Source organism: Mastigoproctus giganteus, chromosome 12 (assembly GCF_048544385.1).
Source record: "Mastigoproctus giganteus isolate SK-2022 chromosome 12, ASM4854438v1, whole genome shotgun sequence".
In the NCBI taxonomy this organism is placed as follows: domain Eukaryota; kingdom Metazoa; phylum Arthropoda; class Arachnida; order Uropygi; family Thelyphonidae; genus Mastigoproctus; species Mastigoproctus giganteus.
In genome coordinates, this window is record NC_143586.1 from 53,309,274 (window position 1) to 53,453,452 (window position 144,179).

The 144,179-nt window shown below is 37.1% G+C and overlaps 2 protein-coding genes across 2 annotated transcripts; both read left to right on the forward strand.

The window, feature by feature from the left end:
- Positions 1–5,375: 5,375 nt before the first annotated feature.
- Hacd1 (3-hydroxyacyl-CoA dehydratase 1) lies at positions 5,376–72,035 on the forward strand. Its single transcript, XM_090385600.1, has 7 exons — positions 5,376–5,560; positions 17,271–17,388; positions 31,292–31,399; positions 43,025–43,146; positions 50,369–50,408; positions 64,727–64,865; positions 71,928–72,035. The coding sequence occupies exons 1-7, from the start codon at positions 5,472–5,474 to the stop codon at positions 72,011–72,013; spliced, it is 702 nt and encodes a 233-aa protein (XP_090241726.1). The 5' UTR covers positions 5,376–5,471; the 3' UTR covers positions 72,014–72,035.
- Positions 72,036–97,062: 25,027 nt separating this feature from the next.
- On the forward strand, positions 97,063–122,462 carry LOC150077065 (activator of basal transcription 1-like). The gene is made up of 4 exons (XM_090385779.1): positions 97,063–97,149; positions 105,603–105,798; positions 115,599–115,767; positions 122,111–122,462. The coding sequence occupies exons 2-4, from the start codon at positions 105,609–105,611 to the stop codon at positions 122,460–122,462; spliced, it is 711 nt and encodes a 236-aa protein (XP_090241905.1). The 5' UTR covers positions 97,063–97,149; positions 105,603–105,608.
- Positions 122,463–144,179: the final 21,717 nt, after the last annotated feature.

The window sequence follows — 144,179 nt, forward strand, 5'->3', positions numbered from 1 at the left end:
TATTCACCTCGATTCCCGTCCAACAGGCCGTGCACTGCGCCAGAAGGCTCCTTGAGAGCGACTTAAGCCTCCAATCCAGGACGTCACTATCCACTGATGACATCTGTACCGCCCTCAACCTATGCCTCTCTAGCAGCATCTTCACCTTTGAAGACTCACTCTACAAACAAGTACATGGCACTGCTATGGGTGCCCCTGTCAGTTCCGTAGTAGCTAACATCGCCATGGAAGATCTGGAGAAGCAGATACACCAGAACCCACCTACACCTATTACAACGTGGTGTAGATATGTCGACGATATTTTTACCATAATACCACGTGGTTCTGAAACGGTACTACTAGAATACCTCAACTCTCTATCCAATTTCATCAAGTTTACCGTAGAATCAGAGGTGGACGGTTCGCTCCCGTTTCTGGACGTGCTAGTGCATCGCGTAGGCCCACATCTAGAGACCTCAGTATACCGCAAACCCATGTGGTGCGGTCAATTCACCAACTACGGGTCCGGCCACGCTCCAAGCCATCTCAATAGCACTGCCCGCACCCTGTTCTCCAGGGCCTGGAGCCATTCCAGCACCGACACAATTAGACGTAACGAGATCTCCCGTGTGAAGGCGGACTTAACCAGATGCGGTTATCCATCCCATGTACTAAACAGATGCTTGTTACAGGCACAAGAGCTTACTTCCAACCCAAGACCTCCGAAGCAAGTCGGCATATCATCCGCCCACATTCCGTACTATCCAGGAGTGTCAGGACGTATCTCGAAGATCCTGAGAAGTTACAACATAAAATGTGTACAATTACCAGGTAGGAACCTACGTTCACTTGTCTCCAGTGTGAAGACCCCTGTCACACCTGTCTTACGCAGCAATGTAGTGTACCGTATCACCTGTAGGGCCTGTAACAGTTGCTACGTAGGTGAGACATCGAGACGTCTCCAGGATCGCCTCACGGAACACGACAGAGCAATCCGGCTTGCCGAAACTGACCAGTCCGCGCTTGCAGAACATTTTTGGGCTACCAACCACGATCTTGACCCCAAGCGCGACTTTGAGATAGTGGACCACGCGCGACACTTTCGCCACCGCCTATGGCTAGAGTCACTAAACATAATGAACAACCCTAAGGCATTAAATCGCCAGAAAGGCATGCGTATACATCCAATCCTGGAGACAACCGTTTTATTGATGGATGATCACTGGCGCAAGGCAGCACACGTCCGTGCTACAACAATGACGAATGAGTAACGTGCCACAGTTTGCTTGTAATGTATTTAAAAATTCTGTCAGTTGAGAAAGGGACACGAGTTCCGAAAGCTTCTGGAAATATTTTATTTTATTTTATTTTACTGGGTATACTTTAAATAAATATCTGTTAAACTATGGACCCCAGTACTCCAGGCCCATTTGTCACTAAGAGAAATTGTTAAAAAATTTTATGCTGGCAAAGATAAACGCTTAAACAACGGCGGATATGGGGGAAACCGTGGATACCGCTAGTAACCTACCAAAACACTATGTCACTATAACTGAAATGCATTAATTTTATAAAAAAATTAGTTAAATATTACTGTCATGAAAATGAATAACGGCTTGGTTTTTTTTATTTTATTTTTATTTTTTTTTTTTTTGTTGTCGTTGTTTTTGATGAAAACGAACAGAGTCACAGATTCTTCTTCTTATTATTATTATTATTAATAATAAGAAGACTCTGTAACTTTGTATTATACCCATGAAAAAATTTTGTTGTTCGGTTAGAAATATCGATTTCAGTTATGGACTAATACCGGTTTTAAAATATATGTAAGGATAATGCATTCCCTGTTTACTAAAAAGTTTTCGGAATTCCAATTTATTTTTCTAGTTTGTACTTCAAGGAAAACTTCTCTGGTAGATTTTGGCTGAATTGAAATAGATGGTGCGATAAGCAGGAAGAGTTGTAAACAAGTTAAAAACCGGTTCTTTAATAGATTGATAAGGAAGTAGCAGTTGCGGAATTTATGGCACATACACTGAGTGGCCACTTTATTAGGTACACATCCCAGAGTTGCCGTGGGGCACCAAATTGAAATGGGAGCAGTTTTTTTTTTTTTTTTTATATATATATATATATATATATACAACTTGAGGCCAAAAAATAACATAATTAGAGTCAGCTTTGATATTATGCACTCATTTCTTAACTTTGTATAATACTTCCAATTGACTATCATTGTAATTGCACTGTCAAAATAACAAAATGCTGTGCAAACTAAGACATTATTGCATCCTACTAAAGTAAACTTTTTTTTTTTTTTTTTTTCTTTTTTTCAATTGTAACAGTTACATGATTGGATAGTGCTGCAATGTCCCTTCACGGCCAAAACGCCAGGGGTTATTGTCGTCACGTGTTCTTACCGTGCTGTATAAAGCAGGTGTGCAGTAGGGAATGCTGTATGTATGCAATTCAAGTGACTATGGTAGTGAGCGTCAACGCGCCGATATGAGTATCTCGGAAAGTGCAACCTTGTTGGGGTTTTCATGTGCGATCCTATCTCGGGTGTGTAACCATGTAACATCCTGCTAGTGGCGATAATGTGGTAGCAAAGAGCTCGTTAATGCAAGAGATCGATTGAGGCTAACAATTCTTGTGCGGCCTAACAGAAAAGCTACAATCGGTCATTATAGCCCAGGACAACAGCAGAAACCGTTCAGGTGTACGTTCTCAAGCCACAGAGGCACTTTAGAACGTACACCTCATCGTACCTTGCCACTAATGGAGTATTACAGCCGAAGACTTAGGATCTCGAACACCAACACCAGACAGTGGAGGACTGGAAAAGCGTCTGGTCTGATGAATCCCGGTTCCTGCTATTGCACATTGATGGAGAACCAGAATATAGCTAACCAGCACGAGTCTATGTAGCCAGGTACCAATAGTGCAGTGTTGTTGGTTGTGGTGGCTGTGTAACAGTGTTGGAAATGTTTTCTTGGCGCACATTTGGCCCCCTGATACCAGTGGAGCACCATTTGTATTCTGCAGGTTATCTGGAAATTATTTCCGACCAGACGTATTTCTTCGTGGCTGCAGTATATCTATTTGTGAATAAGTTATTCCAATAGGATAACTCTCATGTTCCTGAATCCACTCTCATGTTCCTGGAATAGAACTACTGTAGTTCTAGGAACATGAGAATGAATTTAGCTTACTACTGTGGGATGAGGTTGAACGAGCTCTTCGGAGTAGAGATCCGCTGCCATCAAAATTTCAACAAATGTGAGGAACAATCGAGTTGGTGTAGACCGACTCGTGGCGGATTCCTTATGGTACGCTTTCGACACACAATTGGCTCCATGCCATGACGAATCTGGGCTGTTCCGAGGACCAAAGCGATCTCTTTGTTAATTACATAGGCATACCTAATAAGATGACACTCAGTGTATTCTTGGGTATCAGAAGTTTTACAAGAAAATCAAAGATATTGAAAGGAAGCGTCGTGATAACTATGTTGTAATTTCAATAGACTTCATGTAAAATCTATTTGAAGATTTTACACGAAGCTGTGAATTTATCTTTTTTAGTATTCACAACTTCAAAAATTAAAAATCAGACTTTTACTTATATTATGAGAGTATTGGAAGGAAAGCCTCCAATGAAGCCTTTTCTTTGTAGGAGAGCTACTTGGAGAAAAACATTTCAAACAGTCAAAAAGATTTTTTTTTTTCTGACACTCGCGCTGACCACAACTGACAACGTATAGTAAATTGATGTGGTTTTTGTTTACATTTTTACCATATAATAGGGATTTTGGAATTATTAAAAAAGAAACTGTGTCTCCTTAACTTAGACCAAGCCATGATTAGGTTGTTGATGCAAAATCCGCGTAATGCGTATTGATTTTGGAATTATGTTGAAGACACTAAAAAATCTAAAAATTTAAAATTTTACTGCTTTTCTGTATTATTTCTAATAAATAATTATATATTAAAAATTTAATGTACTTTTTAATGCAAAATTATATTTCATCCAACACAGCATCATATATATATATACTGTATATACAGTAGCAAATTAAGGTCGGTTGAGGCTCCGGGCGCAGAAGAAAATATTGGGCCCCTTAAAAAAAAGAGACAGGGAAAATAAAAATACATGTTAACCATTTTTTTAAAATAAATAAAAAAATATTATGTACTATTAATGTTTTATTTCCAATAAAATTTGAATATAATATATGTATAATATAATTAATAATAGCATAATAATAATCACAAAGTTTGAACATACTAGTTCAACTAATTTGTTGGGGTTTTGCGTATAACGTTGGGGTTTTGCGTGGGCTCTTCAGAAGTCGGGGCCCAGGGCGCGCGCCCGATGCGCCCGCCGTTAAATCCGCCTCTGTGTATATATATAAGTATATAGTAAGATTGTACCCATACGCCTTATTGTATTTGAATAACAATAAAAAAAGTCCCTTTTGGGGTGGGGACGGAATTCATCCTCCACTCTTCCAAGGCCCCTATAATTTTTGGAATATCCTCTTTGGATTACCAGTCAAATTTTTCTAATACGATACACGTAGGTGTTTGGACTGTTTTCATTTCACGGCTGAAAGTTAATTTGTAAAAAATAAAAAGCATATGCACCCAATACATGCTGTCAAGAAAACAATTGTACACTATTCTGTTGAAATTGAATGAGGTTAAAGGAGTAATAAAAATGATAAACCTCATGTCACAGAGAGACCAATCAGATCAAAAATTCACTGACGTCTTTCAGATATCTCCGCCCGCTGCCCCGCATTTATCGCGAACGGTCGAGAATTATTCCAAAAATTCTAGCATAATCGATATTTCTGAGGCTATATTTTTTATGATGTAGATAGATCAAATGGTAGTTGAAAGAAAACCAAAATTCACATTGACATCGCATCACAGATTGATACGATCCGATTTTGTTTTCGGCGCATCCGATTATATTTTTGTCCTTTTAATTCTTAGTTTTCGGATAATTCTGATTTATTTTTATATATAAATTCATTATACTATGATAGTACTATTTTAAGAATAAATAATCGTCATCAGTTTAAAGCAGTAAAACTAGTTAAAACCTTGCGCACAAAAAAACGTCCTCGTTGGGGATGATACAAAATATAAGTGATGTCGGTATTTTAATTTTTTTTTTTTTTTTTGGAAAGATGTTAAATTCGGATAAATACTAATAAAAAGAATTATGAACTATTAGTTTGTTTTTTTATTAGCACTTAACTACTTTCTGATCCTTAAACAACGGGCTATCCAACCTTTCCATGAGCCGTGTACGCATTTCTGCTTGTTATTCAAAATGGCTCCAACGCTAAGCTCCGCCCATGATCAGAAAGATATATCAATGGCCTGACGGAATGCAACTACTTCGGTATAACATACGCATCCGTGTGCCGTAGCGTTACTGCATCCCGTTTGTGTCAGCGTGACTTCAGATTTTGTCATAAAATGGGCAATAATCAAAAAGTTAAAAAGTCAGATATCGGCAGTGCAGCAAAGATTTATCTTTTCCTCTATAATTTATCTCAGTTGTTGGGGTAAGTGTGTTAGTATCTGTATTTATGTAAGTTAAAGTTATTAAAATAATTTAGAGAAGATAAATAATGTCATAAAATGATATATGAAAATCTATGAAATTGAGACTAAAGCAATTTAATAAGTTTCGAAGGGCAACAAATAGTGAACATAAGGTTACCAGCCATTTCCAGAATTTGAATATCTACCTCTAGTTGTGCCATATTTTTAAAATCTGTCTGGAAAGGTAAATCCAAAGGTACACATGTACTTAAGGTTACTCTGTTTCCAGGTCAATATTTTACACTTTTACATCATGAGTTCATACCAAACGGTCAAGTTGGCATATTCGCTTACCAATTACATGGCAGCATTGGCGTGAACGTCAGCAGTGGAACTCGAGTGTGGTAAATGTGATCTCGGCCGTAACCTTACTCATTCTAAAGTCACGCATTTGCTGTACGTGCTGATTGGAGTAAAGAAAAGACTCAACTGAATTTATGGTTTATTTTAAATGGAGTTAAGTAGCCTCCGATAACTTTCTGCAAGGACAAAATTTACGAGGGAAAGGTCTGGGCGCGTTCGCTACAACTAGACCTTGCTAAACGAATTTGAAAAATCTTTTCACTTTTTCTCAGATATTTGAAATGTTCAAACATCTGCTTCATAATTTGTGAACAAAACTTGTAGAAAGTGATAATGAAGAAGGTAACATTTCAATAAATTCTTGTATAGTTTAACCAGTGGCATAATTGTCGTGCCGCGAAACTTGGAAGTGAGAAGGGGAAGGATTTGCGAATCGGATTGTTCATTTAAACAGTGCGCCCTGTTTAGGAATTCCTAGGGGAGGGAAGCAGAGTGCAATGAAATGGGCCCAAAAATATACAGCTAGTTCAGTGGTTTTCAACCTTTTTAACGGTACCCCTAAGTAATTTATTTTATTTTGCGGCACCCTTACTCAATTTTCTGCCTGTTAGAGCCGATTCTTTCCTTGTGTGTGTATATATATATTAAAAAATATGGTAGTTATTACAATAATATAATTATAAAAATTTACATTTCATAATACAAATTTTATATATAGTATGTAATAATTTTATTCTTTATATAGAGGTAATAAGTAAACGTCAATTATAGATCACCACAAATTAAAAAGATACTGTACACCTTTTTTATAAGGAAATAAATATAAATTTTAAAAAATAAGTTTAAGTAACTTAAACCCAAATTACGTGGCACCCCGGTTGAAAACCACTGGTCTAGATTCTAAAACAGCGTTTCCCAAACTGGGGCACACAAACCCCTGCGGATCCGTAGACCGGTTGCAGAGAGTCCTAAAAACGGACCCTCTGGAACTGATGAAATTATTCGTTCTGTGTATAGCAAATTGATGAAAAAGTTTTTATTATTATATATTCTTATTTATGTAAAATAGAATAAAGTTTGAGTTGTTTTTAATATTACTTTGAATTTTCTTTTGAGAAAACCCAGTGTATACACACATTAAAAACGTTATGTTGCGTACACACACGTGTGTGTGTACGCAACATAACGTTTTATATATATATATATATATATATATATTAGAGTCCACAAACTTTTTTTTTTTTTTTTTTTTTGAAGGGGTACGTAGATCTTAGTAGTTTGGGAACCACCGGTATAGCGGTTCTGGGACAGCGATTCCCAATCGGTGGTTCGCGAAAGTGTTAGAGGGGGTTCGCACTAAAAATTCTATAATGGCGTCTGCTTAGGTTTATTTACATAGGTATATTATTGTAAATTACAAAATATATACATAATAATAAACAATTAAATTAAATTAAATTAAATAAAAAGTAAAGAATTGCCAAAGAAAGAAACCACAATTCCTTATAATTAGTTTACTATCTTACAGTATATCATGTTTTCCATACAATTTTTTTTTTTTTTTTTTTTTTTAATTCTCCAGCACCATTGTTATAGAACTCTACGTGGCTTCTAAACCTTTTGCGTGCGGGTGAAAAATTGAAGTTGCTCCTCTGAATTAACATAACCTCCTTGCCCAGGGGAGGTAAGGCCGAGTTGAATTAACAACATAATCTTGCCGAATGTGTGGTGATATTCCTGCAAAGGTCCACTCTGAATGATGTTGATGTTGGTAACAATGCAGTTATACTTGAGGAGGTTTTTTATTTTTTTTACCATAACTTATAAATCACTTTATTGTCTATGTTTAACGGAACGCTGTTCAATTTAGCTTCCCTAATAATGAAGTTGTTAATAACTTCATTATTAGGGAAGCTAAATTGAACAGCGTTCCGTTAAACATAGACCATACTTTTTTTTTTTTTTTGTAGCCAACGATTCGAACGTGGGATTTGTAACTAATAATGAGAATGACGAATGATTAGTAATCTAGAGATTTCGTTAGTTCATTCAAAATACGACTGATAGTGAAATTTCGGCTAGTTTAATTCAGCAAAAAAAAAAAAAAAAAAAAAATATATATCTATCATCTGGAAAAAGGAGATATTTGTAAGTGAATAAAATTTAAAGTATATATAAATGTATGATAATTAATTAATACGCATTAATATTAATACAGCATCTTTTTGTTTCCTCCAAATTTTACCCCAGGGGCTCACATGTGGTGAGTATGGGCTTGGCACACCCAGGATCCTGAGTTGGATTCCCTTCTCTCACTCTCAGGGTAACTCAAATTTTTTTTTTTTTTTTTTGGGCTGGTGCTGCATAAGCCTCAGGCTTCCTTGCACCATATGGCTATTAATAATAATAATGTTTTCTCCAAATTCGGGAAAATAATAAGTAGAAATAAGGAAGCAATCTGTTATATTCCAAACATCTTCATTTTCTGAAGAGTAATATTTAATTTTGTAAGTCTATATTTTTAGGAGAAATAAAGCTAGAAATTTGACAAAATGTGTATGCGCTAGAAAAATTTCTCCCTTATTTGAAATTGTCATAAAACAAGTTAGTCAATGTGCACATTTCTTTGTATACCACGCGCGTTTAAAAAACAAACTTCCGTGTTTTAATAAAAACACTTTATTGCACGCATGCAACACGTGACAATATCACGTTTTTCTATATACCGAAGGACTAAAAGAGTATAATATTATGCTGAAAACTTGTCAGTATGATATTTTCCTTGTAGAACAATGCTTGAGCGTCTGAAAAATAAAATTTCTGTTAGTCCGATTTTAAAAAAAACGTAGTGTACCTTATTTGATAAATTTCTATATTGTAAAAATCATGACACTAGCGTACCAGCGTTGGGGGGGGGGGGGGGGGCGAATGGTTGTTAAAGGTTCCAGCGTTCGTGAATCTCTCCAGGTTGTCAGAATTTGTAGTTTGGTACTGATTGTACTGGTGGAGTGTTTTTACAAAACCTCACCACGAGTAGCTGAAATAGTTCTTTAAGAGGACGTTATTTAGTCTTTATATTTTGCACAAAGGTCTGGGACAGCGGTTCCCAATCGGTGGTTCGCGAAAGTGTTAGAGGGGGTTCGCACTAAAAATTCTATAATGGCGTCTGCTTAGGTTTATTTACATAGGTATATTATTGTAAATTACAAAATATATACATAATAATAAACAATTAAATTAAATAAAAAGTAAAGAATTGCCAAAGAAAGAAACCACAATTCCTTATAATTAGTTTACTATCTTACAGTATATCATGTTTTCCATACAAATTTTTTTTTTTAATTCTCAAGCACCATTGTTATGTACAGATACTTTTTTTATTTTTAGAATCTATAGTACTTAGCCGTGCATGAGTTGAAAGAAGATACTTGTTGACATTAGACTTTAATTTCTGTTGATTGTAATTTTCAGGAAATGTGTACAAAGGAAGGTTTTTCCAGAAAATGGAAACTGAATGAAGAAAAGTTGGTTCTGTGAATTTAAACTTGGACAGTAAAAAGATGTTGACTGGTTGCGGCACTTGTTCAGATTGCTTTGAAAGAGAGCAGAAATTACAGAAGCCAATTCAGAAGAACAGTGCCCGTGGAAGTATCTGTAGTAAAGGCATGCAGCAGAAACAGTACAGTCTATGAGACACAGTGGACAGACTGTTAGAGATGAGACTGTTTGCGCTGGTAGCACAGTGGTATCATCACTGTCCTCCCCACACTGGGTGGATAAGGCCCAAGTTCGAATCCTGTTGATGATGCAAGGAATTTTAATGGGCTTTTTTTACTCCGTGGCTGAGTTAGTTGGTCTCAGGCGTAGATAGCAAGGTTTTTCCTCCAGAAACTGGAGGTTTTTTTTTCGTCTAGCAAAACAGGCAAATAAACCAGAGAACGCAATTTACAGACACAATAAATATATGGATAGATGTAATCATTTACGGGTGACTCTAATATCATAATTTGTGTGTGTGTTTTTTTTTTTTGTTAGAGGTGAGACTAACTCACAAGTGCCTCCGTAGCCAGGTGGGAAGGAGCAGCAGTGCGTAGCACACGCTTCTTGATTAGACCGGGGTTCGAGCCCGTCACCACCAAATATGGAGGATGCGGAAAGGTCAGGGAATGACCACCGCATATCCCGGAGCAATATGGCCTTAGTTGCTAATGCTCCTAAAAACCAAACAAACAACATTCCCTCTTTTGAATGGAATCTTGAAGCCTGAGAGAGGTTTTGGGAGCACTGCCCCAGACGTGGGAACAATATTCCGTGGTAGGCTGGACTTTGCGATTTCTACATAGTCAACAACAGTTTGGAAGAAAAGTAACACCAAGAGAAAAAGAGAACCAAGTTTTTTAGATGCAGAGGAAGCAATATTTGTAATGTGCTTTATGCCAAGAGAGATAGAAGTCAGGGTAACCCCCAAGATCTTGCCTAGAAATTGGAGTGTCTCAAAGATAAACATAGGAGCAGAAGAATCCTTTTTGCGAGATATAAGACAGGACTGAGTTTTAGAAGGATTGAAATTAAGTTATCTTTGCCCCACTACCATTACCTGGAGATCAGCATTTAATGAAATGGTAGTGGATATTTGAGAAGTTTAAGCAGGGTAAGGTTTCTCAAGGTGGAATGCAATGTGCTATCGTCAGCAAAATTATGGATAGGATTTCTAGTCAGTGGAAGAAGGTCATTAATATACAAGAGGAAAAGAGTGAGAGCAAGAACTGAATCCTGGGGAACACCAGCATTAGTGGAGTACTTAGAAGACAGCCATTGAGCAGTGAGAGATAAAACTGCATACCCAATTACAAAAAACAGCTGGCAAACCATAGGATGGAAGCTTATTTAGAAGACCTTTATGCCAAACACCAAAAAACCTTAGATGTCAAGAGAAACTGTTTGTGTTTCACCGAACTTTTCCATTGAACTTGTCCGTAAATAGGTAACATAAGCCAGAATATCACTAGTGGATCGACACTGACAGAATCCATATCGTTGATCAGACAGAATGTTTCTAGATAGTTTGAGTTGGTGGTTAATTGATTTCTCCATTACTTTAGAAGTAATGGCAATGAGACGATAATTGGATTGGAGGGATTTGTCACCCTTTTTAGTAATTGGTTGGATAAGAGAAGTTTCAAGCAGAAGGAAAAACACCTTTAGGATAAGAAAGTGAAAAAAGCAGCAAAGAACAGAAGTAAGTTCACAAGCTCAGGTTTTGAGAACAAGTAGAGAAATACCATCAGGACCTGGTATTTCTTAGCATCAGATTCATCAAAATCCTGACTTCCTTTTGATGGAAGACCACAGGTGGCATTGAATGGAGTGTACTGGGAATGGTTTGAGGTGATTTACCAAGATCATCAATACATGAGTTGGAAGAAAAACAGGATGCTAGCTGGTCAGCTTTATCTTTGGCTGATGTGGCAACAGAACCGTCTGGTTTTGGCAGAAGTGGGAACAGAGATGGACAAAAATTGCAGCCAATAGTTTGGCAAGAGACCACAATGGTCGGCTACCATTGGACAAGAAACAAGTTTTCTTTTCTTAGCCTGTTTGAAATTTAGTTTGGACTGATTAATAACTGCTTTATAAATGATACTTGAGCATAATTTTTATTATTATGCTATGTCACTTATAGAAACATAGTACTGGAAATATTTTATAATAAAAATTTCAGAAATATAAGATTTCAGAGAATATAGGCTTAGTGGTTCATTTTAAAAATATTATGTTGAAAGGAGTTCGCTAAAAAAAATTGAGAGAGGGTTTGTGATAAAACAATTATGTTGAAAGGGGTTCACGAGTCAAAAAAGGTTTGGAACCGCTGGTCTAGAAGAATATTCTAAATAGGTGTTGAAATTTTGAAAAGGATTAGATGTACTGTTCCAGATTTATTGCAATGCTTCTGTAGAGGGGAATTGGGGGCTATGAAATCAGAATTAGATCTAAAATCTCTTCAGGGACCAATGAAATAAGTTATGAAAGTATAGTGTCTAACTGACTTTATTTGCTTACTTATTTGCCAAGGCAGATTATGAGAAATCTTTGCTTATTTTAACACTGTTTGGAAATGGATGAACCATATTGGGGCCCCTAGGTATGAATGGCGTAACTTGCTGGCATGATGTAGATAATGACATTGACTAACTGGCATAATTGATTATGGCATCAATAGTTATGCCATCAATGTAGATGCAAGGTATTTATTTAGCTGACAAGCTAAATATTTTGCATCCACATTCACTCGTGAAGAAGTTTTTTAGGGATAGGAATATCAGGAGTATACCAAGTTATAACTGGGAGCTAAGTGACTTTGTAATAACTGTGAATAAATTGGAAAATAAATTGAAGTTAGGAGTAAATAAGGCATCTGGGACAGAAGAGATCTATGCAATTATATTAAAAGCAGCAGCAAAAGAGGCAAGTAAAGCTTTTGACCATAATGATGGGAGTGACTTTGGAGTGAGTTTTTCCAGTTCACAAAGGAGGAGAGTTCAAACGTTGAAGTGAGTAATTGCAGACCTTTATGCTTGACCTCTGTTCCAGCAAATATAATGGAGTCACTGGTTTAAAGAAGTAATGCAGGACAATCTATACAGGAATGCAGTTATGTAGCAGTCAGATGTAGTAATGGTGCAAGAGAGCAAACTTATATAGCATCAGCCAAAAAAAAAAAGCTTCACCCATCCCTGCCCTCCAAGAATTTGTCCAATTCTCCCTTGAATTTATTCAACCATCCACTTCCACAACAACAGATGGAAGCCTGTTCCAGCAATCAACCATCCATTGGCTGAAGGCAAACTTCTGCTTATCTATCCAGCAACCAACCTTCCTCAGCTTGAATTTATGTCCCCTCATGTGTATAGTCTCTGCAAGTGGAAGCATGCCATTAATATTTAGCTTACTCAATCCATTCAAAGCTTTAAACACCTCACTCAGATCTCTCAACATGTTTCTGGTCTGAGACACTAATTTGCAGAACTGGTCTTTCTACGTAAGAGCACCATTTGTTCCTTTCACCAATCTGGTTGCCATTCCAGCAGATCTGCATCCTTACTAAAGTGAAGCCTCCAGACCTATATACAGTACTCAAGGTGTCTAACCATGACCTTATAGAAAGGGATAATCACCTCCATATCCCTACTGGCAAAGTTCTGTATATCATTGACAAAACACAATGACCTAGTCTGCACTGCTCAGAATTTCATATCTGACTGCACAGTTACCTTCAGGTCTTTTTCATTCTCCACTACCCTGAGTGTAGTACCAGACAGTTAAGTTACTGCTACCCATGTGCAGTACTTTGCATTTGTTAATGTTAAACTACTGGTTGCAGTAGCTTGTCCTGATGACTGTCATTAATCACCCTACCAACCTTTGTGTCATCTGCAAATGTAGACATTAAAACTGATATACATTCATCAATATCATTTGATAAATATTGAAAACAAAACAATGAACGCAGTACTGAATCTTGGAAAATGCTGCTAATAATATTAGTCCAGAAAGAGAAGTGCCCATTAATAACCACTCTGTCTTCTTCCACTTAGCCATCCCTTTATCCAGGGGCAGGCTGTCCCGAGAGTGCAATGCACCCAAGCACCAGCATTCAAGGGATGCCTGAACACCTGAAACTTACACATGAAAAAAATTAAGGGGGAGGTGCCAAATTTCAATTGGCACCACATACCCTAGGAACACCCCTGCCTTTATCCATAGCAGTAACTTGCCCTTAATGTCACATTGCTCCAGTTTGCACATCAGTCTTTTATGTGCAACAATATCAAAAGCCTTCCTTAAATCCAAGTATATGATGTCCAAATTAATTTTTGCATCCAGTTCCTTGGTTATTATTATTAGTTACATGGTGCAAGGAAGCCTAAGGCTTATGCTGCACCAGCCAAAAAAAAAAATCCCGAGTTACCCTGAGAGAAAGAAATAGAAGGGAATCGCCAAGAAAGAGAAGGATGATGATATCCAGCTCAGGACCCTGGGTGTGCTAAGCCCATACTCACCAGATGTGAGCCCCTGGGGTAAATTGCATCAAAGTAATCTATCAGATTGATAGAAAACATTGTCCTTGACAAATCCATGCTCTGATTGCAGTATAATTGCATGCCTGTCCAAATGGTCTTGCATTACTTCTTTAAGCAAGCTTACACGGCATCAGCCAAAAAAAAAAAAAAAAAAACCCATTTCATCCATTCATTTGCTCCAAATGTTTGTCTAATTCTAGATGCAAAAAATACTTTTGACATAATACAGCAATACCTTGCTTAGCAAAGCCTCAGGCTTCCTTACTTCATCATAAGGCTAATAATAGCCTAGACACTTATTCTACATATGCTGCGTTGTCATAGCCTAGTTATGCGTACATATATACTGCAGTGCCAACTCTATTGTCTCGCATGCACATATGCCAATAGCTCATCTCAGGCAGTTAGAGGCAACATGCAACGGTGTTCAGTATTTTTAATTCCATCCTGACGAGATGACGTCATTGCTTTTCAAACTTTTCATTTCACAATTTACTTTTTACCCCTTTAAATAAGATTGAAAATATCTGCATTTTGGTTAGAAATTACTGCCAACAACATGCGTTCTGTTTGGTAGCATAGTTTGCCCCATTTGGCAAATGATTTTGCTGGTTTTGAATTGCAAATTCAGACAATTGCCGAAGATATTGTGAAAATCAGAAAAGATTTGGGATTTGAAACTGTGGACACTGCCAATGTATGTGACTGCATTGACTCGCATGCAGATGACTTGGATGATGCAACTCTCCTTGAAATTGACGAGCAAACTGCATAATTTATTTTATAGTGAAAGCTTAATCATCTATTAGTTGCCAAGCAAACTGCATATGAAGAAAAGAAAAACAATTCTTTAAGTGGACACTGAAGTGGCACCAAAAGAATTGGAGAAAGGGGGTGTTGACATGGCCTTAGAGGTGATTATGAATGAAGATCTGAACATAGCATCAAAATACGGCCAATTTTACAAGATGGGATTCGATACTACAAAGACTTGTATGTCGAAAAAAATAAGACAATTTCATCATTGAAATACCTAATTAAACAAAGCTTTTTTTTTTTTTTTTTCCTCATCTCTCATGTTACCTTTTCATTAATAAAATTTTTGAAATTTTTTATTTCAAATCCTTTTAATTGGCAATCAAGTGCAAATTGTCTATAGATTTATTATAATTTGTTTATAGATTGTTTCTCTGGTGTGCATTCAATCAAACTCATTATAATTATACTTCAATCAGCACAGTTTCACATAATGCGAAACAGTTTCGGTACCAATTATCAGTGCTATTTGGGGTATTGCTGTAACCCCAGGGGCTCCCATCTGGTGAGTATGGGCTTGGCACACCCAGGGTCCTGAGCTGGATATCAACATTCTTCTTTCTTGGTGATTTATCTCTGAGTAATTCAGAAAATTTTTTTTTTTTTTTCTGGCTGGTGCAGCATAAGCCTCAGGCTTCTTTGCACTATGACTATTAATAATAATAGTAATAATACTTAGATATCAGAAAAGCTTCTGGTACTGTTCCACATGGAAGACTACTGTACAAAATGGAGCAGTATGGCATTAAGGGCAAGTTACTGTTATGAATAAAGGGATGATTGAATGGTAGAAGACAGAGGATGGTTATAAATGGGCACTACTCTTTTTGGATTAATGTTATTAATGAAGTCTTCCATTATGCCAACCTGCACTGGACCAGCATGGCAGATTTATGGTCCATTTCCTTCAACATGAATCATTGAGGAGGCTTCCATCCTGCAGTAGATTGATAATGGCTGCAATTTACTTTTTTTTTTTTTTACCCCAGAATAACATGTGAACTGTAGTTTTGCACTCAAGGTAGAAGAAAATGAAAAAAGATTTGAGGTAATTGTGCAGCGAGACATGAAGTTCTCTGAGCAGTGTATGTGGGCTAGAGTAAGTCATGGGATTTTGTCAATGATATATAGGAAATTTGCCAGCAGAGATAAGAATGTATTTATTCTGCTGTATAAATTAAGGCTAATGGTATTTGAGTACTGCATTCAGATCTGGAAGCCTCATTTAGTAGACTGTATCTGTTGGAACTGATGCATAGAAGAGCAATGAGATTAGTGAAGGAAACAAAAGGGTGCTTTTACCATGAGAGGCTTTAGTCCTTGAAATTGCAGCTTCTAGAAACTATGCGCATGTGAGGTGATCACTGTTTAAGGCTTTGAATGGATTGAGTAAGCTAAATGTTGATGGCATCCTTACTCTTATTTAGGCAACGTACATGAGAGGTAGAAATTTACAGTGAGGCTAGTTGCAGGATAGATATGCAGAAATTTGCCCCAAACCAGTGGATGTTGAAACAAATTATTAGAGTGTGGACAGGTGGTGTGATGGAAAGCATTTTTTATTTACAATTTTTTTTTTTTTTTTTTTTTTTTTGGCAGATGCTGTATCATATCTGGTGAGTATGGGCTTGTCATACCCAGGGTCCTGAGCTGGATATCATCATTCTTCTCTTCCTTGGTGATTCCCTTTTATCTCTCTCTCTCTCTCTCGATAGTTCAGAAATTTTTTTTTTTTTTGGCTGGTGCAGCATAAGCCTCAGGCTTCCTTGCACCATATGGCATAATAATAATAAGTGTACTTCCTTGTCATTTACTAATACTATACACTTAAAATTATGTAAAAAAAAAATAAAGTGCATTAGTAGAGGCATATGATGCAAGCTTATGCAGCATCAGCCAAAAAAAAAAAAAAAACCACTTCACCCCTCCATTTGTTCAAAATACCTGTCCACCTGAGCCTTAAATTTATTTAGGCTATCAACTTCCACGACAAGGGATGGAAGCCTGTTCCACCAACCAACTACCCACTGGCTAAAGGCAAATTTCTGCACGTCTATCCTACATCTGTCTTTCCTCAATTTGAATTTATATCAGAGGATATTTCAATTGATGGACCACCTTAAGACAGTTTAAAAATATATTGGGTAAGTAACTTGATTTCTTATTGTTTGAAATATATATATTTGGTTGTATGAAGTGAAATCTTCAAATAGAGTATCTATCTTTGTGTAAATTGGCATATATTTAATATATGCCAATTTACAGGCATATATTTAATATAAGAAAAGTACTATGACTGCATACTTCATTTTTTATTTATATATTCATGCTAGTTTTTGCTTAAATTATTAATTTAAGTATTTAAAAATAATTTCAGTATTACTAATGTAAATACTGGTTCAGTGATTTGGCATTTTGTGAACTGAATCTGCTCAATTCATCTAAACAGTTAATACACTTAATTTTTTAGGTGGGGTTGCGTGTTAGTTCATACAATTGCATATCTCCTTGGAAAAAGGACCCATGTTGGGTTATGGGATTCTGTTGGTAAAACTGTGTCTATATTTCAGACACTTGCTTTACTTGAGGTAAGCCTTGAAGGTTGCTTATTTAATAAAATACAATTTAATGATGTACAAAATAATTTCTGAAAACTTACTTTTCTGAACTTTCACAATCTATTTTGTTTTGTATCAATATCTTCCCATAGTTTTTTAGTTGAAGATGAAAAATGGAGGCATGTGTTTGTAGTCATAGTTATGTAATGAGCATACGATTAAATTAAAATTACCTTAGTAACTCACCTGGAAACAATTCTTCTATCAATTTATTCAATCATCGTTTTAATGTCAAAGATTAAAAGGATTTTTATCAGGTTAGCTTAATAGTTATGAATTATAAGCATGTCATTAAGCACTTCTATCAGTTGAGAACAAGGTAACGTATGGCTTGAGTTTTAAAGCATGCCTTTTCAATATCCAAAAAAACTAGACTGCAGAACACCACACTAAACAAAGTACAAAGAGACATGCATAGATGCCTTCTGGTGATATGGTGGGAACCTTGAGACCACATTTTAAGGGCACAAAAGGTGATATAGTTGTACAGATTGGCACTGATGATATCAAGAGTAGGAGACCGGCAGAATTACTTAACAAGTACAGGTCACTGTTGAAAAAAAGGAGTGAATTAAGGTTGAATTTGAAAGTGTCTGCAATTCTGCTCAGACACGATAGGAGGGAGTATATGATGAGAGCCTTGTCGATCAATTCATCCCTGGAAAGATTGTGCAAGGCTCAAGGGGTAGAATTTTTTTTTTTTTTTTTTTCCAGCCTGGACTGTACTTGTTAACAGGAGAGACTGCTTCTACAGGGATGGGATACACTTAAATAGAAAGGTTGCAAAAATATTTGCTGTTGCTATCAAGGCAGTGTTAGGTGGGTCGGAAAACTGCTAGCTTGGGAGGAGACAGACTACTAGATTAACAGTAGCCACTGGCAGAGGTGAAAGCGATTCTTGCACTGCTCCTATTGGAATGAGCAGCAGCCTGAAAAACAAGATGCAGGATACTTCAGAGACTGCTGGGAGTCATTGCAGTACAAGTAAACACACGGGTTGTGTTAGGGTAGCTAAGAATAGAAACAATGCATGTATACTTGCGTGTACACCAGTGCTAGGAGTTTAATAAATGAATTTGAGGTATTGCTCAAAACATCAAAGGCAGATACTGTTGGGATATCAGAGACATGGTGTCACACAGATATAAGGAATGCAGAACTGGAATTTGGGGAGTACGTCTACAGAAAGGATAGGAAGGGAGGAGGCTTTATGCTATTAGTTAAGAAACACATAAAATCCAAGGAAGTGAAGCCAGTCGACATTGCTGGACAGTGCAGTGTCGAGTCAGATTGGTGTGACATAAGCATTGGGAGATCAAAATTGAGAGTAGGAGTGTGCTATAGGCCTAATGACTCTGATAATTATAAAAAAGAAACTGTACAGGGAAATACAGTGGGCCAGTAAATCAGAGTCTTATAATGGGGGAAATTTTAATTTCCCAGATATTGACTAGAATTTGGGGGCTGGTCACTCCCACACTAGCAAGGCTTTTGTGGATTTATTGGATGATTGTTTTCTACATCAGCATATTCTGGAGGCAACTAGAGGGAGTAATATTCTTGATTTGATTATCAGTAGTGATTCCTCATGCATTAAGAATCTGCAGATAAATGAACCACTAGATGGCTGTGATCAGTGTGCTGAAGTGGGATTTACTCAAAGAGGTAACTACCATTAGGGGTAAAGGGAAGGGTTATTGCTTTCGTAAAGGCGACTATGATGGACTGAGACTTTAAATTCTATACAGTGGGACCAACTGATGATCTTACCAACAGCAAATTCAAAATGGGAAGCATTCAAAGAACTTATCTTGGAAGCTACTAGACTTTACATACCAACTAAGAAATATTGTTCAAGGTTTAGACCTAAATGGATGTCAGATGAACTAATGAGACATATGGTAGAGAAGAAAAATGCATGGAATACATACAAATTAACACGTGACACAGAAGCCTATGATAGATAAAAGTTGATCTGTAAACAAATTAAAAAGGAGGTTAGGCAGGCGAAGGCAGATTACGAGAAATCTTTGGCAAGGGATGCAAAGAAAAAGAGCAAAGAGTTCTTTACTTATGTAAACTCTAGAAGGAAGGGGATGAATCAGATTGGTCCACTTGATATCAATGGGTCAACTGTTGATGATCCTGCTCAGGTAGCTAACAAACTAAATGAATATTTTGCGTCAACATTCGCACATGGAGTTATTCAGCGAGGGGAATGCCAGAGGTGTATTCAACTCTGGCAGTAAGCTAGAGAATCTTGTAATAACTGAGAGTAGAGTGGAGGAGAAATTGTTGAAGATAAACAGAAGAAAGGCACCTGGGGTGGATGGGATCTATCCAGTTATATTAAAGGAGGCAGGAAAGGAAGTAAACAAACCCTTAACCATAATTATGAGAGCTTCCTTGGACTCAGATGAGGTACCCACAGACTGGAGATGTGCAAATGTGACCCCAATTCACAAAGGAGGATCAAAGGCTGACACAAGTAATTATAGACCTGTGAGTTTAACTTCTGTTCCAGGAAAAGTAATGGAGGCACTGGTTAAAGAAGCACTGCAGGATCATCTAGACAAGACTTCAGTTATAGCTCGGACACAGCATGGTTTTATTAAGGGAAAGTCTTGCCTGACCAATTTGATTGGATACTATGATGCAGTCACAAAAGAACTGGATGCAGGGAATAACTTTGATATCATATACTTGGATCTTAGAAAGGCTTTTGATATTTTTGTATATGGAAGACTGCTGCACAAATTGGAGCAGTGTGGCATTGGAGGCAAATTACTGCTATGGATAAAGGGGTGGTTGCAGGGGAGAAGACAGAGTGGTAATCAATGGACACTGCTCATCGTGGACTAATGTTATTAGTGGAGTCCCTAATTTATAAATGATTTATAAATTGTTTTCTGTATTTATAAATGATATTGATGATGGTATATCAAGCTTAATGTCCAAGTTTGTAGACGATATGAAGGTTGGCAGGGTTGTTAAGGACACTACCGACACTATGCTGCTGCAACAGGATCTGGAAAGGTTGAGTAGATGGGCTGAGAGGTGGCAAATGAAGTTTAACATTGACAAATGTAAAGTACTACATATGGGAAACTGCAACCCCAGAGCAACGTATCAACTCTGTGGTACTACACTGACAGTGGTAGAGAATGAAAGGGACCAGGGGTGGTTGTGCAGGCAGATATGAAGTTCTCTGAGCAGTGCAGATGGGCTGCAAGGGTAGCTTATGGTGTATTGTCAATGATATATAGGAATTTTTCTAGCAGGGATAAGGAGGTGATTATTCCCTTGTATAAGGCAGTGGTTAGGCCACACCTAGAGTACTGTATACAGGTCTGGAGGCCTCATTTCAAGAAGGATGTAGAGCTGCTGGAACGAGTACAGAGAAGGGCAACAAGATTAGTGAATGGAACAAAGGGGTGCTCTTATGAAGAAATGCTTAAGTTTTGCAAATTACAGTGTCTGGAGACTAGGCACCAGCAAGGTGATCTGATAGAGGTGTATTAAGCCTTGAATGGTTTGAGTATGCTCAATGCTGATGGGATTCTTCCTCTTGCTCAGAATAATCACCTGAGAGGGCATAAATTCAAATTGAGGAAAGACAGATGTAGGATAGACGTGCAGAAATTTGCCTTTAGCCAGCGGGTGGTTGGTTGGTGGAACAGACTTCCATCCCTTGTCGTGGAAGTTGATAGCCTAAATAAGTTTAAGGCTCAGCCGGCCAGGTATTTTGAACGAACAGAGTGGTGAAGTGGAAGTGGTTTTTTTTTTTTTTTCTTTTTTGGTTGGTGCTGCATAAGCTTGCTTTCTTGCATCAAATGCCTCTACTCTAACACTCCTCTACTCTAACACTCCCCACAATCCGGGCATCTAATACTATATACGACCCCACTTGCATTCTGTTTTTGAATGGGGTCCTTTACTTGTGACACGATTGTGTGCAGCCTCCGCCCCAGAAGCTGCACACAATGCGTCTGATAATTTCTTAGTATTCTAGTTATATGATCGGTTATGTTATGTAGAGGAAACAAAACGCCGTCTCAAAGGTCGTCTGGGGGGAGCACACTAAGGCAATAAGAAGTGCAGATTATGGTAAGTCCACCGTGGCCGAGCATTTTTGGGAGAAGCAGCACCAGATCTCCCCGGACGAGGCTATCATCACCGATCGGGCGCATATGTTCTGGGACTACAAGTGGCTCGAGAGTTTGCGGATCTGTTCCACAGTGAACATTAATAGAGATAGAGGAACGCAGATCCATCCCCTCTTTGAGGCTACTATCCTCAGAAGGGATGAACGGTTCCACATGACCCACTCTCAAGCCACTTCTGATTCCATAACACAAGAGAACGGAATACGTGGGAATGAAACACGTGATGAGTACCGTGAACCTGCTGGTATTTAAAGACGCACTGCAGAACAAAGAAAATACCGCTGAAGAAGGCAGAAGCCTTCGAAAGATATGGTTTTATCGCTTTTAATTTAGTATATTTTAATGTATTTTATTGTTCTTAACCCAGTATATTTTAATGTATATTTCATATATTTTAGTTGTAAAGTTAAATATAATTTATTATAAATACATAGTTATCAAGATACCAGTTTTCGTTTTCTTTGTGTTTTATTTCTACATAAGGTTGGTGAAAAACATTTAAAGCTACAATATGAATATACCCAACCTCAGAGGCCTGTTTGAAGAAAGAGAAGGATATATTGATTGACAGGTAGGTGTGGCAAATGATGAAATGATTGGTGGTGGGCGCAACAGAGGACAAGCTACTGTGTAGTCATTGGTTGGCATTATAATGTGTTTATGAGTAAAGAAAGGTGCATAATAGTTTTGTAATGAACGGTAAACAGGTAATAGTAGCGATGAATCTTAAAGATGGAAGAAATTTGTAGGAAAAAAAATAAAATGTTGGTTGGTTTTTTTTTTTTTGATGAAAACTAAATTAATAAATAAAAGCTTTTTTTGTTCTGTTCATTTTTGTTTTTTCCCATTATTAAAAGCAGATTTTTGGAGTTCATGAGTGTTTTTACTATACTGATGATTGATTTAGGTTTGATTACAAAAAAAGGAAAAGATTTTGTAACCTGACCTTAAATGGTAGTTTAGGAAATAATATAAAAGAATTTTTTTTTTTTTTTTTTTTTTATTTATATATATATATATATATATATATATATATATATATATATATATATATAGTGAATAGCTGCTGAGGTGTTGATTGATGTTATGATACGTGTGTATCCGCACAAGTGTCTTTAAAAGTACAGTAATAAAAAAAAATATTTTGTTAATAAACAATTTATGCAGTAGTCCACATGATTCTAAAGAAAAAGGTTAGGTTACACCCTCCATTTCTGGAGGGGCCTCAAGCTCCCATGGGATTCAAGTGGAGGTAACCTGACCTTTTTTCACCATTAGGGCATATTATTGAAAATTTTTATTTTTTCAATATTTTTTTTCAAAAAAAAATTTATTTTTTTTGACTATTTTTATTTTCTTGAAAAAATCAAGAAAATAAAAATAGTCAAATTTTTTTATGAATGTATTTCTAAATATGATTGTGATTCTAAAGAAAAAGTGGTTAGGTTACCCTCTCCACTTTGGGAGGGATTCAAGTGGAGGTAACCTGACCTTTTTTCACCATTATGGAAAGCATTCATTAGGGCAAGTTACCATTAGTGCTTCTGAGTGCTACTAAAATGATACTAACCCGATGTTATCATGTGTTGTGTTCGTGCACCAATCAGCACATTGTTTGCCACGCCTACCTGTCAATCAATATATCTTTCTCGACTTTGTTCCAGACTGATAACACCCACAGTCTGTTTACCGAGTGAGCAGCGCTAGAGTGCAGTGTCGGAAAACTAATTTTCTGCGTAAGTTACCCGCTGTTTCTCGTTGTTCTCGTGTTGGCTTTCTTTACCTTCGCCAAAATATGTTATCAAGAATACAAATGGAATGTCTTGGTTAAAAGTGGTAGCTTTGCTGACTAGGTTGCAAGGTGGATACACTAAATACTGTTGCTTTTTATGCCAGTGGGACAGCTGAATGAAGGACGGCCACTACAGAGTAAAAAATGGCTAGACTGTTCAGAAACTACACCAGGCCAAAAAATGTAGCACATTTTCCTTCGCCTAGCACATTAACCTTCCATCTGATCAATGATCGCCAGTATGGATTCTGTCAGTGTCGATCCACTGGTAATATTCTGGCTTATGTTGGAAGTGCTCGGTGAAACACAAGCAGTTGCTCTTGACATCTCAAAGGCTTTCAATCGTGTTTGGCATAAAGGTCTTCTAAACAAGCTTCCATCTTATGGTTTGCCAACTGTTTTTTTGTAATTAGTTATCCAGTTTTCTCTCTGATCACTCACTGAGGGTGATGGTAGATGGCTTTGTTGTCCAACTTCTCCACTAATGGTGGTTTCCCCCACTCTTTTCCTCTTGTATATTAATGACCTTCTTCCATGGACCGGAAATCCTATTCATAGTTTTTGCCAATGATAGCACATTGCATTCCACTTTCCATTTTGAGAAACCTTGCCCTGCTCAATCAGCTTCAACTTCTCGAATATCCGCTACCATTTCCTTAAATGCTGATCTCCAGGTAATTCTCCAGTGGAGCAAAGATAACTTAGTTGATTTCAATCATTCTAAAACTCATTCTTGTAAGACAGTTTTGTCTTATATCTTGCAAAAAGGATTCTTCTGCTCCTATGCTTATCTTTGGTGACACTCTGATTTTTAGGCAAAATGATATCTCTCTCTCTTTTGGAGATTACCCTGACTTCTAATCTGTCTTGGCACAAGCACATTACAAATATTGCTTCCTCTGCACCTAAAAAAAAAAAAACTTGGTTTTCTCTTTTGCTCTTGGCATTACTTTTCTTCCAAACAGCTATTCACTCTGTACAAATTGCAAATCCGCCCTACCATGGAATATTTTTCCCCACATCTGGGGCAGTGCCCCAAAACCTCTCTCGGGCATCCAAATTCCATTCAGAAGAGGGCAGTTAGGTTAATTAATGACTCCTCTTTAATAGTCTCTCCACTTGCTGTCGCATAGATGTACTGTTTCTGCTGCATACCTTTTCTACAAATACTTCCATGGGCACTGTTCTTCTGAATTGGCTTCTATAATTCCTGTGCTCTCTTTCAAAACAGTCCGAATACATACCGCCAATATCCATTTACTGTCCAACTTCAAACTCACAGAACCAACTTTTCATCTTCCTTGTTTATTGATTCAACTGCCATTTTCTGGAACAACCTTCCTTCACATGTATTTCCTGAAAATTAGTCTACAGAAGTTCAAGTCTAATGTCAACAATTATCTTCTTTCGTCTTCTCAACCTCCAACTCAAGCACAGTACTACAAGTTCTAATACCTCTTGGGTTTGGGGTCTTCAAAAAAAAAAAACATCCTCTTTTGGTGGAAAAGTCAAATTTATTTGGCTTCATTGCACATCAAGCTAGGTTTGATTTAAAAAAAAAAAAAAAAAAAAAAAAAATTGAAAGCGATGGACACAAGAAAGAGAACAAATTTCCTGTTTTGAGGCAAGTTTCCTTGAATCAGTGAGGCAAAGATAAGAGGGAATTTGTGTCCTCAAATCAAGCTGCTATTCCAAGGTGAGGAATTCACTAAAAAATTAAATGCTACAGAAATAAGAGCCTGGAAGCATTTGAAAATGGCTGCCGGAACTTTATAAGCAAATAAATTACAGTGAAATTGTAGACTAGCTAATTTTAGCATACAGAGAGTTGGAATACAACATTGTTAAAGCTTCATTTCCCACATTCCCATTTAAATTTTTTTTTTTTTATCCTGAAAACTTGGGAGCAGTCTCCGATGAACACAGTGAAAGGTTTTGCCAAGATATTTCTCAAATGGAATAAAGATAACAGGGGAAAATGATCCAAATATGTTGGTAGACTACTGTTGGAATCTTGCCTGTTATAATCATCCATTCCAGTGGACAATTATAAAAGGCAAAACATGACCAAATAAGTGTTTTGTTATCAGCTAAACATTATTGTAAATAGACTAAGGTTATAATAGACCCATTGTTCATTATTTAGTACTGTATGTATGTAAACTGCACAATTATCCCATGCCATCTGCAAAGTACAACATGAGAAAAATGGATTGACAATAATCAGCCTGGACATGATCCACAGCAGCAGGAAGGCATGGAACTGTATCAGTAGAATTGCTAAAACTCCTCAGACAGCCTAAAATTGCAGCTGATCAAGTTGCCTACCAGATACTGATGAATGGCAATGCCCAATTAAACTATATCCTGGTAAAATACAACATAACACCTGGAAGGAACCCCAATTTTAGGCATAATTTCACACTATGGTGAAAAAAATTTTTTGAGTCCTATAACTTTATAACAACTGCTTAAGGAATTTAACCATTCCAAATATCTGGTGCCATGCAAGGATTGTAGCTTTCCTTAAACCTGGAAAAATGCCAGATGTTAAGGAATTATAGACAGACCAATTGCTCTTCTGTGCACTCTCTTAAAGATCTGAAAGCACCTTATCCCTAATAATATCCAAACTGAAATTGATAGGATCACAATTCCTGACCAGGTAGATCCTGCACCTCACAGATTGTCAACCTGACTCAATTTATTGAAACTAGTTTTGAAGAGAAGTTCAGCATCAGGGCTGCCTTTGTAGACCTCTCTGTTGCCTATGACACAGTTTGTCACTGCTTAATTCTGTACAAGGTTTACAGCTTTGCCGAGGACTTACGCCTGTCATGTTTAATCTACTGCCTCTTGGATACCCAACACTTTGTTAATCTGGTTGGGAAAAGAAGCAGGTGGCATCTCCAGAAAAATGGCCTACCCCAAGGCAGTGTTCTAGCTCCTTTTGCTGTTTAACATTGATACAAATGACCAGCTCGTTTTTTTTTTTTTTTGAATGACCCAGAGTTTTATGTATGCAAACAATTTAGTTGCTGTTTTTTTTTTTTTTCCCCCGTCTTGAAAACAAGGGGCTAACATGCAACTGAATATCATATCTCATGGAACAGCATCTAGCTTAATTTTGATAAGCACTCTGTTATTTAGGTGTCACACTGAACTACACACTTTTCTTTTTAAAAGAAGAAAGAAAAAGAGCAACATCCTTCAGAGGTTCACATCAACTGAATAGGGAGTTAACCAACACACTCTAAGAACAATGGCTGTAGCCTGCAGTTTATCAACTGCAGAATATTCCAGTTCTATCTGGGTGAGATTGCATCATGCTACGAAATTAGACCCTCTACTAACCAGACTTGCAGACTAGTGACCGATTGCTTCAAACTGACACCATTTAACAACCTTTTATATACTATCCCCCTCTCTCTATTAGAAGAAATGTTAACAGTGTGAAGGAAAGAAACAAATGGATACTTGACCCAATGTCCACTCTATGGTCAACAACTAGTTCATTATTTCTCATCCTGCATGAGATAATACCACTTTGCTCTCATCCCTATAGTGTAGATTGACTCTGGCAAGAGGCAGTTGCCAGACAGCAACTCAGCGGGACATATCAGCCTCCTGCTGTCCGAGGCACTTCTACCCAGAGCTGATTTAGACTGGCCTACATGGAAAAGATTGAAGAGATATATTGGACTCTTACTGGAAGATCAAAATTTAATCTGGCCTGCTGGGGCTGCTCAGTTGTTCTCACAGAATGTGACTGCAGTGCCATCCAAACCATGGAACATTTGTTGGACTCTCCTTTGCATGGTCCACCATACTCCACAGAAGACTTTGCTTCTTGTTCTGACAGTGCCATGCAACATGCTTGCTATTGGACAAAAATGTTTAACATATAAACATGTATGCTAAATAATTAACACTTCATACCTGTTTGTTTTATAATCTGCACCCCTGCAATATTTTAATTTTTGTTTCAACATTCTTTTAAAAAATGCTCCCCTACATGTGGTTAGCCATTATTTATTATTGTTATTATAATTACTGTATGACTTGTGTGTCTATGGGTGTATTATCTATTTCTCAGACTCAAAATAAATAATATTATGAACACAACTGTGAAAAATCCATTTTTATATGAAAAATTCTATATTTTTAAAAATAAAACTCTGATATATGTTCCACCTGTGCTTTAGACATTTTTATAACTTATTTTTTTAATGCCTACATGCATTATCTTCACTTTTGGCAAATTAAACTTGCAAAAACCTGTTTTAGTCATTGTATAGTGGTAAGTGATATCTGACACATGTGAAGAGCTGATGCAATGTAGTACTGCAATCGAACATGAAGCCAGTGTTCTCGATAATTGGACAATAAAAATCATGCTAATCTTAAATTCAATTTTTGGAGCATTTGATAATTATATGCAAAAAGAAGCTTAACAAAGCCTAAAAAATATTTTTATGGCCAAATTTTTTTAAATGACAAAACAATTAATGATGTAGTACAAAAGTCAAACCAGTAATGAAGGAAAACTTGCATTTGCATCACTCAGATATTTTTAAATTTAAGTCATTTGGGTGGCAGTTTATCACTGATATGTCTTGCAGAGAAGTTGTAGAAAATGATTGTGGCTGTAGTTTATGCAGGAAAGAAGATACTGAACTCCACTCAGTGGCATTTAGTATGATATTAACCATTAACCACACTTAACCATGAGTAGCAAGTGGAAGGCAACTTGCCTTAATCTAGTATTTTGATATCCTTTAATAGGAGATTAATTTGTCTCTACCTGCTGCATGTAATTGTTCTCCATAATGCCATCAATGTTTTCCTTTAGCCTGTTCTATTTTTATAGTTATTTGTCATTGATTTCTAATGTGTTGAATCTCTTAGCATTGAAAGTTTATAACACTTACTCCTGAAAATTTCAAAATGCAAAGCAGGGATGACCAGTTGGTATAAAATATATCTCTATTGGTATCCACATGTGAATTATTTTTGACTTTTTCTAGTAGACTGGAAGTTACCTTTGGATTCTAACCCCTTCTATTGAAATGTATACCATCCTTGTAGAAACACTCTCCTGTTAACAAGCACAGACCACACTTAGAAAAATTTTACTCCATGAACCTTGCATATTCTCTTGTATGTGTCAGGGCCGAATTGCAGACAGCTTCAATTTCAGTCTTAACTTGTGACTTTTTTCCTCAACATTGCTCTGTGCTTGTTAATTAAATTCTCAGATCTCCTACACTTTGTCATTAGTGCTTACATGTACAAAAGTATCAATTTTTGTGTCCTTAAAAGATGATAGCTGCTATACAAAGTTATCTACTTTAGCCCTTGGCAGACATACCTTGGTTCTGTTCCACCTGTCCATTTTGCACAATATATTTCAGAGTTCACTGACAATAGAGCTGTCAACTATAGCTACTTCCTATAGGGCCAAGGATCCTCAGCTTCAGAGGATGTATTCATGTTGTCTGCTGCTGCAGCATGAGGCTCAAGCATTTGGCTGGGCAGCTCAATTTTTGCTGCAGTTTCTCAATTAAATATTAAAACTGCTCCATTGAATTTAGTAAAAAGGATCCCCAGTGCCTGCATTTTGGTGTCTGGTAACCTTATTATTCATACTACTTTTTTTATTTATTTTTTATTTTTCATTAAAATAAAAAAAATGTGATATGATTATGATAAAAAGTGTATTCACACATGATTTAAGGTTAGTATCACCCATCTTGACATCTGCTTGTGTAAACTAATTATTTAAAAACAAAATGCATTATTATTAATAAGTTATTTGAAAATTCTCATTTTATTATTCTTACATTTAGATTTACATGAAAAGTCATCTGTCAGCCTTAAAGGCTGGCCATTGCATTGAATTTTTACAGATCAAGAATTTGATGTATTGCTATTTATCTGATCATATAAAAATTGTAATGCAGTGTATTTGTGCATGTAAATGTGTTAACTGAATGCACTTCAACTGTATAAGATTCTTAGTCTGTTGATAGATTGATTGTTAATCTACAAATAATACATTGTGGAAGTTTTTTTTTTTTTTTTTCCCCTTGACTTCAATGATTATAATGCTGTTTTTGTATCACCACTATGAAAAACATTTTTAAAAGCTCCAACCAATTTTTTTCCCTTTATTTTATTTATTTATTTTTTGAGATCTCAACAGCAGGATTACAATTACCAAAAAAGCAGAGGAGAAAACATCTATGAAACATGATTTCTATCCTCATGTCCTCCCTCCCACCATTATGTTTTGTATTAGTAATGGGGCATATGCTGCACCAGCCAAAAAAAAATAAAAGGAAGAAAAATATTAAAATAAATAATAAAAGGAAAGGAAGTAGACAACCTGTTTCCCTCCTCCCATAGGTAACCTCTGAACTTCCCCAAACTGTCAGCCTCTACCACCCGTGTAGGTAATTAGTCAGAAAGTAATTTATAAACTTGCTGTTAAAATAAAACTTCCTGCAGTCCAGTCTAAATATTTTCCCCCCCCCCTTACTTGAATTTATGGCTCCTATTTCTAGAATCTTTTATGACTGAAAATTTCATCCTAATTCATTTTACTTTTGCCTCTCAGAGCCTTAAACACCTCAATCAAGTCTCTTCTAAGGTGCCTAGTTCCCAAGCTTTGCAACCCACATATTCAAAGTCTTTCCTCATATGGATGCCCTTTTGACAATCTTGCCAAACAAGTTACCCATCTTTGGACCCTTTCAAGAAGCTCTTTTTTATTTTTTTTCAGGTGTGGTCTCCACACTTGAACACAGTATTCTAAGTGTGGTCTAACGAGAGCCTTATAAATTGGAATTATTACATCCTTATCTCTACTAGCAAATGTTCAATAAATCATTGATAGGACACCATGGGCCTTCCTTGCAACCTGTCTCCAATGCTTGGAGAACTTTGTCTGACTGTATTGTAACTTCCAAGTTACTTTTTTCCACTACTGACTTTAGTACAACTCCACCAAGTGTATAGGTTATTTTGGGGTTACTGTTCCATAGTGTAGGACCTTGCACTTTGCTGGATTAAAGCAAAGCTGCCACTTTTCTGACTATTGCTGAAGCCTATCTAGGTCACTCTGAAGAACCTCTGCTTGGTGGTGATCATTAACTACTCTACTAGTCTTTACATCATCTGCAAATTTAGACATCACACCCTCTAACCCTTCAAACTATGTGTCATTTAAGAAATTTAAAAATAGCAGTGGTCCCAATACTGATCCCTGGGGAATCCCACTTCTTACGTCCTCCAATCTGAGGAATAAGCACTTATCACAACCCTTTGCCTCCTGCCCTGAAGTGATACTGTTATCCATCTAAGGATTTTTCCTGTAATTCCAACCTGTTCCAGCTTATAAAGTAACCAACCATGTGGGACTGAGTCAAATGCTTTGCTGAAATCTAAATAAACAATGTTGAAATTATTCCCTAAATCCAGCTCACAAGTGATCCTGTCAAAATAGCTAACCAGATATGTTAAATGTGATTTTTCCCTTTACAAAACCATGCTGCATATCCTTCAGCTTTCCATTTCTATCTAAATGATCCTGAATTCTCCCCTTGATCATTGCCTCCATGATTTTCCATACTACTGAAGTTAGTGACTGGTTGGTAATTTCCCACTGCACTCTTAGAACTGTCTCAATGTATTGGAGATACATTGGCACTTTTCCAATCCAATGGAATCTCTCTTGAATCCAATGATGCTCTCATAATTAGCCTCAATGGTTCAATGCATTCACTTGACACCTTCCTTAAAATTATAGGGTATATATGTACTCTAATAATAGAATATTATTAAAAAAAATGTGTGTGTTAATTAATACTGAACTTATTTTATTTGCATTGTAATTTTTTATATATATTCTTAGGTAATCCACTGTCTTTTGGGACTTGTTCCAGCTTCTGCTTTTCTTACTTTTATACAAATATTGTCTCGTATAGTGGCTGTATGGCCATTGTTAAATAGCATTCCTGAAGTGAGTAGCTCAATTTTTTTTTTTTTTTTTTTATATATATATTTAAAAACATAAAATGGATATTTCTTTAATATAAACACAAATATAGATATCAAATTCATGTTGAAGAATAAATGTGCATCTGTTGTTGGCTTTATGATGAATGTAATGGTAATTATATAATAATGATATACCCTGTTTTTAAAAATTGATCTCTCTCCTCCCTAGCTAGCAGTTTTCAGTAAACCTAACACTTTGATAGCATCAGCAAGTGTTCTTTTAATCCTTCTATTTAAGTGTGTCCCGTCTCTTCTGTTAACAAGCACAGACCACCTGAGAAAATTGTACCCAATGAGCCTTGTAGTCTCTCCAGTGCTGAATCGATTGACAAGCCTCGTGACTTTCTCCCATTGTGCCTGTGCAGAATTTCAAACACTTTGTTTCAATCCTAACCAGTGACTTTTTCTCAGTGTTGCTCTGTGCTTAATTAAATCCTCTTATCTCCTACTTTAATACTACTAACATGTACAATGTATCACCTCTTGTGCCCTTAAAAGATGATAGCTACTCTGTAATGATGTTGTCTTTTAGCTCCTGACAGACATACCCTGGTCCTATTGCACCAGCCCTCTTTTGCAAATTTTTTTTTTTTTATATATTACCTGGTCTTGGCGCATTATAGCCTTAGATGCTAATGCGCCAATAAAATCTAAACAAACAAACCTCTTTTGCACAGTATATTTTCTGTTTCCCTGACAGTCAAGTCTCCAACTATAGTTACTTCCTGTGGGACCAAGGATCTTTACTTTGAAGGATGTCATTGTGTTGTCTGATGTTGGAGCATGGGTTCAAGTATTGAGCTGAACAGCTGATGCTTGATTGGTTCCATTTCTCATAATCCTTCTGGGCATCAACCCTCTTCTTACATCAAATATGCAGAGGCATACCCTGTGGCAATATCATGTCCTGCTAAAGGTATCTTCACAAAGAGGGCACAAGTAATGCATCTAATAATCATGATTTGTATTTCTCAGAAGTTCTCTACCGAACAGAATCATTCCCTATTTTAAGCCCTTTACTTTGCTGTTCTAGTCTGAAACATGAATTTATTTTGAATTTAATTTAAGAACAATAAAAAAAAACTAAGAGACGAAAATAATAATGTTACATTAATCCCACTTATTTCCAACTTAACTTTTAAGTTGGAAAATCAATTATTTTATAACATCTTATAATAGTTGCTTAAAATGTTTGCCTATTTGGATACACACTTCTGCATGTTGTAATAATGCTTGCATTGTTCTCTGTCATCAGTTGATCATTTCAAATGTAATCTGCATCATCCAAAATTCTCCAATGCAGTGCATCCCTATAGTTAACCTTTTGTATGTATGCTAATGGTTTTTTGTGATCCCAGATGAGCAGTGTAATGACTTGAGATTTAGCTGGCCCAGGATAAAGACCCACACCCCTTGACCAATCCACTGGTTGGGATAGTGACAATTCAGATAATTGGTGGGGGGATAAAATGCAGTGGGCTCCATCATAATGAAAATACATATGTCATCACATCAAAGGAAGATCTTCAAAAAGGTCTGGCAGCTTTTTTTCCCCAAAAATAGGGTACAGTTTTTTTTCACTGATTGTTATTCACATAAAATTGATTAATTGGCTTCCAACAACTGCACCATACATCTTGCCAAAATCTGGAAATTAGTTTTGACTGTTATACAAGGATTGTCACTATCCCATACATGCTCATTATGAATATTATTCGCATCATTGGCAAATACGGTGAACCTGCACACATCAGGATTTGCCATCCAAATTAAAAATGAATAAATCTAAATTTAGATAAATTTATTTTATTTAATGAAATGTTTATTTTTTTGCTTATGCTGCATAAGTTTGCTTTCTTGCATTGTTTACTAAGATTACTAATAATAATCTTCAGAGTGCTGTTTTTGTTGCAAGTGCATGGATGTAAATGCTTTTTACATAGTATACCCTGATCATTTGTGTTAGGAACTCCAAAGCAGATATTTTCTCAGTAAGTGTTTCCAGGACTGACATATTGCTGTTAGGAAGTGCTACAGTACTAGTGACAGAATTGTGAAATGACCCCATCTTTCCCTTATCCACTTTTATATGAACTTTCTTAGTATCACTTGAGCAATTAATCTTTGAAGTTTGGCCAGTATTCAGTTAAATACTTCAGTCTTCCAGCTGGCATACTTAATGTCCAAGTTTGCAGACGATACGAAGGTTGGCAGGGTTGTCAAGGACACTACTGACACTATGCTACTGCAACAGGATCTGGAAAGGTTGAGCAGATGGGCTGAGAGGTGGTAAATGAAGTTTAACATTGACAAATGTAAAGTACTACATATGGGGAAACTGCAACCCCAGAGCAACGTATCAACTCTGTGGTACTACACTGACAGTGGTAGAGAATGAAAGGGACCAGGGGTGGTTGTGCAGGCAGATATGAAGTTTTCTGAGGAGTGTAGATGGGCTGCAAGAGTAGCTCATGGTGTATTGTCGATGATATATAGGAATTTTTCTAGCAGGGATAAGGAGGTGATTATTCCCTTGTATGAGGCAATGGTCAGGCCACACCTAGAGTACTGTATACAGGTCTGGAGGCCTCATTTCAAGAAGGAGTAGGGATGCTGGAACGAGTACAGAGAAGGGCAACAAGATTGTTCCATTCACCAAAGGGGTGCTCTTACGAAGAAAGGCTTAAGTTTTGCAAATTACAGTGTCTGGAGACTAGGCACCAGCGAGGTGATCTGATAGAGGTGTATAAAGCCTTGAATGGTTTGAGCATGCATCAATGCTGATGGGATTCTTCCTCTTGCTCAGAATAATCACCTGAGAGGGCATAAATTCAAATTCAGGAAAGACAGATGTAGGATAGACGTGAGGAAATTTGCCTTTAGCCAGTGGGTGGTTGGTTGGTGGAAGAGACTTCCATCCCTTGTCGTGGAAGTTGATAGCCTAAATAAGTTTAAGGCTCAGCCGGACAGGTATTTTGAACGAACAGAGGGGTAAAGTGGAAGTGGTTATTTATTTATTTATTTTTATTTCATTTTATTTTATTTTATTATTATTTTTTTTTTTTTGGCTGATGCTGCATAAGCTTGCTTTCTTGCATCAAATGCCTCTACTAATGCAAAGTGGATTTTAGTCCTTTTTTTTTTAATGTTTACTTGTATAAGTTCGTGTGAATGCAGATTTCTATAATTAGCCAAGGTGCAAAAAAGCCATATAACTTTGGAGCATAAAGCCTTGTGCTATGAAGACTAGAGCTTAAAACATTCTTTATTGAATTTCTTTTTTTACTTGCATTGCTTTGTATTTGTTGCAATGACAAATCTTCCTAGTAACCTTGGATAGCAATATAAAAGAAAAGTGTGCCAAATAATAAATTTTTGTAAGGATGAAAGGTAAGTGTATTTGTTTATTATACAAATAAATTAAATTGTTGAAGTGAAGAGAAGCAATTCAATATATAGAGCAAGGAAACCTTAGGTTTTCACTTCATTAACAAAAAAAAAGTACTCTTCTTGTGTTCCACTCATTACTTAGGTGCTGAAGTATTGTTACTGATTTATTTGTTGGCTAAAAGAAAACTACCTACAATCTAATATATACCACAATCTTCCATAATTGAATTTATATCTCCTAGTTTCTAGTATCATTTATAACTGAATTTCACCTTGCACATTTATTTTAATTTAAATGTTTATCATGTTGTACATGCCATTTTACGATCCTGTCTGAAGTGCTTAATTACCAAGCTTTGTAGCCTGCATATTCAAAGTGTTTCTTCATATGGGCACCCTCTTGCTGATTTCCCTAAGCATTCACATATCTTTCAACCTTTTTTTTAAGAAGGTTGATACATTTCTTTAGGTGTGTGGTCTCCATACTTGGATACAGTACTCCAGAGTGCGGTTTCACCTTTTCCTTATACGGTGGGATTAAGGCATCCTTATTTCTACAAGAAAATGTTTGATAAATCATCGGTCAGACACTATGGATCTTTGATCTGCTAGGAGCATAAATCTCTCCTCCTCTACTGTCTCTTTAACTCCCCTTCTTGTAATGTATAAGTTGTCTTGGGATTGCTATTCCACAAATGTAAGAACTTGCATTTTGTAAGAACTGCACTAAAATATAGTTGCCTCTTTCTGACCATTCTTGAAGCCTGACCAAGTTTGAAGGAGTACTTGGCACTAGTCATTAACAACTGATCTTGTTACCATCTGCAAATTTTAACATATACTGGTTTGTTTGTTATTTGGTTTTTAGGAGCATTAGCAACTAAGGCCATATTGCTCCAGGGATATGCGGTGGTCATTCCCTGACCTTTCCGCATCCTCCGTATTTGGTGTTCATGGGCTTGAACCCCCCCCCCCCGTCTGATCAAGAAGCGTGTGCTACGCACTGCTGCTCCTGGCTACAGAGGTGCCACATATACTGGTGTTCAAAGAAAGTGCCTCACCTAGGAATTTTGCATTTCTAACCATTTTTCGCAATGGTATGTTACATTAATGACTAGCATCACAAATAGAAATATAAACAAAAGATATTTATTAATAGATAAAGCAAAGCTAAGTAATTGACAGGTGCTCTCAAAATATTCCAAAATGAACATTTGCAACCTTTATACAACACTTTTGATAAACACAACAATTATGGCTGAAATGTTATTGGAAGCCCTCAATTTGCTTCAGTTTATCATTTTAAATGGAAAACAAAATAAAGTTCACCAGGTGCAAACTAGTATTTAGTTGAACTGCCTCTGGCCCTGATTACAGCAGTACCTGTCAAGGCATTGACAAGATCAATTATCTGAAGATAATTAACCGTTAGTTCGTGGTTCCAAACACAAATTATGGCTTCTTGAAGTTCACCAAGGGTCTTTGTTTTCCTTCTGGCAACTGCAGATTCCACACTATGCCAATGGTTCTCTATAGCATTCAGGTCTGGGCTGTTTCCTGGCCAGTTAAGAGTTGTAATGGACCATTCTTCCAACCAATTTTTACCTGTAACAAATGTAAACACATTACTGTCAAACCTCTAATGCAGAAATGAAACTAAAGTAACTACAGAAGTGCCTACTTCACTTTTTACCCGATGACAAGGAGAAGAGTCTTTCTGAAAGATGCAGTTACTTGGCAGGTTGAAATGGTTGGCAGCAGTTTGCCTTCCAATATAGCCAGGTATCCATTGGCATTTACGGAACCTTTTTATAAACTGCAGGTGACCTACTTTGCGATACAAAATGCACCCCCATACCATTTGGCTGGTAGGGAATTTCACTGTAGACACCATACAGTCTGGATGGTATTCTTCACCATGTCTACGGCAAATCATTTGTCTCCCATCAGAGCCAAGCAGGTTGAATTTTTTTCTCCTCCAAGAAAATAACGGACTTCCACTGCTCGGGGGTCCATTTGACATGCTCCTTACATCAAATTAATTTCATTTTTTGTGCAAGGAAGGGCTACTTCTTACGATGACAGGCTACAAGTCCATTTTTGAAGAGGTATCTTCTGACTGTTACTGCACTTGCTACCACTCCTGTGTGTTCTTCCCATTCTCTTTTCAGCTCAAATGAAGAAGTGTTACGGTTTCTTAGAAACCGTAACGCTTCAAAATGCAGTTTTGAATAGAGACTCATTTGCAACCGGTTCCTTTTTTCCTACTAGCAGAAACAGTATTCTTGTGTTTGGAAAGAAATTTACTCACTGTTGACTGATTACAAGACACTCTATAAACAATATGACATGAAGATCATCCTTCCTTATGTAAAGCAACAATAGCTCTCTTCGTGGCGTCAACTGCACGTAACTCACCATTCGGACCCACGCAAGGAATGACTGCAACTCCTGCAGAGCATGCTTATTTAGCATTAGTAGAGGCATATGATGCAAGCTTATGCAGCATCAGCCAAAAAAAAAAAACACTCCCATTTCACCCCTCCATTCATTCAAAATACCTGTCCAGCTGAGCCTTAAATTTATTTAAGCTATCAACTTCCACAACAAGGGATGGAAATCTATTCGACAAACCAACTACCTGCTAGCTAAAGGCAAATTTCTTCACATCTATCTTTCCTCAATTTGAATTTGCCTTCTCAGGTGATTATTCTGAGCAAGAGGAAGAATTCCATCAGCATTGAGCAGCCTCAAACCATTCAAGGCTTTATACACCTCTATTAGATCACCTCGCCAGTGCCTAGTCTCCAGACACTGTAATTTGCAAAACTTAAATCTTTTTTCGTAAGAGCAACCCTTTGTTCCATTCGTTAATCTTGTTGCCCTTCTCTGTACTCGTTCCAGCAGCTCTACATCCTTCTTGAAATGAGGCCTCCAGACCTGTATACAGAACTCTAGGTGTGGCCTGACCATTGCCTTATACAAGGGAATAATCACCTCCTTATCCCTGCTAGAAAAATTCCTGTATATCATTGACAAGACACCATGAGCTACTCTTGCAGCCAGTCTGCACTGCTCAGAAAACTTCATATCTGCCTGCACAATTACCCCCAGGTCCTTTTCATTTTCTACCACTGTCAGTGTAGTACCACAGAGTTGATACATTGCTATGGGGTTACTGTTTCCCATATGTAGTACTTAACATTTTTCAATGTTAAACTTCATTTGCCACCTCTCAGCCTATCTGCTCAACCTTTCCAGATCCTGTTGCAGCAGCATAGCATCAGTAGTGTCCTTAACAACCCTGCCAAACTTTGTCATCTGCAAACTTGGACATTAAGCTTGATATACCATAATCAATATCATTTATACATACAGAAAACAACAATGGACCCAACACTGAACCCTGAGGGACTCCACTAATATCATTAGTCCATGATGAGCAGTGTCCATTGATTACCACTTTGTCTTCTCCCCCTCAACCATCCCTTTATCCAGAGTAGCAATTTGCCTCCAGTGCCACACTGCTCCAATTTGTGCAGCAGTCTTCCATGTGCAACAGTATCAAAAGCCTTTCTAAGATCCAAATATATAATATCAAATTGGTCAGGCAAGACTTTCCCTTACAAAACCATGTTGTGTCAGAGCTATAACTGAAGTCTTGTCTAGATGATCCTGCAGTGCTTCTTTAACCAGTGCCTCCATTAATTTTCCTGGAACAGAAGTTAAACTCGCAGGTCTATAATTACTTGTCAGCTTTTGATCCTCCTTTGTGAATTGGGGTCACATTTGCACATCTCCAGTCTATGGGTACCTCCCCTGAGTCCAAAGAAGCTCTCATAATTATGGCTAAGGGTTTCGTTACTTCCTTTGCTGCCTCCTTTAATATAACTGGATAGATCCCATCCACCCCGGGTGCCGTTTTTATGTTTATCCTCAACAATTTCTGCTCCACTTTCCTCTCAGTTATTACAAAATCATCTAGCTCACTGCTGGAGTTTACTTCACCTCTGGCAGTCCCCTTCCTAAATAACTCCTCATGTGTGAATGTAGATGCAAAATAATAGTTTAGTTTGTTAGCCACTTGAGCAGGATCCTCAACTGTTGAACCATCAATATCCAGTGTACCAATCTGATTCATCTCTTGCCTTCTAGAGTTTACATAGGTAAAGAACTCTTTGCTGTTTTCCTTTGCCAAGGATTTCTCCTAATCTGCCTTTGCCTGCTTAATCTCCTTTGTGACTTGGTTACAGACCAGCTTATATCTATCATAGGCTTCCATGTCACCCATTAATTTATATGTATCCCATGCATTTTTCTTTTCTGCCTTGAACAATATTTCTTAGTTGGTATGTAAAGCATAGTAGCTTCCAAGATAAGTTCTTTGAATGCTTCCCATTTTGAATTTGTTGTTGGTAACATCATCAGTTGGTCCCACTATATAGAATTTAAATACTGTCTGAGACCATTGTAGTCTCCTTTACGTGACTACAATGGTCTCCTCCACTTTCCTCTCAGTTATTACAAAATCAAAAACCCTTCCCTTTACTCCTGATGGTAGTTACCTCTTAGAGTAAATCCCACTTCAGCACACTGTGATCACTGCCACCTATTGGTTCCTTTATCTGCAGATTCCTAATGCATGAAGAATCACTACTGATAATCAGATCAAGAGTACTACTTCCCCTAGTTGCCTCATGAACTTTCTGCTGTAGAAAACAATCATCCAATAAATCACAAAAGCCTTGCTAGTGTGTGAGTGACCAACCCACAAATTCCAGTCAGTATCTGGGAAATTAAAATCCCCTATTATAAAATGCTCTGATTTACTGGCCCACTCTATTTCCCTGTACAGTTGTTTATCAGACTCATCAGTAATTAGGCCTATAACACACTCCTACTCTCAATTTTTATTTCCCAGTGCTTATGTCACATCAAACTGACTCATCACTGCACTCTCTAGCGATGTCAACTGGTCATACTTCCCTGAATTTTTAGTTTCTTAACTAATAACATAATCCCTCCTCCCTGTCTATCCTTTCTGTACACATTGTATACTCCCCAATTCCAGTTCTGCATTCCTTATATCTGTGTGATGCCACATCTCTGATATCCCAACAATATCTGCCTTTTGATGTTTTGAGCAACACATCAAATTTATTTACCAAACTCCTAGCATTGGTGCACACGCAAGTATACATGCACCTCTTCCTATTCTTGGCTATTCTAACACAACCCATGTGTTTACTTGTACTGAAATGACTCCCAGCAGTCTCTGAAATGCCCTGCATCTTGTTTTCCAGGCTGCTGCTCATTCCAATAAAAGCAGTGCAAGAATCACTTTCACCTCTGCCTGTTGCTACTGTTAATCTATTAGTCCTTGTATCCCCCCAAGCTAGCAGTTTTCCGACCCACCTAACACTGCCTCGATAGCATCAGCAAATATTCTTGCACCCTTTCTATTTAAGTGTATCCCATCCCTGTAGACGCAGTCTCTCCTGTTAACAAGTACAGACGAGGCTGACAAATTCTACCCTTTGAGCCTTGCACAATCTTTCCAAGGCCAAATTGATCTAAAAGGCTCTCATCATATACTCCCTCCTATCGTGTCTGGGCAGAATTGCAGACACTTTCAAATTCAACCCTAATTCATGGCTTTTTTTTTTTTTTTTTTTCAGCAGTGACCTGTACTTGTTAAGTAATTCCGCTGGTCTCCTACTCTTAATATCGTTAGTTCCAACGTGTGTAACTATATCACCTTTTGTGCCCTTAAAAGATGATATCCACTCTGCAACGTGATCAACCTTTGCCCCTGGCAGACATACCCTGGTCCTGTTCCACCTATCCTTTTACATACCATGTTCCCCGTTTCCCTGACAATAGTCACCAGCTACTAGTTCCTGTGGGACCAGCGCATTCTGTCTTGGGGGTTGCTGCTGTGTTGCATGATGACCAAGTGCAAGCTCTGGGGTTGATGTGGGCAGCTGAGAGCTTGATGGGCCCCTCAATTTAGATCCTTCAAGGGCATCCACCATGTCCTTCAAGCTCTCATATAAGCCCATAATGCTGAGTTGTTGCCTGATTTCCTTACATCGTGTGCACACACAAAGACATCCCCCATGGCAATATCATGTTCCGTACCCGATTTTCTCCACAAACATCAAGCAAGCAGTGCATTTTAGAAGGCTCTGATTCAGTGGGCAATCCCCCCCCCCCTCAGTTCTTACCTGAGCCACAGCACTCCCATTAGCTCGAGCCTTATGCTTTGCTGCTCTGGTCTGAGTCATTATTTCGATTTAATTTCAATAAAATTTCAATTTCAGTACAAAATTATAACCCTAAACTTGTATACCAATACAGTTATAATGCTATATATATTTTTCAGTATAGAGTATTATCTACGAGTTCCGTATTTATAACTTCTGTATCAAATTAATTAATTATGTAAAGTTTGTAAAATCTATGTTGTTACATGTATTTAGTTAAAAAGTACAATTTAATTGACAATGAAGTTTAACAAGATTAATAGATTTTACTGATTAATTTACTATAATGTAGATAACGTATCATATAACAATGGCAGCAAGTTACGAGCGGTAAATACTACGGATACTTAAGTATTAATTAACTTTCAAATCTCTCTGTCTCAATTCAGAATAAACTAAGGATCCTGACCAGGTCTATAAGTTACTTATAGAAAATAATTTAATATAACAATTGTTCAATAAAGCCGCTAAATATGGCTAAAAAAACTTCTCGTTCAGCAAAGCTCAATTTGTAACATGTGGATTTGATACCCTTACCGATACTAAGTAATACCTACAAAATCTCTATCTAAGTTAAACTTTAAACTAAGTATCTTAACTAGGAATATAAAGCTACTCTAGAAAATAAGTTAATATGCCAATTTAAGCTAATTAAACAGAAAAACTTTGCTGTATATAGCTGGAAGTAACAGCTGATGCAATATTACATCAGCTACGCGTGTCAATCTTATCTGATGCAATCTGTAAGAAATATTGCCATATACTTACGCTATTTGGACGACAATTACAATTTTAAGGTGTGATGTACTTTTTTGGAACACTTGGATTTCAGAAAAGCTTTTGATACTATTCCACATAAGACTTCTATATAAATTGAAGCAGTGCAGCATTAGGATCTAGTTATTGCTATCAATAAATGGGTGGTTGAGTGGGAGAAGACAGATGTTATCAGTGGACATTACTTATCTTGAACTAATGTTATTCACGGAGTCTCCACTGTATTGTTGTTTTCAGTGTTCATTAATGATATATCAGGCTTAATGTTTAACTTTGCAGAATATACGAAGGTTGGTAGGATGGTTAATGATAGTAATCAAGGTATGCTACTTAACATTATCTAGAAAAATTAGGCAGAATGGCAATTGAAGTTTAACATTGACAATTGCAGGGTATAACATATGGGTAGCAGTAATCCCAGCCTAATATACCAGCTGTGTGGTACCACACTCAAGGTAGTGGAAAACAAAAGACCTGGAAGTAATCATGTAATCAGATGTGAAGTTATGAGCAGTGCAGACAGGCTGCCAGGAGAGCTAATGGGTTTTTGTGAGTAATATGGAGGAATTTACAAGGAGGCAATTATACTGTTCTATAAGCATTGCTTAGGCCACATGTTGAGTACTGCATTAGAGGTCTTGAAGCCCCATTTCAGGATGTTGATCTGTTGGAAAAGGTGCAGAGAAGAGCAACAAGACTAGCAAAGGGAATAAAAGGGTACTTTTTGTTCAGTTCTGCAAATTGCATTCGTGCCTTCTGTGGCTGCTTCATTAAAGGTGTTTCTTAGTTCCCTGTATTTGCTTGTCCTGTTGTTACCTGCCTAGTTAATAGAGGCCATACAGATCTTGGATTATAATAGTCTCCATTTTTGACATTAAAACCCATAATCCTTTTCTTTATAATTTCTTCATGTTGTATGTGTTAAAGACATTGCAAAAATACTCAGCTACATTCAGAACAAAGATTATATACTTCCATCTTGAATTCAGAATGTTTGTTATTTAAATTTTTTACATAAGTAAGAAATTGTTGGTGATATAAGAGAACTGACTAAATCTAAAGTGAATTCATTGTGGTTCCAGATATATAATTTTCTGTTTTAACTTAGTTCAATTATATTTTACTTTTAAATAATATTTTCTCTCTCCTCATAGGTTCAGAATACTTATGGAGTTCCTTTACTTTTGATAGCATGGAGTATAGCTGAAGTGACACGTTTTAGTTTCTATTCTTTAAATCAGTTGAATCTTCTCCCTTATATTGTTGTGTGGTGCAGGTTAGTAAAAAAAAAAGTAATTTCTGTGTGATATGCTGTCTTGGATTGAATTTTGTAATCTAATGAAATGTATAGGTTTCCAAAATTTAGGTTTGGTATTAAGGTTGCAGAAAAATGCAAGGAAGCAAACATCCCTGTACCATCTGCCATAAATAAAAATCAGTAAAACTAAAATGAATCTTTAATATACCTTGATATATGTATATGCCATATCTGTAAACTACTTCGTGTTTGCCAGATTTTTTTTTTTTTTTTTTTTTTCTTCCAGCAGTGCATTAAAACAAAACAGACTGCAAGAACTAAACTTCCCAAAGTGTCTTCTAAGCCCTACTCACTTTTCTCACAGAATCTCTTCTTTTTTTATCTCCTTTTGTTCAGAATATCTTGAACTGATTCTATCAAACAAATTCATTTGATATATTAGATATTTCTTGATGATTTTAATGCTCTTAATTTGCTTTTCCAGCTATATTGTCTGAACTGGTAGATGCTAAGGCTGTTGACAATAGCGCTCTTACCACTCAGTTTGCCACCTACAGTCTAATAGGCATTTTCACACTCAAATCTGTGGTTGAGTCTGTTCTAGAGGGGAGTGGCTTTTCTTTTTTCTCTTCTCACTGTGGAAAAATTAGTCTGTCTCTAGTGAAGGTTGCTTGATAGATGTATATTTTATTTTTCATCTGGAAAATTAAAAAACGGTTTTTAAAGAAGTCTGGCTTCCCCTCCCTATCCAGACAGATTTTAAAAAAAATCTGTGGCATATGTGCATTAAACTTGAACTTGTTAATCATACTTTGTGTATCTCTTAAAGAACATTTGGCATGTAGTCTGTGTTAAATAAATGTAATTGAATGGCTGATTTTAGTCTTGTGATCAATTCTTGTAGGGATGAAATCCTTCATTTCCCTTCCACTTGGAACTCTTTATCTGAACCATGATTTTCTGAAAAAGTGTCCTAATGTGGTTTAGGATAAGAATAAAGCATATCACAGTTGACTTATTCCAAAACATCCAGTTTGTTTTCTGCCTACACTACAGCTTCCAACAGGTGTGAACAAGTTATTAGTAAATCCAATCTTTCTCATCTCACTCATTTGAAATTTTGTCACCCTCAGAACATCTTGCCAACATTGTTTGTTGTAACAACAAACAAGAATTCTCGAGGTGAGTGCAAGCATTACTTTGATCCATATTCTCAGATCTGTTAGTTTAATATCATTAGCCCCTACATAAATAATAATGATTATTCCTTACTCCCCTTAAAATCTGACAATCTGTTGGTAACATTATCAATTGTTGCTCCTGGCAAACACACCCTGGTTCTGGTCCACCTGTCTTTATTACAAAAAGTATTATCCGTTTTCCTGACAGTAGTCTACCAATAAAACTAGATTACCTCCAACCAGAGCAGTATACACTTTACTATTCTTATCTGGGACCTGAATTGGGGGTGCATCACTTGACAGGTCATGAAATGCAAATCCCTGACAAGCCCCCAGTTACATTTGTTTCTAGGGCAAGCACTCGTTTCTTTGGCGACTCATTCTTCTCGCAATGCAAAAATTTCTAATTTGAAATTGGTACACACCTTACTTACATTGAGTGCAAAGAAAAGAATTGTCAGTTGAGCTAGGTTTGTCCACTAGACCAACCTTAGAATACATGCCACAAGCTACATAAATGATGAGCTCATGACTTGCACCAGAAATGCCTGTGGGCATTTCTATCTAGGTTACAATATCCTTAGACTTTGTATTACAAGTGGATCTTGTTGCAACCATTATTAAAGTAAAATTGTAACTTTAGAAAAATTAATGTTTAAATTTACAATATATTAGGGAATTTAAATTGCCAAAATATTACAGAAATGAAACTGTTGACAAATTTAACCACTAGAAAAGTTAAACAGTATTGTGATATTTTTTATAATTTTGGGTCTTTTAGGATTAGTACTGGGATAGGCATTGCTATAGTTGCAATCAGAGTATTAATTTTACTTACTTTTAATGGTGGAATTAGTTACACTTAAACTTGTAAAAATTTCAAATTATCTGCAGGCAGTTATTACATATTAATATTCAATTGCCTGCAGATTATTTATTACAATATATAATCTGCAGGCAATTCTCTTCTAAGTCAAGAGCCCATTGTATAAGTGTGGCATGTATTCCAAAGTTGTCCTTGTCAGTAGCTCCAGCTAAACTAAAGATTCTTTTCTATGTCCTGAATGGAATATAGTGAGTTTAAATTAAAACTGGTGCATTATTAGATGAAACTGAATCACTGAAGGAACTAGCAGATGTTGTGTTGGTACTAAGGAGTGCTGGTTTCACCTCTGCTTCTCTACCATTTAGACAAAGGCAAGTTTCCCCCATGCTTGGATTTTTTAAACTAAATTTTGGAATTGCTAAATAACTTCAAGGAGTATATCAGGATAGTTAAATATAGAAGAATACTTAGTCTTAACTGTATTTACAGTAATGTCAGGAGTGTTGTCAATAAAATGGCTGAATTTGAACTTCTGGTTAGGACAGCTAATGCTGACATAATAGGGATAACAGAAACATGATGCCACCCAGATATTGGGGATGAAGAGTTGCACTTATGGTATGTATAATGTATTTAGGGAAGGCAGAAAGGATGGTGGTGGCCTGAGTGTGAATAGAGCTTTTGCTTAGTCTAAAGTTACATCTGCCGGCATAGAATTTGTGTGGTGTGAGTTAATTGGAAGCAAAGGAACAATGAGAGTGGGAGTAATCTACAGACCAGAAGAATATGACGAGTCTTTACATGCAGATTGAATGGGCAAGCAAGCACAAATGTCTTATTATGGGTGACTCCATTCTGTCCCAGATTGATTGGAATTAGTGGGAGGGAAACTTGCCTTGGGGAAAAATTTTTATAAATAAATTAGATGATTATTATTTGTTCCAGCATGTCAAAGATTAATACTAGGGGTGAGAATATTCTTGACTTCATCATTACTCATGAATTAGATGATATCAAAGGGCTTAAAATGCAGGAACATTGGCAGGTAGTGATCACACAATCATCTGTTGGAAGATGAAGAAAGATGCTGCAGTACTTAAAAGCACAAGTTTTAATTTCAGAAGAGAGGATTTTGATGACATAAGTGTCTGTATGGCATCTATTAATTTGGCAGATTGCAAATTGGGGACAAAATACACTTGAATTATTGAATATCTTTTAAAGCGAAAATCAGCTGTCATGAATGCATACATACCATTAACAAAATATTGCAGAAGGAGAATGCTGAAATAGATTAATGCAGAGCTGCCCATTCTAATAGAGCAGAAAAAGATAGCTTGGGATAGTTAGTGATGAAAAGTACTAAGTCTACAACAGCTACAAGGTGATTTCTAATAGTACCACAGAAACTTAGAGGACTAGGCTGCATATGAGAAAGCACTGGCTAAGAGAGCAAAGAATGGGGACAAGGAATTTTTCATGTATGTGAATACAAGGAAGAAATACAAATCAGATCCAGACCTTTATGTACTGGGTGTGTGAAAGTCTTTGACAACCCAGCCAATGTTGTGAATGAATTGAACAGGTACTTCGCATCTGTCTTTAATGAAGAATGACCTTCGTGCTGAGAAGAGGTTGTGTGAGTGAGGCCAAGTCATGTGATTATTGACTTTGAAATTAGTCGACTTTATTAGAAAAACTTTCAAGCATAAAGGGAAGTAAGGTTCCTGGAGTCTATGGCATATACCCAATAATTTTGAGGGCTGCCAGCAGGGGTGTATTGAACCACTGAAGTTAATTATAAGGGCACCTTTGGACTCAAGATTCCTTTTGGATTGGAAAGTGCCAATGTATCACCAATACATGAAGGCAGTTCTGAGGGGGAAGTTGGTAACTACAGACTGGTTTGTCTGACTTCAGTGGTAGGGAAAAAATTAGAGGCAGTGATTAAGAGTGCAATCCAAGGGCATTTTGGTTTTGTGAAGAGAAAATCATGTTTAACTAACTTAGCAGGCTATTCTGACACAGTTACTCAAGAGCTGTATGCAGGGAACAATTTCAACATAGTGTTTGAATTTTAGCAAAGCATTTTACTTCGTCCTTCATGAGAGGTTACCATATAAGCTGGAACATGTTGGGATTACTGGAAAAATTAAGATTCTAGGATTGCTGAGTGGCTGCAGTGCAGAAGGCAAAGTGTTGTGATTGATGGATATTTTTCAGATTGGAATAAAGTCAGAAGTGGGGCCCACGAAGTATCAGTTCTTGGACACTGTCTGCATTTTGACATCAAACCTTCTGACATTGTCAATATCTTTGTTTCTGATTTTCAAAAAAAAAAAAATGTAAAGATTCAATCAGTAACCAGGCAGCACTCCTTTAGAATGACTTAGACAGGCTGCAAGAATGGTCAGTGAAGTGGCAATATTTAATGCAGCAAAATGCACTTGGAAAATAGCAATCCCAAAATTACCTACTTGGTGGGGTTGAATTAAAAAACAGGAAGAAGGGGATCTTTGGGTAAACAATATGGGCAGATAAGTTTTCTGAGCAATGTAAACAGGCAACCAGAAAAGCCCATGGTGTCCTATCAATGATTTATTGAACATTTATCCTATAGAGGTATGGAGGTCATAGTCCTAGTATATAAGGCAATTGTAAGACCACATTTGGAATAGTGTGTTCAAGTATGGAGACCTCATCTGATGAGACATGGACCTTCTTGAAAAGGTCCAAAGATGGCCTATTGCTAGTGAGATCAGCAAAAGGGTTAACACATGAGGAAAGCCTCTGATTATGTGGGCTACAGAGCTTGCAATCAGGCACCTCAGGGGTGACCTGATTGAGGTTTATAGGGCTCTGAGAGGAATTAGTAAAATGGATGAAGGAGGAATTTTCAATGTTATAGAGAATTCCAGAACTTGTGAGTATAAATTCAAATTATAGGGAAAGAGGTTTAGACTAGATTCTAGGAAGTTTTCTTAGTGCGTTATTGATTGCTGAACAGGTTGCTTTTGCAGGTAGTTGAGGATGACAGTTTGAATAAATTCAAAGGTCAGGAGGAAAGCAAATAATTGGTGTGTTTTTTTATTTTATTTATTTATTTTTTTTTTTTTCTACTCTTTTTGGCCAGTGCAACAAAAGCCTGTGGCTTCCTTGCACTGTGTGGCTATTACTATTCAGTGATATACTTAAATATATATCTTAAGCTACAGTTTATAATATAATAAAAATTGCACACAGATTTAAAATTTACCAAGAAAATCTTAGTAACTTTTACCTGGAAGCATTCATCATTCCCAAAATTTGTGCATTTGTACTTAACACCTGTTTCCACTCTAAATCAATCTGAACTGAATTTCATATAAGTATTATATTTTGTTAATTTTTCTTTTTTTATAGTTATGTTCATTCTGGAAATCAAAATTAATTTCTTTTGCAGTGGCCCAGTCCATAAATTCATATATAGCCTTTAAGAACCTACTTTAGGCCATCTTTGGACCTACTTTAATATCAAATATTATCACACTCACTTAATCACTCCATATCAGTAACTTTTCTGTGCATGCAACTGTGGCTTATCTGAATCTACCACAGCAATTTTATTCACAGGTGGAAGACTCAATGTTGAAAGGTCTGGATTCTGTCAAACTTGCAGAATGTTAATCTCTTTAATGTCACACATCATTTGTGAAAAGCAGTCCAGCAACCTCTGTTGGTACATTAACTCAATGGAGCTGCATAGGCTTGGGTTCAATGGTAGGGTAGCTGTGCATAAACTCAAATGTTGTGGCTACCTTGAAAAGGTGTTTTTGGAGTGTTATTGTTCATGGACTATAGAACAATGTTTAAGGTACTAAGGAGTGACAAAGCTCACTGCACAATTTTTAATCCCACTGGAAAAGATGTGGGACTGCCCAGAGAACACATCCTGTTGGAACATCATCTCAACCATGAAGTTTGGTGGGAGCATTCTGTTAGTGGTATTGAAACCTGGACATTTTACTCAATTATGAGTTGCCTATGCCATTGCAATACTGTGAAAGAGGATCTGTTGGTATAGCAACTGCTTGTTATACAGTGAGGTTTGATCAAAATTGATTTGTGGAAAATGAAGTCAATGTTGCACTGATCAACTCAGAACTCTGGACCTCAGTCCCAGTAAACATCTGTGGAGCTAATTATAGCCCCAGATTAGGTTGTGACCAAAACAGCCTTCCTCCAAGCAGGCTCTAGCATCAGCTTCACAGCAGCAGTCAGGACTAATTCTGATTGCAACTTACCAGAAGTTGATAGAGGCACTGGGGGGGGGTTGAAAATGGTATGTGCCAAAGGTAACCTTGCTGCATACATGTATTAGGTTTTTGAATTATGAGTCTGTTTTGTAACTAGCTTAGCCATAGTTTGTCAAAATATGGTTATGCAGTGTGTATATATAGGGTGTTTCAGTTAAAAGGCACTAGGACCTATCTTGCTTATTTTTAGGTTTAGACTCTTGTTTTATGGAACTTTTTAATTATATTTGGGCTGAAATTTGATAATCAAATTGGACCAAGATTTTTGATTTATAGATTTGTATGATATATGAAAATTTATGATTTATAGATTTTTTTTTTTTTTTTTTTATTTATAGATTTCGATTTATAAATTTATCAGTGTACTCCTGAAATCAGCATAAACTGATTTTATTTGGACAAAACAAATAAATAGCTTTTCCTTCAAATTAAATCAGATTCATTTCAGAAATACAATTTTAGACTATACTGAGGTTTGGGAACAACTTTGTTATTGATGTAAAGTAATTGATTAGTAATCTAGAAATTTAATGTAAATTTATAAATTGTAGAATCTAAACAGCAATACTTACTCCAATTTTTAACATTAAATTCAGAAACGTTAGCCCAATCCTGCTGTCAATTATAGTTTTTTTTTTTTTTTTTTTTTGTATATGCCATTTCTTCATCTGAAGGACATAAAATATTGTTTAGAAAAAGAAATTAATAGTTTAACTATATTTAGCAGTATTGGGAAATTCATACGTAACATTTTAATATGCCCTGCCCATTTTATCAATAATGTGCTGCAGTGTGAAGTTGTGAAGAACATGCTCCAACATATTGAATGCAGAAAACACTTCATTTTCAGTTGCTTATTATTATTATTATTATTGTGTGTGTTAAAGTGAATTGTTCACATTATAACCAACTCACATTTATAATTATTTCATATCTAGGTATTCGTTTTTCCTGGTATTATATCCATGTGGAGTGACAGTAAGTACTTATTTACTGCTGTATTACAAAATAGAAATTTCTTTAATATCCTAACTGTAGGAGAGAGATGAAAGTCATATGTTATCTCTCTCCCTTGCATCCACATAATTTGTTGTACTAATTATTTGCATAAGCAGTGTTTCTTAGACTAACATTGTGTTGATGAGAATGTGTGGAATTGGGGCTGTTTGTTTGTTATTTGGTTTTTAAGAGGCCATATTGCTGGCCATGTTTTTAAGAGGCCATATGCACCTAAGGCCATATTGCTCCGATGGAATTGGGGCATTAATGTTGGAGAATATCTAGTGAGCAGCTGTAACACACCATAAAAAAATTCTCTACTATAGTAGGGTTTTTTTTATATAGGTGGGTCACAAATTTTTTTGCCTTCTATCTTTTGTAAATAGGCTAAATGAACTACTTATAAGCATATCATTTGATTCATTAATTCAGTCAGAGAGGACCATATAATAGTAAAGCTTTCTTTTCTGTCTGTTAGGATATGCAAGTAGATTGTCTTTACTGTAAATAGAAAATGATAGTTTCATTAGTCACATTTAACGGTAAAATGCCAATGAATATACATATTCAATTAATGGAGAATGGTATACTGGTCATTAGTGACAACTTGGATGTAATAATGGTAGCAACCTCTCCCCATCCCTTACTGAAATATAGAACTTGTAGGGCTGCTGTATGCCCTTAAACCCAGGTAGCAGTAGTGTATGCCACTCCATGTGAGCACTTCTGAGCTATTTCTTGAGAGACTATGGAGGTAGCTGGTGGGTATTACCAAGCGCATCCAAAATGGCATACTCTGTAGCAGGGTTGTCAAGTGCTGAGTTGTTTGTGGGCCACACTAAAGTCCAAACAATACATTAATGTAGAACTATTGAAAGAAATATATATTAAGTATTTTCATATAGTCTGCAAAAAATACATGATCTTATGACCAGAAAAATTTATGGATTGAATATTTATAAATTTTATATAAATTATTGTATTAGTAGTGACAAATGAATGATGCAAGAAAGCAAGCTTATATGGCATCAACCAAAAAAAAAATCCATTTCACCTATCAATCCATGCCAATAGTTTGCCCGTTTCTTCCTTGAATTCATTCAAACTATCCACTTCCAGAAGAAGTGTGTTTACAGCAATCTACAACCTTTCGGTTGAAGGCAAACCTCCACCCGTCAATCCTGCAACCTGAATTTGAATTTATGCCCTCTTGTGTGCTGAGTCTGAATAAGAGGAAGATTCCTATCAGCATTGTTTGTTCAAGCCATTCAAAGCCTTAAACACCCTAATCAGATTAACAAGTGATCTAGCCTCCAGATGCTGCAGTTTGCAATACTGAAACCTTCTTTGGTAATAGGACCTTTTTTTTTTTTTGTTTCCTTCACCAATCTTATTGCCCTTCTCTGCACATGTTCCAGAAAATCTACATCCTCTAAAATGAGGTCTCCAGACCTTTATGCAGTACTTAAGATGTGGCCTGACCCTTTGTCTTATACAATGGGATAATCAGTTCCTTATCCCTGCTATAAAAATTCCTGTATATCATTGACAAGACCCCTTGAGCTGTCCTGGCAGCCTGTCTGCACTGCTCAGATAACTTCAGACTACACAATTAACCCAAGGGCCTTTTCCATTTTCCACTACCCTGAGCGACATACCACACAATTGGTATGTTACTCTGGGATTACTGCTACTCATATGCAGTACCTTATATTTATCAATATTAATTTTCAGTTACCATTTCTTAGCCCATCTACCTAATTTTTCTATATCTTGTTGCAGCAGTGTACCTTTACTGTCATTAACCCTGCCAATCTTTGTAGCCTCTGGAAACATTAAGCTTGATATACCTTCATCAGTGTCATTAATAAATACAGAAAACATCAGTCGGACCAGCAGTGGCCATTGATAACCACTCTTGTCCTCTCTCACTCAGCCATCCTATTATCCATAGTAGTAATTTGCCCTTAATGCCACAATGCTCAACGAGTTTAGAAAATGAATTTTAGGTGCTAGTCAAAACATCAAAGGCAGATATTGTTGGGATATCAGGGACATGGTGTCACACAGATATAAGGAATGCAGAATTGGAATTTAGGGGATACAGTGTGTTTAGGAAGGGAGGAGGGTTTATGCTGTTAGTTAAGAAATGCTTAAAATCTAAGGAAGTATATCCAGTTGACATAGATGGGCATGGAATGTTGAGTCAGTTTGGTGTGACACGGGGAAAGCAAAATTGAGAGTAGGAGTTGTTATAGGCCTAATGACTCTGATGAACAACTGTATAGAGAAATAGTGGGCCAGTAAATCAGAATGTCTTATAATAGGAGATTTTAACTTCCCAGATATTGACTGGAACTTGTGGGTTCGTCCCTTGCATGCTAGAAAGGCCTTTGTGGATTTATTGGATGGTTGTTTTCTACAGCAGCATGTTTGAGAGGCAACCAGAGGGAGTAATAATCTTGATCTGATTATCAGTAGTGATTCTTCATGCATTAAGAATCTACAGATAAAGAAACCACTAGGTGGCAGTGATAAGAGTCTGTTGATGTAGGATTTACTCAAAAATGTAACTACCATCAGAGGTAAAGGGAAGGGTTTTTGCTTTTGTAAAGGTGACTACATTGGTCTGAGACAGTTTTTTTTAAATTGTATATAGTGGGACCAACTGATGTTACCAACAGCAAATTCTAAATGAGAAGCATTCCAAGAATTAATCTTGGAAGCTACTAAGCTTTTCATACCAACTAAGAAATATTATTCAAGGTTTTGGGCCTAAATGGAGGTCAGATGAACTAATGAGACTCGTGGAAAAGAAAAAAAATGCGTGAGATGCATATAAATTATCAGGTGACTCAGAAGCCTATGGTAGATATAAGCTGATCTGTAACAAAGGAATTTAGGCAAGCGAAGGCAGATTAAGAGAAATCTTTGGCAAAGGATGCAAAAAGTAAAAAAGTATACAGGAATTTTTCTAGCAGGGATAAGGAGGTGATTATTCCCTTGTATAAGGCAATGGTTAGGCCACATCTTGAGTACTGTATATAGGTCTGGAGGCCTCATTTCAAGAAAGATGTAGAGCTGCTGGAACGGGTACAGAGAAGGGCAACAAGATTAGTGAACGGAACAAAGAGTTGCTCTTACGAACAAAGGCTTAAGTTTTGCAAATTACAGAATCTGGAGACTAGGCACCGGCGAGGTGATCTGATAGAGGTGTATAAGGCTTTGAATGGTTTGAGCATGCTCAATGCCAATGGGATTCTTCATCTTGCTCAGAATAATCAGCTCAGAGGGCATAAATTCAAATTGAGGAAGGATGGATGTCGGATAGATGTGCGGAAATTTGCCTTTGGCCCACGGGTGGTTGGTTGGTGGAACCGACTTCCATCACTTGTTGTTGAAGTTGATAGCCTAAACAAATTTAAGGCTCAACTGGACAGGTATTTCAAGCAAACGGAGGGGTGAAATGGGAGTGGTGTGTTTGTGTTTTTTTTTTTTTTTTTGGCTGATGCTGAATAAGCTTGCTTTCTTGCATCATATGCCTATGCTAAAGAAAAAGGAAGGGAATGAATCAGATTGGTCCACATGATATCAATGGTTCGACTGTTGATCCTGCTCAGGTAGTGGACAAACTGAATGAGTATTTTGCATCTATATTCACACATTATTATTAGCCATATGGTGCAAGGAAGCCTGAGGCTTATGCTGCACCAGCCAAAAAAAAAAAAAGCTCTTCATGGACTTATTAGTTGAATCTTCCCCCTCCCCAGGGTTTGGTGTTGGGTTCATTGTTATTTTCTGTATTTATTAATGATATTCATAAAGGTATATCAGGCTTAATGTCCAAGTTTGCAGACTATATGAAGGTTGGCAGGGTTGTTAATGACAGTATGCTACTGCAACAGGATCTAGAGAAGTTGAGCAGACAGGCTGAGAGGTGGCAACTGAAGTTTAACATTGACAAATGTAAAGTACTGCATATGGGTAGCAGTAAACCCAGAGTAAAGTATCAACTGTGTGGTATTACACACAGAAAGACCTAATAGTAATTGTGCAATCAGATATGAAGTTTTCTGAGTAGTGCAGACAGTGTGCATGGTGTCTTGTCAATGATATACAGTAATTTTTCTAGCAGGGATAAGTAGGTGATTACTCAAAGGTGTGGCCTGACAATGGTCAGGCCACACCTTGAGTACTGTATACGGGTCTGGAGGCCTCATTTTAGGAAGGATGTAGAGCTGCTGGAAAGAGTACAGAGGACAATGAGATTGGTGAATGGAACAAAGGGTCCTCTTACCAAGAAAGGCTAAAGTTCTGCCAATTGCAGTGTGTGAAGACCTAGGCACCTGCCAGGTGATCTGATTGAGGTGTATAAGACCTTGATTGGTTTGAGCAAGCTCAGTGCTGATGGGATTCTTCCTCTTGCCCATATTAATTGCCAAGGGGGACATAAATTCAAATTAAGGAAATACAGTTGTAGAATAGATGTGTAGAAATTTGCCTTTAGTCAGCTTGTGGTTGATTGCTGGACCAAACTTCCATCTGCCATTGTAGAAGTTGACAATTTACATAAATTCAAGGCACAACTAGACAGGCATTTGGAGCGAATGGATGAGTGAAATGGGAAGGGTTTGTTTTTTTTTTTTTTAGCTGATCTTGTATAAGCTTGCTTTCTTGCATCATATGCCTCCACTAAAGCTTCAATTTGTACAGAAGTTTTTTTTTATGTGAAACAGTATCAAAACCCAAGTACAATACTCTTGCCAATCTGGTTCCAGTTAATCTGGATTGAAAAAAGAAATTCTGTTCACAGTTGATTACTGTACTTTGAAAGACACATGGGCTTTAGGAAGGTAGATGACTCACTCTGACTGCACAGAGAGAGAGACTGAACATACTTCATTGTCATGCGTGTTGTTCAGTCTTGTTGTTGACTCAGAGTTGGATGGGTTATTGTTTATATCGCTTAGTTTGTGTAATTCTTTATATGTATACAGGCAACCCTTGTATAACACCGTACTTCTACAGCACAGTTTTGCACTAACACAATTGATAAAGTGCAGCAATTCCTCACACAATATGGTACTTATATAACATGATTAGAGAATTTTGGCAACCTTGCATAACACAGTATTTTTGTGCGGGGGAAAATTCTGCTATTATGTTGGATGTAATTTTTCAACATGTCCATTCTTTTTTGTGAATTCCCGCTTTTGGCTCGCCAATTGTTATAAAAAAAAATTGAGAAATCCCTGTGTTCGGTTCTGTGCTATGCTATTCAACTTGTGCTTGTTGAACTTTATGGAAAAATCTAGATTGATTTCAAAGTTTTATTACTATTGGTGCCAGGCCATCCAAAAGATTTGTCATCCAAACATTGAAATAATGTTCCTACAACCTAGCACAACTTCTTTAATTTGATCAAGGCATTATATATACCTTTTTTTTTTTTTTAAAACTCATTATATCAGAAAATCATTGCAATGGATTTTGGAAAAAATTTAATTCTGAATTGAATTGATGGAAAATTGAAGTAATGGAGGCATGGAAACACTTTTTTTTTTTTTTTTTTCATTTGTGCATTGTATTGGAATAATAGCTTTATTGCTCAAAAAAGTAAAACTGTCAACATTTAAATAAGTGTTGGAAAAATGTATGGTCAGAGTCAGTTCATTCAGGAAATATGGTGGTACCGACAGAAAACAGAATCTGTGCGATAGTAGAACTTGCTAAGTTGGTAGGAGGGGGAAGGTTTTGATGATATGACTAAAGCCCTAGTGGGTAGCACCATTGGTAGAATCACCATCATCCCCACACTGGATGGAAAAGATCTAAGTTCAATTTCCCATCAATGATTGGAGGAATTTTTTGTGGGTCTTTTTTCACAATGTGGCTGACTTAGTCGGACGAGGGTAGCATGGTTTTTTCTCCCGGAAACTGGTTTTTCGTCAAGAAAAATAGAAAATCTACCTCAGAACATGTGCAATTTGAATACGCAGAGCAACATAGCCTTAGTCGCTGATGCTCCTTAAAAAAAAATTTTTTTTTATATATATATATATATATCAATGATAGGAGTATTTATAAAAATTTTATATATAATATAATCCAGATTGCATTAGCATTAGTAGAGGCATTTGATGCAAGCTTACGCAGCATCAGCCAAAAAAAAACACTTCCACTTCACCCCTCTGTTCGTTCAAAATACCTGTCCAGCTGAGCCTTAAACTTATTTAGGCTATCAACTTCCACGACAAGGGATGGAAGTCTGTTCCACCAACCAACCACCTGCTGGCTAAAGGCAAATTTCCACACGTCTATCCTACATCTGTCTTTCCTCAATTTGAATTTATGCCCTCTCAGGCGATTATTCTGAGCAAGAGGAAGAATCCCATCAACATTGAGCATGCTCAAACCATTCAAGGCTTTATACACCTCTATCAGATCACCTCGCTGGTGCCTAGTCTCCAGACACTCTAATTTGCAAACCTTAAGCCTTCTTCGTAAGAGCAACACTTTGTTCCATTCACTAATCTTGTTGCCCTTCTCTGTACCCGTTCCAGCAGCTCTACATCCTTCTTGAAATGAGGCCTCCAGACCTGTATACAGTACTCTAGGTGTGGTCTGACCATTGCCTTATGCAAGGGGATAATCACCTCCTTATCCCTGCTAGAAAAATTCCTATATATCATTGACAATACACCATGAGCTATTCTTGCAGCCCGTCTGCACTGCTCAGAGAACTTCATATCTGCCTGCACAACCACCCCCAGGTCCCTTTCATTCTCTACCACTGTCAGTGTAGTACCACAGAGTTGATACGTTGCTCTGGGGTTGCTGTTTCCCATATGTAGTACTTTACATTTGTCAATGTTAAACTTCATTTGCTACCTCTCAGCCCATCTGCTCACTCAACCTTTCCAGATCCTGTTGCAGCAGCATAGTGTCAGTAGTGTCCTTGACAACCCTGCCAACCTTCATATAGTCTGCAAACTTGGATATTAAGCTTGATATACCATAATCAATATCATTTATAAATACAGAAAACAATAATGGACCCAACACTGAACCCTGAGGGACTCCACTAATAACATTAGTCCACAATGAGCAGTGTCCATTGATTACCACTCTGTCTTCTCTCCCTCAACCACCCCTTTATCCATAGCAGCAATTTGCCTCCAATGCCACACTGCTCCAATTTGTGTAGCAGTATCAAAATCCTTTCTAAGATCCAAGTATATAATATCAAAGTTATTCACTGCATCCAGTTCTTTTGTGACTGCATCATAGTATCCAATCAAATTTGTCAGGCAAGACTTCCCCTTAACAAAACCATGCTGTGTCCAAGCTATAACTGAAGTCTTGTCTAGATGATCGTGCAGTGCTTCTTTAACCAGTGCCTCCATTAATTTTCCTGGAACAGAAGTTAACTCACAGGTCTATAATTACTTGTGTAAGCCTTTGATCCTCCTTTGTGAATTGGGGTCACATTTGCACATCTCCAGTCTGTGGGTACCTCCCCTGAGTCCAAGGAAGCTTGCATAATTATTGCTAAGGGTGTGCTTACTTCTTTTGCTGCCTCCTTTAATATAACTGGATAGATCCCATCCACCCCAGGTGCCTTTCTTGTGTTTATCTTCAACAATTTCTCCTCCACTTTACTCTCAGTTATTACAAGATTCTCTAGCTTACTGCCAGAGTTGAATCCACCTCCGGCATTCCCCTCACTGAATAACTCATGTGTGAATGTCGATGCAAAATATTCATTTAGTTTGTTAGCTACATGAGCAGGATCATCAACAGTTGACCCATCGATATCAAGTGGACCAATGTGATTCATCCCCTTCCTTCTAGAGTTTATATAAGTAAAGAACTCTTTGCTGTTTTTATTTGCATCCCTTGCCAAAGATTTCTCGTAATCTGCCTTCGCCTGCCTAACCTCCTTTGTAATTTGGTTACAGACCAGCTTATATCTATCATAGGCTTCCATGTCACCCATTAATTTATATTTATCCCATGCATTTTTCTTCTCTGCCATATGTCTCATTAGTTCATCTGACATCCATTTAGGCCTAAATCTTGAACAATATTTCTTAGTTGGTATGTAAAACCTATTAGCTTCCAAGATAAGTTCTTTGAATGCTTCCCATTTTGAATTTGCTGTTGGTAAGATCATCAGTTGGTCCCACTGTATAGAATTTAAAACTGTCTCAGTCCATTGTAGTCGCCTTTACGAAAGCAATAACCCTTCCCTTTACCCCTAATGGTAGTTACCTCTTTGAGTAAATCTCACTTCAGCACACTGTGATCACAGCCACCTAGTGGTTCCTTTATCTGCAGATTCTTAATGCATGAAGAATCACTACTGATAATCAAATCAAGAGTATTGCTCCTTCTAGTTGCCTCTTGAGCAATTAGAACCTTATTTTTTGAATGCAGATTCTTCGACTGAAAGGACCCCAAAGTTCAAAAGGGAACTTCAAAAATGCTTAGCTCCATACAATGAAATTACAAAGGTCTATCAAGCAAAAGCAAACAAACACAGATTAATGATCTTTTTTTTAAAGAGAGCAGAAGATGCACGATATCTAGAATGGTGTATTTTTGTCAGTTTTGTTAACGAAATAGCGTATTTTTGTTAGCTCTTGGAACGTAACCCCCCCTTTTGTACTACTGGTTCTTAGTCCCGTATAACAGTTTCGCACTATATGAGATTTTATAGGAACATAACTACAGTGTTATACGAGGGTTACCTGTATACGATCCCTAAGTTAACATATTTTGTATATTATGGGTTAATAATTGTTGGCTAAACCACAACACCATTGCCTTGTCGAGGTTCTTGTGTTTAGACTGTTTCATCGTTTTTCTGATAGTCATGCTTTTTTAATGCTATCATATGTGCCTGCGAATTCTAATAGTTTCCCTTTATTTTTTACGATGTTGCATATGGTTTGGTTACTAACATTTATAATGGTTCATTAAAGATTTTATGAATGCACGGTTTTCAAACTTTTGAATAATTTCAAGTTCTTGTTCAATTGAAAACAACTGTTTTGTATTTACCCATTTTCACAATTTCTAAACAATTTTTTACTATAAAAAAAAAGTGACACTCCTCACATAAATAAGGAAACAAAATTTGTCTTTTAGTGGTGCAATGGAACAATAATTCACGCGATGCACTAAAACAAACTAAATACTTGTTCTCTTTCTGTCGTGGTGTGTTTTTTTTTTTTTTTTTTATTAGTGCCAGGTGTGAAGACAATGGGGGTTGCAGGATAATAGGTACATTCATCTCCCAATCACAACTTATAACGCTGCTTATTTACAATTTGCAAAACATCTGTTTATGCCTATTCTATTTATTACTTGAATTTTATGATTTCCAGTGGATTTTTTTTATTTTTACTTTGGAAGCTTTAAGTATCCTGGTAAATCGAGAGTCTGCTGTACAACTTTGAGTCTTTTATCGATGGATAAATGTATCTTTAGTTTTTAAATAAAGGTTCTACAGTGAGAGAGAGAGAGATAGATAGATAGATAGATAGATAGATATATATATATATATATATATATATATATATATATATAATTTTTTTTTTTTTTTTTTTTTTTCATCAGCACTACTACCTATATCATTAAATTTTCCATTTGTGTTCTAAATTGTCTTTTTTAGGGATATCTTTTGCTTCACTAATCTGGATTATCACTTAACTCAGATGACCTCTCCCCCAGATTAGCAAGGGTTTACCATATATATTAAAATTTATTTTTTGCATCTAGTTCCTTTGTTCCTTCATCATAGTATCAAATAAAATTGGTCAGACAAGATCTTCCCTTAGCAAACCCACGTTGTGACTGAAAGTATAACTGCATGCCTGTCCAGAGATGGTCCTGCATTGCTTCTTTAACCACTGACTCCATTATGTTCTCTGGAACAAAAGTTAAGTCTAACAGGTCTATAATTACTCATATTACCCTTTGATCCCCTTTTGGGAATATATTTGCACATTTCTGGTCCATAGGGTCCTCCCCCAAATCCAAATATGTTCTTGTAATTGTGGCTAAGGGTTTGCTTAATTCATTTGCTTACCTCCCTCAATACAGTTGGACAGATCTCATCCACCCTAGGTGCATTATCTCCTTTAAGTATCAATTTTTACTGTTGTTTTCATATGGGCCAAATACTGTTAATTTGTAACAGTTGTCAACACTTTGGCCCAAAAACAAATAATTTGGGGTTACATATAGCCTGTGGGTCACCAGTTTGACTGTCTGCTCCATAGGATTAAGATTAGGAGATTGTGCTAGCCACCTTGTTGCATTCATTTCCAGAATACAGTCAACTTGATTAAATTTCTCCTTTATTACAGTTGCATAATATGTCATAGGCATCCAGGGTGTCATCTCTACCTCTTATTGTGCCCCTGAAAGTACTTGCAGCCAAAGATGTTAAATGCCTGTTTAACTCAGCTTACTGGGGTGTGCATGCATATGCTCGCACGCTCATGATTTTTATCAGAGAAATACCATGATATTGGCTCTGTATAGATAAGTGTGCATTATGAATCAATACAGACATGCTCTGTAAAGCAGTTCTGTATTTGTTAGTAAACAATACATAATGCCATTGGTACTGGATCCATGTGATGTGATCTTACGCTAATTAAGCTCCTCTCTGCACAAATTGAGAAAATGTGAAATCTGGTGTCTTGCATTGAGACTGCCCATGTGTGACCTTCTTCAGATAGTAGAACCAGATGAATGCTCTTGTGGCAGCCATGAAGTGTGAATGCATTTGAGATGGTATTGCTAATGTTTCCATGAAAACAAATGGTCAGAGGCATCTTTCTTCATTCAAGGTCTTTACCCTAAATCTACTTACACCAGTTCTGCGGAGCAATATGGCCTTAGTTGCTAATGCTCCTAAAAACCAAATCACAAACACCAGTTCTTTTGGTACCACTCTGACTCCCTGAACCTTCTCTGAAGCCCATAGGTAACAAAAAAACTGCAGAGAAAATGTTGCAAATTTTGTATATTTGGAGTGTCACTTAAGTTTTGGAAAGCAGTGTAGTTTTATTTAAATAAAATTTTCAATTAAAAATTATTTTTTATGGGGGGTCATCATTTAGTCCTAAGCTGGAAAATCCACATTGGTTGCTAAAATGTAAAAAAATCTTTTTCAGTGAAAAAGAAACTAGCTGTACATGACAGTTAATGTAATTGTTTTAATTAAAACTGTACATAAATAGATATCATGAATTTCTGTTATCAGTTTTTGCTTGTTTCTTGTAGCTCTTTTTTTTTTATGGCATGAACAAAGTATGGGAGTTAAAAAAAAAAAAAAAAAAAAAAACTACACAAACAATTAAGTGCCCAAATGCAGAGAGGCAAATGCCACTTCTCCCTGCTGTATGAAAAAGGTCTAGTAATATTAATTTTTCTGCCATGTTGCTATGTGAAAAGCAGCAGCTGTTGATACTATTTGTTTTACCTCCCATAGAACTGGATGGAGTTGCTTTTCAAGAATATTAAAATGGTTTGCAGAAAATTAAACTCCTTTGTGTGTAGAGTATGGATAAATATAAGAAATCTCAATTTGAGTTTTCAGAAAAGCTCCATTTGTTTTTATTTTGAGAAATGGTTCACACCATTCGTTAGAATAATGTACACAGAGTTGGCTTTGATGAGCCACACCCCATTGTGTAGGAATGGACCAGTCTGTGATACTGGTGAATGCTGAAACGGCTGATATAAGATTACAGTTTGCACACATGATGATTGATTTTTGAGCATCTGAGAGGAAGAATAGGTTGTTGCGAGATCCTTTTGGACTTTGAACATGAAATGATTGTGAGGGCAAGACATGCAGTTGCATCTCAATAACAGCCAATATGGTTAAGTGCTCCCATTCTGTGGTGCCATGATTGGCTCAACAATGGCCAAACAACCAGACAAAGGTCATACAGGGGACAGCCGTGTGTGGTTGACACCTGTAGCGAGTATCGGTCACCTTTTCACGTGACACAGCTAATCACCCTGTACAACAAAAGAATAGCAAGACCTATATTCACTTGGACTGTATGCCGGCTCTTAGTTTGTATAGGCTGTGGCAATCTATGGCTGTTACAGGTACCCATTCTCACTGCAGGGTACAAGAAACTGACCACTGACTGGTGGAAATCTGTCCCCTAGTCTGAATCCAGTTTCCAACTCTATCATGCTAATAGCATATCCATATTTGGAAAAAGCAACATGAGGCCATAGCACCTGACTGCAGCAGTGGCATTATGGTTTGGAGATGGTTTTTGTGGCATGCCCTGGGTTCTTTGATTGCAATTAATCAACAGTTGAATTGGAACATTTACATTTCTACCATTGCCAACTAAGGAGTGTCTGGACACTGTCACCCCTTCATGGTGACAGTGTGTCCAGACAACTCATGTCTATCAACAAGACAATTTGCCATGATACAAGGTCTGGGAAGTTTCTAAATAGTTTCAGGAACGTTAAAATGAATTCTGTCCTACATGGCTGTCCCACTCATCTGAGAATTCATTATGTTCTTGAAACCAGTTAGAGGAACATGACAATGAATTCTCAGTCCTCCCACAGCTGTCCTACTCACCTGATCTCAACCCAATTGAGCACTTCTTTGGACTGACTGGAAAAGGACATTTGATGCCTACCATCCACCTGACAATGTGCAGGCATTACTAGATGCATTTGCAATGCTTGGCAGTACTACCACAGGAAGTGGTAGTATTGCCCAAGTAACTTGTGAAGTTCATGCCAAGACACACATGGGCCATATTATGGATAGAAGGTGGCCTCACATGGTATTAGGTAGGTGTTGCTAATGCAAAGCCAACTCTGTTTACATTTTATACATTTCATTTGACTCACATTGCATTGACATAATTGAGTATGTGATATAATAATAATACTCTGTAATAATCTAATAGTGGAGCTTATACATATGAAAAAAAAAAGTAAGAAAACAAGATTGAAAGTAATAGTTTAAATGATTAAAAGTTTACAAACAGCATAATTCAATTTCACATGAACACATTTCTCTTAAATGAATCTGGCTGTTTTCTTTATTTAATGGCCACTGATTTAATTATTATTGATTAGAATAAAGAATTCTTTTCAGTGGCTTGGCAATTTGTAGTTGTTTTAATTAATTTATTTTTTTAAATTTAAAATGTACCTTGTATAATTAAAGAGACAAACACCACACAAAAAATTTGTCACTTGCGGTATTTAGGGCATATAACAGATTGAGCACTTATCTTCAGTGCTGTAAGCACTGAAATCAGAGCATAGAGTTAACCCATTTTCTCTACTTATATGTATACCATTCGGGATGCAGAAAAGGTGTTAATGAGTGGGAAAAAGGAGTAGTAGCATTTGGCTGGTCTAAAGTACATCCTGTTAAAGAAGTAGCCGAATCTTCTGTTATTTCAGAAGAATAGTGATAAGTCCTTAAGGAATGATGTCAAAAGTCTGTGCTAAGTGATTGTAATAAGCAATGAATATTGCTTATTACAATCACTTAGGAGTAAAAGCATAAAAACTGGACTGTTGATGATTGGAAAGCTGTAATGTGGTCCGATGAATCCAAATTTTGTCTGTACTCTAATGATTTCAGGCACTGAGTTCACAGGAGAATCAATGTGGCAATTTCATCCAGACTGTGTGAAAGGCATTGTACAAGCTGGTGGTGGGTTAGTAATGCTTTGGGGATGTTTTAATTATTAAGTGGGTCTTCTACTTGACATGCCAACCAGGCTGAATCAGGCTAGGATCTACAAATATTCTGGATGGTCAGGCATCTTGCTAAATATTTGAGGTGCAACACAATTTAAGAGACATTCATGATTGTTCCCTCAAATATGAGTGACATGATTATCACTCGTATTCCTGGATGGGAACTGTACAGTTCAGTGCCTTTTTTTTGTTTTAAACTGATATGAAGAATGTGAGGCAATTATAGGGCATTTAAATTGGCTAGTCAAGTTACCAGGTTTAAATTCATGGAATCTGAATGAATTGAGTTCAGTTGTTTTCAGAATGATCTGGTATTGATTTAAAGTACTTAGGGTATAGTTAAATTCCTACCAATGAAAATTCATGAAGTGATTTGTGATAAAGGAGGAATTATACATCATTAATTGAAAAATTACACAGGTAAAATTTTTTTTTTTTTTGTATGGTGGTAAATGTTTGTAAGTCTTGTAAATGTTTTTATAAAGCAATGGAAACATTTTATTTTAATATATTTTTAGGGTGAAATCTGGACATTTCTAGCTGCCATGCCTTATGTCAAAGAAAAGAATCTGCATTCCATTTTATTACCAAACTCTGCAAACTTTTCATTCTCATTTTATTATGTTATGATAATTATTCTGCTTTCCTACATCCCAAGTAAGTAGCTGTTTGAATTAATTTTTCTTTATTCAAATTAATTTGCATTATTATTTTTATGCAAAAAAAAGTCACCATGAATTAACATCTTAAAAGAAATGTTTCAGATTATTATTTATTTGAATATAGATTATCTTTCAATTCTTTATTCTTGCCACTTATCTGGAAGAAAGTGATTGGAAAAATAAACCACTAATGAGAATTGCTATGCTTCTGTGGTGTGATTGGTAACAAATGCCAAAAGTAAATAGCATTAGCAAAGGCACATGATGCAAGAAAGCAAGCTTATATAGCATCAGCCAAAAAAAAAAAACCCTTATTTCACCCATCCACTTGCTCCATGTTTGTCAAGTTCTGCCTTGAATCTATTTAAGCTATCAGCCTCTACAATGACAGATGGAAGTTTGTTCCACCAATCAACCACCCACTGGCTAAAGGCAAACTTCTGCACATCTATTCTAAAACAGTCTTTCCTCAACTTGAATTTATGCCCTCTCAGGCAATTATTCTGAGCAAGAGGAAGAATCCCATCTGCATTGAGTAGCTGGGGCTGATGGAATCTATCCAGTTATATTAAAAGAAGCAATATGTGTTGGGTAGTGTCAAAGACATAATTTTAATATGCAGCAAACTCAAAACAAATAAATAGCATCATTACTTTTGCAAAATCCTGTACGAGGTGCCTAGCCTTGCACTTCCAAATAAGTAACACTTCTCTGCCAGAGAAAACTGTTGTTATTCATTCTCAGTTTAGTGCCCAAACAGCACTGTTTCAGGAGTTTTTGTTCCCTCTTCAATGGGTCCAAATGATCATTGGGGTAGAAGTAGTCAATTCCCACTGTTGGAGGTCTGTAAAAGCCACAAATGCACCACATTATCAGACACATTTCAGCATCGTGTTCTGAAAATATTTTGCTTCTCAGTATAATATTTCGCTTCAAAGTATTGCAAGATCATCATCAGAGGGCTGGTTGTATGGAAACCATAGTGATTTTTTAAGGAGAGATCTTATCTGATTAGATACTGTGGCACAGTAAACGATGGAACTGTGTTCAAAAATGAATTTCGCATCATATCTTCCATATCAGTAAAGCTTTTGGCTGTTCCATGTGAGACTGCTATAAAAATAGAGCAGTATGACATTGTGGTAAGCTATGGATAAAGGGACAGTTGAGTGGCAGAAGACAGAGTATCATTATAAATGGGCACTGCACTTTTTGGACTAATGTTATTAGTGAAGTCTTAGGATTCGATGCTGCCCCAACCCCTTGTACTGTTTAAAGCAGGCCTGGGCAAACTTTTGGGCTGAAGGGCCACAATAGGAATTCAAAAAGAAGGTGGGCTGCACGTAAAATACTATTTTTAGATATATATTATTTGTTATCATGAAGAAGAAATATATAACATAAAAAAAATTCTCTAACAACCAAGAATTTAATGAGATGAATGGCAATGTTTTACATCTTAACATTTTTTTTTTTTTTTTTAATTTCAGGTGTTAATTTTGTTGTTGAGATTCTTAAAACTGCCTGTATATGTTCATTGGTGATGCTCGATCGTAAAGAATTTTTATTTAGATTCATGATGGAAAATGTTTGTTCACATATGTAGGTTGATCTAAAAATAACCAACATTTTTCGGGTAAAATCTTTAAGTTCGTCGAATTTGTCTGAATTAAGAGTATTGTAAAATTTACAGATTTCCTCACGACGGTGTAATTCCCTTAAATCGGTATCACACTGCAGATCTATAATCTGGAGTTGTGGCTCACTCGGTGCACTATCAATTTCTATTGAAAATGGGTTGTGCACTATTGCCAAACTTGTCTCAATTTTTTTGGAAGTCACCAAATCTTTGAAAAGTCATCATTCAAAGTGTTGATAATTTCACAATATTTTTCAAATTTATTTTCTAGAATCTTCAACTTCATGGTTGGAAAGTGGTCTACCTTGTTAATCAATAAATGTCAAAGGAACAACTGGAGTTTTAATTGAAATCCACTCAAACTTTTTACCATATCATGGGCGTATAAATTTTTCCCTTGTAACACCGTGTTGAAAGTATTTAAGTATGTCAAGATGTCCAGGGTAAATGAAAAATCACAAATCCAGTTATCACTTAATTCGGGAAAGTCCATAATATTTTTCAGTTTTAAAAATAGAACGATGTCATCTTTAAGATCCCGTACTCGCCAAAGAACTTTTCCTAAGCTAAGCCATCTAATTTGGCTATGATAAGGAATATCTGTGTACTCTGATTCAATATCTTGAAGAAAATTAATTTTGGGCCCCCTCGATCATATTGAATTTACTAGTTTAATAATACAAGGTGTGACATGTTCAACTTTTAACACATTTTACATAATACTTGTTGATGTATAATACAATGAATTGTAATTAAATTATAATCAGGATAATTTTCACAAATTTTATCCTGAATTTTCTTTAACGCTCCAACATTTTTACCTGTCAAACTTGGTGCTCCGTCAGTTGTTACGCTTAACATTTTGTTCCATTTGTAAATTATATCTTGTTAAGCATTTTTCAAATATCTGCTCCCATTGTTTGGTCTTTAAGAGATTTCATTGAAAGAAGCTCTTCAATAATTTAAAAATTAGATCCCATCCACCCCAGGTGCCTTTCTTATGTTTAATTTCAACAATTTCTCCTGCACTTTCCTCTAAGTTATTACAAAATCATTTAGCTCCCTGTTAGAGTTTAATAAGCTTCTGTTCACCACTCCCCTAGAGAATTCCTCATGTGTGAATGGTCAGTTTCACATGATGAGTGCCTCGGCTGCTCAAGTGGAGGATAATTGTCATATTCCATACAAAAATTATAATGTCGCAAAAGGCATAAAATAAGTAAACTTTTTTTCGAAAATACAATTAAAGCTCGCGGGCCGCACAAAAATGAGCCGCATGCGGCCCACGGGCCATTGTTTGCCCGGACCTGGTTTAAAGTATTTGTTAATGACATTGAAAACATTATGCTTTTTCTAAGAAATTGGACTTATGGGCTGAGAAATGTCAATTGAGGTTTAAAATTGCATAAATGCAAAGTACTATATATGGGCAGCAGTAATTCCAGAATAACATATCAATTGTATGTTGTTGCACTCAAGGTTGGTAGAGAATGAAAGACCTAGGAATAGTGAGTATCACTTTCTAAATAGTACAGTCTGCTATGACAGCTCATGGGATTTTGTCAATGATATATAGGAATTGTCAACAGAGCGAAGGTGATGGTTAGGCCACATTTTGTATACTGCATACAGATCTGAAAGTATCATTTTAGGAAGGATCTGTTGGAATGGGTGCAAAGAAGAAAAAGTTTAGGGAGGGGAACAAAATGGTACTCTTACCAAGAAAGATTTCAGTTCTGCAAATTGCAGCATCTACAAACTAGATGCCAGCAAGGAGATCTGATTTTGAGATGTTTAGGGCTTTAACTGGATTGAGGAAATTAAGTGATGATGGAATCCATACTCTTTCCAAGACAACACACATAAGGGTATATAAACTTAAATTGAAAAGGATAACTGCAGGACAGATGTGCAAAAATTGGCCGTCAGGCAGAGAGTTGTTGATTGACAAACTAAACTATGATCTTGGATCTTGTGTATCTGTAAGGAAGAATTAGACAAATTATTTGAGGGATTGCTAATATCTTTTTAAATTGTATAGAATCAGCTGAACAAATGAATCTGCTATGTGTATTATAATCTAAGTCACTTCCAGGATGGCAGTTTTGAAGCTGCTGGCTGCTCATCTGGATAAAAGTAAGGATAAGAAGGGCAGTGAGATTAGTGAAGAGAATCAAAGTACTCATATCAAGATGTAAGAACCATTCTTACAAATATATTAGGATATTAAAATTTATCATTTTTTTGATAAATAACTAATGTTTAAAAACAGACAAACACTCAGCAGATTTTCTTGCACTCTGTATACATTTCAATAGGGACCGGATTAGTGTAGCAGCAGGAAGGGGGACTGGTCGAACGGTAGTACAATGGGAAGGCCAGTTTGATGCAGTTCTTGTTTACAGAATGTAGGGCTGTACCGAACTTACGGCAGCAGGGGACAAAAGAACGCCCACACCCAGAATGGTTTCGGACTCTATCCAAAGGGAAGACCTGAGATCAGAGAGGACACAGTGTTTGGGTATCGTAACCAAATACAAATGGGCCGACACGGAAGGCCCTCAATTTCAGGGGCGGTGTCTCGAAAGGAAGTGTGACTGAAGGGTAAGTAGTAGTGGACAGTTCCAGATAAAATTCTAGTAATGATGTAGCGCCCGGATGCTCTCTCTTCACAAAGAAGGGAGTTTGACCTACCAGAATCTGGTTAAAAACAATGGAATAAGATGGGAACGAATGAAAAAGAGTGGAGGACTACCAAATGATTGGATGAAAAATAAGGGAGTGAGGGAAACAAAAAAGGTGATGCAGAGAGGAGACGAGAGCCCAAGAGTTAGTCCCGAAACCTAAAAGGAAAGGATCCGGAGGAGAATCCCGAGGAGGGGTGCGTAAGAGTGGCGGAAATAAATTTAGGGAGTGCGAGAAATGTGTATGGAAAGTCAGACTATGATAGTTTAGTGGGTAAAGGTAATAGCAAAAGGCAGTATGATCAGCGTAAGGAAAGCCAGTTCGAGCTTTTAACGGAAGGCTAAAACGAAACAGTACCCCTGGAGAAAGTCCAGAGTGTAGGAAGATTGACGTGGAGGCAGAAAAGAGCCGTAATCCTAGTGGATCAGCCGTAAGCCAAGCCGGAGAGGAAGCACCTGTGAATGACCGGAAATCAACTACTCTTCCAGGTAGAGTGAGAAGAGACCAAGTAAGTCAGTTTAGAGAATTACGCTAATGAGAACTGTGTTATAAAGAAATCCAGGGGAGAGAAATGGACAGGACAGTCTGAGAAGTATTGTTGAGAGAGAGAGAGAGAGAGAGAGAGAGAGAGAGAGAGAGAGAGACACCCTTGTGGTTCCAAGGTAATGGGGGAAAGAAATAGCCAGGGATTTATTGTTAAAATAAATAAACCTTTCTCTTCATTCCCCACACACAAAGAAAGACTTCAGTCCTTCAAATTGTGGCATCTGGAAACCAGGCACTTGAGGAGATATGATTGAGGTATTTAAGGCTTTGAATGGATTGAGAATGCTAAATGCTGATTTTGAAAAATTTGCTTTTAGCCAGTAGATAGATAGTTCATTGTTGGAACAAGCTTCCATTTAGTGTTCAGGAAGTATCTTTAATAAATTTGAGGAGGAACTAGAGAAATTATTGGCATAGTAGGACAAATGATATATGAGGATGGTGTTATTTTTTAAATTTATGCAAGAAAGCAAGCTTATACAGCATCACAAAAAAATAAATAAATAAAATCCCATATCACCTGTCCATTCCCTCCCAATAGTTTTCTAATAAATAAAATTTATTCATTTTTGGCTTCCACGTAACCATTGTGCAATCATCCTTCATTTTAAATTTATGCCCACTCATGTGAATTGATTGAGCAAGAGGAACAATGCCATCAGCATTGAGCTTGCTCAGTCCATTTAAAGGATTAATCAGCTCACCTCATAAGTGTCTAATTCCCAAATACTTCAATTTGGAGAACTAAAGCCTTTCTTTGTAAGACCACCCTTTTGTTCCCCTCACCAATCTCGTTTTCCCATTCCAGCAGATCTACATCCTTCTTAAAATGAGGCCTCCAGCCTGTATGTAATACCCTAACCATTGCCTTGTACAATGGGATAATCACCTCCTCTCTGCTTACAAAATTCTTGTATATCATTGACAAAATCCCATGAGCTGTCCTTGCAGCCTTTTCACGCTGGTTAAGAACTTCATATTTCACTGTATAATTCAAGGGTTTAGTGTCAAACAGTGTTAACTACAAAATCATTTTGTAGTTAACATTTTTGTAATTAACCAAGTAGAAGTCATTTGACATTTTCTTGAAATGTATTTACAGCCCAAACTAACTTGAAGTACTAGAGATACAGTTCTATGACATGAGTGCATTATTATTTCTGTAAAGTTAAATTAAAGTTATCTCAAAAAAAAAAAAAAAAATGCAATTTTGTAGTTAATGTTTGACACTAAACCTTCAAATTGCCTCCAGAATTTTTCATCCACCACTATTGAGTGCAGTATCACACAGTTTGTATGTTAATCTGGGGTTACTGTTGCCCATGCATTTGTCAATATTGAACTTCAATTGCCACTTCCTAGCCCATCTGCCTAATTTTTCTAGATCTTGCTGCAGTATCTTAGCCTGATTACTATCATTAAAATATAGAAACTAATTTTGGGCCTTGCATTGAATCCTGAGGGACTCCACTAATAGCATTAGTCCACAAAGAACAGTGTCCATTGATAACTCCTCCCTGTCTTTTCCCATTCAACTATCTCTTTATCCATAGCAGCAACTTGCTCTTAATGCCACACTGCTTCAAATTGTATAGCAGTCTTTTATGTGCCACAGTATCAAAAGCTTTCCTGAAATATAAGTATATGATATCAAAATGATTTTTTGCATCCAGTTCCTTTGTGATGACATCTTTGTATCCAATCAGTTTGGTCAGACAAGATTTACCCTTAACAAACCTGTGCTGTGTCTGAGGTATAACTGCAGCCTTCTAGATGGTTCTGCTTTACTTCTTTTACCAGTAAATCCATTATGTTCCCTGGAACAGAAGTTAAGCTAATGTCTGAAATAACTCTTATCACCCTCTGATTCCCCTTTGTGAATTGGGGATACATTAACACATCTCTAGTTCATAGGGACCTTCCATGAATCCAAAAATGCTTTCATAATTATAGCTAAGGGTTTGCTTACTTCCCTTAATATGATTGGATAGATTCCATCTGCCTTGTTTGTCTTTTTATGTTTAGCATCAATGTCTCTTTCTCTTTTCATTTATATACAAAATCATTTAGCTTCCTGTTAGAATTTGATAAACTTCTGGCATCCCTTGATTAAAATTTATCAACCCCCCCCAAGTTTGATATAAATAGTGTGTGTCTCCTACTAATATGCCTGTATGTTCCTTTCAGTGTTTCCACAGCTATTCCTTTACTTAGTGAAACAGCGTCGTAAAGTACTTGGTGCAGAAAAGTCAAGCAGTGTAAAGAGCAACTGATATAAAAGAAACTGTTCAAAGGAATATTTATTCTGTCTTATATAAGATATTTTATTTTTGTATATATGAAGATGTTTATATTATGTTCAATATGTATTTGATAAACACTTTTGGTTTCTCATTTAAACAATAAATGATATCATTTTTCTTTTTTAAGAATTAATGTGTTATGATTCCTTCTGTGTTAACTGCATCTTTTTAAATTATGAAAACAATTAAATGCTATATCCAAGGAGAGAACAATACATTACATTACCAAATAAAGTTAAAGTAACATATAAAATATGTGCATTCTATATAATGTAGCAGAGTGGCCTAGCATGAGAGTGCAGCAATGTCAACACATTTAAGTAGACTGTAGTTCAAGCCTTCATTGACTGTTAAATATGCTGATGATCATATTCATTTTCAAACTAATTAAGTGTGAATTCCTTTGACCTAGCAATCATGCTGGAGTATAAACAAGAATATATATAAGTGATAATAAAAAATTAAGGAAATAAAGTGAAGGAGATAGTGAAGATAACTAATAAAATATGTATAAGAAATTAATAATTGCAAAATTGATAAAATAAGGATGTTGCCACACAGCATACAAAGCTGGCCTCTCATCACTTGTCAATGGAGAGGATTGTAAGCCAAATGGCAACATGTCTTCATTTCTGATGTAAACCACAAGCCAAAGAGTAAAAAGCATAAATAAAAATGAGAATAAAATTTTGTTAATTGTGTATATAGCATACATTAAATAGTTTGATTACATTTAGTGTGATGTCTGTATGCAATACATGCATTTCTTTTTTTTTTTTTCTCTCTCTCTTTTTTTTCTTTTTTTATGCTGCATTTACCTTTTTTCAGGCAGCCAGATGGCACTGTATCATTTGTAATTTTTAGATTCAGTGTTTAAAAAATTTCTCACTAGGTGCAGCTATCATATAACTTTATATTTAGATTTCATTAGTGCATGTTTTTAGTTTTGGTTTGTTTTGTATACAGTTGTTTTACCACCTTTTTTTTTTTTATCCTTATATGTTTGCACAGATATTCAAAGCTGTGCAAACAAAGCAGCAAACACATGTTTGCTGCTTTGTCATTAGACTAAATATACTATATTTCACTTTAAATTTATTTTTTTTCCATTCTTATGTTCATTTAACATGTTTTTATTCTTAGAAATTTCTATATTCCATTTGAAAATTTATTTCCAGGTGCCACTGTTTAGTTTTATTTCTATATTTCAAGTTTTTTTTTTTATTTTTTTTTTTATTAGACTAATATGTCATGTCTCTAGAAATTTTGTTATCCATTCCAGTTTTAATTTTTCATCTTCATAGTATCCACTGTAAGGTTCACAAGCCATTTTCTAACCAGACCTCTTTTAATCCTTGTAATTTTTATTTTGTTTACAAAATTTTATTTTCATTTATTTTGGTAACAAAATTTTATTCTCATATTTATTTGTTTATGCTTTTTATCCTTTGGCTTGTGGTTTACATCAGAAATGAAGGCATGTTGCAATCCTGGCTGTTGACACCTGATGAGAGGCTTTCGTAAGTTGTATAGCAACATCCTTATTTTATCAATTTTGTAATTATTTCTTATTATGCACATTTTATTAGTTATCTTCACTCTCTTCCTCACTTTATTTCCTTAATTATTATTTTATTTTTTTGTCTATGCTGCTCTACTTAGGTTTAGCATTTGCTGCTTTTTACTGCACTCTGATCTAACAAGGGTAGACTAAGTCACCATTTTTCTGCCTTCTTATTTCCAATTGTTATATTCTATTCAGCTTTTTTATATAAATATGAATGATCTTTATTGTCTTACTAAATAGTATACAAAGTTTTTCATTAGTAAGGTTTTTAAGTTGAATAGTAGGATATAAAATTACAAACAATATAGAAATAATGAACATATTTGGACCAGTTATATAATAAGCATATTCAAGAGTCTTCTAGGAGCTATCTGAGGAGTAAGGACAATTTAAACCTAAATTGGCATATACAGGGTAAGTCGAAAGCAGCCTCACTATTTTTAAAAGTTGTTCTCTAGTTGTTTTCAGCAGTGATTCTTCATGCATTAAAAATCTGCAGATAAATGAACCACTAGGTGGCAGTGATCAGTGTGCTGAAGTGGGATTTACTCAGAGGCAACTACCATTAGGGGTAAAGGGAAGGGTTATTGCTTTCGTCAAGGCGACTACGATGGACTGAGACTGTATTTAAATTCTATACAGTGGGACCAACTGATGATGTTACCAACAGCAAATGCAAAATGGGAAGCACTCCAAGAACTTATCTTGGAAGCTACTAGGCTTTACATGCCAACTAAGAAATATTGTTCAAGGTTTAGGCCAAAATGGATGTCAGATGAACTAATGAGGCATATGGCAGAGAAGAAACATGCATGGGATACTTACAAATTAACACATGACACAGAAGCCGATGAAAGATACAAGTTGATCTGTAACCAAGTTAAAAAGAAGGTTAGGCAGGCGAATGCAGATTACGAGAAATCTTTGGCAAGGGATGCAAAGAAAAACAGCAAAGAGTTCTTTACTTATGTAAACTCTAGAAGGAAGGGGATGAATCAGATTGGTCCACTTGATATTGATGGGTCAACTGTTGATGATCCTGCTCAGGTAGCTAACAAACTAAATTAATATTTTGCATCAACATCATTCACACATGAGGAGTTATTTAGCGAGGGGAATGCCAGAGGTGTATTCAACTCTAGCAGTAAGCTAGAGAATCTTGTAATAACTGAGAGTAAAGTGGAGGAGAAATTGTTGAAGATAAACACAAGAAAGGCACCTGGGGTGGATGGGATCTATCCAGTTATATTAAAGGAGGCAGCAGAGGAAGTAAGCAAACCCTTAGCCATAATTATGAGAGCTTCCTTGTGCAAATGTGACCCCAATTCACAAAGGAGGATCAAAGGCTGACACAAGTAATTATAGACCTCTGAGTTTAACTTCTGTTCCAGGAAAATTAATGGACACTAGTTAAAGAAGCACTGCAGGATCATTTAGACAAGACTTCAGTTATAGCTCGGACACAGCATGGTTTTGTTAAGGGGAAGTCTTGCCGGACCAATTTGATTGGATACTATGATGCAGTCACAAAGGAACTGGATGCAGGGAATAACTTTGATATTATATACTTGGATCTTAGAAAGGCTTTTGATACTGTTGCGCATGGAAGACTGCTGCACAAATTGGAGCAGTGTGACATTGGAGGCAAGTTGCTGCTGTGGATAAAGGGGTGGCTGAGGGGGAGAAGACAGAGTGGTAATCAATGGACACTGCTCGTCGTGGACTAGTGTTATTAGTGGAGTCCCTCAGGGCTCAGTGTTGGGTCCATTGTTTTCTGTATTTATAAATGATATTGATGATGTATATCAAGCTTAATGTCGAAGTTTGCAGACGATACAAAGGTAGGCAGGGTTGTCAAGGACACTGACACTATGCTGCTGCAACAGGATCTGGAAAGGTTGAGCAGATGGGCTGAGAGGTGGCAAATGAAGTTTAACATTGACAAATGTAAAGTACTACACATGGGAAACAGCAACCCCCAGAGCAACGTATCAACTCTGTGGTACTACACTGACAGTGGTAGAGAATGAAAGGGACCTGGGGGTGGTTGTGCAGGCAGATATGAAGTTTTCTGAGCAGTGCAGATGGGCTGCAAGAATAGCTCATGGTGTATTGTCAATGATATATAGGAATTTTTCTAGCAGGGATAAGGAGGTGATTATCCCCTTGTATAAGGCAATGGTCAGACCACACCTAGAGTACTGTATACAGGTCTGGAGGCCTCATTTCAAGAAGGATGTAGAGCTGCTGGAACAAGTACAGAGAAGGGCAACAAGATTAGTGAATAAAACAAAGGAGGGCTCTTACGAAGAAAGGCTTAAGTTTTGCAAATTAGTGTCTGGAGACTAGGCACCAGCGAGGTGATCTGATAGAGGTGTATAAAGCCTTGAATGGTTTGAGCATGCTCAATGCTGATGGGATTCTTCCTCTCGCTCAGAATAATCACCTGAGAGGGCATAAATTCAAATTGAGGGAAGACAGATGTAGGATAGATGTGCGGAAATTTGCCTTTAGCCAGTGGGTGGTTGGTTAGTGGAACAGACTTCCATCCCTTGTCGTGGAAGTTGATAGCCTAAATAAGTTTAAGGCTCAGCTGGACAGGTATTTCGAACGAACAGAGGGGTGAAGTGGAAGTGGTTTTTTTTTTTTTTTTTTGGCTGATGCTGCATAAGCTTGCTTTCTTGCATCAAATGCCTCTATTAATGCTAATCATCTTATGCTGACCCAATATTGCTTAGTAACCTTTACGCCAGAACCTCCTAATAACAACAACATAACAGTTGACAATGGTAAAAATAGTTTAGTCTGAGTTCCATGCTCATTTGTTATTAATTGAAGTAGGCACCTGCAGCACTGCTGTAGTATAAACAGAAATGACAACATATATATATCAGTACAGAAAGATTACAATTCAGTTTTTCAATGAAAGAAACGGTCAACAACAAAAGCAGAACCTTTTGTATAAGGTTTTGCAATTGTAGATTGAATATCTGCTCAGCAAGTATATTCAATCTACAATTGCCATGAGACTTGTTCCTACCAGATGTACAGTAAGAAGACTAGACTGGCTTACAGTAAATGAGAAAACTGTTGCATAAACAGCATCTAAAACCATAAATTGCAGATGGCAGAAATATTAGGGCCGGAAACAGGATCAGATATCCTGTGTGGACTGTGGACATCATTAAGAAGAAAGCAAAAGATGAGCTGCTTAAATGTTTTGTTTAATGTGGGTGCATGTTTCATGTCACAGGCAAAGGTAAAAAAATAGTGTGGGAAAATAAATAAAAACACCATCCAATGTGGTTTCATAACACATCTGAGACAGTCCTAAAGTTAACAATGTTTTGTGTAGCAAGTTTCAGGAGAGTGTACAGTAAATCCCGTTGTTCGCAGGGAGTTACATTCCTGAGAAATGGCGCAAATACTGAGTTATGGCGCCCATAGTAATGAAAGGGTTCCATTCCAAAGTATGAAATATACTGTATAAGAAAAACTAGTCTAATATTGTCTATGTATTATTATTATTATTATATGTATCTACATAATGACTATGTACATAGGCAAACATAGACAGTACATAGTGAAATACAAGCATAAGGTATCAAAATGAAAATAAACTATTTAATATATTTCAAACAGATCTTTCAAAAACATCAAGAATATAGGTTCCTGGACGAAAATCACTCTTAATCGAAGTGTTTTTTTTTTTTTTTTTTTTTTTAAGCTCCTTTTGGATTTCCCTGTAAGGCAAGAGTAATTGTTCTAGGTATTGTTTAAACTTGATGCTTCTCTTCAAATTAGGATCCATTACCACCACCCTTTCTGAAAGTTGTATGGAGAGACTAAAGATTTCCTTTAATGATTTATTTAATTCTGATCTAACAACCTTGAGATCTTCCTCCTCAGGATCATTTTGTTTCTCATTTGATCTTGTCACTAATTCATCCAACTCTTCTATTGTAAGTTCATCTGTATGAGTCTCAATAAGTTCCTGAATGTCTGTTGCATCAATGTTTTCAAAGCCCCCCCCCCACCTTCTATTCCCTGTGTGATTGCTACAATATCGGCAACCAGGGGGTTTGACGATATTGTGGCAATCATAGGGGTTAGAAAACCAACTATTTTCGTAGGGATTAGAAAAGAACTTGTCCACAAAGTCACTTTCTTTTAACCGTTAACACACTTGAAAAAGTGTTTACACTAACACACTGCAAAATGGTAGATTTTTTTTTCACTTTTTTAAATATATCAATTAAAAGCAAATGATGAAACCTTCCATGACAAGTGCATAACACATACCGAACAAGGATTAGTGGGAAACATCTGCGCTCACGATTGTCACCCATCTCCCCCCACCCACTGAGTGCTGTTTTGACTGGGAAAGATTATTTTTTTTATGGCAAAAAATATTCATGGTGCTTTAAAATTTTACTGTACAGCCTGGTCTTTGCCTAATAAAAAAAAAAAAATAAATAAATACAATCTGGGGTATTGAGATTTTCTGTAAAATTATCTGATCCCACAAATTGCTCAGAATTATCCCAACAATGAGCTCTTTCAACACAAGATGGTAGGTACACCCTGTTTAACTTCCATAATGAGTTAGACCGGATAAGGAACCAGATCCATTTCTGTTCCACCTACCTCACTGGACTGTACCACTGATTTACTTATTTTTATTTATTTTTTTTGTGCGGTTACATAAAGTACCAGACATACAAGCTTTCTTTGCCAACTGATGCAAATGATGAAGAGAAGGACCACTGCAGTGATTCTTTTCTTCATCAATTGTCAGTTGGCAATGTGGATGAAAGTTAAATATTACTGTAGTCTGATTGAACAACCATATTACTTTGCAGATAGAATGCACAAAGCATTGATACCTCAATCTTTATTGTTGATTAGTATACAGATACTGGACAAAAAAAAAAATTAGTCACTTATGTAATTTTTCCATTCATATATATATGTCACCCCCTCCTCCTTAACATGAATTGCTTAAAAGTATTTTGTTGGTATCGATTCATCTAGACCCCTTAAGTAGTTTATATTATTAGTATTAGGCCATTCTCAAAACAGTTGATTCATTTAACTTTTAGCATTAGTAGAGGCATTTGAGGCAAGAAAGCAAGCTTATGCAGCATCAGCCAAAAAAAAAAAAAAAAAACCCACTTCCACTTCACCCCTCTGTTCGTTCAAAATACCTGTCCAGCTGAGCCTTAAACTTATTTAGGCTATCAATCTCCACTACAAGGGATGGAAGTCTGTTCCACCAACCACCCGCTGGCTAAAGGCAAATTTCCGCACGTCTATCCTACATCTGTCTTTCCTCAATTTGAATTTATGCCCTCTCAGGTGATTATTTTGAGCTAGAGGAAGAATCCCATCAGCATTGAGCATGCTCAAACCATTCAAGGCTTTATACACCTCTATCAGATCACCTCGCTGGTGCCTAGTCTCCAGACACTGTAATTTGCAAAACTTAAGCCTTTCTTCGTAAGAGAACCCCTTTGTTCCATTCATTAATCTTGTTGCCCTTCTCTGTAAGTTTCATATACTTTAATCAATACTATTTTGTATACTATTTAAAACAGTAATGGGTCTAGCACTAAACTCTGAGGGAGTCAATTAATAACATTAGTGCAAAAAGAACAGTGTCCATTTATAACTGCCTTCTGCCACTCAACCATCTCTTTGTCCATAGTAGTAACTTGCCCCTAATTCTACACTGCTCCAATCTTTTACAGCCATCTTTCATGTGAAACAATATCAAAAGCTTTACTGAAGTCTATGCAAAAAAAGTCTAAAGTTTTTTCAATTTCTGGAAAAATTAATGTTTTTGAATTTTGCTTGGAGTAAACCAATATTTCTTAATAGACAGCAATATAATATTTAAAAAAGCTGGGTTTCCACACCTTTTATTTAAAAATTTTTAAATTATAAGACGAAACCTCCTACCTTTTTTAGGACTATAATTCTCTCGACACTCAATCGCAGATGAATGTATTATATAAATCCACCCCATGTGCTTAGTCTTAAATAAATCAAAATAAAATAGCTACTAATTAAAATCATATGAGAATTGAATGCACGATGATTTTAATTAGTAGCTATTTTAATTTGATTTATTTAAGACTAAGCATGTGGGGTGGGTTCATATAATAATATATTCATCCAAGATTGAATGTCGAGAGAATTAGTCTTACTAAAAAGGTATGAGGTTTCCTCTTATAATTTAAGATTATAATAATAGGACTTATTGGTCTTCAATGCTCGTTTGATTCTAATTTTTAAAAAATAAAAATATTAATTCTATTGAAAAAAAAGGGCTTCATATAGGCATAAAATATAAAAGTAGGTAGGTGCAAGGGGTGACAACCCTTGTACCTCTGGTGACTTATGCAAATTTGGAAGTCACTTTCAGATACTTCTGGGTACTTACCTGCTCACTGCTGAAAGCCAAATCAAATAGCTTCAAAACAGTGCTGTCAAAGTTTTATTAAATTAGTACCAACTTGTTTACCAAATTTTATTAAAATATTTTCTATTATTAGTAAAAATCAAGAAACTTAAATACTATTTAAGAATTATGTAATAAATTTCTAGAATATTTGGGAATATTCTAGAAATATGCAGAAGACTGCTGAATGTGGTAGAATGTTCTAGTTCTAGATTACTCTAGAAAGTGGGGGTATTGTTTCAGTATTAGACTATTAGATGATTCTAGTGTCTTGCAATAATATAAATTGAGGAGATGTGACTTATAAAATCAAACACCTGTCATTCAGAAAGAGTGTTTGGTGTAAGTTTTGTTATGATAAAAATAGTAAGAAATAAGGAACTGCGTGTTGTAAAAAGAAGTGATGTTATAACTCTGTATAAAAAAGGTTATTCCATGAGAAGTATTAGCAAAAAACTAGGCGTTTCATTTAAAGGAGTACAAATTACCATCCAAGGAGACTGGCAGTTTAAAGGACAGACTGCTATCAGGATGATTGTACATTACAACAAAGCCACAAAATAAGACCATAACCCTGATTTCTAAAAGCAATCAACTATTTACTGCACCTGAAATCTGAGCTAAGTTCAATAGGAACAGAGGAACTCCTGTTTACATCCACCTTGAAACTTCATCTTAAACAAGCAGGACTTCGTGGTCATGTAGCTGTCTGAAAACCCTTATTGAAATGGAAAATTGAAAGAAATGGCTTGGGCTAAGAGCCACAAACACCAGACAATTGAAGAGTGTAAAAATGTACTATGAACAGATAAATCCAAATATGAAATTTTTGGATTCAAGCATAGTTTGTGAGATGATCAACTGAAGAAAAAGTGGTGCTATATTGTTTGGTGCCTACAGTCAAGTACGGTGGTGGTTCCATCATGATCTGGGGTTGCTTTTGTTTTCCTGGAGTGAGCAACATTATCAGAATTGAGGAAACTTTAAGAAAAGAAGGCTATAAAAACATTCTTGAACATAATGCAATATCCTCTGGACTTTGATTAGAAGAAATTTTACAAGACAACGACCCAAAGCACAGCTCTAAGCTGTGCAGGGATTTTCTAACAACTAAATAAAAGGAGGAAGTATTGCAAATTATATTGTAGCCCCCCCCCAATTGCCTGACTTAAACCCAATAGAGCTTTAATGCGATCATCTAGACCAGTGGTTTCCAAACAGCCCCCCCCTAAGTAATTTATTTTATTTTGTGGCACCCCCTACTCAATCTTCTCCCTGTTAGATCCAATTCTCTGTGCGTGTGTGTGTATAAAATATGAAATATATATATATATATATATAATATTAAATATATATATGTTATATAAAATTTTACAATAATATAATTTTATTCTTTATACAGAGGTACTATTTAAACATCAATTATAAATCACCACAAAATTAAAAATATACTGTACACTTTTTTTCTAATGAAATAAACATATAAATTAAAACATAAGTTTAAGTAACTTAAACCCAACTTATGTGGCACCCCTGGAATGTTGTTGTGGCACCCCAGTTGAAAACCACTGATCTAGACTGTCAAGTCTGAACTCTGCCCATATTCACAAAATTTATGGGAAACCTTGCAGATCACTTGGAATAATGTTAGTCAAGACACTTTTATAAAATTACTTGCTAGAATGCTACATCTGTGTGTAATGCAATGATAAAATCTTGTAAAGAATATTTTGATGAAAATCAGTGTTGTTGTTAATATTAATCATTTCAAAATTTTTTTGCTGTAAATTTTTCAGTGCTTAATAAAATAAATCTTAGAATACTTTGTAGGGTGTTGTGTTTTTACATTAAATCTTACATTGACATAGTTAATTTCAAGATAATTAACCCAAGGGCTCACATCTGGTGAGTATGGATATCATCATTCTTCTCTTTCTTGGTGATTCCCTTCTATTTTTGACTCTCTTGCAGGGTAACTCAGAATTTTTTTTTTTTTTTTTTTTTTTTTTTTTTGCTGGTGCAGTATAAGCCTCAGGCTTTCTTGCACCATGTAGCTAATAATAATAATAAAAAACTGTTATCATACTCTGTGGTTCCAAACGTATAGGCAGGAGTGTATGTGCATCTGCAATCTTGAAATTTTGCACTCTTAACTGGAGTGGAAAATGGATCTGACTATTATTTTAAGTTTATATTTTATAACTTATTTTTTTGTTTTCAGCAGAATTAATTTTTTTTTAATAGTAACATAAAAAGCACAGCATTTTTCAAATATTTAAATAACTGATATATGATCAACTTTGTTTTTTATTTATGGAAAACGTTCACCTCTCAGCAGCATGTGATCCCCACAGCAACTTTTTGGGGCATGATGAACACTGGTTAAAGTAGGTACAGATCTCGGGGCCATTTTGTCTTATGTTATTAATTGAAGCTTCATAACTTGAACAGGACATAATTTGGACATGAATATCATCTGTATATCCAATTATCAGTATATTATCCTGAAGGAGGAAGGGGAGAAAAATGTTGAAAAAAGGAGTTGCTCTTTGGGAATCCCCTTGAATACACTCCGTGCGTTATTTCAGTCAGAATCATTGATAAGGGTATGACTAGATCGATTCCTATATAAAGTTACCAAATACAGGAACTCCCTGCCTTACATAATACTCGACTTACACAAATTCGACTTGATGTAAATTTTTGCTGGCCAGTGCAAACTGAAAAAAATATGGAAACTTATTTTGCATCTGTAGGGATAAATGGAGGTATTGTGAAAATATTGTAACATGAACACAATAACACTTTTTTTTTTTTTAATTCGTTCCAAGTCCTTGGAAGTTAAATTTTGCTATATTACTAAGCTATTTATCTCTTTAAAAGGTCATATTTATAATGGAAATTGCACTTCCATCATTATCATATGTTTCCGTTATAAGAATCAATTTTGAATGCCTTTGTGATATTTTTCTAAAGCAGATTCTGGAGGTTAGAACCAAAAAACAATAAAAACAATTTGCACTTTCTGGTTAATAAACTGGAAAGTGCAAAAAGAAAAGCCCAATAGGGCATTTCTGTTAGTGCATCTAATTATGACTGGGTAGTAAACTCTATCTTATTGCATTTGCAATAATACCAATAACTGCAATTGTGTGGGGTTTTTATGTTATTATAGTGAAATGTGTTCCATATCTTATTGCATTTTCGATAATATCGATAACTGCAATTGTGTGGGTTTTTACGTTATTATGGTGAAATGTGTTCCTCTTCACTGAAATTTCAATCATATAAAAAAACAAATTTTCAGAAACTTCTCTTCATTCCTGTTTACGTATTACAATGATGAAGGCGAAAGCGACCAACGGAAAGTGCAAGTGCTGGTAGTGCCAGGAAACGAAACAAAATTGATTTAGAAATGAAGATGATTAAGAAGTACGAAGCAGGACAAAGTTTGTCATCTATTGCATGGGAATTAGGTCTTGCTGATTAAACAGTGAATACTATTTTAAAGGACAATGCACGTATAAAAAAACAGGTTAAAGGATCAACGCATTTAAGACCAACAGTAATCACAAAACATCATTCAGGTCCTATATTGAAGATGGAAAAGCTGTTAATAATATGGATGGAAAATCAGATTCAGAAGCGAGTGCCCCTGAGTCTAATGACCGTTGAAGCAAAAGCAACTAGTATTTATGAAGATATTAAGGATAAGTATGACAAACCCTAAGCCAAGTTTGTGGTTTAATAGGTTCAAGCATCACACTGGTTTCCACAATGTTAAAGTATGCGCTGAAGTCAGGGGCTCACATCTGGTAAGTATGGGCTTGGCACACCCAGGGTCCTGAGCTGGATATCATCATTCTTCTCTTTCTTGGTGATTCCCTTCTACTTCTGACTCTTGGTCTCTCTCAGGGTAATTCAGAATTTTTTGGCTCGTGCAGCATAAGCCTCACGCTTCCTTGCACCATATAGCTAATAATAATAAGTTGTCAGTGCTGATTCTGAAGCTGCAGGGAAATTTTGCGATGTGTTTGAAAAAGTTATTGATGAAGGTGGCTATTCAATGCAGCAAATTTTTAACGTTGATGACACTGCTCTGCATTGGAAAAAATGCCGGATTGAACATACGTTGCCAAAGAAGAAAACACTGCCAGATTTCAAGGTGTCAAAAGATAGGGCCATGCTCTTCCTTGGGGCTAATGCAGCAGATTACAGAATAAAACCACTGCTTGTGTAACATTCTTGTGCATTTAAGGGCATCAATAAAGCCACCCTACCCATGCATTTCCAATCGAACCAGAGAGCATGGATAACAATATCTCTTTTTGAGGACTAGTTTAAATGCTGCTTCATTCCCGAGGTTGAAGAACATTGTAAAAACAATGTTCCTTTCAAGATTGATTCTATTAGATGCTCCTGGACATCCTATGCGTCTAGATGATTTCAATTTGAATGTGAGTGCCATATTTCTACTGCCAAATACGACTTCACTCATCCAACCTATGGATCAGTGTTATTTTGAATTTAAAAGCATACTATTTGCACACATTTGCTCAGATGTCTGCAGTAGATGATGAGAAAAATTTTACCTTAAGAGACTTGGAAATCTTACAGTATTTACCATGCCATCTTAAACATTAATAAGGCCTGGGCGGAAATTACAAAAAATTGTTTAAATGGCACATAAAAGGCTATGGAGGATTTGAAAAAGATTAATCATATAAAGAGGTTACAGATAAGGTTGTAAAGGTTGCAGAGCTACTTCAGTTGGAGGTTGATGCCAAAGACGAGGAGTTAGAAGAAGAAGAGAAGGAATTATCTAATGAAGAACTTATTGACTTGCAAGCAGCGAAAGAAGAAAATGCTGACGAAGCTCAAGATGAGCCAAATGAGGAGCCGAGACGCTTCATCACCAGAGAGATGGCAATGGCATTTTGTGAATTGCGTTGGCAATGGCGAGGTTTGAGAAGATGGATCCTGACAGTGAACGATTCTTAAAAGTTAAGAGGGGTGAATGATTGCTTGCTTGCCACAAAGAAATCTATGATGAAAAGAAAAAAGCCACTGTCCAGTCATACATTAATATGTTCTTTCGTAAGGTTGAGCGGCCGACCCCTTCAAAATCTCCACAGCCCTCAACCTCTGCAGTGGCATACTTATCAGCTGAAGACGTTGATTCTGGCAACTATGCTCAAGAGGTAAAACTTACCGATGTTGTGCCTGTCTCTCTTTTTTTGTAATTTTGAAATTTTTTAAATTGCACGCTTTTGTAATGTTTCCTGCACAAGATAAAAAATTGAATAAATACAATAAATAATTCTATTTACATGTTCATTGAACATTTCAATCAATTCAGCAAGCACAGTTGCGAGTGCTGCACAAGCATGGGGAAAATTCCAACTTACGTAGAGTTCCACAGAATGCAACCCTTGTCAGTCGGGGAGTTGTATAACCATTAATATCACAGAACTTGGATAGAAATTTCCTAAGAAAACTTGGGCAGGCTGAATCAAAGGCAGAAGCCAGATCGAGATAAATAACATCAATCTGAAGTAACTGAGGTTTACTGCATCAGTAGCATGGGTTATAATCTCAAGCAGATGATCAAGATATTTTTTTAAGGTAAATGTGAGGGAAGAATCATTTTAGTTGGTGAAGGTTAATGTAGCTTCTGCAAAAATCTGAATACAAAAGAAAACATTGCAATATGTCACTAATCCTCTATTCCAACCAGCTGTTTTTTAGGAACACGAAGGACTCTACACTAGATGGACTAGACATGTGCAAATGTATCCCCAATTCATAAAGGGAAATCAAAACGATACATGAGTAATTACAGATCTGAGAAATGGCAGTTGAAAATTCCTTACATGGACAAATGCAAGGTACTGTAACTCAGCGGCTCACATCTGGTGAGTATGGGCTTGGCACACCCAGGATCCTGAGATGGATATCATCATTCTCTTTCTTGGTGATTGCCTTCTGCTTTTGACTCTCTCTGTCCCTCTCTCAGGGTAACTCGGGGAATTTTTTTTTTTTTTTGGCTGGTGTAGCATAAGCCTCAAGCTTCCTTGCACCATGTAGCTAATAATAATAATAAGGCAATGATCAAGCCACATCATGAGTACTACATAGAGGTCTGGATGCCTCATTTTCCAAAAGATGTGTCACTGTTGAAGCAAGTATAGAGCAGAGCAGTGAGATTGGTGGAAGTTACAAAGGGGTACACTTGCCAAGAAAGGCTTCAGCTCTGCAATTTGCAGCATCTGGAGACTTGGCATCTATGAGGTGATCTGGTTCAGGTGTATAAGGCCTTGAATGGTTTGCTTTTTAGCCAGAGGATAGTTGATTGCTGGAACAAGCTTCCATCTGTCGTGGAAGTTGACAGCTTAAATAAATTCAATGCATACTTATACAAACTTTTGGAGTGAATGGGAAGTTTTTTTTTTGCTGATGCTGTATAAGCTTGCTTTCTTGCATCATATGCCTATGCTAATGTTAACAGTTGGAAGACTGATTCAACAATCAACTACCCACTGCCTGAAGGCAAATTCTCACATATCTATCCTGCAACTATCCTTCTGCAACTTGAATTTATGTCCCTCCATGTGTTCAGGCTCAGCAAGTGGAAGAATACCATTAACATTCAGCTTACTCAATCCATTCAATGCTTATACACCTCAATCAGATCTCTCAGCAAGTGCCTAGCCTAGAGCCGCTGCAATTATGCAACACTGAAGCCTTTCTAGATAAGAGTACCTTTTCTTCCTTTAAATCTGGTTACCCTTCTCTGCACCCATTCCAGCAGATCTACATCCTTACTAAAATGGGGGCTCTAGACCTGTATGCAGTACTCAAGATATCTACCCATGACCTTATAGAAAGAGATAATCACCTCCTTATCGCTATTAGCAAAGTTTCTGAATATCATTGACAAAGCTCCATGAGCGATCCTCGCACATGTCAGCACTGCTCCGAGAATTTCGTGTCTGACTGCACAATTACTCCCAGGTCTCTTTCATTTTCCACTACCCTGAGTGTAGTACCCACAGCTGATAAGTTACTCTGGGTTTACTGTTACTCATGTGCAGTACCTGGCCTTTGTCAATTTTTGTCATTGACCCAATTTTCCTAGATCTCGGGTCCATTTCTCAGCTCATTGACCCAATTTTCCTAGATCTTGTTGCAATAGCTCACCGTGATGACTTTTGTTAAATACCCTGCCAAGCTTTGTATTACTGCAAATTTAGAAATTAAGCCTAATATACGTTCATGAAGTTCATGAATATTGAAAACAACAATGGACCCACCACTGAATCATAAGGAACTCCACTAATAAGATTAGTCAACAAAGGGCCCCTTGATAACAACATTCTGTCTTCTTTTACTTAACCATCCCTTTATCCATAGCAGTAACTTTCCCTTAATGTCACATTCAGGGTTGGCACTAGCATTTGTGGCGCCTGAGGCAAAACCTTATAATGATGCCTAATTCAGTATCTATGAAAGATATATGCAGTAGCGCATCTACAGCGCCTATTTTAGGCAGTGCTTCTGGCATCGTCCTCCCCACACCGAGTGGAAAACGTCGGGGTTCGAATTCCGTCGATGACGCGAAGAACTTTAATAGGCTCTTTTTCACTCGTGGCTGAGTTAGTCGGTCTCCGGCTTAGATAGAAAGGTCCCCCCTCCCAGAAACTAGGATATTTTCGTCCAGCAAAACAGACAAATCGACCAAAGAACACACGCAATTTACAAACACAAATACGGGTTTATGTATTAAATTACGGGCAACCCTAATATAATAACTTGATGTAGTAATAATATCATTCCAATGATTCATTAGAAATATATAGTGTTGTTATTATAGAATTTTAGGAACATGAGCAACTTAGACGATATTGCTGTTATTGCATTTTTCAGGGGTATCAGCGACTTAAACCATATTAGCATTAGCATTAGCATTAGTAGAGGCATTTGATGCAAGAAAGCAAGCTTATGCAGCATCAGCCAAAAAAAAAAAAAAAAACCCACTTCCACTTCACCCCTCTGTTCGTTCAAAATACCTGTCCAGCTGAGCCTTAAACTTATTTAGGCTATCAACCTCCACCACAAGGGATGGCAGTCTGTTCCACCAACCAACCACCCGCTGGCTAAAGGCAAATTTCCGCACGTCTATCCTACATCTGTCTTTCCTCAATTTGAATTTATGCCCTCTCAGGTGATTTTTCTGAGCTAGAGGAAGAATCCCATCAGCATTGAGCATGCTTAAACCATTCAAGGCTTTATACACCTCTATCAGATCACCTCGCTGGTGCCTAGTCTCCAGACACTGTAATTTGCAAAACTTAAGCCTTTCTTCGTAAGAGCACCCCTTTGTTCCATTCACTAATCTTGTTGCCCTTCTCTGTACTCGTTCCAGCAGCTCTACATCCTTCTTGAAATGAGGCCTCCAGACCTGTATACAGTACTCTAGGTGTGGCCTGACCATTTCCTTGTACAATGGAATAATCACCTCCTTATCCCTGCTGGAAAAATTCCTGTATATCATTGACAATACTCCATGAGCTACTCTTGCAGCCCGTCTGCACTGCTCAGAGAACTTCATATCTGCCTGCACAATCACCCCCAAGTCCCTCTCATTCTCTACCACTGTCAGTGTAGTACCACAGAGTTGATACGTTGCTCTGGGGTTGCTGTTTCCCATGTGTAGTACTTTACATTTGTCAATGTTAAACTTCATTTGCCACCTCTCAGCCCATCTGCTCAACCTTTCCAGATCCTGTTGCAGCAGTGTAGTGTCAGTAGTGTCCTTGACAACCCTGCCAACCTTTGTATCATCTGCAAACTTGGACATTAAGCTTGATATACCATCATCAATATCATTTATAAATACAGAAAACAATAATGGACCCAACACTGAGCCCTGAGGGACTCCACTAATAACATTAGTCCACGATGAGCAGTGTCCATTGATTACCACTCTCTGTCTTCTCCCACTCAACCACCCCTTTATCCATAGCAGCAATTTGCCTCCAATGTCACACTGCTCCAATTTGTGTAGCAGTCTTCCATGTGCAACAGTATCAAAAGCCTTTCTAAGATCCAAGTATATAATATCAAAGTTATTCCCTGCATCCAGTTCTTTTGTGACTGCATCATAGTATCCAATCAAGTTGGTCAGGCAAGACTTCCCCTTAACAAAACCATGCTGTGTCTGAGCTATAACTGAAGTCTTGTCTAAATGATCCTGCAGTGCTTCTTTAACCAGTGCCTCCATTAATTTTCCTGGAACAGAAGTTAAGCTCACAGGTCTATAATTACTTGTGTCAGCCTTTGATCCTCCTTTGTGAATTGGGGTCACATTTGCACATTTCCAGTCTATGGGTACCTCCCCTGAGTCCAAGGAAGCTCTCATAATTATGGCTAAGGGTTTGCTTACTTCCTTTGCTGCCTCCTTTAATATAACTGGATAGATCCCATCCACCCCGGGTGCCTTTCTTGTGTTTATCTTCAACAGTTTCTCCTCCACTTTACTCCCAGTTATTTCAAGATTCTGTAGCTTACTGCTAGAGTTGAATACACCTCTGGCATTCCCCTTGCTGAATAACTCCTCATGTGTGAATGTCGATGCAAAATATTCATTTAGTTTGTTAGCTACCTGAGCAGGATCATCAACAGTTGACCCATCAATATCAAGTGGACCAATCTGATTCATCCCCTTCGTTCTAGAGTTTACATAAGTAAAGAACTCTTTGCTGTTTTTCTTTGCATCCCTTGCCAAGGATTTCTCGTAATCTGCCTTCGCCTGCCTAACCTCCTTTGTAACTTGGTTGCATATCAACTTGTATCTATCATAGGCTTCTGTGTCATGTGTTAATTTGTAAGTATCCCATGCATTTTTCTTCTCTGCCATATGCCTCATTAGTTCATCTGACATCCATTTTGGCCTAAACCTTGAACAATATTTCTTAGTTGGTATGTAAAGCCTAGTAGCTTCCAAGATACGTTCTTTGAATGCTTCCCATTTTGAATTTGCTGTTGGTAACATCATCAGTTGGTCCCACTGTATAGAATTTAAATACTGTCTCAGTCCATCGTAGTCGCCTTTACGGAAGCAATAACCCTTCCCTTTACCCCTAATGGTAGTTACCTCTTTCAGTAAATCCCACTTCAGCACACTGTGATCACTGCCACCTAGTGGTTCATTTATCTGCAGATTCTTAATGCATGAAGAATCACTGCTGATAATCAAATCAAGAGTATTACTCCCTCTAGTTGCCTCCTGAACATGCTGATGTAGAAAACAATCATCCAATAAATCCACAAAAGCCCTGCTAGTGTGTGAGTAACCAGCCCCCAAATTCCAGTCAATATCTGGGAAATTAAAATCTCCCATTATAAGACTCTCTGATTTACTAGCCCACTCTATTTCCCTGTACAGTTCCTTACCCCAGGGGCTCACATCTGGTGAGTATGGGCTTGGCAAACCCAGGGTCCTCAGCTGGATATCATCATTCTTCTCTTTCTTGGTGATTCCTTTCTACTTCTCTCTCTTTCTCAGGGTAACTTGGGATTTTTTTTTTTTTTTTTTTTTTTTTTTGGCTGGTGCAGCATAAGCCTCAGGCTTCCTTGCACCATAGGACTAATAATAATAATAATAATAATTATTATTATTATACTCATCAGAGTCATTAGGCCTATAGCACACTCCTACTCTCAATTTTGATCTCCCAATGCTCATGTCACACCAAACTGACTCAACACTGCACTGTCCAGCGATGTCGACTGGCTTCACTTCCTTGGTTTTTATGTGTTTCTTAACTAATAGCATAACCCCTCCCCCCTTCCTATCCTGTCTATCCTTTCTGTAGACGTTGTACTCCCCAAATTGCAGTTCTGCATCCCTTATATCTGTGTGACACCACGTCTCTGATATCCCAACAATATCTGCCTTTGATGTTTTGAGCAATACCTCAAATTCATCAAATTTATTTACTAAACTCCTAGCATTGGTGTACGCGCAAGTATACCTGCACCTGTTTCTATTCTTAACTACCCTAACACAACCCATGTGTTTACTTGTACCGCAATGGCTCCCAGCAGTCTCTGAAATACCATGCATCTTGTTTTTCAGGCTTCTGCTCATTCTAATAGAAGCAGTGCAAGAATCTCTTTCACCTCTGCCAGTGGCTACTGTCAATCTATTGGTCTTTGTCTCCCCCCAAGCTAGCAGTTTTCCGACCCACCTAACACTGCCTCGATAGCATCAGCAAATATTCTTGCAATCTTGCGCCGTATATATTATGTATGTAAATTGCGTGTGTTCTGTGGAACATTTTCATTCTTCTTCATTCCGCCCAGTGAGGAGAGGAGCGATTGTACCAACTGTGCTACTCGAGAGGACCATCATATGTATATTATGTCTGAATTTTGAGTGCTTGTTTGCTGGATGAAAAAATTGAAGTTCCCGGGAAGGGGAAAAAAAAACGGCATTTTACTCTCGCCTGAACCGACTAACTCAGCTACATTGTGTAAAAGGTCCATTAAATTTCTTCCGTCCTTGACCGAATTCAAATGCAGGTCTTTTCTTTCCAGTATGGGGAAGACGATGTCTGTACCAACTGTGCTATCCTTGTGGCCCATTTGATTAGCATTAATAGCAGCAAATGACGGAAAAAAGCAAGCATACACAGCATCAGCCAAAAAAAAAAAAAAGACATTTCCCATTGCACTTATTCATTCTATCTAATACATTGTCTAGTTCTTCCTTGAATTTATTTATGCTATCAACTTCCAAAACAATAGTTGGAATTTTGTTCGACAATCAACTACCCACTGGCTAAAGGCAAACTTCAGAACATCTATTCTGCAACCGTCCTTCCTCAATTGGAATTTGTGTTCCCTCATGTGTGTAGTCTCAGCAAGAGGAAGAATCTCATCAGAACTGAGCTCGCTCAATCCATTTAAAGCCTTAAACACCTCGGTCAGATAACCCCACAGGTGCCTAGTCTCCAGACACTGCAATTTGCAGAATTGATGCCGTTCATGATAACAGCACTCCTTTGTAACTCTCACCAATCTCGCTGTTCTGCTCCATACTTGTTCCAACAGCGCCACATCCTTCGAAAAATGAGGCCTCCAGACCTCTATGCACTACCGAATATGTGGCCTGACCGATACTTTACACAATGGGATAATCACCTCCTTATCTCTGCTAGAAAAGTTCCTGTATGTACTGGCAGCCTGTCAGCATTGCTTGCAAAAATTTATATCTGACTGCACAATTCTCACCAGGTGTTTTTAATTTTCCACTATCCTGAGTGTAATACCACACAGTTGGTACGTTACGGTGGCGTTATTGCTACCCCCCCATATGCAGTTGTTTGCATTTGTCAATGTTAAGGTTCTACTGCCATTTCTCAGCCCATTCCCCTAACTATTCTAGATCCTGTTGTAGTAACATACCATCATTCCTGTCATTAACCACCCTATCAACCTTTGCTCATCTGCAAACTTCAACATTAAGCTTGATATGCCTTAATCAAAATTACTGATAAATATAAAAAAAAACAACAGTGGGCCCAACAGTGGAGGATTTTACTAATAACTTTAATCCACGAAGAGCAGTGTCCATTGATTACCACTCTGTCTTCTCCCACTCATCCCTCCCTTTATCCGTATCAGCAACTAGCTCTTAATGCCATCATGCTCCAATTTGTACAGTAGTCCTTTATGAGCAATAGTATCAAAAGCTTTCCTGCAATCCAAATATTATACACCCAGTTTCTTTGTGATCACACCATAGTATTCAGTCAAACTGGTCAGCCAAGATTTTCCCTTAACAAATCCATGCCGTGTCTGAAGCATAACTACAACCTTGTTTAGATCACCCTGCATTACTCCTTTTAGCAGTGACTCCATTATTTTCTATGGGGCAAAAGTTCAGCTAAAAATTGATAAATATAAATACTCTTGTCACCAGAAAACCAAACTATTATTTTTTAGGTCACCCGGATAATTAAATTCATCTGCCGTGCTGTGTGTTTTATGTCTGTTAATTGTGTGTGTTCTATGGTCGATTTGTCTGTTTTGCTGGACGAAAAACTCCAGTTTCTGGGGAGAGCCTTTTCCACACGGTGTGATAGCACAGTTGGTAGGATCGCTGTCTTCCTCACACTGGGTTGAAATAATCTCAGTTCGAATCCCGTCGATGATGGGAGGAATTTTTATATGGGTCTTTTTCACAACGTGGCTGAGTTAGTCGGTTCCAGGAGACGGCATAATAATTTCTCCTCCCGGAAAGTCGGGTTTCTCGTCCTCCAAACAGAAAATTGACCTCAGAACACACGCAGTTTACAGACAATATAAACAGAGCAATATAGCCTTAGTCGCTGATGCTCCTAAAACACTACTACAATAACAATATCAATAACCTCCCCTCAATTCAAGGATGCGCTCGTAGTTGTGTCTATGGCTTTACTTGCTTTCTTCGCTGCCACTGGTAATATAATTATTACTACTATTACTATTATTAGCTATATGGTGCAAGGAAGCCTGAGGCTTATGCTGCACCAGCCAAAAAAAAAAAAAAAAAAAAATTCCCGCGTTGAATAGATCCTATCCCATTCGGGTGTCTTTCCTTTGTTTAACTTCAACAATTTCCCCTCCACTTTTCTCTCAGTTATTAAAAAATCAATCAGCTCTCTTTTAGAGTTTGATAATCTTTTAGCATCCTCTTCGCTAATGAATTCCTCATGTGTGAATGCAGACGAAAAATACTCATTCAGTTTTTCAGCAACCTGAGCAGGATCATCAAGTCATTCATACAAGCGCACTAATTAGGGTCATTCTGTTCCTTCTAGTGTTTACATATATAAAGAAGTCTTTGCTGCTTTTCTTTGAATTCTTTGCCAAAGACTTCTCATAACTTGCCTTCCCTTCTTTGTGACTTCATTGCAGACTAATTTATATCTATAAAAGGGTTCTTCGTCGCCTGATAATTTATATGCACTCCATGCATTTTTCTCCTTTTCCACGAATAACATCAGTTCATCTGATGTCAAGGTAGATGTCACTGATGTCAAGGTAGACGCTTAAATGGATGTAATCCATTTAAGCATCTACCTTGAAGGATATTTCTTAGTTGGTATGTATGAAAATCACAGTATCGTCCATTACTTCCTTGAATGCTTCCCATTTAGAATTTGCTGGTGGTAACATTATCAGTTGGTCCCACTGCATAGAATTTAAAAACTGTCTGAGACCACTGTATTCACCTTTACGAGAGCCCTTCCCTTTACCCTTAATGGTAGTTATTTCTTTAAATTGTAGTAAGTTTTATTATGAAAAATCATTCGATTAATAATGTGGTTCGCAATCTTTTGCAGTGCAGTCATACTTGAAGATAAAAGACGTAATCATGGCACACCTGAATAGTGATTGATATTGAATTCAGTGTAATTTTTGTAATCTCGGGTTACACATGAAAAGAGACGTGGCACATCACCTTATCGGAGCACTCCGTTTGGAAGCCACTTAATGATACAATGGAACAGTAGTAGTAGTAGTAGTAGTAGTGGCATGTGATGCAAGAAAGCAAGTGTATGAGCTTATGCAGCATCAGCCAAAAAAAAAAAAAAATTTGTGTCACACCATTCACTCCAAATGCCTGTCTACTTTCTCCTTAAATTTATTCAACCTATCAACTTCCACAACGACAGATGAAAGTTTGTTCCAGCAATTTATCGCCCGCTGGCTATAGGCAAATTTCCGCACATCTATTCTACATCTGTCTTTTCTTAATTTGAATTTATGCCCTCTTAGGTTCGTAATCTGAGCAAGTGGAAGGATCCCATCAGAATTCAGCGTGCTCAACCCATTCAAGGCCTTAGACACCTCAATCAGATCACCGCGCAGGTGCCTAGTCTCCAGCCACTCCAATTTTCAGAACTTAAGCCTATCTTGGTAAGAGGATCCCTTCATTCCCCTCACCAATCTTGTTGCTCTTCTCTGTACACGATCAAGCAAATCTACATCCTTCCTAAAATGAGGCTTCTAGACCTGTACGCAGTACTCAAGGCATGGCCTGACCATTGCCTTATACAGAGGGACAATCACCTCCTTTTCCCTGCTAGAAAAATTCCTATATATCATTGACAAAACTCCATGACCTGCCCTGGAAGCCTGTCTCAATTGCTCAGAAAACCTCATATCTGACTGCACTATTACTCCTAGGTCATTTTCATTTTCTACCACCTTAAGTGTAGTACCACACAGTTTCTCTGGGGTTACTTCTACCCATATGCAGTACTTTGCATTTGTCAAGGTTGAACTTCAGTTGCCACTTCTTAGCCCATCTGCCCAAATTATCTAGATCCTGTTGCAGTAGCACACTGCCATTACTGTCATTAACAACCCTGCCAACCTTTGTGTCATCTGCAAACTTCGACATTAAGCCTGATATACCTTCATCAATATCATTGATAAATACACAAAACAACAGTGGACCCAACACCGAACCCTGTGGGACTCCACTAATAACATTAGTCCACGAAGAGCGGCACCCATTGATTACCACCCTCTGTCTTCTCCCACTTAACCATCCTTTTATCCATTGTAGCAACTTACCCTTAATACCATTCTGCTCCAATTTGTACAATAGTCGTCCATGCGCAACAGTGTTAAAAGCTTTCCTGAAATCCAAATATATGATATGAAAATTATTTTTTGCATCCAGTTCCTTTGTAAACACATCATAATAACCACAGATTTGTCAGACAAGACTTTCCCTTAACAAACCCATGCTGTGTCTGAATTATTGCTGCAGTCTTGTCTAGATGATCCTGCAATGCATCTTTAACCAGTGACTCCAGTATTTTACCCGGAACAGAAGTTAAACTAACTGGTCTGTAATTACTCGTGTCACCCTTCGATCCCCCTTTGTGAATTGGGGATACATTTGCACATCTCCTCCAGTCCACGGGGACCTCCCCTAAGTCCAAGGATGCTCTCATAATTATGGCTAGGGGTTTGCTTAGTTGCTTTGCCACCTCCTTTAATATAACTGGATAGACCCTATCCACCCCATGTGCCTTTCTTATGTTTAACTTCAACAATTTCTCCTCCACTTTGCTCTCAGTTATTACAAAATCATTAAGCACCCTGCTACAATTTGATAACCTTCTGCCATTTTCAAACCTTAATAATTCCTCATGTGTGAATGTAGATGCAAAATACTCATTAAGTTTGTTTGTTCTCTGAGCAGGATCATCAACAGTCGAACCATTGATATCAAGTGTACCAATCAGATTCATCCCCTTCCTTTTAGAGTTTATATAAGTAAAGAAATCCGTGCTGTTTTTCTCAGCATCCTTTGCCAAAGATTTCTCGTAATCTGCCTTTGCCTGCCTAACCTCCTTTCTGACCTGATTACAGACTAGCTTATATCTGCCATAGGCTTCTGAGTCGCTTGATAATTTATATGCATCCCATGCATTTTTCTTCTCTGTTACGAGTCTCATTAGTTCATTTGATAACCATTTAGGCCTAAACTTTGAATAATATTTCTTAATAGGTATGAAACTTTTAGTAGCATCCACGAATGATTAATAGTTAGTAACTACTAAGCATTCGATTATTGAAATCTCTTGATTACTAATTATTTGATTATTTAATCATTCAAATATGCTCATCTTACCCTAGGGGTTCTCATCTGGTGAGTATGGGCTTGGCAAACCCAAGGTGGTCCTGAGATGGATATCATCATTCTTCTCTTTCTTGGTGATTCCTTTCTACTTCTCTGTCTCTCAGGGTAACTCTGGAATTTTTTTTTTTTTTTTTTTTTGGCTGGTGCACCATAAGCCTCAGGTTTCCTTGCACCATATGCCTAATAATAATTGCTCATCTCCCTGTTTACCACAGAATAATTACTTTGCGCTGCTTACAGCGCTCCAAAAACATCGTGGCAAAGTTCTGAGACGATCACTCAAAAAACGTGCATGAACTATCGGCAGGTAATGCGTTGCACGCATAATGGATATGTTATGAAATTACAAATACTATACCTACAAGGTAATTACTAGCAAAGGTAAGTATACTGATTATTATTTTTTTTTAAATGTGAGTTAACGAAATATATGCACAAGTCAGCTTAAGCTGAGTAACAACTATTTAAAAAATATAATTAAACAGCCCTCTGACTGCAGGATTCATGTATGAAGGTATAAATATATTGCTCGCCTCTGGAGAAACGGAAATAAGAAACTGCAGATACAAACAAGGTAGTATTCTTTAATAAAACACAGGTACAAATTGAGTTAGACTAAATTAAATAAAACAGTATTCAAAAGATAGTTCTGGTTGCCGGTCCCAGGTAGCGGCTAAAGAGGTCATAGCCCTTCCATAGTCAAAATAATGTGGGATTAGATTACATGGCATTCACCTTATTACATGACACCTAAGCAATTAATTCTTATATTCGCTAAATGGGAAAGGTATACGTGAGAATTAAAGAACAACGAAAGAACAAATGACTTCCTGTTGGATTACAACTTTAGATTGCTACAAAAGAGATTGCTAGTTGCAAAATCCAGAACTCCAGATATGATCTCTCAGCTGATTAACTCTATAAAATTGAATACTGATTTCCTGGTGAATTATAAAAGTGGTAATTCTGACTATAAATCCTGCATTACTTAAACACAAACAAACTTTAATACCAATTTTAACTCATTATTAAAAGTAATCAAATTAAAAGTACCTAAACAGAGTTTAGAATAAAACTAAAAGTGTTTTAGTTTTATTTAGACATCAGAAGAAAAAACTTCCTTTATGCTTAATAAATAAGAATTAACCTATAATAATTCAAACACTTTATTTTCATTTAATAATTCATGTAAAGTAGGATAAAGGAAATACTCAACAATGAACTAAATCAGGAAGCTTTGAAATAAATTCAGATGAAGACTTGTAAAATAAATGATTTTAGGAAAATCCTCATGTTTGGATTCAATAACTGATAAAGTTATTGAATCCAAACACAAGGAAACATTGTTTCAAAATACTCAAAATATTTAGCCAAAAAATCATTCTCATAGTAATTCCCAAACCAAATTATAGTAAAATGTACAGATGAAAGGTCTTAAATTATATTAAACCAAATTTCGGCATTACAGATTAAACACAAATTACAATCATTAACTTATAAATCATTCAAATATTTTGTGTCATGAATGGAACCTAATGTTACAGCAGATAATATACCAGTTTTTTCAGAAGCTTTTGGGTTTAATTGCAAATCAGACAGATTAAAACTAAGTATCTAATGTGTATTTGTGATATACTTAGGATAATTAGTTTTAATTTGTCTTATTTACATTTTTAATTTTTTTATATTAAAGTCTGATTTTTAATTTGCTGGTATGACCTCTAAACATTCCAGGAGGTATGCTGTACCACGTTGCCAGGACTGTGCCCTATGGATTTATCATAGTCTGTGGTGGAGGATCCAAACACATGATGAGGCATTTGGACATGTAACTCCTTTTTATGTGCAATGAAATCTGGGTTTAAAACATTATCTTAGATTATAATAATTGGCCTAGTGGCACATTAGGCCAATTACTGAATCCAAAAACAGTAACAACTGTTTTCACTACTGTAATTACAGTAGTGAAATTATTGCATATTATTAACAGTAATAAAAAATAAAAGACAATAAAAAAAAATGTGTACTATCCATTGTACGGTAATAATGCATATATCAAACATAATGAAAATAGTAGTAGTATTAGTAATGGCAAATGATCCAAGAAAGCAAGCTTATATAGCATCAGCCAAAAAAAAGGCCAAGAAAACTGCATGATTAAATTAAATCTTCTCTTACAAGGGTTATAATACAATTCAAGTCATTCCGAAAAGAGAAAAAGCAAATTATACCTAAATTAACGAAAAATTATGTAGAATCCTTAACTCAAGCGTATTAAAAAATAATGATGTTAGACCATTTTGAAATTGCAAATTCCAATGGATGACTCAAATCTCAGATAATATCAAGTATAAATTGCTGACTGGGCTAGCCGGGTGGGTAAAGTGCCTGCCTGGCAACCCAAAGGTCGCAGGTTCGAATCCCGCCTTGGATCAGAGTATAAAATGCAAAACCTTGGGAGATGCAATATGGTCACAGAAACCAATGTGCCAACAACTAAAAAAAAAATTATAAATTACAATCAGTCTAAGACTTCTAAATTAGTGAAGTTGTTAGACTATTTGCAAATTACCCCTGGCCTGGTGGCCATGAAGGGCAATATTGATTTGTATTATTATTATTGCAATAAAGATTTCTATATGGATATTTCTTTGAATATCCATTCCCCCCCCCCCTTCACACCAACTTGATACTACACAACATCTTTACTATACAGGGTGTTTCAAAAATGATGATCAATAATTTAAAGGTGAAAAGTACAAACTAAAATAAGCAAAAAAGTACCAGTGAACATGAGGATGCAAATGAACTGTTTTTTAGATAATGCACATTTTCTGTTAAGATCAACCACTGACTATGGGAGCACTAGTTTAGCAAAAAGCTGTGAATCCTTTGCTAAGGGTGGTTTTATTAAACATAAGATAATACATTTTTAATTTTTGGTTTCAACATCACAGGATTTTACAGATGTTACAGGATGTTACAAAAGGTGTTCAAAATGCTTTCCTTGCATCCGTATGCACTTTGTAGTCTTCATTGCATTCAGTTGCGAATCCTCAGGCATTCCTGGTTGATTTCTGTTTTGCTGAAAAGCTTCTTCAACCTGATGCTGCAATTCCTCAACTCCAGATACAAAAATCCATGAGATTTAAGTCTGGTGATCTGGGAGGCCACATTACAGTCCCACCTCTACCTATCCACCGTTGACCATATCTTCTAGTTAGATACCAAGTCACAACTCGAGCAAAATATGCCGGTGTACCATCATGCATAAACCACATGTTCTGGCGTTGCTGAAGTGGAACATTATCATCATCAAGGAGGTCTGGAAGAACATTCTGCAAGAACTGAAGGTACAGCTCTCCTGTTAGCCTGTTTGGCAGAAAGTGTGGTCCAATTAGATGGTCTCCTAGTAGTCTTGCCCAGACATTCAACAAGAAACATTGCTGATGCCTTGACTCGTGAATTGCACTAGGATTTTTGTCGGACCAAACATGACAGTTATGAAAATTAAAAATACCATCATGAGTAAACCCAGCTTTGTCAGTGAACAAAATGTTGTTTAAAAATTGGGGTTTCAGGACACACTTGTTGCATCCACTGGCAGAAGTTCACTCTGGGAGGGAAGTCTGTATTGCTGAGACCTTGTACACCTGGATATGATAGGAGCACAGTAATTGGCAATGTAAAATTTTTCACACACTGCTATGACTCAGTACATGCTCTTGCAGAGCAACCCTCCTTGTCGAAATTCTTGGAATTTGTTCTATTCTTTCTAACACCCTTTCCTCAACATCAGGTGTTATGCTTCTGGGCCTACCTGCTCGTACTCCATGTGCGAAGCGCCCATGTTCTCTAAGGCGTTGATGTACCCTGATGAATGTGAACTCATTGGGCAGCGTTCAGCGGGAAAATGCTTCTTGGTACAAATATGCAGCCTCGAGTGCACTGCCGTTGGCTTTACCATACATTAAGTGCATGTCCGCATACTCTTTGTTGCTGTAACCTCTTTCCATGTTGACTATCCTTTGACAAGTACTAGTATGCCTGCTAAGTCTCAGAGCATTGAGAGAGGGGAAAGGGAATGAGCATGCATATAAACAAACAAGTCAGTGGTGGATTCCAACTCTGTACAGTTCACTTTGTCAGTGGTGGATCCTAACTAGAAATGTGCAATATCTTGAAAATGATTCATTTAAGGACCCATGTTTACTAGGCTTTTTTTGCATATTGAGTCTGTACAGCTCACCTGTAAATTATTGACCATCATTTTTGAAACACTCTGTATAACCCATGATGACAGCTTGTCTAAAATTATAATAGAGCATACTGATCATCAGCGTTGAATCATTTATGTAACGATTGTGCAGGAGTTCCTCACAGCATTTCCCTTTTTGGAAATGCTAAATAGTCCATTTGACAAATCTATTGCTTTATATCTCTAATAAATCATTAGAAGATGATTAATATCCTTCATATTTTAATAGGGCTCATGTTATACCTATACACAGGCTTGATCCAAAACTCTAGTATAAAATCAACAGTTCAGCTAAATTATTAGATATAAGATATCTAATAATTATCTTCCTACTTTCTTCCAGTTATATCTACTTTGTCCAATCAAAACATTGACTATCTTCCTAATAGTGGGTATGTCCTTTTGCTGCTGTTACCACTGTCACACAGTGAGACTTGAACTCTGTAAGGCCTCTGAAAATTCCAAGAGGCATGCTGTACCATGTTGTCAGGGCCATGGCCTGCAGATCTGTCAGTCTGTGGTGGAGGATCCAAATGCCTGATCTATGTGATCACAGAGATGTTTTATGCGATTCATATCTGGTGAATTCAGCAGACAACTTGGAAGTCGCTTTCATGTTTGGCACACACCACTCTCAAACAATACCAAAAATGTGGCAGGATGCATTATCCTGCTGGAAAACAACCTGTGCCATCTGGAAAGACAGTCATCATCACCATGAAGGGGCATACTTGATCAGCCACATTGAATAGATAGTTTTTAGCATTCAGAGTACAGTCTAGTGTTCTGAGGCTTCTAAGATATTCTCAGGAAAACATCCCATACCAAAACCTGCTGTTTCTGTTGGACCAGGACATGGAGCGATTCCTCTCCTAGTTTGTCACCATACCATCCACACAGCATAGCAAGAAATGTGATGCATCAGAAAAGGTAACTTTATTCCACTTGTCAGTGGTCCAATGATGCCATGCAAATGCAAACTTTAGGTCTTGTTTGCATGGGAACCTTGACAAGGCACCTACTCCGGTGGCTGATACAAAACGTTTGTTGAATCTTGAAAATGCTGCTTGTCATCTCCTGATTAAAGTCCATGGTCCATTCCACCCCACCCCCCACCCCCCGGGCGCCTCCGTAGCCAGGTGGGAAGGAGCAGCAGTGCGTAGCACATGCTTCTTGATTAGACCGGGGTTCGAGCCCGTCACCACCAAATATGGAGGATGTGGAAAGGTGAAGGGAATGACCACTGCATATTCCCGGAGCAATATGGCCTTAGTTGCTAATGCTCCTAAAAACCAAATAACAATAACATAACCATTCCACCATTTTCTGTCTGTCGGTTTGCACAAGGCAGGATAGTCTATGTTCACCACAACCATTGATGTGGCTTGGGCACCTGCCATTGGCCTGGTTGTTGCTGCTCTGTTCACTATCCACCCACTCTTGGAACACTTAACTACAGTACTCCATAAACAACACACAAGATTTGCAGTTTCCTTAATATTGCCATCCTCCAATCAGTACCTGACACTCATCCCTTTTTCAAAGCCTGTCAGATCACACTCCTTGCTTATGTTGATCAGGTACTTCATATGGACCACATGCCACAAACCTACAGTGTTACATGTACCGATTCTCATCACGATATGTTTGCCACCAAGGTGGCAAACATATCGTGATGAGAATCGGTAAATGTAACACTGTAGGTTTATGGTGGGGAGGGACAGCTGCCTGCTGAAATGTGGAGGTGGTCATAATCTTTTGAATGGACAGTGTACAGGGGCATATATGTATGCTCTTCACCTGAGATGGTATGCCCCTGTCTGGATATGGTAGGTTAACGTAACAGAAAATATGACAGCTTCCATGGCCCTTACCATGGAAGCTGTCATAATTTCTGTTACGTTAACCCCAGGCCTTGTGGTTGTAAAGGGCCATATTGAAATGTACACAAGGTGTATATTGTTGTTGTGTTGCAATAAAGATTTCCTCTAATTTCCTGTTTAAGACATTCTAGCAATTTGTTGAAGAAAAATATTTATATAATTTTTATGGTATTTAAAAATGTATTATGGTCGTAGTTAATACTTGCAGCATTACTTATGTTTTAAATAACTTATAATTATGTTAAAGTTATATGCCCAAGGAGTTAAATCCAACATTCTCTTCCATAAACTATTATATTTGGCCCTTTTAAGTTTTTTCTTTTTCTTTTTTTTTTTTTTTTTTTTAACCAAAAACCACTTTTTTTCTAATTAACTGGTAACAAATGACATTAAACCCAGAAATGCTTTTAAATTTCTATAGTTTTTTGAAAATTTCTGGAGTGCAATATAAAATGATAGCAAAAAGTATTTACTTTGTCTATACAAATCTAAGATGTTTAATTCTGTTTGCCAAAAAAAGAAGTTATATAATTTTCAATTTTGTCACTTAGGATAAGGGAGCATTTTTTTGCACTCCTCAGACATCAGAGTAATTTTGGAAATGAATTTACTTTACTTTTTTCAGACACATTGCGAAATGTAACCAGTTGTTAAAGCCATTAGCATTAATTAGTTTGTTACTTTTGCCATAACTAGAACCAATTTTTTTTAACAAAAACAAAATACTGTATTTTTGGGAAACCGAATAAAGAAATTATTTTCTATTAATTCCCCTCCCCTCATTGTTTAGGACGAGTTATGGTAATAATCTCTAAACTTTTCCTGCTACTGAGTGCAGCAGGAAAGTTAAATTTTTAATTTGAATCGGCCCAGTTTCGATTAATATTTGAATAAATGCATTTTATTAGCCCCTGAAAGAGGAGTAAAATACTCTTAAGTAGCTTAATCCTAGTTCTAAATAGTTTGTTTTATTGCTTATCTGTTGCTTCATTATTTGACTTTTATTTCTACTCTTTAATTTCCACATGTAATTAACTTTAACCTGGTCTTTTCATGCAGCTGAAAGTTGAACAGGTTGGCATGATGAAGGAATAACTCCTCTGACCATGTGGACGTCTCGGAGTATGAACAGAAAATTTATTTATTTTTTTAAATAATGTAGGTGCATCTTGAGACTGTTGAACCCAAACACTTAGGGTGTTTTGCATTAGTAGCCTTCAACTTTTAAGTGTTTCATCCCTTTAGTTTCTGTTCTCTTTGTGTCTCCTCCTCTGAAGATAGTAAACTGAAAAAGGCAAAGTTTTCATGATATTAAATGAGGACATGTAAGAGTCATAGTATGGATTGTATGAAGTGAGTTGTTAATCATTAGAAGTTGATTCAGTGGGCATCTTGGGTAAATTCAAAAGCTGGCTCAGTTGGTACCTATTGTAGGAAAGTATAAGACGTCAAAGATTACAAAGGAAAGTACTGTTTACGACATGAAATAATTTTCTGCTTTTCTGAACTTCCCCCCACCCCCACTTCCTTTGTGCTAATGATAAGATTTTCAGAGAGATCAGAAAGTGGCCATTTTCAGTACGTCTTTAATTGTTCAGTACAAAAATAGTAACTGAGCAACACATATTTGCATGTGTTGTTCTCTATCAGGTTGCATAATGATCACATTGCAATTTTTCCCATTTATTTATTAGAAAAGGTTTTGATTTTAGTCCTATAAAGGTGGGAGGAATTAATCAGTTTTTCTTCTCTCCCCCCACCTTTCCCCCAAACCATAGCTGAGTTAAAGAGTTAAAATAAATTTTTCTGTTTATGCACATTCTGGGACTAACATACAGTCAGAGGAATTCACAAATTATATAGAATACAGAAATATCACTGCATTCAGTTGCCTGGTTTCTTTTCCTTTGGGATCTTAGGTTTTCATCCTATGAAATGGCCATTTGTTTGTTTGTTATTTGGTTTTTAGGAGTATTAGCAACTAAGGCCATATTGCTCTGGGGATATGCGGTGGTCATTCCTTAACCTTTCCGCATCCTCCGTATTTGGTGGTGATGGGCTTGAACCCCGGTCTAATCAAGAAACGTGTGCTGTGCACTACTGCTCCTTCCCACCTGGCTACGGAGCCGCCACGGCCATTTGACTAGAATTCGTTGTTTAGAGATGATAGACTGACACCTCATAGCCTTGGCTGTTTTGTAACAAAAAACAACAAACAAATAAACATACGTTGATTATTAATGTACTTGTCCAGTTTTTTATTTTATTTATTTTTATTCCTTTGTAGCAGTAACATGGTACAAATGCTATTGGCCCTTCCACATAGGCCATTTTCTCCCTTAATTCACCTGTAGACTCACTGTCAATAAAGTAGATTGAAATTTAAACAAAAAATCACAGAGCAGTGTGTTTAATTTTATTCAATTTTCTTGATAATTATAGTATGAATGTGGCAGTTGAGAATGCATCTTTTGATAATTAAGCTTACACTGTACTGTGTGTTACCTGTTACTCGGTGATGCTTGAATGTAACTTTGCATATGAATGCAGGAGTAATAAATTATGCTTTAGCTTTGATTTTACCTAATTTTTTTCTAAATAATTTAATGACTATAGTATCATAAGCGATAGTTATATCTTTTGTTATTATCTTCTAAAAATAGTTAACTTTTTGTAGGTCATCATGTCATCAGTAGAGAATAGAACAGTGGGAAGTGACATTGAGGGCTCTTCAATAGCTCTATCTCGCATCCCGAAAAAGATGGAAGCTGGATTAATATACTTGGGATGTGTGCCTCCCCTTATGACAGTAAAAAAAATTAGGACAATATTTAGTCATTTTGGAAAAGTTGATAGGATATTTTTACAGCCAGGTGAGATTAGTATTGTGGGTAGAGTTGATATCACAATAAGATTTCGCTGCAATAAGTGCATTTGCATTATTGTACTAAACTTTGCATGACTAATGAATGCTGCTCCTGCTTTTTATGTGTATGTTGTGTTTATATTCTGTTAAATTATAACTGTATTCTCAACCTTTTTGTAATATGCTATTCTCCAACAGGATATCCCTATTCTTAACTAGTTATGCTCCTGTACTCAAAAGAATAATTGTATAATCTCTATTTTCTGAACAGAAGGCCACCATTACTGTCAGTGCTTATGCCTTGGAAATGAAATTCCCCCAAATCTAATCCCAAGGGATATTCAGAGATAGGAATATACTGAAAAAAAAATAGCTTGTTGAGGCTGCCAGGTATCACAAGACAATAGGCTCTATGTTCATAATACTTTTGTGATCCCTACAGTAGTCACTGAACAGAAATGCTCGCTGAGTCAAAAGAAAAGTGTCCCAAGACTCATCAACTATCTCTGTGAGGTATACTCAAAATTTAGTAAATCCTACTTTTAACTGTTGTAATGACTTTTTTTGGGGCAAAAATATATATAGCTTAAATCATAAATTATCTAAATTAGAAGTTCTTGCAGGTGGTAGTGTTGTTGTTGCCCGAGAGTTGTCCCTGCAACTCTCGGGCAACAGACTGCTAGTCTCCAACCAGTGAGTTGCTGACACTGGTTGCAGACTAGCAGTTCCTCTTTGTTCCAGCTATAAATTCTATTCTTTCCAACTGTAGTGTTTAGTATTAGTATTGGCAAAATGATGCAAGGAAATGAGTCTTATACAGCAGCAGCAGAAAAAAACACACACACAGTTTCATTTATCCATTCCTTCCAGTAATTTGTCAAAACTTTTCTTAAATTTATTCAAACTTCCCGCCTGCACAATACTAGGTGGAAGTTTTTCCAACAGTTGATTACCCTTTGGTTGAATGCAAATTTTTGCACATCTATTCTGCAGCCATCCTAGTTTCCAGAGACTGCAGTTTATAGAGCTCCAGTCTTTCTTGGGAAGGATATCTCCCCTCCCACACACACAGCTAGTCTTGTTGCTTGTCTTAACATCCTGTTCACCAGACCTATATCCTTCCTAAAATGAGGATTTTCAAAGTTGTATGCAGTATTCCAGATGTAGCATAAACATTATCTAATACACTGGGATAATTGCCTTTGTTCTCATTGGTAAAGTTCCAGGATATCATTGATAGAATCCTACAAGCAGTTCTAGCAGCTTATTTGCGTTACAGAGAGAATTTTATATCGGATTGTACAGTTACCACTAGATCTATTTCATGCTCCATTACTCTGAATGTGATATCATCCAAATGGTATGTTATTCTGGGATTACTGCTAACCCAAATGCAATATCTTGTGTTTATCACTGTTAAATCATGATCTGGTATACCCTGATTACTGTCATTAACCATTATGCTTACCTTTATATCATCAGTAAACTCAGACATCAAATTTGAAATACTTATATCATTATTATTCATAAATACTAAAAACAGTAAGTGGTCCAACACTTGTCACTGTGGAAAAACCATACCACATTATTTCATGAAGGAGCAGTAGCCATTTATCACTACCCTTTGTCTCCTACCACATAACTATTCCTATATTCATAATAGTAACTTCCCCCAATGCCACATTGTTTCTAATACAACAATCACATGATTACCAAGTTTATCTTGTCAATTGTTTCAGGATTAAATTTAAAGCTACCCTACTTTACTGGCCTGTATTGCCAAAAATAGTTCAGCAAGTCTCGAAAGATCTCCCAACATCCAAACTATGGTGGCACAATGAGCTATCTGGTGATTTTAATATTAAGCAAAAGTTATATAGGGTTGCGGTAAAACATCCAGCCGATAAAAGTACATATAATTATCAGTCAGTAGGGTCTAAATCTGTAACTCTTAAGAATTTCAAAATTAATCAGTTTCTTAAGAGTAACATAAGTAACATTCCCCACTTAAAGAAAATTACTCCTAATCAGAAATACTTGCATAAAACTGTCAAACACTGAACATTGAATTGATTTCATCTATAGATTTGACAAGTGAAATAATCAAAGGTTACCCTAACTCAAAAAAAAAAAAAAAAAAAAAAGACGCTGTTACCAGAACTTCCCTTTAATAGTTTATTTTGATAAAGACATTTAAAAACTGCCATCAACTCTCCCACTTTAGAAAACATCTGGTCCAGATCATGCACCAAATTTTGTTATTAAAATGTCTAGTTTATGCATTTCTTGAATCTCTCGCCAATAGTTTTAATCACTGTCTAAATGAGAAATATTTTAGTATGTCATGGTTGTTGTGTAGAGTTCTTCCTGTTCCTAAAAAACAAACAGTTGAAATGAAGGGTTGATAACCTATTGCCATGTATTCCTCTGTGTGGAAAAAAAAAAAAAAAAAGTCTCAATGATCACAAATCTGCTTGAGATTACATTTCATGCTACTGATACAATAAATTTCACTGCTTAAATGGATGTTATTTATCTTGATCTGACTTCTGCCTTTGATTCTGTCTGCCCAAGTATTCTTCTCAAACTTCTGAGTTTTATAATAATGGTAATATTCTGTATTTTATACAGGAGTCATTATCTAATCATATCCTTATCCATGATTATGATCCCCCCCATTCAAAATGATGTCTCAATAACTGGATTTGTTGACAATAATTTGAAAATCTGGGTTATCGTTGGTTCAAGTAATGAAGCTCCAATTAATAACATCAAAATGAATGAGGGACTTAAATAAGATCTGTACCTTCTTTAAAATGATGCAGTCACACCAAAAAAAGGTGAAAATGGGGGGAAGGATTGTGCACATCTGGCAGATAACTAATGTTTTCCATAAATAAAAAACAAAGTTGGTCACCTATTAGATATTTAAAAAATGCTGTGCTTTTTATATATGGATCACTTTCAGCAGGATTAATGTCTTCTATTTAAAAAAAAATAAAAGACATTAATCCTACTGAAAGTGATCCAAAAATGCATAAACAAGAAGCTAATAGTCACTTTCGTTTTCCAGTGCAGAACAACAGTGCAACTATTTATTGCTTTTATATTATGTATGTAAACAGAAATATGCAAAAACTTTTTATTAATTCTTCTGAAAATGGAGAAAAAATGTTAGTTAAAAATGTATGAAACTATTAAGCACATGAAATATATATACTGATTTTATATATACACAAATCAGTATATATTGGTTTCATATATACTATTTGTGACAAGAACAGTTCCTTACCAATAATTACCTATTTTTCAAAATAATTTAATTTTTGTAATCAAAGTTTATATTTATAGTTTAATTTTTTTCTTGCATTTAATTACAGACAAAAATTCAGCAATTACTAAATAACACCAGTATCATTCTTAGTACAGTATTTGGTTATAATAATATTTTTAAATACTAAAGAAGATACAGATGCTGTATTGCTTATGTTTTATAAGCAGTACAGAAAAAACAAATATTACTAAGAATGGAAGTTTTCAAAAGCTGACATGAAAGTATCTTGTGACATGCTAGCTTTAAACTCAAGGGGCACATAACACTTTCAGATGGCTAAATGGCACAAGTTGCTCATCTAGACTATGATGTGGAAATATGTCTGTTAGTGGTATAGACAAGATTAAAGCTTCATTGGAGTTCCTCAAATGTTACTGGGACTTGCCCATACTATTGGTACCAACCGTGCAGCTTATAAAAATAGGCAAAAGAATAGCATAGCATATAATGAATTGCTCAACAAGCCTAAACAAGTAAAGCCAACTATGAGGGACATCATGGATTGGAAAGTCAAACTTTACACATATAACTTTTTGTAAATATTCAATGATTGATTTTACTGAAGATGACTAATTCAGACCACTGACTGTTTATTTATAGTGTCTCTGAGACTCATTGCTGAGTTTAGCAAATTTGTAGTACTCCTAGTTTGTACAAGAAATTGACTAGTTAATTTCTAGTCATTAACATTATATTAAAGAAAAGAAAGATAAAAACACTGACAAGGACAAAATTGAGTATACTGAGTTATGCAAAGCCATTAGAAAGAGACTCAGAGAGGACATAAGAAGATTTAACACAAGAAAATTAGAACAAGCATTAAGGGAAATAAAGGACTTAAATCAGCAGTCATGAGCAGTAATACAGAAAGACAAATGATACTGAAACTGAAGAATAGAGATGGTGTACTTATAAATAGCAGAGAAGGCATAATTCAAATAGCAGAAGACTACTATAAAGAATTATATAAGGAGTGAGGAAATGATGCAAACAGTGGGGAAGATGGATCACAAATTAGCAACACATACAGCATGCCTAATATCCTTCCTGATGAGGTAGAACATGCATTGAAGAAAATGAAGAATCAGAAAGTCCTGGAGGAAGATAAAATTACTGTAGAGTTGTTAAAATTGGGAGGAAGAGACTTGACACAGAAACTGGCAAGGCTCTTCGCAAAATACAGTAGGAAAGGTGTGATGCCTAAGGAGTGGAATAATGCAGTCATAAGTTTGCTGCATAAGAAAGGAGGTAAGTCAGAAATTGTAAATTATAGACCAATTATCTTATCTCACATCTACAAGTTGTTCACAAGGGTCGTTACTAACAGATTAGAAAGAATACTTGACGAGAATCAACTGAAAGAGCAAGCTGACTTTAGGACAGCATTCTCAACCATAAATCACCTTCGTGTAATATTGCAGCTAATGGAGAAAGAAAATGAATATAAAACACCTTTATGTCTGCCATTTGTGGATTATGAAAAGGCATTTGACTCCATACAGCATAAGGCAATATTTTTGGCACTGGAAAGGCAAGGTTTAGACACCCCATACATTATGATTTTGAAGAAAGTATATGAGAACACTACCTCCTTTATTAGACTAGACAAAGACAGTAGCAAATTTAAAACTGAGAAAGGAGTTCGATGAGGAGACAATATCTCCGAAGTTGTTTACTGCTGCCTTTGAAGAAGCTTTCAGAAGATTGGACTGGTTGCAAAAGAGGAGTCAGTGTGAACAGAGAGTCCTAAACCATTTGCGATTTGCAGATGACATTTTGATTATAAGCCACAATCCCAAAGAATTAGAGGAAAATCTTAATCAGTTATGCAGAGTTAGTAAGGATTTCGGACTAAAGATGAATATGACTAAAACAAAAGTAATGATGAACAAGTATGCCACAGAAACGGATATAATCATTGAAGGAGCAGTAATTGAAAAGGTGGATTCATATACTTATCTGGGACAAGTCATTAGCTGTAATAATGATAAACGGCTGGAAGTTAAGAGAAGAATAAATTTCGGATGGATAGCATTCAGAAAATATAGTCATACTGAGGAGCAGTATCCCAATTTATCTGAAACGTAAAATAATGAACCAATGTATACTCCCCACAAGGACTTATAGAAATGAAACTTGGGCACTCACCAAAAGAGTTACCCTGAGAGAGAGAGAGAAGTAGAAGGGAATCATCAAGAAAGAGAAGAATGATGATATCCAGCTCAGGACCCTGGGTGTGCCAAGCCCATACTCACCAGATGTGAGCCCCTGGGATTATATATTAGATCAGACTGTTAGATAAGAAGAGAAACACATGGATTAGGCAGCAAACACAAATAAAGGACATTCTCATCAAAACTAAAGAACTGAAATGGTCCTGGGCAGGACACATAGCTGGAAGACATGATGACAGATGGACTAAGAAAATAACAGAACGGTACCCAAGAGGAGCTAAGAGAAAACCTGGAAGACAACAGAGATGGACAGATGAAATTTTCATCTGTCCATCTGTTTTGTGCACAAAACAGAAGGAACTGGAAAGTTGCTGGAGAGGCGTTCATCCTGCAGTGGATTGAAAATGACTGATGATGTGATAAAAGAAAAAAAAAAAAAAAAAATTGAGAAATCAGCAGCTTCATAAACATTATATTTTCAAACATTGTCAATTACTGTCTTCTAGGTGCACCAAAAAAAAAAAGTCTTCTGAATAAGCATGCTGTTATTTGTGTGCAGCACTGAATATTTTTGGGGGAAGAGGCAAAAAATGGTAAAATTAAAATTGTGAACTTTATGATTCCATTCTTTATTCTGGCATTCTGTTGTACAATAAGAACAAATAATATCTTTAGTTGCATCGTTTCCAAAAAATTATTTTCCGATTACCTTGCTTCTAAGGAAAATAGATTTCTTGTCCAATGTGAGGGTATCAAAGGGCAAGAAATCAAAACCAAAAATCCTTAGGAAAATTATACATGTGCAGGTGTGTGGCAGATTTTGCAAACAGATTTTGAGGGATTCTTTTATCTTTGCTTCTCCACTTAAAAAGTCAATGATTCAGTCAAAGTTGGAGACTATACTGGATACATACTATACAGTTCACACTATTTGCACTGACATAATTTTGATACATATTTAAATGGTGTGGTGGGTGTAGTTCACCACTGCACTCACTGCTGCATGCGCTGGTGAACTGAGGTTAATTGAGGAGAAATCAACGGTAGGCACAATTGTTACTTGTGGACTGAATATAGTCCTTAATACATTAGAAATACCTGTTGGACCTTTTACTATTAAGAAACATCTGACTGTAGTTATCTCTGTTTCTTAGAAATCAAACTGCTGCTTCTACTAGAAGACCTTCTTCTGCAGGAAGAATTAAGGGCTAGTCTTCAGTATAATGAAGACTAACCCTTAATCTCAAATAACAATACAGTGGTCTCAGGCAGTTTTTAAATTCTGTACAGTGGGATCAGCTGACGATGTTACCAACAGTAAATTCTAAGTGGGAAGCATTCAAGGAATTAATCGTGGAAGCTACTAAAAGTTTCATACCTATTAAGAAATATTGTTCGAGGTTTAGGTCTAAATGGTTATCAAATGAACTAATGAGACTTGTAACAGAGAAGAAAAATGCATGGGATGCATATAAATTATCAAGCGACTCAGAAGCCTATGGCAGATATAAGCTAGTCTGTAATCAGGTCACAAAGGAGGTTAGGCAGGCAAAGGCAGATTACGAGAAATCTTTGGCAAAGGATGCTGAGAAAAACAGCACGGATTTCTTTACTTATATAAACTCTAAAAGGAAGGGGATGAATCTGATTGGTACACTTGATATCAATGGTTCGACTGTTGATGATCCTGCTCAGAGAACAAACAAACTGAATGAGTATTTTGCATCTACATTCACACATGAGGAATTATTAAGGTTTGAAAATGGCAGAAGGTTATCAAATTGTAGCAGGGTGCTTAATGATTTTTTAATAACTGAGAGCAAAGTGGAGGAGAAATTGTTGAAGTTAAACATAAGAAAGGCACATGGGGTGGATGGGATCTATCCAGTTATATTAAAGGAGGTGGCAAAGCAACTAAGCAAACCCTTAGCCATAATTATGAGAGCATCCTTGGACTCAGGGGAGGTCCCCGTGGACTGGAGATGTGCAAATGTATCCCCAATTCACAAAGGGGATCGAAGGGTGACACGAGTAATTACAGACCAGTTAGTTTAACTTCTGTTCCGGGTAAAATACTGGAGTCACTGGTTAAAGATGCATTGCAGGATCATCTAGACAAGACTGCAGCAATAATTCAGACACAGCATGGGTTTGTTAAGGGAAAGTCTTGTCTGACAAATCTGTGGTTATTATGATGTGGTTACAAAGGAACTGGATGCAAAAAATAATTTTCATATCATATATTTGGATTTCAGGAAAGCTTTTAACACTGTTGTGCATGGACGACTTTTGTACAAATTGGAGCAGAATGGTATTAAGGGTAAGTTGCTACAATGGATAAAAGGATGGTTAAGTGGGAGAAGACAGAGGGTGGTAATCAGTGGGTGCTGCTGTTCGTGGACTAATATTATTAGTGGAGTCCCACAGGGTTCAGTGTTGGGTCCACTGTTGTTTTGTATATTTATCAATGATATTGATGAAGGTATATCAGGCTTAATGTCGAAGTTTGCAGATGATACAAAGGTTTGAAGGGTTGTTAACGACAGTAATGGCAGTGTGCTACTGTATTTTGAATTTTGCTGAATTTTGATAGGATCCTTCCACTTGTTCAGGGTACGAACCTAAGGGGGCATAAATTCAAATTAAGAAAAGACAGATGTAGATTATATGTGCGGAAATTTGCCTTTAACCAGCGGGTGGTTAATTGCTGGAACAAACTTCCATCTGTCGTGGAAGTTGATAGGTTAAATAAATTTAAGGAGGAACTGGACAAACATTTAAAGGGAATGGTTGTGTAATTTTTTTTTTTTTTTTTTTGGCTGATGCTGCATAAGCTCATACACTTGCTTTCTTGCATCACATGCCACTACTACTACTAAATTATTACCATAATCTCTTGATTGGTCATGGTGGTCTTTACTCCCAGTCACTGAATCATACTGCTTGATTTCTTTCCTGTGGGACATGCTACTTGGTGTACTAGTAGAAACTGTAGACAACAGCACAATCTTTGGTTTGATTCATGGATGGTAAGCATGTTTGAATGGCAACAGTGTTTGGAAGTACATAAAATTCTACCTTGATGATTGTGCTGGTCATTTTGAACAGCATCTAATATGACAAAATGTATCATGGTTTGTTTCTAGTAAAATTATGCCACTTCTAACAGAAATTACTGCTCTCTATTGTTATACTACTTCTGTTTTAAACTATTAAACAAAATTAGAAATGCTTAAAAGTTCATCTTTTTAGGTGTATTTGTGAATGTGTAAGATGCTTATCTTCACCATGTCCATCTGTCTACACATGTTTTCAAGAAATTTTATATTTGGCCCCTTTAGAAAGACTTGTCAGGCCATCCCAAATTTTAATAAAATGAAACCATTAGAAATTTAATACTGTCATTGAGGAAAAGTCATTGATACTAAAATTTAAGCATACATTCTAAAGTCCCTGAGATGGCTTTAAGATCAGTTTCTATTTAGCAGCCCCCCTCTTCCCTGTTCCGTACCTTATAGAAATCTATATTATGTTCAGACATTACCTCAGAATGATAGATACCAAATTTTCAGTATTTTGTTAGTCCTGGGAAGCTTTTGAGTTAATTTTATTTCACTTATCTCCCCTTCCCCACACACAGATTTGTATGTATATAAATAAGAGTGTTTCAGGCATTATTCAGGAGGGAAAAGTCTCTGACCAACATCAAATTCTGGGTTGTTTATGGGCAAATTCCATATCACACTGCATCACCCTCTCCCCCTCCTCCACACACACACAAGCACCCTGTTAAATTTTCAATAGCAGTTCTGATTCCTTTCAAAATTTCAAATCTTAATATGTCTTAAGTGAGAGTCTTCTGGACCTTTGTACAAAATTTAACATCAGTAGATTAACCCACATTTCTGTTCTTAACACCCCCCCCCCTCCCAAATACTACATAAATCTCACCTCAGGTCTGCTATCAGTTCTTGACTAATAGATGTGTTTTAATCCCTGCAGCACATCATTTGATAATCAAATATTTCTGAAATGTAACACAATGCATACATTACCTAATTTGTTGTTTGTCCACCATCAGTAACTTTAAATTCTCATATCTCTGTAAAGCCTTATTGGGAATGGCATGTGTTCCTGTAACATGACCCAGAATCACCTATTTAAAAACATGAAGTTCAGAAATTGTGCATCACCATAATTTTGTTGATTTTGATTGAGATTTATTTATTGTAAGTCTAATAAGCTGTTTATCTGCCTTATTGCTGTGATAATTTAATTTATTTATTTACAATTTTTCAGAAAAAAGCCATAAAGGCAAGGCTAGTAAGCATTTCACAGAAGGATGGGTTGAATTCCAGAATAAAAAAATTGCAAAGAAAGTAGCTATTATGTTAAATGGGAAAAAAGTAGGGGGTAAAAGACGTGCACCTTACTATGAATCTCTCTGGAGTATTAAATATTTACATAAGTAAGTGAACTTGTTGACTTTTCATGCAAATGAATTTTATAATTTTATTTTTTGTGGCAGTCCTTTTTGTGCCTTTATTATTTGTTTAACCAAGTACCAAGGTTTGTCAACAAAATAGAACAGCAATATTTATGATAATTTGAAAACTACCATAAAAATAATATATAGGTTCTCATGAAACTTTTGCTATCATAGTGAATGGACTATGGGCCAGCATAAAATATAAATATATGTTTTTATTATGTCCAGTTTTTGATTTATCTTTTGATTATTCCTATATCAGGCAAGGACTTTAGCATGGCATTTTATTAACTTACTGGTAATTTAAGTTGCTATATTCACGTATATAATTATTAATTTTGGCACTGTGTGTTTATAAGTGGGCTCACTTTGGGATGCACATTTTGAAATGCTGAAAAAATTCCCCACAACCCATAACCTTGGGTTCTGTTTACTCTCTGGCATGACCACATGTTCAGTGGCATTTGCAGCTAATAATGTTTAACAGGAGTACAATCGTTGACCATATTTAATGGTTACATGATTTTGAACCATAGCCAACCCATGCACATGTCATTTTGCTCTCACATTGATGGTTTAGTTATGTTAGGCCTCTTGTCTAATTCTGAAGAGTAAGAAGTGAATAGCCTAATTTAATTCCCATATGCCATTCTTTGGCCCATTTTGTGGAGGACACATTAAACTTAATTTCAATATGAGGTATCATTACTGCTTTTATGTGATTATTTCTATAAAAAATTGTTCTTAAAGTTAATTAATATATCAACAATACAGCTTGAAATCGTCATATTCTTTCACAGTTCCCTGCACCCCCAAAAAAATGTACAGACCCATTGTTGTGTGCTAGTATATAGACAGCAATAAAAATAGGACATTTCAAACTCCTATGGCTGTGGCTGCTCTACAGAGTATAGATGAAAATTTTATTTTCATTTATACTCTCTAGAGATAATAAAAATAAATAATTATTACAGGGAATAAATTTTTGCAGTAAACTCTTAGACTGTTAGAATTGAGAAAGCAACATACTTATGTATTTTAGTAAAAGATGTCACATAAGTGAATATTTAAATTATATGAAAAAACACTATTCTCGAATGGAATTAACATAATAATTAGTTTATTGATCCTTTTAACATTCAGTATGGTGCACAAAATGTTTACACATAAATGACTCATATATTCATTAATGAGAGTAGCCATGAATTTTTATGCTCAGATCCTTGGAAAATATTCTTATTTTACTGCATGTTCAATATGCCCTCCATTTTGAATGAACAAGTTTTCCTGAAGGTGTATACACGGTGGTTGTAACAACATATCTTCATGAACTTTTCAGAACTCTATCTCAATGCTCATTATTATTATTGAAAAAAGGAATGCTAAAAATACCACAAAATTAATACAGAAAAGTAATGCTATAATTATGGTCATACTTGGCAAGATGCAATTCTGCTACCTAAGTGCCAAGTTACCTTAATATTCAAAATAAAATAAAATCATGAATGGAGAATAAAATAAAATCATGAATCTCCTTGAATGGAGACTTCCCCCTCACACTCACCAAAACTTGGTTGACACTTTCGTAATAAATGAAAGAGACGGAATTCACAAGCACTGCCTCTTCAAGAAGATGATAGCATTTGTGAACTCTAAAAAGGATTGCATTTATTTCCTGCTTAGTTTGAATGCTCATGACATCTTGCTTTCTTCAATATGTTTTACCTTATTCTGTAATTTGTTTTGCTTTAAATGCTTGATTGTAAGCCCTTGTGGGTAGCACAGTTGGTAGGATTGCCCCCTCACACACACTGGGTAGAAATGACCTGAGTTCAAGTTCCGGAGATGATGTAAATTTTTACGGGCCTTTTTCACAACATGGCTGAATTAATCAGTCTAGGGTGAGGGTAGCATGATTTTTTCTCCCAGAAACTGGTTTTTCGTCCAGCAAACAGGAAATGAACCCCAGAACACATGCAGTTTACAGACAATATGGCCTTAGTTGCTAATGCTCCTAAAATCCTGAGTTCAACAACTTGTTTGTAATTTATTTATTATTATTTTTTTAAAATTTATATTCTGTTTATTATGATTTGTTTTTATTGTTAATGTGCATATCGCATCCCATCTGCTATATTTATTTATTTAAGTTATAGAGGACAGTGGCCTTGACATAGGTTATGATTTTGAGTTTTGTGTGTTATTTTCTTTCTGTGATCAGATCATAAAGAGCCATACATTTGATACGTGGCTGGATAGTGGCCAGTGATTGAAATACGATCCTTTTCAGAGTTCAGAAGTACTGATGTCTCCTTGAAGAGGTGAGGCTTGTGAGTCTATCCTTTTCATTTATTATGAAGGTGGCTCTCATGGTCAGGGGGGTTTGAGGGCATTTTTTCTTTGTGGGACTCATGCATTTGCACAGTAAGGGAGAGCACCTTTGTCTTTTTTTATTTTGTTTTGTTTTATTTTAATAATATAAATATTAATTTTATTAATGAATATTAGACTATTTTGGTACTTAAGTGCAGAATTGCACTTTGCCAAGTATATATTAACTGTAGCGTTAATTTTCACATTCATTTTGTGGTATATATAATGTTCCTTTTTCTATAATAGTCCTGGAGACATAACCATGTTAGTCATTATATTAAAGCTAACAATCATGGCTCTCTCAAGTCCGTGAGTATAGCAGGTTAAATGCAGAACAATTTCTATCAAGAAATGTCATTGGTTCAAATCTGAACTCAGGGGTGCTGAAAAATACCTGCATTTGTGATGATCAGTTTAACAGCATGACAATATCTAAGGACTAAAAATGGTGCAAAAAATCCAACTTGACATTAGCTGCATGTGTCATATTGCCATTTTGCATAAACTGGGTGTCCACAAAGGATCAGAGTTGCTATGAGTTGTAGTAGAAAGCCATTGTGAAGTATATGCAGTACTGATATAGGCTAATAGTTTCACTGATGAAAAGTCCGTGACTTTAAATGACTACCCACATGATCACTTTTCTTTCATAGCCACTTTTCTTATGAAACTGGTGGGAAGGTGCTGTTGCCTGTACATTCTGCTTGTTCATCCTGAAGAACAATCAGTTGCAACTGTTTGTGTTGCACTTATTGTTATGCATTGCATCAATCCTTATGCAGAGACACTCACTCTAGTAACCAACAACATGTACAAGTAATTCACCTGTGTTAGTCTCAGATAAGGAATGTCTATTGCAGCTCATTGTGCTGCACTGATAATTTAGCAAGGCAATCACGTCATTACTAGTGCAGTTTCATTCGTGAAAGTCATGCAGTGCAAAGAACTGCATTTATTAAATTGTAATGCACAGAAAAGTTTCTTGTTCTGTGCATTACAATTTAATAAATGCAGTTCCTTGCGCTGCATGATTTCAGGTAGATTATCCATTACTCATCTCGGAACATAAAAATTTCAGATGGCTCAGTAGCAATGTGTAGTTCCTTGTGCTATGGCAGACTCAATATGTAACTCAATGCTGTAAGCAATTAGAATATTCTCTAACTGCTTACAGCAACAATGGCTGCCTAGCTATTGCACAGGGAGCTGCCAGTAATTTGAGCACAGGTTGCAGTCCAAATTCTGTCAACAGTGAATCTCCAGTTGTAGTTAGAAATACTAAGAGTATGACCCAGAAAAGGTTGTTTCAATTGGAAGAGGAGAAAGCTCCTGATAAGGTATACAGAAATGTGGACTTAGATCTAAATGCATATAAATTATATCTAAGAAAAATAAAAGGTTCTCATAGATATGATAGCAAGGATGATGAGGAAAGAATGGAGATTAAAGGGCGAGACATTAACATTGATGTTGAAGTGCATTTTTCTTTCTGTTGTGTCACATGGTATGTCTACCTGGATTACAGCAGCACTTCAGATGAGAAATACAAAGAAGCTACTCTCTACAATATCACATGCTCTTAAACCTGGTGATGAGTTGCTGTATGGTGTCAGCTGAAGCTGTACAAGTCATATCTGGATTATTGTATATTGATCTCCACTTAGTTTTTAGGAGTATATGCAACTGCATTTGTTGGTCCATCCCACATGAGCTGATGGGTATGGGGGTAGCTATTTGAAATGACTCATGACAAGAAAAGAGGCAGTTGTAGGATCAATTGCTGCTTAAATGGCAGAAGCACTGGATGCACTCAGAAAAAGTAACAGCAACTTGGAAATTCTTTTCAGATGTTAGTGAACTTCCATATCTTAGGTGTACATGGTTTCTGTCAAGTTATTATTCCATGTTTTTGTTGATAGGATATGGCTCCTCCTTGATTAAACTAAATGACTTGGGTGTTTCAGATCAGAACTGCTTCTGTGAAGTTAGAAATGTGGGATGCATCATGTGTGATTGCCAATTATGAAGATCTGTGTTGGAAAGCACTCCTAGTCTATTAACATTAATTGAAAAACAAGAGGAACTGCTGGTTAAAACTCAACAGGATTTTCAGGCATTTCAGCGGTTTGCACAAGATATCTTACAGAGAAGAAAGATAATGTTTTCTGCAATATATGAGGAGGTGGTGACACCGCTTACAGCAAGTATAGTGAATTTATGTCTGTTCAGAATGAATTAATCTTCATAAACAGGAATGGGACAAGCATGGGTATGTGATAACCATTCTGCTTATGATGGGCGCCTCCGTAGCCAGGTGGGAAGGAGCAGCAGTGCGTACCACACGCTTCTTGATTAGACCGGGGTTCGAGCCCGTCACCACCAAATACGAAGGATGCGGAAAGGTCAGGGAAGGACCACTGCATATCCCGGAGCAATATGGCCTTAGTTGCTAATGCTCCTAAAAACCAAACAACAACTGCTTATGATGTGGTGCTTGTCCTTCATTTCTGCTGTTAGCAGAGGACCTGTGTCACATTTATATTTAATGGAAATTAATACACTTCTTAACAAAATTGACAGAACACATAGAAAAAATGGTGGAACTCGTGCAGCTTGTGATGAAGAGGTGCAAAATATGGTATAATGGTGTATCATAGAATAACGATGGAATGGGGAGATGTAAGAAACTTCAGACAGGTACAAGGGGTTGTATGAGAATTACCAAAAAGGTCATGTTACAGAAGTCAATACAAAATGCTCAAAAATGTGGTCACATGACATCAGTATGCTCCCCTCCGATGGCTAAACAGGCCTGACAACGGTGTACTATGCTCGATATAAGGGTATCTATAAGATTCTCTGGCAACAAATCCCATTCTTCCACCAGAACAGACTTTAGCTCAACAAGCAGCCAATTCCTTTGCTGCTTGGTGAGCTAAAGTGAGCAGTGCAACGCCCAAGCTCATCCACACGTTTGATCGGATTTAAGTCTAGTGATCGTGTTGGCCATGGCAGACGTTGGATGTCTTCAGTTTCAAGGTATTCCTCTACCACTTGAGCTCTATATGCAGTGGCATTGTGCATGAAAAGAAAATCTAGGCCAACTGCACCCCTAAAAAGAAAATCTAGGCCAACTGCACCTCCTAAAAAGTCACACATAGGATTTGAGAATCTGTTGTCAGTACCTCTGTGTAGTTATGTTACTGCTATCAAAAATGGTGCCTCCGTAGCCAGGTGGGCAGGAGCAGCAGTGCGTAGCACACGCTTCTTGAATAGACCGGGGTCCGAGCCCGTGACCCACCAAATACGAAGGATGCAGAAAGGTCAGGGAATGACCACTGCGTATCCCCGGAGCAATATGGCCTTAGTTGCTAATGCTCCTAAAAACCAAATAACAACAACTGTCTTTCCTCAATTTGAATTTATGCCCCCTGAGGTTCATAATCTGAGCAAGAGGAAGAATCCCATCAGCATTGAGCCTGCTCAACCCATTCAAGGCCTTATACACTTATAAATTATATTAATTGATATAAATCATATCAAACATTTGCCTTTGGCTACATTTCATATAATTTACATTAAAAATGTAAATTATATCAAGTTCACATTAAAAATGTTTTGTTCTGTTATTTTTGTCGAGCAGTGTAATTTCTTCACAGATAATCAGAAAATAATCCCATATAAATAAACACACGCAAGTTTTCCATATAACAGTTAATCTATTTCAGTTCAGTTGTTTATTTCTGTATTGCAGTTCAAAAAATGCTGAGTTCATTTTTAAAAATAAAATAGATAAATGGGCAGGTGTAGTCATTATATCTAGTTATGCATTCAGTAAAATATAAATAAAAAAATGAATGAGAATGCAAGTTTTTTTGCAGTTCTGAGCTAAGATTGCGATGATATTTAATTCTTATCTTTCAGTAATTTACTTTTTGTTTTTCCAAAGATTTAAATGGATTCACCTGAATGAACGACTTGCATATGAAAAAGCTACAAGAGTCCATAGAATGAGGTCAGAAATCGCACAAGCAAAGCGTGAGTCAGCTTTTTACACACATGCTGTGGAAAGAAGCAGAACTCTATCACATAAAGAACAAAGAAAAAGTGCACTTCCTGATTTAAATACAGAAGTTGGTTCAAATAACGAGAAACCGAGAACAACTGCATACAACCAAAGAGCTTTGAACAGAGAACTGTCAAAGAAATGGAGAAAAGGTAGCAACAAAAAGACAGGATTTAATCTTCTTAAAAGTGTGTTTGGTTGTGGAGTGCATGAAAAAGAAAATAAATGTGAATAAATTATTAACATTTTTCTTTCTGTATATTTTTTCTCCCATTTTTACACCACTGCAGTTCATAGCCAGAAATCATCATATTTACCACTGCATTAGTGCAGTAAGATGGGCTATCCCCCTCTTCAGTTAATTGTAGTTCATCTGATAGTTGATTAATGATCACTCAAGTACAGTTGAGTACTTGCCTCAGAGCAGCATTTCTCAATATGTTGGCCATGAGGTTTACCTACCCCAAAAAAGTTAAGATTACTTAATTCTGAAGTGGGCACAACAAAAAAGTCACACAATTCGGTGCATATTTGCCTTTTCCCACCATTCAGTGTGTGTGTGTGTGTGTGTGTTTTTTTTTTTTTTTTCTCGAATAAAGGCTAGAAATACACTTGAACCTCTATATGAAGTACCTAAATCAAAACAAACATTTTTTTTGTATTTTGAACACTGGAAGACAAGAAATACTTCAAGAAAAATCACAGTACAGATGAGAGATTTATTTTGTATATATTAGATTAAATTACTTATGCCACATGCACACACACACACATATATACAGGCTGGCCTCGATTAACGCAATTAATTCGTCCTGCGAGCGCATCGCACAAAACGGAAATGCGTTAAATCAAATATAGTCAATAGGAAAAATTATAATTGGTCCTTGACCTTCTGGAATGTCTATAAAGAATTTTAAAAATTCCTTTTAAATAATTTTTTAACTGTATACAATGTAAAATATAATGAAAATAATTATGGAATTAAATGTTTATTGCATAAAACAGCAGTTCCCAAACTGTGCGCCGCGGAATATTTTAAATTTTCGAGGGAAACACAGCGATACTCGACATCTGTCGGACACTGCGCTAACTACTAGCTGGAGGTAGTTCACAGTTTCAACATTTCTTATTAAGTTGTTTGGACCTAACTACTAAATGGAACTGTTAGGTATTTCTTTAGGTCTGGGTGCGCCGTGAAAAAATTACTGAGACACTAAGGGTGCCGTGAACCAAGAAAGTTTGGGAACCTCTGACATAAAATACACAATGAAGAAATGACTGTTGCGGAAATATTTGAACAGCGTTGAGGTTCTCTGCAATACGAAAGATTTCATCAAGTTCTTTTACTGTTATCTCCTTCGTGGTAACATTTTCATTTGGCTCATTTAAAAATTTGAATTTTTAAATGCAAGTCTGCATTGACTTTATTAGCGGGAGACAAACGAGTAACACATCTTCCGATGGTTGATGGAACACACTGAGCCGGGCAGTAGGCAAACATTTGTTTATTGCCCGTCTGACGCACGGTAAGCTTAACGCATGATTCAAATCTTTTTCAACTATCGCATAAAAAAAAAGATCGTGTTAACTGGAAATTTTCATCATATAAAGTGAAAAGTGGTATAATTTTTTCAAATAGCGGTAACTGAAACACGCATTAATTGAACTTGTGTTATGCAAGGCCTGGCTGTATGTATGTATGTATATGTATGTATATATATATATTATTTTTTATTTATTTATTTATTATTTTATTTTTTTTTTTATGCAATTTTTTCCTCTAATTTTTTGGCAGTATAACAGCAAACTTACAGCAAAAATAGTTTTAAAAATATCACATTTTTTAGCACTGACTGACACAGAACTTTCATATTTTTGACAGAGATCCTGGACATATGTGCACACACCTGCATGACATCATTTTGGGCAATTGCTAAATATATGCAGTTATCATTTTTGAAATTTATGCTACAAAACATGTTTGATACTACAAACAACAGTAGTGTGTGTGACTTGTGGAATGCTAGCCATTGGGGTGAAATGGGTAAGCTGCTAAACAGAAATGTTTCTGCAGTCATATGCAGATTTACATAAAAGGGGGGGGGGGGAAGCCAAACACAGATAAAGGTTCATAATGACATTATTTTGCACACTCACTGGCAATGTTTTTCTGTTTGGTTGAATTTCCTGAATGACCTGATAAAGTCATTGGAGTTCACACAATAGAAAAATATAAGAACATTACCATATTTAGTAGTTAATTTTGCTTGAACCTCCATTACTCAAATTGCATTTGCTTCTGTACCCTCTCACTTGGCTATGGCAGCTAATGATTTGTTTATTTGTAGAATGTACTTAGGTGGCAGAAATTTTATTTCTGCCACCTAATACTACATCTTTAATACAACCACTAGACCAGGGTGTAATTGCGACAATTAAAACATAACATACTACGTAAAACGAACATTCCAACACGTTTTGGACAAACTGAATGATGAAACACTAACAGTCATTGATGTGTGGAAGAATTTCTCAATTATGTATCAATCAAGTTGGATTAGCGTTAACTGAATTAAAACCAGCAACTTTAAATACGTGTTGGAAAGCGGTTTGGCCACAATGTGTAAAAAGCAAAGATCCCATCATCCCTAATACGACCGAATTTCCCAACATCATTACAATGGCACACAAAATTGGTGGCGAAGGATGCGATGATCTATCGTTTGAAGATATTGATGAATTGTTAACCGACAAAGCCCTAAGCTAAGATGAAATATTAGAGGTTGTCCTTGGGACTCCTTATCCCACAGAACGTAGTGATAATGAAGAAAATGATCCTGTTCTAAATGCAGATTTAATAAAAGAAGGTCTGGAACTGGCCAGAAAATTAGGTAATCATTTTGTCAAACATGACCCTAATGAGGAACGCGCTGGGAAGTTTCAACGTGAACTGAAGTTGTTGACAGCCTCTTACAGAGAATTATATAACGGCCTAACCAAAACACGAACACAACGATTAATAACTGAATTCGTTCGTAAAACCGGTGAAACATCAGCACCAGAGGAGACTCGTGCTGATTTTGCTCAAGAGATCACAGAAAGAATTTCATAAATAGAGGAAGAAGATGATGTCCACAACATTCTAGTGATATTCCAGTCGTACGCAAACGTATGCACCGTTTATTATCAGAAAGTGAAAATGAATAAAATCTTGTGTAAAACAGATTTTTTTTTTTTCATGAAGAATTTTTTTCATTTCATATGCATACAAATTTACTTTAATACATTTTCATTACATATTATTACATGTGTATTTTGTTGAAATAAAATAATAAGCTTAAAACGAATATTTTTATGTGTTTTTTTTTAATTATTTTTACTGAATTTTTAGATCCGGAACCAATCTTCTTTTCTTCCATAAATGCAATGTCTTTTTTTACACGTATTTTTCAGGAACGTATCTATCGTGTAAAAACAGAATTAGGTGTAATTGACAGAGTGGCTCAGACTATTGAGCATGCAGCATGAAAGCAAATGGTCTTATGCTCTTTTGTAACCTTTCCTAAACTGATTGCCAGTTTCAGATTTGTGTGGGTGACCAAAAAGAGGGAGCAGTGCTATCTGGACTTGACCTACCTATCATACCAACCTGCTACATTAAGAAAATACTCTAATTTTCTGGCCAAATTTTATAAGGGGTATCATTTAATTAAATGGAAGTACATTTACAAGTAATTTTGAATGAAATCCAAGGTTCACCAGAAAATTCTGGTATAGAGAATGTTATAATAGGGAAGTTATAGAAGAGTGTTTTGACTGTATTTTATTGTATCAATTATTTTAACATTATAAGGGATACAATTAAGATTAATTAAATTAATAAAAACACCGAGCTATAAGGCTCAATAACTTCTATGTTGTAACAATATATTTAAAAGAGCAAGAGACTACCTCAGTCTTTGTGTAGAATGGTTCCAGTGAATGCTCTCCAAATGTAAACAGATAAAATGATTTTAATGAATTCTTTCACTCATAGCGACATGGCCAATTTGACACTCAAGGAATCGAAAGCCGAGAGCCCCAACCTGACCCCAAAACACATCAAACCAGCTCAGGAAAACCATCAGTGTGAGAAGACATTGTGTCAGAATAATTAAAGACTGAAAACCATTTACAAGAATAAATAATTAAAATCACGATTATAAAATTTGAATAACACATTGAACATGCAAATTAAATGAAATTTACTGTATTTTCCATAAGCAGACAACAGCTCGGAAATAATGCAAAGTGTGTATGTGTGTTAAGTTCTTAAATGGAGAGATTATTTGTATTGGTGCATACATCAAAAAGACCCGAAATTAGGTAAGAACAGTTTCATGTTGATAGAATTTGCATGTAACTTCATTTCAAGGGTTTCAGCAATCAATAATTTTATGTAATTATGTTGTATGTTTAAAATTTCCGCTTCATTAAATAGGAATATATGACCTTCATTGATGGCACGAAAAGCCAGTTCCGATGTAGTTGCACGCGATGTGCGGACTGAAGCAGCATGTTGTTTCATGCGTAAATCAAGAGTACACAGAGTTGACCTTTGATATGATGAATCGCACTGACCACAAGAAATACTGTATACAAGATGAGTTACTTGTACCGAGAGAGAGAAAAGGAAGAACTGTGTGATTTCTCAATATGTTATGGAGTTTCTGCATAGGCCTGGCTACAGTTTTGAATTCTGTATCTTTAAAGAGTTTATTGAGTTGCTTATACCATTGTTTGACGTATGGAATAGAAATAAAGTATTTTTTATTGGTTTTATTAATAGGTATCGTATTTTCTGACTTATTTTTAGCTTGTAATCTGATTTGATTAATAATGGAGAGTGGACAGCCCCTGTTTGTTAATATATCAATTTCTGTCTAAAATGGGTTCAGAAGTAGAATATTTGTAAGCATTAAGGAACTGCTTAGATATTATGGGCATTTTATAAGTAAACGGATGATAACTTCTGTAGTGCAGGAACATCCCTGTATTGGTGGGTTTTCGGTAAAGGTTAAATTGTATTTTTTGCATATCTTGTGTAAGAGTGAAATTTAAGAAATTTAGAGCCTTTGTTTCTATGTGTTCTTCCTCCAGTGTAAAATGTGGTCTCGTATAAACGTTGTTAAATATCTGTAGAATGCCTTGAGTGGTGTCAAGATATGTCTCATAGTAAGTAATGCGGGTGGGTGGGGGGGAACAAAATGTGTGTGCTCGATATTAGCAATAGATCTCGGCTATTAGGCCGCTCAGGCTCAAACCCATAGGTAATCCAAAAATCTGCTTGTATATCGTGTCTTTAAAAGCCAAATAATTAGCTTCAAGTAGATGCTTGATTAAATGGAAATTTCTTTTTTAGGTAATTTAGAGTGATTAATTGCGTAGTATCGTCATTTAACAATTCCCAAACTGCATCAAGAGCATAGTCCACATTAACATTAGTGTACAAGGAAGTGACATCTAATGAAAATAATTTATCATTACCATGAAGCTTGACATCTTTAAGGCTGTTAATGTCATAGTTTTTTATGCTATAGTACAGCAAATAGGAGGGCATGAGCGTTCCTAGAGTATGTAGCGTCCAGGTGCCAATCGAAATTTGGCGCCTCCTTTAAAATTTTCTTCATATCTGTACGTCAGTTTCAGGTTTTCAGGCGCTCATTGAACGTTGGCACCAGGATGCAGTGCACCCCTTTGTATCCTCCGGACGGCCCACCCCTGTAGGTGGGCAGCATATGGCATTAAAAGAGAAGAATGATGATATCCAACCCAGGGTCCTGAGCTGGATATCATCATTCTTCTCTTTCTTGGTGATTCCCTTCTACTTCTGCTCTTGTTCTCTCTCTCTCTCTCTCTCTCTCTCTCTCTCTCTCTCTCTCTCTCTCTCTCTCTCTTTCAGTCTCAGGGTAATTCAGAAAATTTTTTTTGGCTAATGCAGCATAAGCCTCAGACTTCCTTGCACCATATAGCTAATAATAATAATAATAACCCATACGCGATAGGCACTTTAGAATAGCCACCGGTGAAATTCAGGTTTACAGGTCTGGAGGCGTCATTTTAGTGGGGATGTGGATCTGTCGGAATGAGTGCAGAGAAGAGCAACGAGATTAGTGAGGAGGAAACAAAAGGATATTCTTACCAAGAAAGCTATGTTCTGAAAACTGTAGCATCTGGAAACCAGGCACGGTAAGGTGAGGAGACCTGCTGTGTTTAAGGCCTTAAATGGATTGAGTAAACTAAATGCTGATGATATCCTCATTCTTCCTCAGAAGAATGAGGAATTCGATTTATCTCGTCTTCCATAGGTAAGACGAGATAAATCGAAAAAGGATGCAGTATAGATGCCTGAAAATTTAATTTCAGCTAAACAGCAACTGATTTTAGTGGGGATGTGGAGCTGTTAATTAGTGGGGATGTGGATTTTGTATAATACAGCGACGGAGTCGCTGAATTATACAAATATAAGAAATGTCAGAAAAATAATAAATACAAAAATAAGAAATGAAATTTTATAATAATATAAAAATTACGAACTTTTACATTTGGCGTCAACAGATAATTACACATATCGCTTCTCGGCCTTCTGGCTAAGATCTAAGTGTAGACAACACGTACGGTATCCAAATATAATCTGCGCGGTAGCACAATGGTTATAATCTCCGTCATCCCCCAAATCCGGTAGAAAAGGCCCGGGTTCAAATCCCATCCTGAGGGGACATAAATTCAAATTGAGGAAAAACAGTTGTAGAATAGATGGGCGGAAATTTGCCGTTAGCCAGCCGGTGGTTAATTGCTGGAACAAATTTCTATCTGTCTGTCATTGTAGAAGTTGACAACTTAAATAAATTCAAGGCTTTCTATTCAAAAATTCTTAAATTCTATTCTATAAATTCAAGGTTTGTCTATCTTTCTAGACAAACATTTGGAGTGAATGGATGGGTGAAATGGAAAGGGTTTTTTTGTTTTTGTTTTTTTTTGTTGCTGCTGTATAAGCTTGCTTTCTTGCATCATATGCCTCTATTAATGCTAATACTAATGACGCTAGGAAATTTTATGGGCTTTTTTCACTCCTTGTGGAAAAATATTATGGACATATAAACATGGACAGATGAGTTGGCTCTCGGGTGGCCCTGATAGGGCAGTTTGGTATCCAAATATAAGTTGTCACATGGTATGATCACAAGTTCCTTGGTCTCAGATAAATAGCGCGCGCTTTCCTAGGACTTTTTGGTCGATTCGGTAGTGGGAAAGACGCAGGTAATCTTTGCGATTTTCTGAAAGGTGTATTATTGGAGCACATTTGGCAGGAGCCACAATTGAGAAAGCAAAGGAAATCACTGGTGCGTTGAAAGCAACCATCTCGAAGGTATACTATATATATATAATCAGGATTGTATAATCAGTAAAAGACGAAAAGAGAATGCAGCCCTAAAAGGAAGAAATGCAGGAGAAAATCGATACTCCAAGTAAGAGACCACAGTACAATACAGTGAAAATAGTCCAGATTAGGACATCTACTGTGCAGAAAGTGACTGAAAAATTCAATTTAGAAAAAAAAAAAAATCCATTTCCAACCGAACTATGCTGCTGGGAGTTGAAAAATCTGGAGTTGGGAGTCCTGTGCATGCACGAAAGCCACTTCTTTCTGTAAAAAAAAAAAAAAAAAAAAAAAAATCGACTCAAGCGACGCCGCTAACGCGAAAACTGGACTGTGAAACAATGAAAAAAAAAAAAAAAAAAAAAATCATGTGGCCTGTGAAGTCTCAATTTACACTTTTTTTGCATAAAAGGTACGGTGAAAGTGCAGCTCAGGAAGCTAGAGAGAGAGAGAGAGAGAGAGAGAGAGAGAGAGAAAATCTTTATTGCAACTAAATGAAACAATGTACATATAGATTTAAATGAAGTTGCAATTGTCCCGTCACAGCCAACGGCCAGGGGCTCACATCAGAATAGGTAATTAGTTAATAGATAATAGATAATGCTCACATCAGAATAGATAATTGATAATGCACACTGTAAAATTAAAAACGTAAAATGTAAACATGCCATTACACTTCTCTCACGTTACGCAGTATTAACTATATTTACAAGTTACATCATACGGTTATATTTACGATAAAAATATCTTATTTACAATTTTATTATTAAAAATTTTATTTACAATAAAAATATCTAATACACATGCATGGCATTTCTCTGTCAAACGAATTTTGTCGTGGTACAGGAGAGCTTGGCGGATGGTGTGGAGAGCGCACGAACTTCTTATTCGATTCTGGGATTGGAGCGAGCTGCTAACACTTCTTTCTTGTAGGTTTTATTGCTGCAAAACCTCTGCAAGTCAACGTCGAGGTGCTGTACTTCCGGTAGCATTTGGTTTGGGAGGAAGCGGTCTGAGATATGAAGCGTCCGGTTCCTCGAGCAAAGCATCGGAGTTGACCGAAGTTCTGGCTTGGGTATTCGCCAGTAACACGAATCCCAAATGGACGGTATTGAGATCTGTCCCGTGATCATTTTAACTGTAGCTATCAGTCGTTGTATTTCCATGATATCAGGCAGTCACTGTATCCCCAGTGAAGTAGCTAAGGCTGTAGTTCTGTCTTGTGGTGGGAGACAAGCTTTCTGGTTAACCCATTTAAGTAGCCAGAATTCTGCAGAGAGGATTGGTTTCTTCGTTGTAATAGTTGCGGATACCCACACTTCAGCAGCATACAGGAGTGGAGAATAGATTATTGTGCTGATGAATTTCTTAATTAAACGAGGCTCCTTAATATAAATTAGTTGTTGTTTAGCTAGCCATCGGAAAGAGGCTACTCTGGAAGTGAGCTTGTCTACATGAGCATGAAACCGGAGTTTTGGGTCAAATACTATTCCGCCACTCCTACACGAGATATCTGCCACTCCTACACGCATGTGTAGGAGTGGCAGATATTACAATTCCATCGAGTGTTGGGGTTGTTATTGTAGGGGTTGGTCTGAGAGAGAACACCATTAGTTGTGTTTTTTGTGGGTTGATAGAGAGTCCATACTGTTTGAGGTAAGAGGCGACTTGATAAGACTATTATTAATGCCTGCTGTAGCTCCAAGGTAATTGTTGGAAGCAATACGCGTTAGAATTTTTATATCATCTGCATAGATGATGATTTTCTTATTGTTACGGACAAGAGGCGCAATGATAGCTGTAAATAATAAGCCAGATAAGATTTGGCTTATTATTTATAAGCCAAATCCTATCTGGCATCACTCCTCCCTGCAGAACACCAGCAGAAATTGCCTTCTTGTGCGATTGTCCATAGGCATCGACTTGTAGTACCCTATCATAGAGGAGTGATGCTATGAACCAGAGGATATTACCTTGGATTAGATAGTGGTCTTCCAGTAAGCGGAGGAGCGCCGACACGTTGATGGCGTCAAGGGAAGCTTCAATATCCAGGTACGTGATTGCGAGTTCCTCTTGCTGTTCAAAGGCGGAGAATATATTACATGTGGTTGCAAGGAGGTTCGTCACTGTGGATCGGTTTCGGATTCCGTAGTGGATCTGTGGCGGCTTATCTCCAAGAATCTGATTCATTAAGGTGGGCAGCATAGTTTTTTCCAGGATTTTCAGGAGCGTTGAGGAGTTAGATATCGGCCGAAAGTGCCTGGGTAGAGTAGGGTTTCGAAGTTTTAGATGTGGTCTGACAAGGTAGCTATTCCAGGCTTTAGGAAAATTTCTTGTGGTTACAATTCCGTTGAAGATGGACTTGAGCGGTTGAAGGATGAACGAACTGAGGCATTTTACCATGAATTGTGGCACTTTGTCGGTCACCGGAGTTGCTGTCGCTAGAAGGGAGTTTATCGCTGCTGTCAGCTGGTATGTAGAGATGGTGATGGAATGCAAGATGTCTTGTTGTAATTCATTGTCGGGACATAAAAGAGAGTTTAGTTGATCTGCACGCATGTTGAATCTGGTAATATGATCTAGCCATTTCCAGATCTGGTGTAGCTGCTGCTTTAACAGGAAGGCCATGTGTACATTTGGATTCCACCAGGCTTTGGAGTAAGATGAGATCTTTATCTTCTTTGATGCGGAATATTGTGCAATTGTGTTCATCTAGTTTGTCAATAGTGTTACAGCAAGCGAGACGTCACACGTTTCAAGGACATGTCAAGGTATAAGGATGGCGGCTTGCAGGCATTTTTGGATGTTAAGGAGCTTGGGGCTGACGATGACGGCGGTTTGAACGGTTTTTCGGGCAGGTGGTCCCCGAGCAAGAATAATTACTTTTGCGTAGATAGGGTTGTGATCAGATTTGTAGAGCGTCTCATATGGTTCTTCAATCATACATGCTAAGGAGGAAAATAGCAAGTCAAGGTGGTTTTCTACTCTAGTAGGGCAGTGATCGATTAGGTGTATATTTGCTGACTTAATGTAGTCAACAAGGATCTTTTTGTGGGCAGTGAGCTGTGGAGGGAGGTTGAAATCTCCAATAGCGATATGGTGAGCTGAGGGATGAAAGTGGGTGATTGCCCAGTTGGCTGCCTCAGTAATGATATCAATTGTGGGTACCGGCGGGATATACATTATGCAGATATCTACTGTGGATGCGTTTCTGAGCAGTGTCATGGCTAGGGCCTCGAAATTTGGTGAGTCACTGTAGATAGTGTTGATCAATTTGAAGCCTGCGTCTTTGAAGAACATAGCAACACCACCTCCCCTCTTCTATTCCTCCTCGAGGTGAACTCCGCCACATAGCCTGCTGGTGTAGCTATCACTATGTTCTGTTAGCATTAGCATTAGTAGAGGGCATATGATGCAAGAAAGCAAGATATAATGCAAGAAAGCAAGATATAATGCAAGAAAGCAAGATATGATGCAAGGAAGCAAGATATGATGCAAGGAAGCAAGCTTATGCAGCATCAGCCAAAAAAAGAGGAAAAAAAACTTCCATTTCACCCCTCCGTTAGATACCTGTCCAGCTGAGACTTAAATTTATTTAGGCTATCAACTTCCACAACAAGGGATGGAAGTCTGTTCCACCAACCAACTACCCGCTTGCTAAAGGCAAATTTCCGCACATCTATCCTACATCTGTCTTTCCTCAATCTGAATTTATGCCCTCTCAGGTGATTATTCTGAGCAAGCGGAAGTATCCCATCTGCATTAAGAATGCTCAAACCATTCAAGGCTTTATACACCTGAATCAGATCACCTTGCAGGTGCCTAGTCTCCAGACACTGTAATTTGCAAAACTTAAGCCTTTCTTCGTAAGAGCAACCCTTTGTTCCATTCACTAATCTTGTTGCCCTTCTCTGTACTCGTTCCAGCACCTCTACATCCTTCTTGAAATAAGGCCTCCAGACCTATATACAGTACTCAAGGTGTGACCTGACCATTGCCTTATACAAGGGAATAATCACCTCCTTATCCCTGCTAGAAAAATTCCTGTATATCATTGACAAGACACCATGAGCTACTCTTGCAGCCCATCTGCACTGCTCAGCGAACTTCATATCTGCCTGCACAATTACCCCCAGGTCCCTTTGATTCTCTACCACTGTCAGTGTAGTACCACATAGTTGATACGTTGCTCTGGGTTTGCTGTTTCCCATACGTAGTACTTTACATTTGTGAATGTTAAACTTCATTTGCCACCTCTCAGACCATCTGCTCAATCTTTCCAGATCCTGTTGCTGCAGCATAGCGTCAGTCGTGTCCTTAACAACCCTGCCAACCTTTCTATCGTCTGCAAGCTTCGACATTAAGCTTGATATACCATCATCAATATCATTTATAAATACAGAAAACAACGATGGACCCAACACTGAACCCTCAGGGACTCCACTAATAACATTAGTCCACGATGAGCAGTGTCCATTGATTACTACTCTCTGTCTTCTCCCCCTCAACCATCCTTTTATCCATAGCAGCAATTTACCTCCAATGCCACACTGCTCCAATTTGTGCAGCAGTCTTCCATGTGCAACAGTATCAAAAGCCTTTCTAAGATCCAAATATATAATATCAAAGTTATTCCCTGCATCTAGTTCTTTTGTGACTGCATCATAGAATCCAATCAGATTGGTCAGGCAAGACTTTCCCTTAACAAAACCATGCTGTGTCCGAGCTATAACTGAAGTCTTGTCTAGATGATCCTGCAGTGCTTCTTTAACCAGTGCTTCCATTAATTTTCCTGGAACAGAAGTTAAACTCACAGGTCTATAACTACTTGTGTCAGCCTTTGATCCTCCTTTGTGAATTGGGGTCACATTTGCACATCTACAGTCTATGGGTACCTCCCCTGAGTCCAAAGAAGCTCTCATAATTATGGCTAAGGGTTTGCTTACTTCCTTTGCTGCCTCCTTTAATATAACTGGATAGATCCCATCCACCCCAGGTGCCTTTATTGTGTTTATCTTCAACAATTTTTCCTCCACTTTACTCTCAGTTATTACAAGATTATCTAGCTTACTGCCAGAGTTAAATACACCTCTGGCATACCCCTCGCTGAATAACTCCTCATGTGTGAATGTCGATGCAATATATTCATTTAGTTTGTTAGCTACGTGAGCAGGATCATCAACAGTTCAACCATTGATATGAAGTGCACCAATCTGATTCATCCCCTTCCTTCTAGAGTTTACATAAGTAAAGAACTCTTTGCTGTTTTTCTTTGCATCCTTTGCCAAAGATTTCTTGTAATCTGCCTTCGCCTGCCTAACCTCCTTTGTAACTTGGTTACAGATCAGCTTATATCTATCATAAGCTTCTGTTTCACCCATTAATTTATATGTATCCCATGCATTTTTCTTCTCTGCCATATGTCTCATTAGTTCATCTGACATCCATTTAGGCCTAAACCTTGAACAATATTTCTTAGCTGGTACGTAAAGCCTAGTAGCTTCCAAGATAAGTTCTTTCAATGCTTCCCATTTTGAATTTGCTGTTGGTAACATCATCAGTTGGTCCCACTATAGAATTTAAATACTGTCTCAGACCATCGTAGTCGCCTTTATGAAAACAAAAACCCTTCCGTTTACCTCTGATGGTAGTTACCTCTTTGAGTAAATCCCACTTCAACAAACTGTGATCACTGCCACCTAGTGGTTCCTTTATCTGCACATTCTTAATGCATGAAGAATCACTACTGATAATCAGATCAAGAGTATTCCTCCCTCTAGTTGCCTCCCAAACATGCTGATGTAGAAAACAATCATCCAATAAATCCACAAAAGCCTTGCTAGTATGAGAGTGACCAACCCACAAATTCCAGTCAATATCTGGGAAATTAAAATCTCCCATTATAAGACTCTCTGATTTACTAGCCCACTCTATTTCCCTGTACAGTTTCTTATTATACTCATCAGTCATTAGGCCTATAGCACACTCCTACTCTCAATTTTGATCTCCCAATGCTTATGTCATACCAAACTGGCTCGACACTGCACTGTCCGGCGATGTCGACTGGCTTCACTTCCTTGGATTTTATGTGTTTCTTAACTAATAGCATAACCCCTCCTCCCTTCCTATCCTGTCTATCCTTTCTGTACACATTGTCTGCGCGTGTAGCACAGTGGTATCGTCACCGTCCTCCCCACACCGGGTGGAAAAGGCCTGGGTTCGAATCCCGTCGATGACGCGAGGAACTTTAATGGGATTTTTTCACTCCGTGGCTGAGTTAGTCGGTCTCAGGCGTAGATAGCAAGGTTTTTCTCCCCAGTAACTGGGGTTTTTTCGTCCAGCAAAACAGGCAAATCGACCATAGAACATACGCAATTTACAGACACAAATACGGGTTAATGTATTTAATTACGGGCAACCCTAAAATAACAAATCTTTTTTTTTTCTGTACACATTGTACTCCCCAAATTCCAGTTCTGCATTCCTTATATCTGTGTGACACCACGTCTCTGATATCCCAACAATATCTGCCTTTGATGTTGTGAGCAATACCTCATATTCATCAAATTTATTTACCAAACTCCTAGCATTGGTGTACACACAACTATACATGCACCTGTTCCTATTCTTAGCTACCCTAACACAACCCATGTGTTTACTTGTACCGCAACGACTCCCAGCAGTCTCTGAAATATCCTGCATCTTTTTTTCCAGGCTGCTGCTCATTCCAATAGAAGCAGTGCAAGAATCACTTTCACCTCTGCTCATGTTGCTGCTGTTGCTCATGATCAAGCCATGTTTCTGATATAACTAAAATATCGAATTCGCCTGCTGGCAGGATTTGCTCCGTTGTCTCCATTTTATTTCGCAAGCTCCTAACGTTCTGATACATTACACTTACGGTGTCAGAGCGGTGCACTTGAATTAAATTTTTGGACCTCGAAAAAGGAAGTACCACACGAGGTCGTGGGTGTCTCGTTGTGATCACTGTTGGAATCGGACAGCGTAGCTCGTCTTGCTTGCTCGGAGAATTTGGGCTTTGGAGTAAAATGGGGCTGCTGTCTATTGCGATGTCTTGTTTTGTGTATGGCAAAAGGGACGCGACCAATGTAGAGCTGGATCTTGAGTCAGTTCCATGTAGTCGAGTGTCCGATGCGTGCTCCGCGATGTTTCAACTTCTGACGCTGTTGCTTGGGTAGAACAGTCGGACAATAACACCAATCGGCCAGTAAGAGGGGTTACTGATAGCTTCGACGGACGTTGCTTCACAGGATAACTTGAATGAAGCGTAATTATTGCTCTTGGTAGGTAGCTTAGTGACTTCCGCACTGACCTAGAGGTCTTGAAGGAGGACGTTAGCTACTTGTTCAGGAGTTGTTAGGGGATGCAGCCTCGAAATGAAAAAATTCTTAGATGTTCTGTTGCGATGTGGCGTCATGGCTCTGAGCCTAGAAGAATTTGACGTCCCTGTTACACACGCATTTTTCATTCGTGCACCTGGTTCGTGTGACTGTTTGACCCTTGGTGATGGAGTGTTGTGAGTGGGATGGGGCTGCGATCTACCCACAATCCCTGCCCATGTTGTTCTGATGGCCTTTTTATTAGGACGAATTTCAGCGCCGTGAGCTAGCGGTTCTGTATGATGGTTGATGTCACTTCTTGGTACAATTCTTGTGTGTACCGATGGCATAATTTGTGGACTTTCTTCACGACTGCATGAATTGACTGATGAGTTGTGCACGTGTATAGGTTGTGAGGCACTCTTGATGGCTGTGCTACGGCTGGTTGGAAGGGACATGGAATGCTCACTCGGTGGAATTTTTACCTTTTCATTTGACGTGTACGTTGAGGACGGCATTGCAGGTATATTATTGCCTTTTGCATGGGAATGCGATATTTTCTCTGTGTAGTGATGGATTTCTTCAGCTTTTCTACTGCACTGTGAGTCAGGAATAGAATAACTTATGCTGCGTTTCACATCCTCACGAATTTTGCTAGAGAAAAGCTCGTAACACTTATCGTAGAATGTATCAAGCTCCGATTGTACATGTTTTAGTAGGGCAGCCTTGAAGTTACTCAACATTGGCAACAGGACCTCATCGGTTATATGAGGATGGGTGGAACGAACAGGAGAGTTTTTATTTCGCAGCCCTATTGAATACTGCGTATTCGTCTCCGCTGTGACTTCCGCATCAGGGTACATGCTGACACTGCTTGCCGTCCAGATCGACGCGGCGGCCTCGGGTGCGTGGGTCCATTCAGTCTGTGAGGCAGTGCTGATGTGAGAGCTAGGATTGAGATCGTGCTGTGTTCCGATGGTGCGGTTGGTCGTGGGGATCTCTTTAGCGTTACTGGTTTCACTGGTAGTATCCTCAGAGCCAATTAGTCCGAGGAACGGAATGGCACTTTCAGTATCAGTGGTCGATGTAGCTGGCTGTGTGCCCTCCGGTTTCTGAGCTCGATTCCCGTCTACTATTTGAAGGCAGCAAATTTTAACGATGATCCGAATTCTTTTACAGTGACTTCCACATAATTCTTTTAGAGCAGACACAAAGAAGGAAGGCCACTATTGTTTGTGAGCTTTCAATTTCGTATGGAGTTAATAGCGTCAGTTCCGTCCGGTCACTGCTCAAGGCGTTGAGACGCGGACAGATGTTCTTCCCTCAGTAGAGACAATGCTACGATCGTTTAGGCTAGGATTACTGAGGATAAGTGCAATTAACAGAAACTATGCAGGATTTGCGAGTGCCAATCGCCATAAAGAGCATTCAAACATGAAAATAATATAAGATATCTATTTACCTGAACAACTATCATCCATGATATTGCTGTATTTAGACGCGTGTTGGCACAAGGATTCCAACAGTATCAAATGAACATCTGGTCGTTGAAAAGATCATTATTTTTAACTTACGTTCAACAGAGCACAAAACAGTGCGACCGTTCACCTTCGCACCCAAACCTAAATTTGGGTCTAGAGTCTAGATCAGTGATTTTCAACCGGGGTACCGTGGCACCTTAGGGTGTCGCAACGACATTCCAGGGGCGCCACGTAATTTGGGTTAAAGTTGCTTAAATTTATTATTATTTTAAAATTTATATGTTTATTTCATTATAAAAAGGTGTACAATATCTTTTTAATTTTGTGGTGATCTATAATTGATGTTTATTTAGTACCTCTATATAAAGAATACAATTATATACTGTATACAGGGTGTTTCAGTTAAACGTTTCAGAACTTCTAAGAGGGGTAGGGTACATCCTGACAACTCGAAATCATATAGCAATGTGGGGTCGGAAATGCTTTCCTGAAGCGGTGTTGTACACAGAAGCACCATAAAGAAAAGAAACCGTAAGTGAGAAATCGTTTTAATAATACATGAAAAGAAGCAAAAGGTACATGGATTAAAGTAAGTGTTCGAAGTTTCTTCCACGGGCTACAATGCACGCCTCACATCTCCGACGCATGGACATCCGAACATTCTGGAATACTCCAGGCAGCGTGTCCAGACACAGCAACCGGAGGATTATGCACCTCGTATTGCTTTCGCACAGTGGTACCTTGGAAAATGTGCTACAAATCCCCTTTTTCCTGCTGAAGTGTTGTTTTCCGATGAGGCATCCTTCACAAGGGAAGGAATTTTCAACACGCATAACGACCATATCTGGGCGGTCGAGAACCCGCATGCAATACGACGTCGTGCAGCACAGATTCGATTTTCGGTCAATGTATGGCCCGGTATTATGGGAGATCACCTCATCGGACCTTACCTGTTACCGTGTCGTCTAACCGGACCTATCTACTTGATCTTTCTGCAGCAAGTATTGCCACAACTTTTGAGAGATGAACAGATTTCTGCATCGACGCAACAGACAATGTGGTTCCAACACGATGGAGCCCCTGCCCATTATAGCGGAGATGTTCGTAACTACCTGGATGTCGCATTTGGTCAACAGTGGATCGGACGTGGTGGTCCCGTGCGTTGGCCTGCTCGGTCACCCGACCTATCATGTCTTGATTTTTATTTCTGGGGTCATATGAAATCGCTAGTTTATGACACCCCTGTTGACAATGCTGAGGAGCTGGTTGCAAGAATCGCAGTAGCTGCCGAAGAAATTCGAAATTCGCCTGGAGTATTCCAGAATGTTCGGATGTCCATGCGTCGGAAATGTGAGGCGTGCATTGTAGCCCGTGGAAGAAACTTCGAACACTTACTTTAATCCATGTACCTTTTGCTTCTTTTCATGTATTATTAAAACGATTTCTCACTTACGGTCTCTTTTCTTTATGGTGCTTCTGTGTACAACACCGCTTCAGGAAAGCATTTCCGACCCCACATTGCTATATGATTTCGAGTTGTCAGGATGTACCCTACCCCTCTTAGAAGTTCTGAAACGTTTAACTGAAACACCCTGTATATATAATTTGTATTATGAAATGTAATTTTTATAATTATATTATTGTAATAAATATCATATAACATATATATTTTTTAATATTATATATACAGGGTGTCTCAAAAATATTGGCACAAACGTTTAGGGGAGGTAAGTAACATCTAAAGGAATGTGAATCGCATAGGAACCCATAACCGAAAACGTCACCGTAAGTCGGTACACGGCGCTGTTCATCAGTTCGCGAGAGGGAAAAGCCAACCGGGCTAGCCAGGTGGGTAAAGTGCCTGCCTGGCAACCCAAAGGTCGCGGGTTCGAATCCCGCCTCGGGCTTGGATCAAAGTACTGCAAAAACCTTGGGAGGTGCATTATGGCCACAGAAGCTGATGCGCCAACAACTACCAAAATAAAAAAAAAATAAAAAAAAATAGAGAGGGAAAATTTCTGGTTTACTCATTCAAGCAGTAGTCGCCGCACGAAGAGCATGCATCGATATACGAACTGTGAGCTGGCAGACATGCACCTAGTGTAAGGATTAGCAGAGGGCAATGGACGAGCCGCTCAACGAATTTATGGAGAACGCTTCCCAGACAGACATGTACAGGACCACAGTTTGTTTGTGCGTGTGCATCAAAATTTGTGCGATTATGGGTCATTTAGAGGTAACACATTCGACGCGAACTCTCTCCATGGAAGAAAGTGTGTTGAATGCCGTCCAGAATAATCCTACTACCAGCACACGTGCCTTTGCCCCTGCCTTAGGAGTGTCTTGTTGCAGTATACAGCGTGTCTGGCACGACGATTCCTTACACCCCTTTCATCTCCAAAGGGTTCAGTTACTGCTCCCTCAAGATCATCCTGCACGTGTGCCTTTTGCGCAGTGGTTTCTCCAAGAAAGTGTCAAGACTTGAATTTTCCAGCCTATGTTTTGTTCACGGATGAGGCTTATTTCACTCGGGAATGCTTATTCAATCAGCACAATGCTCGTGTGTGGGATCACGACAACCCACACGGGGTTCGACCCCATGCCACATAACATCGCTTCGCAATAAATGTGTGGGCAGGTATGGTCGGTGACTGCTTAGTCGGCCCATACCTGTTACCATCCCGCATGAACTTCGCTAAATATCGGATCTTTCTTGAACAAGTTCTACCAGGGTTACTTGACGATGTTCCAGCAAATGTGAGACGCAACATTTGGTTTCAACATGACGGGGCGCCTGCCCATTATGGAAGGTGTATTCGCGACCATTTGAACAGGCGTTTTGGGCGTCGATGAATTGGCCGTGGTGGACCCATTTCTTGACCCCCACACTCACCTGATTTATCGAGCCTTGATTTCTTTCTGTGGGGGGGGGAAGCTCAAATCTATCGTGTATGAATCGCCTGTGGAGACGGAAATGGATCTCGTGGCGAGACTCGTCTGCGCTTGCTGCTACTGTCAAAGAAACTCCAGGTGTGTTCGACAGTGTCCGCCAATCCATGCTGCGTCGGTGTCACGCATGCATCGCGTCTATGGTGAAACTTTCGAGCATCTGTTGTAACATCATGAAATGCATTCATCTCGTACTCCATTGTTAATATTATGTCAAATAAATGTTTGCCACTAATTACTGTCTTGTGTCATTTCTGCTTCTTGTGCCTCTGCTACTATTTTCCCGTGACGTTTCCGGTTACGGGTTCCTACGCGATTGACATTCCTTTAGATGTTACCTACCTCCCCTAAACGTTTGTACCTATATTTGTAAGACACCCTGTATATATATATATATATATATATATATATATATATATATATATATATATATATACACACACACACACACAGAGAATTGGATTTAACAGACAGAAAATTGAGTAGGAGTGCAGCAAAATAAAATAAATTACTTAGGGGCTGCCGTTATTAAAAAAAGGTTGAAAATCACTGGTCTAGATTCTAGACTGTCTCGTGTCCACCACTGCTGGAGGTGTTATCATGGTATGAGGTATATTCTGTTGGTATGGACCGGGTCCGCTCATACCTTCTAACGTGTTACCTCCGATGAGTATCTTTCTACCGTATCGGGCTAACTTCATCCTGCAATGCTTTTTTACCCGGATTGCGATGGATTCTTTCAAGACGACAACACAACTATCCATCACGCAAAAATTTTATCTGAATTCTTCTAGGAACGTTCCTAGGGTTGCCTAAATCTATCCTGGCTGTCTAATTCTCCAGATTTGAATGCAATTTAGAATGTCTGAGATATATTGAAATTGGAAGTTCACAGTTCTCTATCAGCCACAATAAAGTAGCAGTCAAATATTTAGATGAAAGAATGGTCAAATGTGTACTGCCGCAAACACCTACTGGAATCCAGGTCAGGTGTACAATCTGTAGTTCGGGCAAAAGGTGGCTCTAGTACATACTAAATAAGGGTTTCTAATTTTTTGGCCAGTGATTGTATAATAGTGCAGTATTGCAATATTATTATATAATATTATAGTTTCAAAGCCTATGAAAGGCTACTTTGTTGAAAAGAGATCTTTAAGGTAGGATTTCCTTTTATTCGTAAGAAAAATATCATATTCAAATAACATTTTAACGCTGTAAGATTATAGCCTTAAAAGTTTGAATATTTAATGATCTATTGCGGGTTGTAATTTTTTTTTTTTTTTTTTTTTTGAAGCTTTAACAAATTCAGTCTTGTAATTGTTAAAAAGAAAAAAAAAAAGGGGGTTAAAGACTCATATTTTGTGATTCTGAAAACCCTAAACTTCATAAATTGCTATGCTATCTCCTGAATTGTGTTATTTAGTAAAATTTCCATATTAAATTTTATCATTAAAGTTCTTTTTAATTGGGCTTTGTCCTTACGTATGTAAGGTTATGTAAAAAAGAAAAAAAAAAGGGGCTCTTTGTCCTTGTGTAAAATGGAGGAGAAATGATTTATTTTATAAAAAGATTTTTCGGAAGAAGTATTGGATAAAAATATTTTACAAATCTCTGTTGGTTTACAGAACGTTAAGCCAGTATCTTAATTTTTTTATTACTAATGTAGGTAATTTGCTATTTGTTCGGCAAAGAACAAAACGTCATCATCTGCAAATTAATTGTCGCCTAATAAATTTCATAAATTAACAGTTAATAAATTAAAGCATTATTTGAATGGTGGCATCTCGAGAAAGGGTCCACCTTAATGAATAAATCAAAAAATCATCCAAGAAATAAACAATTGAAACACTTTATACAAATTATGATATTAGGGTCCCCTGTAAATAATTACATCTAACCATATATTTATTTTGTCTGTAAATTGCGTGCATTTTCTGGTCGATTTGCCTGTTTGCTGGACGAAAAAACCCCAGTTTCTGGGGGAAAGCTTTGCTATCTACGCTGAGACCGACTAACTCAGCCACGAAGTAAAAAAAAGCCCACTAATGTCCTTCGCGTCATAGACGGGATTCGAACCCGGGCCTTTTCCATCCTGTGTAGGGAGGCCTGTGCTACTCGCGCAGAAACACTTTATACACCACGATAAATACTTTTATTTCAAGGGTTTAGTGTCAAACAACGTTAACTGCAAATTCATTTTGTAGTAAATATTTTTGTAATAAACCAAGAAAAAGTCATTTTCTTGGTTTCCGGAAATGTGCTTATAGTCCAACCTAACTTGTAAGTACTAGAGAGATACAGTTCTATGACATGATATGCATTGTTATTTGCAGGGCCGTGTCGAGCCATTTTAGTACCTGAGGCAAGAATGAAATATTGCGCCCTACTGTTAATCATGGCAACTTTTTCAATTATTTAATCTTCCTTTTGACACCCTTTTCAGCTTTTAATCTGAGACAAGAGACTCGTTCGCCTCACCCCCGGCACGGCTCTAGTTATTTGTATAAAGTTTTTTTTTTTTTTTTTTGATTTGGTAGTTATTGGCGCATCGGCTTCTGTGGCCATATTGCACCTCCCAAGGTTTTTGCAGTACTTTGATCCAAGCCCGAGGCGGGAATCGAACCCGCGACCTTTGGGTTGCCGGGCAGGTACTTTACCCACTCGGCTAGCCCGGTCGGCTTTGTATAAAGTAAAACTAAAGTTGTCTCAAAACAAAAATGCAATTTTGTAGTTAAAGTTGTTTGCAGAACCGGCCCCAGGTC

What these genes read in the sequence shown, in the direction of transcription:
- LOC150077065 (XM_090385779.1), top strand. Translation starts at nt 105,609, where the DNA reads ATGTCATCAGTAGAGAATAGAACAGTGGGAAGTGACATTGAGGGCTCT. An exon ending in TAGGATATTTTTACAGCCAG is followed by an intron (nt 105,799 to 115,598) that starts GTGAGATTAGTA and finishes ACAATTTTTCAG; the next exon opens with AAAAAAGCCATAAAGGCAAG. An exon ending in AGTATTAAATATTTACATAA is followed by an intron (nt 115,768 to 122,110) that starts GTAAGTGAACTT and finishes GTTTTTCCAAAG; the next exon opens with ATTTAAATGGATTCACCTGA.
- Hacd1 (XM_090385600.1), top strand. Translation starts at nt 5,472, where the DNA reads ATGGGCAATAATCAAAAAGTTAAAAAGTCAGATATCGGCAGTGCAGCA. An exon ending in TATATTGTTGTGTGGTGCAG is followed by an intron (nt 43,147 to 50,368) that starts GTTAGTAAAAAA and finishes TTTCATATCTAG; the next exon opens with GTATTCGTTTTTCCTGGTAT. An exon ending in TATATCCATGTGGAGTGACA is followed by an intron (nt 50,409 to 64,726) that starts GTAAGTACTTAT and finishes ATATATTTTTAG; the next exon opens with GGTGAAATCTGGACATTTCT.